Genomic DNA, 104,152 nt, shown 5'->3' on the forward strand with positions numbered 1-104,152 from the left:
AATTACAAAAATACCCTGATGCAAAAGTTGAGACTTGTGGAGCCCATGTAGTATGTGTATAACATCCAACTCCAACATATACAACCAACATGGTAATAAAAAAAAAAAAAAAAACCCTTAGGTCATCAAACTTAAATTGTTATATTTTAAATGGTGTAGATTGTTTTCCCCAGATTGGAATATAGGTTGGTGAAGGTACTATTGGATAAAATGTTGAGGAATTTTGCAGTAAAACATTCTTTCTTCTTTCTTCTTCGTAGTTTTTTTTTTTTTTTTTTTTTTCTAATATAGCAAAAGAAAAAGCCTTTTGGATTAAACCCATGCAATGGTTCACCATTTTAAAAGTGGTGGTGCCTCATCCTTCTATTAGAAATTGTAAGACACAACGGATGATAGAAGAAAACGATAATAAAACAATCAGATCTATCGGGTTGAAGGCTCGACTTGAATAATCAATTTCTCAAGACAAATTTGCTGCCCTTTTTCTGGAAGTTCCAACAAGTGCAAACGAAAGAAATTCGCAAATTATCTTTAGGATACAATGAACTCTCAATTCGATTTTCAATACGAAAATTTGCACATTTAAGTGTTGAATAGATCTCTAATTTTGATATGCCTTAAGACGTTCAAAAAAAAAAAATCAACAAGAGATTAGATTGAGAGTAATTGCACAGAAGATGATATAATCTTAAGGATAACAGTATCTTTTTCTAGATTATAATGTTTATGATTTATATCAATTGAAAGGTTATGGATTTCTTCCTAAAGATGTGCTAAAGCGCCTCTTCAAAAAATTCATGCACATTCACAGCAAATAATTGTCTTCCATGAAAGGACATAACTCTTTGTCCCATGGCAGTTATTTTTGTACCCATTCAGACAGAAGCAGTTATCCAACATGAAAAACTGTATCCACATAAGCAACACATGGCATAAGTGTCACTTGTATAATCATGTCACAATTACTCCCAATCAACAAAAAAATTGTAATAAAATATCAGGGTACTATGGCCCAAAAAGTTTGAACCGTGTGCCAAAAAAGACTAAGGCTCTTTTAGCTCCTTACGATGATGCGCACGTGCGAAGTGCACCTAAGCAGCCCTACAGCCCACGTCACGCTCGTGCATGCAATCCTCGAAGAGATTTGAACCCTGGTTGCATAAGCAAAAATCTGTTCTCTTACCGACTAACTATACATACTATTTATGAAAAGTTTAAATAATTAATATATTTATTTACTTTCTAAAAATAACTTTTATTTTTATTTTAAAAAACACAACACCTTCTCACGCATGGCACCCCACATGCAAGGTTATCCATAACTTTTAAATTGTTGACTATATATACTGGTGAAGAGTCACTATCATTTTTAAAATTCACGTTATTTATTGGGGTATTAATGAGTTAGGGCCCACCATGATGGTTGTTGGACATCCACCCCATCAATCAGATGCACCCTTATATGGTGGGCCATGGGTCTAAAAATCAGGCTAATCCATGAATTAGGTAGGCTACACCACAGACAACAGTTAAGATTAGATGTCCGCCCATTGAAACCTTTTAAGATGTGGTTTAGACATCTGGTTTATCCTTTGTGTGTGTCTATAACGTCCTGGATTTTCACTGTTTTAGATTTCCAAAAATCTTTGATTTTTTTTTTTGTAATTAACTTATAATATCACTTATTGACCATTAACACTCAATGTTAGTTTATACACGGGTGGTACCAGTAAAGAACCGCACGAGTCCGATTAATCAACCGTAGGAAGCCAACAAATCCCCCCAATCACTTGAATATCGGGTTTAGCCCCATGATTTACTAATATAGGACCCAAATCTAATCAACTCATCGCTAACTAATCAAGACAATCATAACAAAATTAAAGATCTAACCGAAGCTAAGTCGGATAAGGCCCAGATCTTAACTAATAGACCAAATCAACCCCGTTACTCATTCAGCCTAAAACTGACGGTTTAGAGTAATCATGACTAAATCTCCACTTTCACTGCTATAAATAGGTCACTCTATGGACATAGTTAATCTAAACCCTAATGATTGCCCACGAGAAATCTCAATACCTAATTCATTCTAGAAATGCCCCGATTTTTCGAACGGGCTCTAGACCGCTCGTTGGTGGGCCACTAGTTCTAAAACTATAGAATAATGTCCATCTTACTGGGCTCAACGTCCATCGAGGGAGTTGGACCTGGATACTATCTAGAACCGCTCAACTTGAGCCAAACGACGAGTGCATGAGAAGTGCAAATACCTTAAAGGAAGAAGTTGAAACTTAAGTAAATTGGGTCGTCCAATCTTATACAAAGTTGAGGATTTCGGACCGTTGGTTTACGACCAAACTTCATACATGGAGTAAAGATATTTTCCTACTCATATCCGTATAGTCGCGCCCCCGATCGACCATCGATGACCGTTGAATAGACTTCTGATTATATCTATCAATCGGCGCATCCAAATGGCGGGCCGGTCATATCCATATGTATATCATCGTTAAGGCTAACTATCCTATGGTGTATATCAATATGTACGCCCCATAGTGGGCCCTAGAGGTTAGAAAGACCATCCCATAAGGCTAGTATAGTAAAAACCTAGCCCTTGGGGCCATGTACACCAAATCTGGCACTATATAAGGGTTTCATTTGGGCACCCCTCTCCCCATATGAATTTATCCTAGAAGAAAGAAATGGAGAAAGGGAGAAGAGAAAGAGGAGAAAGAGAGAGAGAGCTTGAAAGCATGAGGGTTTGTGCACCTTCACCCTCTCATCTCCTCTATAGCAACATTGTCTTCATTGGTATCGATTCGACGATGATTGAAGGTAAGTATTGAGTTATATTTGTAGGTTTAGGTCTTGTGTTTAATTCCTTTCAATTCTTACAAGCTTATATGCTTATTTAGCTATTTCAACGATGATTTCCTAACACTCTAACCCTACAGGCGCCGTGAAACGAGTGGTTCTCACAAGGTGCAGACTATTATCCATAGGTGACAAATTACCAATTCTAAGTTGAACTTAATGATTTTGGATGCTAGATTAGTATGCATGTATAGTTTTTATGAGATTCTATCTGGGAACCTGTTTGATGTGTATGCCTAACATGCATGCAAAGATAAATTGATGTTTGATTAATCTGAAATGGTGTTTAGGCCTGAGAATTTTGTTGCATGTTCACCATTACCTTTGATTTTCAGCATGATTTTCTATACTTTTGTATGTCTGCATTTCCTGCAATGCGAATGACATATGAAATTTTTGTCTCTTAGAAAAAAATCTAATTCCATGTACATGCGTGTCTAATTTTTGCTGCTAGGTGTAGTTTGCATTCATTTTGATATTCTGAAAATTATGTCTTGCCTGCTTGTGTGTTATATTTTATGAATATTTGATGAGAAATCATGACTATCTTAATATGTTAAGAATTGAAGCCCTTTTATCTGAGTTGGTCAAGAATAATAAATTATGAGGACAGCCCCGTCGGTTGAGCCGTCCTGAGACTATACTGACCAATCTGGACGAACTCGTATGTATGACAGTAATGGGACTACATGGGTTGCTTTCACCCGATGTCGTGCGATACATGCTCGCCTAAGTTTGGGTAGTGGGGTCCACCAACTGACCAACCGTGTTTGTTAACCATGTTTGCTTACGCCTGTTTAAAACCTGGAACACCCCTTGCCCACTGACGCCCACTGACAACAGTTAGAAATTGATCCACAGTCTCGTGAGTCGAGCATGGTGGAATGGGACACTATATCTGAGTTGTCGGCCTATATTGGGGTGACGAACTTCCCCGTAGTAACGGCAAACGATCCCGTGTCCTAACACTCCCCCCGTACTTGCAATTGGGGGTGGGAACTCCGATAGGATCAAGGATTGCGGGGTCTTCTCCTCACACGTTGAGGGGTCTTGGCCTCGCAAATGGATGAAGGCATTGATATCGTCAGGGTGTACCAGTTTCTCCAACCTAACGGATGAACAGAATTAACTAAATACTCGAGTAACATTATTCATGCATCGCATTAGTTAGGATTTGGCGACTCGGCAGTTGAGGTCGCAATGAGAGTGTGTTGGTCATGTGCAACCGTGAGACAAAGTCGCTCGAGGGAGTATTGTAGGTGAGGTCATGCATCATACCATAATTCAAGCATACGCATTTAACAAGATTAGTTAGAGATGTGTGAATTTATGTTTTTCATTAAATTCATTATGGAATTGTTATTTGATGTAACTTATGGCTAATGGCACCCACTGAGTTAGCTACTCACTCTCACTCTAGGACGGTGTTTTAAAATACCAACCAAATCATTTACTAGATGCAGGTGAGGCGAAGCTCGACGAGCCAAGCGAGGTGAGCATGGATAAGGAAGAGGAGCTTTCCTACTTCCAGCTTATGGGTGGACCGTATACTGTGCGGGTTGTTTATGGGTTGTTGAGTAGAGATCTAGTGCACCATTTCTTTTGGGTATTTCTTATATAAATTTTATCGGGTGACGCCTTATACGACCTGTTTGATATTCCTATAGACTTGTATTTCTTAGTCGCATTTATTTCAATAGATTAGTTATGGTTGTGGTTTATGTTCCAACCGATTTCTTTATTGCTCATTTAAACTGATTTATGTACAAATCACCATAATTAGGATATAAGCGACACCCGAAAATTTGGAGGCCGAGTTCTTACACGACCCCTGAAAACCTGGGGTATTACAGTGTCCCACTTGGATGAGGTGTCACACCAAATTTCAAGCCATTTTAAAAAGCTCAGATGAGCTCTACCAGGTGCTTTTAAATGTTTTAGGCATAGTTTCTTCCGATATGACTAATTTTTTAGACATGCCATAACCTAGAGGGGATCCATTAATGTGACACACATCATGGTGGTGCCTTCTTCTTTTTTTTTTCCTTTTCTCCGATGGAATTAAATGTACTCTTCATAACCAACAATCATATCCTCTAATACATAATTATAATTAATTAAAATAAGATGAACTTAGTTTTAGGTGCATGTCAAATAAGCTCTAATTTATCATTTGAATCATCAATCTGATTTCTACTTAAAATTTGTTTTTAGATAATCTCTTCTTTGAAAAAATTCGGTTCCAACGCTATCCATCCTTGCCCGTCACTCCCTGATTTCTATTAAAGGAAGAGTTTCAAGCACCGATCCACACCATCCATTATGTGGGTCCCAACTTTGATTGACCATACTTCTTAAAACTTAGATGATACTAATCCCATGGTACAGTTGCATGTGTGTTGCAAGCGCTATATTCCCTGCAAACCAGGTTTTGATTAGACATGCTTACAAGGTACCCTTGTGGTCCACCTAACTACCATACTAGTCTGATTTTGGGGCCATGGAACATATATAGTGGGTGCCTATTTGCAATGTGGCTCACTCTGTGTTCAGATATAATCTTGATGGTGGATTTAGATTGATCAATCAGAGCCGTCCATATGTGGGTTGGGTGTGTACAAGGTATCAATCGATCAAAACCATCCATTTATTCACTGGTGGAATGAAAATTATGCCATCTCACTCAGGTGGGCCACAAGCATAAGAAATAAAGTAAAATTGAAAATACTGCAGTCAGGCTTGGGCCTGCTGAACTAGGCCTATAACGAACTGAGGCCTTAGGCCATATAGGTTGGACTGAGCCGGCCCTATCCAGGCCCAATCCATGCCTGTCCGATTGCCACCCCATTGAGGGGTCACTGGCAGATGCGGTTTGGCTAGTGATGCTGCCGGTGGCCAGGTGGCTACTGGTTGGTGCTCTGTGGGCCCCACCATGATGTATGTTTTATCCGTATGGTCCACCCATTTTTTTGCAAATCATTTTAGGGCTTGATCTGAAAAATGAGTCGGATTTAAATCTCAGGTAGACCACACCACATGAAAACAAGAGTGATTGCATGTCCACTATTAAAAACCTCCTAAGGCCTACTGTAATTTTTATTTGACATTCAACTTATTGATTGAGTCATACAGGCCTAGATAAAGGGAAAAATTAAATATCAGCTTGATCCAAAACTTTTGTGACCCTTAAGAAGTTTGTAATGGTGAGTGTGCGTTCAATCAACATTATTTTCCGTAAAAACGAAGAAGGCCGAGGATGGCCTACGGTGCGAGGCTACTTGAGATTTAGGTCTACTTCATTTTTGGGCTCGCATTATAAATTGGTCTGAAAGGATGGATGAATGACATGAATGAAACACATATATCATGGTGGGGGCCATAAAGTGTGGACCAATAGCCAAACCACATCCCATTGAGGCTGCTTGTAATCCGAGAAATTTGTGAAGATTTTGTTATTTTTTAGGTGCTTGATAGCTAGGAATTAGAGGGATTTGGATTTAACCGAAAACAATTCCTCAAAAACGACCCGTTTTGAACTCCTACCTCAAAGCTTTAATTTCAAATCCACCCGATTGATATATACAAAATACATTCCATTATATGAGAGTTTAAACCCGTGCCGACCACCATTCACGGATTACTCACGCAGAACTTGGAATGGTCATCTCCAATCCCTGGAGCGGTCCACAGGGATTTTCACTCGTGATGATGACACCAGCATAAGAATTTATTGTATCACGACCGCCTGAAACCGTCGACTTATTCAAACAAAACATGAAAACATTTGGAACTTGTAAATTCCAAAATTTACCAATATAACATGAAACACACAGGTCTTAAAAGACTTCCTACTTACTGAAAACTCCGAGGATGACGATGATGAGACAGATTAAAAGATCAAGCCCCACATCCCATCATGTAAATGTTGTGGACCACAAGATTCAAAGATCAAATCCATGGAAAAGAAATCTAATCTTATATGGAACATTGCATTAGTAAACAAAAGATCTAATTCAGAGACAATCAATCAAATTTGAAATCAAATGCTGATGATGGGCAATTAAGACCTCAGTAGCAATCTAATCACAACCAGACATTAGATTAGGTTTAGATTGTCGGTTCGAACATTGGGTCTAGATTAGATATGGAAAAAGGCCCGACAACACGGCAAGTTGGTTGAAAAGTCCCAGCACAGCCGAGAATAGGTCGAGACAGGAAGGCTCATTACAACTACATGTATGGCTAGAAAGACTCAGCACATGAAGGATAGGTCTGATTAGAAAGGCTTGATACAAGAAAGAACAGGTCCGGCTAGAAGCGCCTAATTAGACAAGGACAAAACAAACATCCAATGCCAAACAAGGATGATTTGATTGATTAGGCCCGCAGTGCATCTTGCCGATAATGGTAGTGATCATCCACAGTGCTATATATGATGATAAGAACGAATTCAATGGGGTTGTAGATGAGAGCTAGATTTGGACAATCTTTAGATTGGAAAAAAAAAATTTACATGAGATAAATAATATCAAATCAAGTACAATATACATAAAACAATCTGGCTCTTTAATACCCGCTAAGTAGTATATGTGAAATGTACTACGTCCATCAGGTGATAACGCTTATATGTATAAAGTATTGTACTATAAAAAAATTTCACATAGACCAAACTAATGGAAACAATGTAAAATTATAGCTAAAATCTCTAGGGGTTGTTTGTCATGATGGATTTGGGGGGGATTTGAGTGGGTTTCAAATCTTTAGTATATTTGGCACCATAAAGTAATTGGGGTTTCAAATCCACTCAAAGATGGGTTTGAAATCCAAGGTGAAAGGTTGGATTACATCTAAAATGAGTTGAATGTGTAACACCTGTGTCATTAGACTATTAATTTATTGGGCACGTGGCCCATTGATGATATCCCAAAATAATTAGATTAGCAATTGCATTACTATAATTACTTTAATACGATGATCTGCGTTGTCCAAACATTGTCCATGTAAATCAATGGTTAAAAATCATTGGTTAGTCATTCGAATATGATCTTGTGCTTGTGGCCCATCTGAGACTTGGAATTTTATCATTTTCGGGCTAAGTATATATTTCAACGGGCTTATTATAACCACTGTGTCAAATATTACATACGTACATTAATTAGAAATATTAAAGTTGATTTAGTAATTAAATTTGAACCCTTATAAATATATTATGCATAACTACTTTTGAGCAATAGAGAAAAAAGACGTTCATCACCGTTGAAAATAAATTATAAACCACAGAAAAGAAGACCCTTCATTCTTGAAAACACAACCCTTTGGTATGATCGGATGATGGGATTGGAATCTAAGAAAAATGAGTCCCCGTGCTTGAATGACATTTTCTTGTATCATTTCCCCAATAATAGGCAAGGCCCACCATGATAATGACCTGGCCCGAAAATCTAGGCTAACCCATATGCCTTTGGGCTGGACCTGGACATGCGTTCGTCTGGCCCGATCGATTTGCCACGACCATACTCATAAGTCGGGTTGCGATTAGATTCTGGTGGGTCTAAACATAACCCTGGTCTAAGTTGTAATTGGCGTGAGTTAAGGAGTCTGTGCCTGAGACCAGGGATTAGATGTGGGTCTGATACCTTATTGGGCTGTACTTGGGCTTCGATACACCTAGAGGCCCAATAGTCTGAGTATTTTTTCGGGTGGGTTTGCTGGGAGTGGATTAGGTGTTACCCTTACCGTGTGGGGCCCACCTTGATGAATATTTTGTATATCCATGCCGTACATCCATTTTTTCAGCTTATTTTAGGAGGTTGTCCCAACACTTAAGTAGATACAACTCTTCTGTGGACCACACCACTGGAAAGAGTGGTAAATGACCATTAAAAAAAGTGTAGGCCATAAAAGTATTGGATCAAGGTGATCTTTGTTTTTTCCCTTTATCCAGGTCTTTTTGACCTTATAAACAGGTTGGATGATAAATAAACATTACGGATATGCTTACGATGGGCTGGGGAAGTTTTTAATGGTTGGCATTCAATCACTACTGTTTCCTGTGGTGTGATCCACTTGGGACTTGTATGTGCTTAATTTTTGCAATCGTACCTCAAAATGGGCTGGAAAAACAGATGGACGGTGTGGATGTTCAAGACATCATCAAGGGGGTGCCACAGTAAGGGTAACACCTAATCCACTCCCGGCTTTGCTGTACCCCGAACTTAGTTCATGCTTTATAGGCTATATTGGGCCTAGGCATGTACCTTCGCTCATTGATTTCACATAAACATCTTAAATTCAAGTCATGGTGGTTATGTTGTAACTAAGGTTTGGTCCAAAAATCATTTTGGGGTATTATCATGGTTACCACTAAAATTTAATCCTAGTTCATATTAAATGTATATGCTTTTGGTCATTTAAACCCTAAGGGCCCATTTGGCCGGGTGGATTGGAAGGGATTGAATGGTACTAGGGTGGATGGCATGGATTTCAAAGTAATGATGGAGTTGTCAGTGGATTGTCTTAAGATCCATGGGATTGCTATATCGAGTCTGTTTGGCACACCCGGCCAATCCTAGGATTAAACCTTCCCATCCCTTCCAATCCCTCGAATCAAACACTTCTAAGGCAAATTTGTACAGATTAGGGTGGATTGGATGGGATTTAAAGGTAATGATGGTGTTTTTAGTGGATTGTCATAAGATCCATGGGATTGCTATATCCCGGGATCAAATCACCTAGTCCATTTGGCACGCCCAGCCAATCCCGGGATTTAACTTCCAATCCCTTCCAATCCGCCCGGCCAAACAGGCCCTAATATTTAACTCCTGTTAATTTCGGTCAAACTGTCCATGTAATAGTCTATCATATTGTGCCTATTACAGCTTTGTTACGTTATTGTTGGTCTCAAGTCCAAATGAAGGAGTTTATGCAATAATCATTTATATTGAGTCGGTACGAATTTTATGCTTTTATTATTAGTCTCAAGTTCACAAGAAAGATAAATCTATATGATAAAATATTAGATTGCACATTTTATGCTCTCATTGCTATCCAAAGTTCAAATGGAGGGTTGTATCGGTTAATATATTATCGCAACTGCCTCCTCCAAATGAATAACTTCAATTTCAAAGTTTATCAAATATCTATTATAACTATCTCATCCTTATTTGCCTGTACATGTTAATATATAGTAATGAAACTTTTGAATTCATTTTACATTCTTTTCACTAGTGCTTGTATGTATCAAGTTCTTTGGAGATTTTTTTTTTCTCACTTTCAATGGTGCATCTTCCAATCCTTTGATTGTTGAGATCGCCTGTACAATGTTAAGGGAAGGCTTAGATGATGTTGATGCACCAATGACCATTTATCATAAGTTTTATATTTTGTTTTTTTAATTATCCATTTAGAGCTATACACAAGTCAAATCGAGTTAAGATTGGCATAGCTTAGCTCGGCTTGGCCAACAGCTAACTCTAGCTTGAACTCAGCTCGGCTCCCAACTGGCCTGCTCAACTCAGTTCGGTCAATAGCTCAAGCCTCAAGCCGAGTTCAGGCTTGTGTAATATTTTCTCAAACACATAAATCACACTTTCAACTTCTCACACTTGAAATACAATTTAGTAAGAGTAGTTTGCAAGTACTTCATCAAACACTCAGCGATCAACATCGAGATTAAGATATGAGAGCAATCATATAATGTAAGTTTTTGTTTTTGTGAAAATTTGTTTATTCAATCTTTCATCAAATGTCTATTTCAAGAATATTCTAATACGAGAGCAGTCCAAGAAATAATATTCCGTTAAAGCATTTCATCAAACACTCAGCCAACAATATTAATGCCAAAATGACTGAGCTATCGAGCTTATTCAATGAAAGTTGGGGTCAAGTTGAGTCAAGTCAACCTCGGTCAAGCTTGACCTTAACTTGAATTATACTTGATCTGAATTCAATTTCGAGCCAAAACGAGTTGAGCTTTTCTCAGTTTCTGAGTCAAGTGGAGCGAGCTAACTCAACTCGTGTACAAGTCTATGTCCATTACTCTTGTAAAAGAACGCTTGTGAATTTTTGTTTTTATTTTTTCATTTTTCTTTTTTCCTGCTAAGTCATCTTCAAGGTGGAGCCCACCTTGCCCTGGTCGGATTGATATACTCCTGTCAAGATGCCACGTGTATAGGGGAGCTAATGCACCCCTATCCGAACAATTTGGGACCGTCGAATTGGCGCCGAAAAAGCATCCACCAAGATTGTATAAATTGGACGACTTGAATCATTCGATTGTGTCTGTTGAATTTGGACCAGCGACCATTTTATTTAAATGTCAATTTGATCGCCTTCAATTGGACGGCTATGATGACTCAATCAATGTTTAATATTGTGATATGTTTGATCCAAACTGGCCCCATTATTCGTACAGTCCAGATTTCATCTATGCATGTTCATGGTGAATGAATTACCACCATTTTATAAAGAATGGGGAACTATCAGCATCTTGTGGACCATGATAGCGACGTGGTGCTATGGCAGAATGAGATGCGTCCATGCTTTAGCCGGATGCACTTGTGAATTTTACACGTGGCATATGTGTAGATAAAATTGAACCGTCCAAACCTTTGGGCCACTTTAGATGGATCAATTAACCAAAAGAAAAATTATTTACATTATAATCTCTTGTGTCTTATTTTTCGTGGCCTACTAAAGTTTTTTATTAAAGTGAAAATTGGGGCGATGATTTCATGAGGTGCTACTTTACATGAACCCTTCAGATTTTGGAGTCACATCATGGATAATGAGTTTTCAAAAAAGTTTGCACAGCCTAGCATTAGGATATATATATATATATACACACACACGCGCGCGCTCGCGCACACACACTGTGTGTGGGAAATGGTTATATGCAGTTGAGCTCATGGGAACTTCACATGAGGTTGAGCTGTGTGGGCCCCACCGTGATGCGTATCGAACATCAACACCGTGCATTTGATGGGTCCCCTTTAAATGATGGTATATCCTAAAAATCAACCATATAAGGAACTAAGGTGGGCCATACCATCTAAAATCATGTGAAGACATGCCTAAAACATATAAAAGCACTTTGTGAGGCCCTCCTAAAATTTGGATGCATCTTAAACTTGGTCTGACACCTCATCCACGTGGGACACTACATATAATGGATGGTTTGGATTTGTGAATCACACCTCAGTGGGTCCAACAAATGATTATGAATGTTTTAATGGGATGGTAACCCCTCTCAACTTTTGTACATGGTGTGACCCACAAAAGCCATCGATTGACTTGATTTTTAAGCCCAAGGCCCACCATGGACTGGCACATCTAATTGATGGGATTGATTTTCGACATGCATCACAGTGGGGCCCACACAGCTCAACCTCATGGGTAGTTCCCACGAGCTCCACAGAACCATTTCCTCGTGTGTGTGTGTGTGTGTGTGTGTGTGTGTGTGTGTGTGTGTGTGTGTGTGTGTGTGTGTGTGGGGACACACAGCTAGCGATTTCATAAAATTGGAGATGAGAGAATTGTACATGAGGTGTAATTTTTGAAACATCAGCCATCCATGACAGGACCCACTGGATAGACGGTCAAATTGATGCGTCCCACTTTAGAGATATGGCTCCACCGTATCTGGAACGTGAGGTTTGGGTAACAGCTGAGTGAGTGAGGCCCTGACCATGGGGCCCACCTTGATGTATGTATTGTATATCACGCAGTCGCTCTTTTTTTTTTTTTCCCAACTTTGATCGAGGCTTAGTCTCAGAAACAAAAAAATCCATATCCCAAGTGACCACACGGTACAGATGGACTACCACCATTAAAAGTTTCTTGGGGCCCACAAAAGTTTTGGATCAAGCTAATATTTGTGTTTTACATTCATCAAGGTCAGTGTGACCTTATCAATGGGTTTGATTACAAATAAACATTGGCTTTAAAAAATTTTAATGTCCACTGTTTCATTTGGTGTGGGCCACTTGAGATTTGCATCTGATTCATTTCTCGGACTATCTCCTATAATGAGTTGGAAAATTGATAAATGGTATGAATATACAACATGTTCATTAAGGTGGGCCCCACAGTCAGGGTCTCACCCACTAAGCTATTACGTGGGCCTCACCTAACCTGCTCCCATCGTATCATATCATAGAGCTAGCTCACTTTACATGGCACTCGTGTCTCATGCACATGAGTGAGATCTGAGCTGCTCCTACATAAGGCTGTACATCAAGTTGAACCGAGTCGAGCTGGCCTCAGCTCAACTCGGCTCAGCTGCTAGCTGACCCTGACTCAAACTCTGCTTGGCTCGGCTCGGCCCGGCCCTTGAGTCTTACTGGCCAGCTCATGAGCTTAGTTCAATTAGCAACTCGGCTAAGTTCAAGCTGAGCTCGAGCCGAGTTCACCTATGCAGCATTTTCACAAACACATGGATTGCACCTTCAAAATCTTATTATAAGTAAAACTGCACCAGTGGTTTTACATGTATTTTATCAAACATTTTCTAAGCGACATAAAAATCAAGGAAAAAAAATGAGTATTTGTTACATATAGATACCTTCCTTGCCACCAGCCATACTTCGTTGAGTTATTCAATCAAACACTGTTCGGCTTGATCCAAGTCGAGTTGAGTTGGGGCTAGCTCGAACTCATTTTCAAGCTCAAAAAATCAGCTCGATTCGGCTCGAACTTAGCTTCGAACCTAGTCGAATAGAGCTTTTTAGAGTCGAGCCAAGCGAGCTAACCGAGATAGCTCGGTTCACGTACACCCCTAGTCTTGCAGTTTAGATGCACAGTCTAAAAATTAGGCTGATACAATCATGAGGTGTATGACTCATGAATGCTGAGTGTGGACCACTGATAATTTTCTGGCAAAGACACTTTGGCCCACCTATAGATCATGTTATCTTTTTGGCATGATCCTAGGGCTGTCAATGAGCCAGTCTCACGCTGGCAAATGAAATTTTGGAGGGCCAGCCCCAATAGTTCAAAATCCGGGGCAGAAGCTCTTTTTTATGATCAGCTTGGTGCGTGTGCCAAAAACCACACTCGAACCCAAGTAAATGACATGGTGGGCCAACTAGGATGAATCACACGAATGGACTATGATCCAAAAATCAGCAAGACTGTAAAGTCGTAGCCATTGATTTTATTGAAGGTGAATGGCAGCTGCATGTCTTTTGTCAACCGTCCACTTGCAGGCTGCGGATGGAAATACAAGGTTTGTCCATTTGAGGAGACTTTTGGGTTGTGTAACCAAATCAAACTTGGGATCCGTCAGCTCAAGACACGGATTGCCTGCACCCACGATTAGGGTTGAAAGTTGTGCGGGTTCAACCCCACCGACTTGACATTGGGTTGGGCTTGGGCAGGATGTATTAGGCTGAAAGTTGGGGGGTTCAACCTGACCAACCTGACATTGGGTTAGGCTTGGGCAGGATGTATCGGGTTTGGTCCTAGGCTTGGCCTATACAAACACCAACCTGATAAAACTTGAGTTGGGCTCATGTTGATGTCTTGGGTTGCCGGACCCAACCTAAAACCGTCTATATATAAGTTATTTATAAATTATCATTGAGTGTGAATCGTTAATGTTAAAAGCATAAGAAATTCAAATGCTGTCGGGTTTCATTGGTCCACATGATTTCCAATTACTCAAGATAACAAGATATATCATATTTCTCTCTACCAAATAGATTGTGTGATACACGTCACAACTTTTAAAGGAGTTGTCCTATATTTTAGCTTGTTTGTTTATAAAAAAATGTTCTTTATGACAAAGAACTACATATATAATTAATAAAATCATAGGTAAAAATAAAATGTGTATTAAAATATAACAGACTAGCATAATAACGAAAATATTAGCATGTAAGTAGCTGACCAACCTAACCAAGTTTACTTGGGTTGGACTTGGGTTGAGAATTCCTAACTCGATGTTAGGTTAGATTAGGTTGGGTTAGGATTGAGGTTTAGGAATCTTGGATTGAGTTAGGATTGAGCACCGACCCGGCCCAACCCAACCCAACCCAACCCAACCCAACATTCAGCGCTACCTACGGTATATGCAAAAATTTCGTACAGCCAGAAGTTAGGTGGGGCCCACTACGATGTTCATGAAAGCCCACAAATGAAATAATCAAAAACTAAAGTGGCTCACACAACAAAAATTAGCATGAAGTGAATGCCGGCTGTTGAAACATTGGTGGGGCCACATAAATTCTGAAATAAGTTAATAGTTTGTGTTTTCAGTTTATTCCTCTAGAGATAACCAATAACCATATGAATGGTTTGGATGACACCTAATCATCCAGGACACCCGGGGAGGTTTCAAAGATAGCCTATTCGAGTTTTGAACATGCATCCTTTTGAGTGTCCTAACATGGGCAGGCAAAATGAATGGAGGAAGTGAATTTCTTGTAAACATCATTGTCGGTCCCACCTAGCTCCTAACTATGGTAAAAGCATGCGGCAGGCAACCCACATACCATAAAAGGCTTGGAATCAAAATCCATTGACCTCACCTGTACAGCTCAAAAGATCTTTTGATATCTTCTTGAGAGTGATGGATGGTATACAGGTGGTGAAAAAGAAGATTGACTTCATGAGAGTTTTCCATCATGTTGAACTCTATCAGCCCTACCGGTGATGTGTGTGAGAGACTTATAGTTAAAACATAAAGTACTTGGTAGTCCCTACCTGAGTTCTATAATGGCCTAAAATTTGTATGACTCCTCATTGGGGACACAGAATAGATGAGCTAAATGTCTAAATTATATTTGATTGAGCCTTATATACAACTGTTGATGCAAAAATCTGAATCATCCTCCACCGCGCCCTACGTGCTCGGAGTGAACCCCGGTCATGCATAACAATAAACAAAGGAGACCCCGACTCAAGTAGGAGACCCTCCGATGCCAAAGTCAGGCTACGAAAACTAAGTCTAGGGAGTGTTGAGTAGAGTGCGGGTGCAAGATGTTATGTACCTAATCTTGTAAAAATAACCTGTATTTATACTCGATGGTTGCAGTGAATGTGTCCAACAATCTCGGCACGGTCATATCCATCACGCGAGGATTACGTGGGCGCGGTAGTTAGCAGTTACCCAGAGATTGTGCGCCGGGCATAATTCCAGTCATACATTACTGAAGTTGTATATTAATGTCACTGATCAGGCTCCCATCCAACTCGACCTCTCGACTCGGATCTTGCTCGGTGACCTGAGCTGAGCCCGTGGGTAAGTGGATTGATGATACATTTAAGTAGAGAGGACTGGGTTGGACGGATTGGCTCGAACGTATTGCTACTGTTCAAAGGTCGTCCTCACAAAATTGTGAAAAGATCGGATCGGTGTTATAGTTCAACCAGAGACCTCGGGTCAGACATTTTCCTCAACTCGGACGTTACCTACCCGAGGCTTTATTCATTGATGCCGAAGTTAACCTAATGTGACTCGGTTCGGATTTACCCATAACAACAACTAAGAATATTTTATTGACCGAGCATCCACTTTTAACCGTTATTTGTAGTGTGGCCCACCTAAGTCATGGATTGGCCTAATTTTTTGAACCATGGCATACCATGAAATAGTACATCTGATTAATAGGATGGATGTTCATCATATATCACAGTAGGACCCACGGAGCTTAATCTCATGGTACTCTCTTACTCTCTCAGGTAAAAATTACATATATGTTACATAAGTAATTCAAAATATACTATCCAAATAGCTGTTACCACTTGAGATGCACCATGGAAAAAAAAAAACTCACCTATTGGATTTCTGATTCATCAGGCCACTACTCTTGAATGACATCCAACGGTCTTATTTCAAGAAGCGTCCACAGTGGTTAGAATTGTTCAACCAATCTGATTTTTAGACTGAAACTTAGAGAAAGCAGATCCACAAGTTAGCCAGTTTAATTTAAGCTAATACCTGCCATGTTACCATTCTTAAGTGCCCGCGTATCACGTATTTTAGGTAGTCAGGGTATTAAATAACTTCCCATAATTTCCATACAGTAACTCTGGAGAGAGTGGTGGATGATATGCAGGAACTTAGAAACTTCAATAGATGGGATACAATTAATTAAATTAAACCGTCCAAATCATAGATCCCAGTTTAGATGTACCATGATCCAACAAACTACACTTATTAGACGGTTAGATTTTTTAATTTTTTAAAAAAAAGATCCAATGGCTCTATTTCTACAAACAAGTGTCCCAATGGGAAGGCTTCCCCAGGTTAATCAGTTTAACTTAAATTAAATATATCGGGCATATGCAATTTCTGGGTGCCCGCGTATCAAGAGTCATGCACAACCCGAGTATCATATATCTCCTCAATCTATGCGGACTCGCGTATCTGGATGCTATGCGGACTCGCCAGTCGCCAGCCAGCTCGTCTGACGAGAGACCCACACCAACAGGCAATGTCAAAGCGTGTCCCACCCGCTGAGCTACAGTAGCCAAGGAAGCGGATAAATCGTATTAGTGTGAATGTATGTGATTTATCTGCGCTGCCCATCTGTTTTTCCAGCTCATCTTATGGTTTGATCTCAAAATCAAAGCATATCCAAAGCTTAAGTAGGACATAACATAGTGCAAATAATGATTTCCACCTTTGAAACCTTTCTAAGGCATATGGTGATGTTTATCAGTTGTCCTAAGCTGTTCTTAAGATCACATACATGGATGAAGGGAAACCACAAATATTAGCTTGATCTAAAACTTCTAAGGCTCCCAAGAAATTTTCAACATTAGAGATTCAACTGACATTGATTCTTGTGGTGTGGTTTGTTTGAACTTGAGCTTTGGATATGTTTCATTTTTAGGCTCAAGCCCTAAAATCTTCTGCTAAGATGGATGGACAGAGCAGAGAAAATACACGAAACATGTTTGGTGCCAGAGTTTACTCATAGGCAGTACACAATCCACTTCCAGAAGCAGATTGGGTGGTGAGCCAAACACCACCTTTTTATCCCTGTTGATTGGACTCTATAGCCCATTTGGATACTACCAAATAAGTAGCCTTTTTAACTTATATAAGTTAACAAGTTACTTTTCTTAGATAAATTAATTTGGCAACTAAAATAAGTATGGTTTTAAGAAAAGTTACCTATCTTTATCATTTATTATTATTATTATTATTTTTGTTTCTTAACTTTCAAAAGTTATTTATTTTTATTTTTATTTTTATTTGTGACACAACACTTACAAAATTGTTTAAGAGAATATACTCTTTGTGGCCATAAACCCTTTTAAGCTTATGAGATTGGAAAATTATCCAATTAATGTGTAGATGAACTAGTGAGCCCCACGTAATACTGCTCATATCAAGATGGCCCAACGTGATGGATTATCCACGTCAAAGATCCACCCCTAATGATGAATACGCCACATCCAGGGTGAGCCCGACATGATAGTCAACCCACACTAAAGATGGGGCCCACATGATGGGCAATTAATAATCATGTGCCGCACATGATGGATGATCTCTGTCAAAGTGGGCCCCCACATGATGGACAATCAACATCAAAGGTAGGCCCATTGATGAGTGGATCATAACCAAGGTGGGTCCTGCATGATGGATGGCCCACGTCGAAGGTGGGCCCAGCAGAAAGATGGTTCAATTATCAATCTATCCATTTTTGTAGCTTTTTCTTAGAATGAGATTAAAAAAAAGAAGAAGATGTAGATTAAAACTTAGAAACCATCCGAGGGAAATATGGGGAAATAAATTTTTATGGTTGAAACCTTTTAAGAATTCGCTTGGTGTATATATGCCATCCAAACTGTTTATTAGTTATTCCCACTTGAGTAAACTGAAAAAACAAAGAACTTAGATTGACTCTAAACTTTCTTGGCCATACAGATATTTCAATAATGGCCATTTCATCTCTATTGTTTTCTCTCGCATGGCCTCTAGAGTTTTTGATCCACCTGATTTTTAGTAGAATGCCATAAAATGAGCAATTAAAATGGATGAACAAGATGAAAATTTCAAAAACATCACCGTGGCCCCACCTAGCTTCCCAGCGGGAACTTCCAGCCAAAGGCTTTCCAGGAAATCCGCGTCCAATACCTGGGGCGGGGCTAGTCCACATGGCGAGTCTCGACTGCGCGAGTTCCCTTCGTGTGTCCAAGAAGCCAGTTTACTTTTCGAACCTGAGTAATTATATAATTAATACACACGCCCGTCTTTGTACAGTAAAATCTCGTTTCCAATTTATTACAATTGGGGTCAGTTTACGTATAATCCTGACCGTTGGATCTATGATTACCACCATGTATATGCCATCACTCAAACTCTTTCAGATCTAAAGATTTTATTTGATAAATCATACGTTGATCCTTATTTTTTTCTCTCATCGAACATTTAAATACTTTCCAAAATTTGGAAAATTATAGTAAAAATAAATACTATTAAATAATTAATTAAATTAATAAGAAATAGAAGAACGGTTTGGATGATCCACAAGTTTTCTCCACGTATAAGAAATGAGGACCGGCGCATACTGTAAAATACATGCGACGTGTACCATATGATTCCTCTTCGAACAATCCGGTCTCCCTCCTGTCCTGCCTATAAGATCTCACCCAATCGTCTTTTCCTCAATTTCCTTGTCGCCGAGAGAGATAGAGAGAGAGACAGAGCAGATGCGTTTGTCCAAACCCAAACCCTCAAAACCCTACCTCTATCTCTCTCCAAAACCCTAATTCCCATGCGCGGAACACCGTAAATCTTCGCCTGCCCGCCTGCGATCGAGAGAGGGAGAGGCAGGGCCAGAGAAGGAATGGCGGAATTAGGGCAGCGGACGGTCGAATTCCCGACGCTGGTACGTCGGGCGGCGGAGGACTCGTTCCTGTCGCTTAAGGAGCTGGTGGAGAAATCAAAGTCTCCGGAGCAATCGGACTCCGAGAAAAAGATCAGCCTCCTCAAATATATAGTCAAGACCCGGCAGCGCATGCTCCGCCTCCTCGTCCTCGCCAAATGGTGCCAGCAGGTCAGTAGATTCTCTTTCCGCGCATCCCCCATTTTCTTTTATTTCTGTTTCTCGATTTTCATATGATTTTGGGGTTTTAGGATTGTTAAATAAATGATACAATGCCAAACCTAGCTTGTCCGTGAGCAAAAATATGAGTAAGGCAGTAAGCTACTCTCTCTCTCTCTCTCTCTCTCTCTCTCTCTCTCTCTTTGGCTCATCAGCTACAGGCATTAATATATGAATTGAGGGTATTAGTTTTTTTAAATTTTTTTTAACACACCTGTGGAATGTGATGTTCACGTTTGAAGGATGCAAAGGTATTTCTTTTTTTTAACACACCTGTGGAATGTGGAATGTGATGTTCCTGGGCCGAAAAATCAGGGTGCTCTGTTCAGTTGTCCACAGCTGGTGTACAAGTGTTGCCCACCCGATGAATGGAGTGGTCTGATTCTTGGCCAGGGAATATAAGCCGCAGGGCCCACTTAAGTGAAAGGCTGAGATCTCCCACAAGCGTTCATGATGTCAAGTGTGCTAGACTACGATTATAACCATACCTCATAGACTATGTTGGGCATAGAAATGCACCCTTTGGTCATGGGTTTCACATAAACATCTTCACCGATGGGTGATTTTAGGAGGTTATTATTATTTTTTATAAGACGTTTGTGGAATGTGGTGTTTACTTTTGAGGGATGTAAAGGCTGCTTGTGGGAGTTTGGAATCGAAATCTAATCCTGGGCACGTGCTACCACAGCATGCATGTGCAAGATCTCAGTTGTTTGTTTTAGGACAATCAAATGTGTACATTCCTGGCAAGGTGTGCTATAACGATATTGGCGGTCGTAATGGTCCCCACGGATACCTTTATGCCTCTGTAACCTTTTTTTTTTTTTTTCGTCAAAAAATTCCAGACAAATATGGGAAAAATCTCAAATATTTAGTGGAATATATATATATATATATATATATATATATATATATATATATATATATATATATATATATATCGGTTTTAACCATGCGTATGTTGGCATAATGGTCCACTCTTTGGTGAAAATGCTGTCTCGGCTTGTCTAATGATTTTATGAAGTTGACAGCCTTGGATTAACTGCAAAACTCCTATATTTAATTTTCTAGATATCTAATATTAATGATAAATAGATGAGTATAATGACTAATAAATATCTCATGTTTGGGTATTACCTCATGTACATCAGCTAAATTGGCCTGACCAATAAAATTTCAAAATTTCGTCCTACCCTGTCATCATAAAAAGAAAAAAGAAAAAAAGAAATAGTATTATTTGATCAACCCCCCTGTTTGTGTTTGATTGTACTTTCCTTGATGGTTGGTTAGAGGAGTTATCTTAAGCACAAGTTCAGCGGTGTGTGTTTGGTGAGTGGTGTACTGTGGGTGAAGAAGAATTGTGTGTAGAAAAGCACTTGAGGAATAGGGATTCTAAGTAAAAACTCACTATCAATCAATGACCACTAGAATGAAAATCTTGTTGCCTATGGTTGGTTGTCCTCCATGTCCTTGTCATCATCTGACTATGGCTGTGACACACTTTGTGTATACCTATAATAGCCATAATTGGAGGGAAAGACCATACCAACGATATTCGAAGATGACCGATCATGATCCTCACTAGGCAATTGCCGTGTTGACCTCATCCCTAAGTAAGAATACCAACCAGTGCCATATTCATAGCCACTAGGCCTACTAACGCAGGACACCCCTAATTATGATGCATGCTCATGGACACAATTAAACAGCGGAAATAAAAGGAATAAATGATCTAAAATTCTAACAGTAATCATCATAACTAAGAAAATCATAAAGGAAACATGCAATGGAGCGGGCCATCACCACAACCATGGATTATGGAATTCAATTACTACTTGGGTTGGATCCGGCGAGGGATGAGACCTCCCGATCTTGCATGGTCACACCCAATCGATCAACGAAGATCACTAGTCCGAAGAACTAAGAAGTTTCTCGGATTAGGGATTTGAGAATTTGGGGGTTTAGGGTTTAGATCGGTTTTTAAGATTTTGATCGAAGAAGGATTAGCCAAAACTGGAAAATAGAAGGAAGAAAATTATTACCTTGAAGAAGTTGGAGGGGCACAAGAAGAAATTAGGAGAAGAAGATCAAGGAAAGAGAAGAAGCACCATTAGAGAGAAGAGAGGAAGGAGGCAACTAAGGTTTGCTTTTCATTAATCAATAGTTAAAATTCGAGTTTAGGGCTTTAGCCCACTTAAATAAGCAAATAAAGACATAAAATTACTAAAATACCCCTAGGATAAGCAAATAAAGACATAAAATTACTAAAAGACTCCTAACTAAGTTAAAAACGCGCAAATAACATAAGTACGGGAAAGTTTGGGCGCTCAGTCTTCTTTCTCCAATCTTCCTTCACATGTGTCTTCCCTGAGCGGGGTCTTTTATATGTCCAATCACATGTGAAAGGTCTTCAGCTCCTCAATAGTCGCCTATCCACAAGGACGACACTTGTGGTTGGCGCTTTCTTCGTTGGTACACCTTGAATGTGCTTGTGTCCGCATCACCTACCATAGTCGTACCATATTGCCCCGACTACCCCTGGTGTTACTGCTTGTACTCATTTTGTTGATAGTGAGATTGCGACGATGAGTTATCAGATTTGGACTTGATTATATGTATCCATATGGAACATTTCAACTAGGGCTAGTCAAAAATAAAAATGGCTCAATAGGTTCTCCCTATCCTGTCCATGGTTATATCCATATCCATATCTATATCGTCTGTAAGTTGTATGATGTCCTCGTCCTCGTAGTGCTCCATCCTCTCCTGTGCCACAGTGCCAACCTCCCCATGATGCTCCATCCTAGTTGTTCTATCGTGACTCTCTACGCTCATAGGTTTGGCCTCATCTACCTCGTTGATCCTTATCGGTATCGTGATCTATAGCCGGATGTACCCCCGCATGTTGAGCAACACCAGAAGCAGGTACATCATTATCATCATTGCCATGATCATTCATGTCGGTCTCGCTGCTATTGCTTTTACCCTTTTGCTAGGTAGCCTGGGTTAAATCTACCCTCCTTGAATTTAGGACAACTGCCCGACTCTCTTGCTGCCCTGCGTGTAACACCAAATTGTACATTTCGACTTCCTTCACTATCCTCTTCTACCTATTTCTCCCTTTGTTCCAACTAAGGTAGAAGTGGATCATTCTCGTTAGAAATGTTGTCCAAGCTTGTTGGACATAAGTTGCATATACTGACCAGATTCGACACACCTTGCATTCAGTAGTTGTAGCTTCATGTTGTAGTACATGTAAATGACTCAATCCAATGTCCTGGCCTGTTAATTTCTACCTATTGGTCGAGTGGATGAGTGCCAAACAATTCCATTTCCTTTTGCAACTAGAGGACAAAATTGTCTGGCTCAAAGCTTTAATCGCAATTGTCTGGCTCAAAGCTTTAATCGCAATTGTCTGAGAGCCTTTTCACTTTCTCCAAAATGCATCCACTAATCAGCTGTACAGAATAAAAAAACATATCAATAAGACCACTAATAAGAAATTTATATGATAATAGGAATAACTAATAACTAATCAGACGCGAGTTTCTTATTCAGAGTTGTCTTAGAGATTGCTCTGTGCAAGCACATCTGTGAAACTGCCCTAGCGAAGTACATGTACTTACAATTGTGGACAATACGAAATATGTCAAAACATTTAGTGTGTTAAGAACCAAAATAACAAAATTAAAGACTAGTAATTTAAGAGTTATACTCCCTTCATTGCCCCTTCATTATTTATATTTTTGGTCCCGAGACATAGCTATTCGAGATAATACCCAATCCTGATTACGGATCGACAAACTAAAGTTTTACTACTTCTCCATTGTTCCAATTAAATCCATTAGAAAAATGAGAAATCAAGAAAAGAAAAATTAAGTGGACCTGAGTCATTGAATCATGACTATACCAGACAAATGAAGTAGCATATCTATATCTTGGATTTAGATAGTATCCAACATTACAATAATAGAAGTAAGGATTTTAATATTCACATTATAAAAATAATTGACTAATAACTAAAAACAACAAGTTCATAATAACAAAGAGTTTATCTGCTACATAGATAACGGTGAAGCTGTTTTGTCTAGTGCTTGTCGTTCATTTTTCTGGTGATCTATGGAATATTTATAATCACGATGAATCGCTAGCTTCGCTTTATCAAAGGCATCGTAGATATATCCCGCAGTAGGTATCTCGTCGGATTCTATAAAACATAATACTCTCATTAGGGATTCCATTACCTTGAGAATGTTTGCGACATTCTTCCAAGTTCCAATACGTGTTGCCCCTACTGATTGCCACAACCTTAATCAGTATTCTTGATGTCTTTTGCCTATGTTTTGTGTTCAACCATTTTCGAGAAACAAACATCTCGCTCAATGCTACTGGGTGCTAGTACAGACTCTTAGGGGGCAATAAAGTTTGTCAATTTAGTTGCCGCACACCTATGTAGCACTCTTCCGTTCGTGAACTTCTCATTAGTAATTGGTCATGGTTATAGATGAATTTGCCTTGTCTTCCTCTTTGAACTAATTTTGCGACTCTTCTTCTTTTCAATACCTTGATTTCTATGAGAACAATGTAATGTGCAACAGATGGTGACTAGAATAAATCTTATCTCTTCGTTATCAACATACTTCTCGCAGACTTGTATGTCGCTTTGTTGTCAATCACAATCAGCATCACAATCTCCTCTCCAATATCTTCTACCATCTTATCTATCGGGGCGGAAATATACTAAGCAATTTTTGTTGCTTCCAGTGTATCGATTGATTTATGGAACACCATTCCCAAGTGGCAGTATACTATGAAATTGATCATGCTATGTTTGATTGGGCCAATCCAATCATCGCACATAATAGTGCATCCTTTGGTCTACCATATATGGGTCTAAAGGTGGCCACATATGCTTTCACATCTTGATACTTTTGTCAATTTTCCTCTAATTTCTTTAGTTGTGGGTGCCTTCATTCCAGGGTGTCCCAAATCGGTTACAAAATGGCTGTAACGGTTGTTACATAATGGTAACGGTCATAACTGTTACGTGTTATAGGGACAGGGTCGAATCGGCTGTTACAGGAAAAACAGGCCGTAATGACCGTTACAAAAAAAGCAGGCCGTAACGGTCTTGTAACACTTTTTTTTTCTTTTTCTTAGAGGCCGTTAGGACCCGTATCGTAATGGCAACGGTGGTGGCCGTTACGGCCACTGTTATTGTTATGGGACACCTTGCTTCATTCCTCGCCTGCCTCTACTGCTGCGTTGGTAATTGGCGTGTGGCATAGAAATATATAAATAGAATTATTATACAAATAAAAATTATCAAGATGAAGTAATAAAGCAACAATTTATGCACTTGTTTATTCATGTTCACTATTCATCAGAAGTTAAAAAAAAATAGAAAATAAAATATGGTTAGCAGTACTAGGCTAAGGCATGGTTTTGTACGTGCAATCATCTTGCATTTTTTCGAGTCATCCACATTAAATATTTGGCACAAAAAATACATTCTTTGGGTTTTTTGTACTTCATTGTCACTCTTCACTTGAAAATCATCGATAATTAAAAATTGAAAAAAATATAAAATGTGATTAATCTAAGTAATCTAGGGCGTGGTTTTGTATATGCATTCGTTCTACATATGATGTAACCATCAATACTAAATATTAGACAAAAAATGGGGGTTTTTTTTTTCTTGGAGGAATGATGACAAAGTCTAATGAAGAGAATTTAGCTTTTCTCCCTTTGTTTGGGTCACGATAGTAGCTTCCAGAATTTCGCTCAATGTCTAGGTATAGTCACTATTCATCTGAAAATCATCAAGAATAAAAAATTTAAAAAATAAAGTGATTAATATCACTAATCTGAGAGATGATTTTGTACATGTAATCATCCTATGTTTGTTGGAATCATCCCCATTAAATACTAGACACAAAAAATACATTTTTTCCAGTTTTTTTCCTAATTGACACTATTCACCCAAAAAACATTTGAAATGAAAATAAAATAACATGTGGTTAAAGTTACTAATCTAAGACATGGTTTTGCACATAGAATCATCTTTCATCTGTTGGAATCATCTACATTAAAATATTACTCTTTTCTTCTTTTTTTTTGGTTTTCTTTTCCCCCCCTTATAGTCATTATTATCCAAATCTTGTGAGATTTTTTTTTTTTTTTTAATATAAAATGTGGTTAACATTACTAATATAAGGCATGGTTTTGTACATGTAGTCATCTTACTTCTGTTGGAATAACCACTCAAATATATAATAAAAAAAGGTTGCTTTTTGCCATTTTTATATAAAGAACAACAGCATTATACGTAAAATTAGAAAATTAGAAAAATACTAAATCGACTAGGAATGTAGCAAGATGTGGTCGATTTGGTGTTGTAATCTTTAAATAAACTATTTCCAATGAGATTTGGTTTTTTTTTTTTTAAAGAACATTTACCTTTATTTTTAGAAATATCCCAAAATGGCACATGAAGCTTTGATTTGTCTAAATTGCTTTAATCAAGAGTTTTAGTCTGTAAAGAGTGTACAGGCTAGGTTAGAAATGGCTTAGGGTCACATTAACTAATGTGAGAAATGAAGAGTTTTGCGAAAAAAAGTGGAAAAAAGGGCATTATGGGAACAATTGTTACAACCCATAATGGCCATTTCAGCACCATCTTTCTCGAGGGTCACCATTTCGACCTGGAATCGTGTAATAGATGGTGCCGGTACCATTATGTAATGATTGTAAGGGTTATTACGTAATGGTTTCGGCACACCTTGGTTACTGGGCCTAAAACTCAGTCTACTTTGCTCAATGGTCCACATCAGCGTGTAAGTGTTGCCCATTTGATAAGTGGAGCTATTTCTTATTTGATTCTTAGGCTGGGGAACAGTCCCACACGGAGGGGATGTGATGCGAGTTATGTGACTGTTACAGAGGGGATGTGATATGACTGTTATGGGGGTAACGGTTGTTACACCCTAGAACGCCCATTACCCCCCTTGTAATGACCATTTCTGTACTATTTTTTAGAGGGTCACCATTTCAACCTCGAATCACATAACGGGTGGTGCCAGTACCATTATGTGCCTTTTGGGCTATTATGTAATGTTTTCTTGTTAGACCATGTCCAAAATCTCAATTTCTGTTAAATTCTGATGGCAAGGGGGAGACTAAACCATGGCATTGCTGCAAAACGAATAACAATCATTTACCATAATATCTTTATCCAAGGCGATACTAGCGAGACCTGGAAAGGAACGCATGAGGGTTTGGTCCCCACACCACACATCAGACAGAAATGGATCCAATTCCTGTCTCCCAATGAAAAGGAGATACCAATGTTCAACTTAAGCCACTGCCTTCCCAATAATCGACACTAGATACAAGGATGAGTGCTTCACTCTCCTACCATTCAAGCAGACCCCATATTTACTCACCACGAGTTCCCTCCTTGGTTCCGACTTCCGAGCCTCCACAACCATTTTTCGATAAGAGCCAGATTGGTAGACTCTAATTTTTTGATGCCCTCTCTACCTTCCACCATCGGCTTGCAAACCTTGTTCGTAAGAAGATGAAACTTATTTTTATCCTCTAATCCTTGCCAAACAAAGTCCCGCCTCAAATTTTCCAAGCTATGAATTGCTTTAGGACATCTGAAAAGAGACGTGAAATAAACCGACATATTTGAAAAAATAGCCTTAATAAGGGTTAATATAGCTCCCGATGATAGATACTGTCTCTTCTAGCTTAACAACTTTCTTTCAATCCACTCGATCACCTTGCCCCACAAGTGATTGGCTGGCTTCCCAATACCCAAAGGCAAACTGAGATAAGAGGAAGGGAAATACCTAGTTTTATAGCCAAAGATCTCAGCCAACTTGGAAAGCTCCTCCTCATCTATTTGAATACCAATCATTTAGCTTTTAGCGATGTTGATGCTAAGGCCCGAAGTTGCTTCAAAACACATTATAACTTTCCGGAGATTGTCAACTAATTCTACATGTGCCTCGTAGAACAGAATAATGTTGTTCGCATATTGGAGATGACTTATCTGAGCTCTCCCAACTGTCATCTCAAAGCCTTTAATTATACCGACCTCCTCCCCTATGTGAAGCAATCTACTTAAAGCCTCCCTAACAACAATGAAGAGGTATGGCGATAGCGGGTTGCCTTGATGAATGCCTCTAAAAGCTTTGAAATACTCAAAAGGAGATCCATTAATAAGGATGGAGAAAGTAGGAGATTGCACGCACGGTTTCCTTCAGTGATGCAGGACATGAAATTAAATATGACATGCAAGATTTCAAGTTTTAGATCATACCAATTTTAAACAATCACAAAATTCCACGTCCTGCATACGATCAAACATTGAATTAAGGGGAATCTATGGGGGTCCAAGCCTTCACAAGTTTAGGGCTGGTTCAAGTAAAATTATAAACCAAACAGTGCCCAAAGGAGTGTAAAATTCATCCACTCTTGCAAAGGATTGTTCCCCAATTCAAGAGATTCACCATGTTTCAATTAGGGGAAAATCTAGGGTTTGCAAAAGTTGGAAATACTTGGAATTTGGGACTATTTAGGGTTAGGGTTGGGGATTTAAGGCGAGAGAGGAGAGAAATAGAAGAGAGAAGGAACCTGAGATGATCCACGCGTGTGGACAACAACCCAGCCCAGGTGCACGTGCGCGAATCCCTGTCCACACGTGTGTGGGGCCCACGGAACCGGAAAAGGCTACCTAGGGTGGCATCGGCCAGGGGTGGCCCACTCACGCACCAAATCTCGTGTCGATCTGCTACCCGGTTTGTGCGTGGTGCTCCGCCGAAGTTTCAGCCCCTCTAGTGGGCCAGAATCTGAAAATCTGTTGTGGAGGAGAACCTGGGTACAAAAAGGGTGAATCTGAAGATGGGAGGGCTGTAGAAGATGATGGATGTGGCATGTAGGGGTGAAGATGATTTGAGATGGTTGTGGCTTCGCACCATAGTAGTTAGCCCTTTGAGGAAGGGAGGGTTTCACACCTAATTAGATTCTTCAACTCAGAGAGATAGAGAAGGAAAAAATGCAGACTTTTATTCATAAAAGTTCAATGAAAATACCTACATGGGGTTGCCTATTTACAAGAAAACCCTAAACCCCAAAAGCCGCACCATGTGCGCACACTGATACTTAGAGATGAAGTAACAAAAATAACAACTAATCTACGCAATCAAAACCGTTCATGATGTTTCTGATAATGATAATAACCAAAACCCAAAATCCTAGATCATATAGGGTAGTGGGCCACAATCATGAGATCCAATGGTGGAATCCACATGATGATTGGGCCCACTCCAATGCTCCATAGCACAACCCCCTAACTAAGAGGTCCTCCATAGATGTCGTCAATAGTAGGGCCTTCCTCCTCCTTGAGTACGTGCATAGGGTGGGGGCATGCGCGTGCGCATGATGTCCCCATCATCCAGCCTCTCCATTTTTTACCGTATCCTGTCTTACCCATGGTGTGCCGTAAAGGCTGTTACGGGGCCGTAAAGGCCGTTACGTAAAGGTAACGGTGACAATCGTTACACGTTACGGGGCCGTAACGGCCGTAACAGCCGTTATGGAAAAAAATGACCCATAATTGCTATTAACAGTACATTACATCCCCTATAAAGGCCATAATAGCCTCGCAATGGTCTATTACAGGACATACGTTTTTCATACTTTTTAATCAACATTATGGCGCACATATAGGTTTTTTGGTGGTTTTTTCAATAAATAGAAAAAATAAAAAAGAGAGATGGTAACAGCCGTTACGGGGCCGTAACAGCCGTTATCCCCCGTATCATAAAGGTAACGATGGTGGCTGTTACGACCACCGTTACCGTTATGGAACACCTTGGTCTTACCAAGCATGTAATCAAGAAAGTCGTAGTCTACATGATCATAAGCTTTTTCAACATCCAACTTTTAGACAACCCCATTTGTCTTGGCTCTATGCCTCAAATTGATACATTCATGGGCTATGAGAGCGGTATTCAAAATCTACCCACCTACTACGAAAGCTCCTTGGTTTTCAGAGATAATCGAGCCCAATAAGTTCCGAAATCGAAGAGCTAGCACTTTGGCTAGGATTTTATAAGGACTACCAATAAGACTTATAGGCCGAAAGTCGTTAATGGACTTTGCTCCATGAACCAAGGTATCCCGTATCGGTATCGGTTGGCGTAACGGTGTCCTCCAAAACCGATACGGATACGGGGGCGTAACGGTGATACGGGGGCGTAACGGCCCGTAACGGCGCAAAATTTTTTTTTTGCCAAAAAAATATGAAAAAATATGGATTAAATCCAGAATATTCTAAGCATTCCAAATATGCATTCATTTATAAATTGGAACATGTTTATGGTGGTGTAACGGTCCACTCTTTGGTGAGAAGTTGTATCGGACTGTCTGATGAATTTATAAACCAGATAACCTGAATTTGATCATATATTTAATTTTCTAACTATCTACTATCAATGATAGATATATTAGAATGAATGTAAAATGAAAATATCTTACATCAGGTGTTTGCAATTATTTTTGAGGAATTTCTCGAACATACCTGTGGTCCTGTGCAGTGTGGTGCACCATGCACGTGACTGTGATAGTGTAATTCCTGTCTATGACCTGTCATCCTCAAGTCAAGAATATTAAAAAAAATAATTAGTAGTGTCTGATATACTCCCCTGCAACTTGATTAAGGATTACTTGATTGGTTGTCAGGGGAGCTATTTTAAATACAAGTTCGGCAGTGTCAAGTGTGTGCATGGCTTCTTGCAATAATACTGTTGTGAGCTGTCTGCTGCAACAAATACTTACCTTAACACAAATATATACTCACAAGTCACAATCACAAGTCACCACCAAAATGAAAATCTGCTTTTTTGTGGTTGCTCGACCTCCACATCATCGTCATCGTCACCATCAGGCTGAGGCTGTCCGATAGGTGTAGGTGCTACATATCCATAATATCCAGTGCCAGAAGGAAATACTAGATCAACGAAACTAGAGGATGACTGATCCTGACTAGGCAACGACTCTGACCCGGAATAAGGATATCCACCAGTGCCCGTCGAATAGCCATACTGGTGCCCATACTCAGGCTGTTGAGAATCTTGAGATTGAGAGTGCGTCTGTTGTGATGAGTAACTTGGATTTGGACCTGGATATCTATAATCATATGTATATTGATCAGGAGGGCTACTCCAACATGAATGTGATGGAACAGGCTCAGTATAACCATCATAATTCAATTCACCATAAGAATATCCATCATAATAACCAAGACCATGAGCCTGCTGATGTTCCGAACCTCTCGGACCCGGTGCACCACTAGATGTACCCACCTCCTGCTGGCTGTATCGTGACTCGGTACACTCATAAGTCCGACCTCGTGTACCACCTCGTCGCTGTTCATCGACATCGTGATCTGTAGACGGCTGTATAGGGCACTGAGCAACACCAGAAGTGCCAGCACCAGGGGCAGGGGGGTCATCGTCTTCATCCGACACGGTCACGCTACCACTGCTCGTACTCTTTTGTTGATCTTGAGCCGTATCTGTACGTGGCATAAACGCTGCCCCTCTTACTGGGTCTAACATATCTGCACGACTCTCTTGTTGCGCTCTGCGTATTTCTGGGTCATCAATTTCCAATTCTTCACTATCCTCTTCAATTTGTTTTTCCCTTGTTTCCAACCAAGGTAGAAGTGGGTCATCCTCATCATAAATATTATCCAAGTTTATTGGACAGTAGTCTCTGGCAACGACAGCTGTAATGCTCCTATGATGTCGTCGCATTCTTAGTTTTATATTGTAGTGCATGAAGACAAGTCTATCTAATGTTCTAGTCTGCAATCTATTCCTATTCTTTGAATGAATGAGCGCAAAACAACTCCAATTCCTTTCGCAGCTAGAGGAAGATGTTATCTGGCTCAAAACTTTTACTGCAATTTTTTGGAGAGCCTTCGTACTCTCTCCGAAATTAATCCACCATTCGGCCGGTTGCAATCTAGATACTGCATGCTGTGCAAGAGCATCTTCAAAGCTACCAAGGCGATTTCCAAATGTATCTAATTCATTTAATGCCTTTATTTGCAGATCTAAGTCAGGCTCTAATCTCTTTATCACATTTTTTAGCCCGACACGAACTTCATCATCCGCAACAAATGATTGGGCATATCTATACCTAGGATTTAGGTAGTAACCTGCTGCATGAAGATCGTGATGGAGTTGGTTTGTCCATCTCTTGTCGATCATCTTCCAATAAGTCTGCCAACTTCTACAATCACGTTGAATTGCAAGCTTTACCTTATCCATGGCATCATATATGAAGCCCATGGTAGGTGCTTCATCGGATTCAACAAGACGGAGTACCCTCATTAGTGGCTCCATCACCTTTAGGATCGCCTTGACCTTCTTCCAATATTTGTTGTCCCGTATGGTGTTCACAACTTCGACCGGTATTCCTGATGTCTTCTTCCCATGTTTTGTGTTGAGCCATTCTCGAGAAGCGAACATCTCACTCAACTCTTCTCTATGCTGGAATAAACTCTCTAATGCTATAAAGTTTGTTGCGAATCTAGTCGCCGCAGGCCTCAACAACTCTCGTCCTTTCGTAAACTTTCTCATTATTGCAACTACTTGATTATGGTTGTAAATAAACGTCGTCACTTCCCTTGCCCTTTCGACCATTTCCTTAACATTCTTCTTCTTCCCAATATCTTCCAATATAAGATTAATACAATGGGCAGCACATGGTGACCAAAAAAGATGTTTTCTCTTATCCATCAACATATGTCCTGCAAGCTTATATGTTGCTTCATTATCTGTCACAATCTGCACTATATTCTCCTCTCCAATCTCGTTCACAACTTTATCCATTAGTCCATTAATATAAGCAGAATTTTTTGTTGCCTCTGAAGCATCAATTGACTTGTAGTATATAGTTCCTAAGTGGCAGTATACCATGAAGTTGATCATGCTGCGTCTGGTTGGGCCAGTCCAACCATCACACATGATTGTGCATCCTCTGGCTTGCCATACAGGTTTAAAGGTAGCCACGTATGCTTTCACATCCGCATACTCTGCATCTGTCCATTTCCCCCTAATCTCCTTAGCCGTGGGAGCTTTTATTCCTTCACCTGCTTCTGCTGCTGCATCAATTACCACTTGCCAATATGGAGAATTGGCTGCGTTAGGAGGTATGTTGGCATGTATAAATAACTTTGCTGCTGCTCTACCTAATTTCTCAACGGAAGTTCTACTCCACATTTGTTTTATCTTCTTTTGTTTAGTTGATTCTTTCCTAAATAGGATTGGATCAATAGAGGGTCTCCTAGGCTCATTTACTTCTTCATCCAAACGTATAGGGGCATCATGTGAAGATGTCTATTGTCGGCTCCCAAACATACGTCGTAACCCACCAAACCTACCCCCCCCACTCCCACCCCCACCCCCACTTGCAGAAGCAGTTGCACTTCCAGTTGCACTCCCACTCCCACTCCCCCCCCTGTATCACGCACTGACCCATGCGTGCCAAACATGCGGCGACGTTCTTCCTCTTCACGAGTTAGACGCAAGCTCTCTCTCCTAGCTATAGTAAGTTCTCGATCTGAATCTTCATCAGAATCAATAATATCTTCATCACGAATGCCCATATATTCAGGACCAAACACTTCCTGTCGAGCTGCATCCAAAATATCATCTTTCTTCTTTTGTACAGCAGCACGTTTACCCTTCGACTCATCCAGACTAGCTTGCATTAAAAGCATTATCTCTTTCGGTACTCTACTACATGGTGCAACTTGACCCTTTCGATGTGTCAAATGTTGTTTGAGACGGGTAATTTCACCAGTCACTAGTCTATCACAATACTTGCACTTCATTTGGTGCCTAGTACCACCAACCCTCTCACAATGTTGCCATCCAATATCATCACTTACTTGTTGTTGGCCAGATCCAGACATTTCTTTAGGCTTAGGTAGACACTAGATAATTAGATTTGAGTATGAGTGTATGACCTATGTTAATAAAGATGATTTTATATTCTAATTAAACCCTAAGAAGCTCCAAGGCAAAACCTGTCCAATATAAGCAAATAAAAACATAAAGTCACTAATTCGAAAATAGAAAAAAATTATAAAATGACACCCCAAATCTGTAAAATACACATTAACATGTTCTACTATGATTAACATATCACATGGCATGATTAAAACAGTAAAACAATCATTAAAAAATTATTTTTTAAATTTAAAAAAGAAGGGCCATAATTAATGCGTAAATAGAAAAAAATATTAAAAAATTATAAAATGGCACCCCAAATCTGTAAAATGCACATTAACATATTCTACTATGACTAACACATCATATGGCATGATTAAAACAGTAATACAACCATTAAAAATTGATTTTTCGAATTTTTAAAAAAAGGGGCAAAATTCATGCGTAAATAGAAAAAAATATTTAAAAAATATAAAATGGCACCCCAAATCTGTAAAATGCACATTAACATGTTCTACTATGATTAACACATCATATGGAGTGATTAAAACAGCAAAACAATCATTAAAAATTGATATTTCGAATTTTAAAAAAAAGGGGCAAAATTCATGCGTAAATAGAAAAAATTATTAAAAAAATATAAAATGGGACCCCAAATCTGTAAAATGCACATTAACATGTTCTACTATGATTAACACATCATATGGAGTGATTAAAACAGCAAAACAATCATTAAAAATTGATTTTTTGAATTTTAAAAAAAAGGGGCAAAATTCATGCGTAAATAGAAAAAAATATTTAAAAAATATAAAATGGGTCCCCAAATCTGTAAAAGGCACATTAACATGTTCTACTATGATTAACACATCATATGGAGTGATTAAAACAGCAAAACAATCATTAAAAATTGATTTTTTGAATTTTAAAAAAAGGGGCAAAATTCATGCGTAAATAGAAAAAAATATTAAATGGCACCCCAAATCTGTAAAATGGATATTAACATGTTCTACTATGATTAACACATCATATGAGATAATTAAAACAGCAAAACATATTAAAAAAAGTATAAATACCTATTTTTGACAAATTTATGAAAAATGGCCCACCAAGCTTTGATTCAACAAAATCCGCCAATATAATGTGTTTTTTCCTCAAATATCCAGCCAAGGTTGGTCGAAATTAGCATAGAAGGAGTGAGAAGGAGTTTGGAAGCAAGAAGTTTCGAAAAAACATCAAAAACGGACCTTAAAATGCAAAAAAAATTGGCCGTTTTTCGACCGTTATGGCGCTGACCGTTACGGGTGATCGTTACGCCCGTATCGGCCGTTACGCCCGTATCGGGCCCGTATCGGCCGATATGGGTACAAAAATTGGTATCGGCTGATACGGCCCCGAATCGGGTAACGGTGCGTACCGTTACCGTTACGTATCGGCCGATACGTAACCGATTTGGCATTCCTTGCCATGAACCTTGGGAATGAGGACAATGAAGGTTGCTCCTAGCTTGTTGGAGAGGCGACCTCTTTCAGAGAACTCCTTAACAAAATCCATTACATCTTTCTTGACTACCTTCCACTAGAATTTGAAGAACATAGGAAACCCGTCCAGGCTTGGGGCCTCGTCCCCCCACATTGTATTGAGAGCTGCCTTAACTCGTCTTCCAAAATAGGAGATTCGAGAAAGCTCGCCGCCTCGGGAGCCAATTGAAGTACGTCGAGGTAATCCAATCGAGGCTGCTCCCAATCTTCATAAGCAAGGAGTTGCTTATAGTCTATAGAAGGAAATGATTGCATTGCATATCAGGCCTTTCTCCGAAGAGGATGTTCCATATATTACAAGGGTGGTTATCCCTCTAGACATGCACCAATATGTCGCTTGTGTGTGATATCCAAACCGTTCATTAGGTGCCTTGCCACGTGAGTCTACCTTAACACACAAATCAGGGCCAACTTTTGGGCTACAAAAGTGGGGGAAATGTGACCTATAGACCGACTTTCCTACCTCAACTGACACCCTCTCTTGCGCCAATCGAGCAAATGAGTTGGAATGGTTTTTTGTTGTCATCCAAACGGGCCCCAAGACTACACCTTTCCTTTTACTAACAGAATTGTCTGAAATGTATCCTTTTTCCTTTTATTATGATAGAAGCTTTCAAATGATGTTCGATGTGCTTGATATAGCCCCTCCATGTCCTTCAACTGACGTATGTAGTACTAGCAGTCGCGTCGTCAATTTCTCTCGTTGTAGGACATTTTGGTCTCCAATGGCTTATTTGCCTTGTTTCAAACCATCATGGTCCTTCTCTTTACTTAGAGAATCCGCCTTCTCAGATGTCTGCTCCTCCTCCTTTGTCCTCAGTTTGCGCCTGGTTTGATCATGGCCTTCTCGCTCTATTCCAAGAACACCCGGACCTAGAGGTCCTTGAGGTGGAACCCCTTCAGACCAGAGTGGGGGTAATTTCGACCCCAGCGGATGGTGCTTCTCATCAGATCATTAACCCAAAAAGTGTAGAGCTGATAGAAAAGATTCGTAACAAGAAATGGATCAAAGATGCAATGGGTCATGTGGGCAGAGCCCTCGGGCTCTCCTTCGGAGATTGCCCGGAGGATTTCATAGCTCTTTTCCAATGCGTTGAGGCCAGTGGAAGACCCCTTCCAGAGCATAAATCGCCCAGAGGTCGCAAACCATCCCCCCACAACAATAGGAAAGTGCAAAGCAGTCGCAGCAACATGGAATTGAAAAGTCTATCAACAGGGCAGAGATATCCTGACACTCCTTCGAAAAGAATCTCTACCCAAGGTGCCTGGGGAAGTATAGTTTCTAAATGAAGCTGATATCTTGGAATGTGAGGGGAGTAGGGTCCAAACAGAAAAGATGCATTATCAAGGACACCTGCGACGGATATAAACTAGACATCATTTTATTCCAGGAAACTAAGAGCTTAAAGTTCGATGACAGATTGATGGGAACTCTCTGGAGGGCCGCTGATGCGAAATGGGTGGCAAAGGATTCCATAGGTAGCGCAGGAGGTATCCTTTTGGCTTGGAAATCGTCCATTTGGCAAGCTGTAAGTAGCTGGATCGGCAATTTCTCGGTATCGGTAATTCTTCAACACTTAAAACTCTAGTTTTATTTGCCTTTTCTTTTCTGTTTATGGGCCGTGTCAGGATGGGGACAGAAATCTCTTCTGGGAAGAACTCTCTCTTTCCAGGCAGAAATTTTCAGGACCTTGTTGCATAGTTGGAGACTTCAATGTTGTCAGAAACATTCAAGAAAAATCGCACGGCAGATTCACCCCCTCAGCGATGAAGTGTTTCTCTGCTTGGATCGAAAAAGAGGAGTTAGTTGATTTACCGCTGCTAGGGGCTAGGTTTACTTGGTCAAACGGGAGAGAATCTACTACGATGTGCAGGCCGGATAGATTTCTTTTCTCAGCTGAGTGGCTAGATCATTTTCCTCTTTCTTCTCAATCAGTTCTTCCCAGGACCACGTCCGATCACTCTCCTATTTCCCTTGATGTGGAAGAGCAGAACTGGGGGGCCTAAGCCATTCCGTTTTGATATTTCGTGGCTCAAGATTTCGGGTTTCTCTAAAAAGGTTGCCGATTGATGGGTAGGATTCAAGGTAGAAGGTTTTGTTGATTTCAGGTTTTCCAACAAGCTAAAGATGTTGAAGCAACAGCTAATAGACTGGCATCGGAGCGAATTCCAAAACAAGGAGCAAGATTCAGATAAGCTAATAGTTGATTTGTCAGCCTTAGATGCGCAGGCTGAAGCTGATTATTTCACTTCGGATGCTTAGGCTAGAAGAGTCCAGCTGATTCAAGCAATTGCAGATAGAGCCATTCAAAAAGAAATTTCCTGGAAATAAAAGGCTCGCCTCAAATGGCTGAAGGAAGGGGATAGGAATACGCTTTTTTTCCATATGATGGCAAACTGGCATGCGACAAACAATAGGATTACTAGTATTTTGGTGGATGGGGTTCGGAAAGAGGATAAAAACGAAATTACTGAGGAGTTGATTTCTTATTTTAGGTCTCTTCTCAACGAAGAAGAATGGTGCAGGCCGAAGCTCGACGGGATTCAATTTAATTCTTTTATAGACGAGGAAGTTATTTCGTTGGAAGCCCCCTTTTCTGAAGAGGAGATTAAACAAACTATAGATTCTCTTGGGGCTGATAAGGCCCCCGGTCCGGACGGATTCCCAATCTCTTTCTTTTCTCATTTTTGGGAGGTGATCAAAGGAAACGTCATAGAATTCTTCAAGGGGTTTCATAGAAGGAGCAGAATCTCCAAAAGCATAGGTGCGACCTTTATAGCTTTGATTCCTAAGCTGTCGGGTGCCGCATCTCCTAAAGACTTCAGACCAATAAGTTTATTGGGGGGTCCCTATAAGATTCTGGCAAAGGTTCTGGCTAAGGTAATTGGTAATCTCATTTCCGAAAATCAGAGCGCATTCATAGCAGGTAGGCAGATTGTAGATGTAGCTCTCAGTGCAAACGAAATCTTGGATGCAAGCGTCAGGTCGGGTCTGAAGCACATAGTCTGTAAGCTGGATATTGAAAAAGCCTACGATCATGTAGACTAGAATTTCTTACAAGATATGTTGAAAAGAATGGGGTTCGGAGAAAAATGGAGAGCTTGGATGAGAGAATGCACTGCTTTAGCCCATTTCTCTATCTTGTTAAACGGTTCTCCTAAAGGTTTTTTTTTTTTTTTTTTTAAAGTAATAGAGGTCTAAGGCAGGGAGATCCTCTTTCCCCTTTCTTACTTCTAATAGTAGGGGAGGCGCTGTCTAGAATGCTCTTAAAAGGGCAATCGGGGGGTTTTTTAGGAGGGATCGAAATCCAAGGTGTGCCAAACCCCATCACTCATATTCAATATGCGGACGACTCCCTCATTTTTTCGGAAGCTACGACTGACAAGGTGGCTAATCTCAGTACTACCATCTGTTGCTTCCAAGCGATTTTTGGTTTGAAGGTGAATATGAAAAAATCCAAAAATTTTGGGATCAATATGGAAAGAGCTGAGGTTAAAGGCTTTGCCCATTCCCTTGGCTGCTCTGTATATTCGCTGCCGTTCTTGTTTGTGAGTTTGCCGTTATGTGTCGGAAAACCTCCTATTTCCTCTTGGGACAAAGTCATATGCAGAATTTAGTCTTATCTGTTGAGATGGAAGAGTCGTTATCTGTCTTTAGGTGGTCGCCTCACTTTAATCAAAGCAGCTCTCTCAAATTTGCCGATTTATTTTATGTCTCTCTTGAAGTGTTCGATCTCGGTAAGGAAGGTTATCGACAAAGCGAGGCGGGATTTCCTTTGGCAAGGAAAGGAAGCAGGTAAGAAATTCCATCTTCTAAACTAGTCATAGGTCTGTCTCAATCTGTCAGACGAAGGAGCGGGGGTTAAAGACCTTAAAGTCATGAATAAAGCTCTACTCGGGAAGTGGTTTTGGAGGCTTGGGACAGAGGAAGATAGACTTTGGTGCTCAATCATCAAGGGTAAATATGGTTCATCTCCCGGCGGCTGGTGGGCTGAAGAGTTACCGTCCTACAAAGTTACCCATATTTGGCAAGATATCATGAAAATGAAAAAGGATGTTCTCCCTAACATTGGTTTCGTGCTCGGTAATGGTGAAAAAATCCGTTTCTGGGATGACATCTGGATAGGAGATCAGACGCTTAAACAAAAATTCCCCACCTCCTATCTCATTGCCAAGTCCAAAAAATCCTTTGTTGCTGACCACGTCTCTATATCTGGGGGAAAAATCGTTTGGAACGTCACTTGTAAAAGAAGTCTTCAAGATTGGGAAGTTCGGGATTTCACAGATCTCTTGGAATGTCTCTACTCTTCAGCGCCCTCTCTCTTGTCCAAAGATGAAATCTTCTGGAAACCGGACAAATCTTCCCTCTTTTCAGTTCGGTCCTTATACAATTAGCTGTGCTCTCAGGATCCCGACCCAAAGGATAATTGTTCTTTTCTCTGGAAATATAGTGCTCCCCCGAAAATTCTGGCGTTTGGTTGGTTGACAAGGAAAAAGAAAATCCTCACTGTGGACAATCTGAGGAAGAAGGGGATGGTTCTTCCCAATGTTTGCCTTTGCTGTATGAGATTGGAAGAATCAGTTAACCATCTGTTAATTCACTGCCACTTTGTTCAATCCATTTGGGCTGATATTATGAACTGTTTCAGTTTGTTCTGGTGCTTTTCGGGAGATGCGAGTCAATTGCTTCTAGCGTGGCATGGGGTGTAGCTTGGAAAGGCAAAGACAATAATATGGAGAACAACCATTCTTGCTGTTTGGTGGTCGGTTTGGGGCGAAAGAAATAGCAGTTGTTTAAGAAATCTTTCCAATTCGGCAGGGATTGTGGCCTTGAAAGCTAAGCGGCTCATCATTGAATGGGTTTCAAATGTCAAGGATCTTTTTGGCCCTGATTTTTTCTTCTTAGGAGTAATTGCGGTCTGCTTTCTCAGCAGCCTTTTTCTGTTTTTTTTTTTTGCCTTCCTTTTTTATGAAATATGATCATCTTTCAAAAAAAAAAAAAAAACCCATCATGGTCGTAGTTTTCTTGCACAAATAATAGCTATCATCATCACAATCCTTGTTCTGGTTGTTTAGAGTCAACTTTGCAAATCTTGTTTCTCAAATCATTCTTATTTCAGGCCTAGTCCTTGGTAAGTGTGAACCATTCTTTACACCCTTGCTCACCACCTTGATCCAAGTCCTTTTAGGTTCTCTTGTCCTTTTTCATGGCCTTCAGCCCTAAGCATCAGCCCTCTCCTTAAGGAGGCCGTCTCTAATCTTTGTTGCACCTGAAAAAGCCATCTCAATTTGCTCTCCACCATCTTATCTTTTTTTGGGACTACGAGGCTTCTTTTGGTGATCTCATTCTTAGTTCTATCCTTCCTAATCTTCTCACGCATTCATCTAAACATCGTCATCCATGCAACATTCAATCTTTGCTCATTGTTGCATTCTGAATGCCCAATGCTTTTCCCCCCGACAGCATTTTGATTTAATAGTTGTCTTGTAAAAATTTCCTAGAAAGTTTCATAGGATGTGGCTATCACTTTCTACTCTAGGGGAATATCTTCACTTGATCCACCAACTGTAGTTCTGTTGGAAACATCCTCATTGATATTTGCATTGTTCTCAGTTTTAGTGCCCAAGGTAACAAAACAAACTAGTTTCTGAAGGATCTGTTGACCATTGATTTTAACTAGAGCTGGGCATCGGTCCTGGTCGGACCGGATCAGGCTTAATCCGAACAGATTCGAAATCACAGAAGCTTAATCAGAACTCGATTCGACCCGGGATCGAGTCCAGGTCGCCTAACTCGGACAGATCCGATATGTGGCTAACCTGACCCGAACCTAGTCTGACTCGGTCACCCTGCCCGAGTCGGATCGGGTTGGGTAAGATTCGAATCGTTGGAATTTAATCCAACTATTTCATGTGGTGTGGTCCACTTCAGCCTTTAATATACCACACTTTTGTGCTCAACGTCTAAAATGATATGTCAATATTGATGAACGACTTAGATAAAACATATACATCAAGGTGGGCCCCACATGTATCTGAAAGAACATATATGCAATTACACTGGAGGTGTTATATTGTTGACGTGCACTGCACGAAAGTGCAGTGCCGTCTTTTCAGTTTTCACGCAAGGGAGGGAGCCAGGGACTCTCTTGTTTTGATGTTAGCAAGTTCTAGGGGTGTGATCATGGGATATGTGTTATATCCAAACCGTCCATCCATTTGGTGACCTCGTCTTAAGGCTTGAGACGAAAAATAAGACAGATCTAACTATCATGTGGACCACACGAATGGTTTAATAGTGAAAATCATTCTACGCTGCTATTTATGGTGTGGTCCAAATAATCTTTGGATATTATTCATTTTTTGAATAATGCTCTTTAACGATCTCTAAACATATATGAACGGCGTAGTTATAATAAATTCATCACTGTGGGGTCATATAACTTTGATCTCCTTTGAACCGTTCGTACAACTCGGAGCTCGAGGAGCGCCCAGCGCTCGAGGAGGCCAGACGCCAGGCTGGAGACGGACTGACTACTCCCCTTGCCACCGGATGTCGGTGCTCCGTGGGCCCCACCATGATGTATGTGTTTCATCCATGCCCTCCATCTATTTTTATAGATAATTTTAAGTTATTAGAAAAAAAAAATGAGGTATATTGAAATCTCAAGTGGACCACATTATAGAAAACAGTGTTGAATGCATTTTGACCATTAAAAATGTTTTGTTGACCATAAAAGTTTTCGATCAAGCTGATATTTATTTTTTCCCTTCATTTGGGTCCTTATGACCTGATGAACATATTTTATCCAATTCATTTATTTTATCCACACTGTCTATCTATTTTTAGGAAAGTTAGGGTAAAATATAAAAAAAAATATTTTATACTACCGCCCCTCTATCGGTCCGGGTCTGTTCGGTGCCGTTTGGGTCCCTTCGGTTCGGGTATCCGGGTCGGGTTGGTCTGGACAGAGGTCTATCCGGACCCTACCCGAAAAAAATCGGATCTGGAAATCACAACCCGATCAGGCCCGATCTTGGCCGTCGGTTCTGTTCGGAACGGGGCGGATCAGGTCGGATCCGCCGGATCGGGTCACAAATGCACACCTCTAATTTTAATTGAAGTCACCTCTATTAATATCCCTACTAAAGCTGCAATCCAAATACTCCATTTTGGTTCTGGTAGTTTTAAAGTTTCTAAACTTTAGAGCCATCCTGAAATCTCCAATTTATCATGTGCCCCTCTCTAGTTTCATGGACCAGCACTCTCATCCACAGACAACATTACCCCAGGAACCTCATCCTCAATTGCCAATTCACTGAAATGGTAAGTTGCCATTCCCCAAAGGTGACTCACTAATGCACTTTATCTGTTTGGTGATGGGCGGGCATTTTATCATCATAAGTTTGTACTGTATCAATTTACATCGTGTAATTCCTGTTGTAGCATATAGTTGGATTGTTTAGATCTGGCTCTGCTTTATTTAATTTCAAAATATTAAATGCCGTGTCCAGCAAGCTTCATTGAAGCTATGCCTATAACTAGGGGTGCACACGGTTTGGTTCCGGTTTCGAAACTGGAATCGAATAGTTAAGGAGATAGATGAATTGGTCACTGCCAGCTGTTGATATGGACCATTCATGTGAAGGGGCCACAATTGTTCTCATCCCTTTTGAAACCAGATCCGAACTGTGTGCACCCCTACCTATAACTAACATGTAAAATGAGAATTCAATTTGGAACTCATGTAGGCCTATGTGATTGCTTTGGCGAGTTCTTCATTGAATCAGCTGAATCAAATGTGTTTCTCATTGACTCTGTCGACTTAGTTAAGAACAAAACTGAGTCGGTTACTGTGTCCCAATTTGAGTTGGCAAGCTTTGAAGCTTTGGGTTTTACAGTATATCTAAACTTGACAATGCTGCTTGATCTCTACAACACTTGAGCTACATTAAGTTTCACTCTAGGTTCCTATTTTCTCATAACAATCCTGGGAGCCATTGTAAGTGGGAAGTTAGGTGCGCTCTCTCTCTCCCTCTCTCTTCTTGTTAAGTTCCTGCTAATAACTGTTGTGGCTTGATTTTTGCAGGTTCCATTGGTTCAGTACTGTCAGCAACTTGCAGCTACCCTTTCAAGCCATGATACATGTTTCACCCAAGCTGCTGATTCTATGTTCTTCATGCATGAGGGACTGCAGCAAGCTCGTGCTCCAATTTATGATGTTCCATCTGCTATTGAAGTTCTCCTCACGGGAAATTATCAGCGTTTACCAAAATGCATAGAAGATATGGGAATTCAGAGTGCACTTACTGAGGCTGAGCAAGGACCAGCTTTAAAGAAGTTGGATACACTTCTAAGAGCTAAACTGCTGGAAGTTTCACTCCCTAAAGAAATTTCAGAAGTCACAGTATCTGACGGTACTGCACTTCTTCGAGTCGATGGGGAATTTAAGGTTCTTCTAACCTTGGGTTACAGGGGACATTTATCTATGTGGAGGATATTACATTTGGAGTTGCTTGTGGGTGAGAAAAGTGGTCTTGTGAAGCTTGAAGAAATGCGAAGACATGTCCTTGGAGATGATCTGGAGCGCAGAATGGCTGCATCAGAGAACCCGTTTTTTATTTTGTATTCAATTCTCCATGAGCTCTGTGTTGCCCTCATCATGGACACTGTTATAAGGCAAGTTCAAGTGCTGCGCCAAGGCAGATGGAAGGATGTGATTCGTTTTGAGCTTATAACTGATGGCAGTATGGGCCAAGCAGGGAATCCTGGTTCTATGCAGTTGGGTCAAGATGTGGACTCCGATTCAGCTGGTCCAAAAACTCCTGGATTGAAGATTATGTACTGGTTAGATATTGACAAAAATGCTGGAGGTTCTGATTTAGGTTCACCCCCGTTTATCAAAATTGAGCCTGGACAAGATCTCCGAATAAAATGCCTCCATGATTCATTTGTCATAGACCCGCTAACTGGCAATGAGGCTGAATTTTCACTAAATCAAAGTTGCATTGATGTTGAGAAATTGCTCCTAAGGGCTATTGCATGCAATAAACACACTCATCTTCTTGAAATCCATAAGGAGCTGTTAAAAAATAGTCAAATCTGTCAGGCTGCAGGTGATGTTGTTCTTAAGTGCCATGGAGATGAACTTGATGCGGACTTTAAAAAGGTTGGTTGCAGGATAAATTGCTCTCAACTCAAGTTCTAAATTTACCCCTGTTTTTTAATGTTACCAACTTACCATTTTATTGCTTAGTTGTTTTTAAATGATAATTTACTTGTTAATCTGTGCTGAAAGGTGCAGCATGCTCGACTTTTTTTACCAAACATCTGGGTAATTTTAGCCTTCACAGAACTTTTTTCTTTTTGATGGATTTAGCTTTCACTTTCAATATTCCTATTAGACACTGGTCACATTGCACATTATGATTGTTAACCATTTATATTTGTTCAATATCTTGCTGATTCAGAAGCATGTCTCTGTAGAAAATCTTTAGGAGTAGATCTTACAGTTTAATTCATAAGCTTTATAGACTCGATGCATACATCATATCGTTGATAGAACTTGGAGATGAAGTAAAATCACAACAAATCTTTTTTTTTTTTTTCCGAGATGATAACTAGAATGCATTAATCTAAAGAGGGGAATGGAATCCCCCCGAGCAAAGGAAATGGTGTGGAGCCTCCTTGGCTAAATTGGGCAGAGAAGAGACATTGACCCCAGTAGGCTGCTGGGTGAATGAAATATTTAGCCCAAAATCCACGGTCTTGATGTCCTTAAAAGTAGCCGAAAGGAAAAGAGAGGAACAGGTCTCCTACATAGCCCAATGCATAAGTCAGCATTCGAACATTCAATCTTGATTGTAGCAAGCTGAAAATGATTGTGAATCAAATGATCTATGATGTGACACCTGATTATGATGTCTGCAATTCTATGAAGGATACTGCTCGCTGCCTCTTAAGGAAGTAATGAACGTAACCAGAGGATAAGATGACACTCCTACTTCGGATCATGAGAAACTTTGTTTGTTCTACGAGTCTGGCCTCCTTTTGTGGGGTTATTTGATGCGGTCTTTAATGGACAGTCCTCTACGGGCTATGGGCAAGGAGGTCTTTGGACCACAGTCCTCTATAAAACCCAAAAAGGTCTTTGGGCTAATTCAACGATGAACTGGCTCTCTTAGTCAGTTTAAAAACTTGTGGTTTTCTGAACTTGGCATCTGTTACCTTTGGGGATTGCATTCTTCTAGAATCTAATAGGACCATGGGTACACTGCAGGATGCCCATTGAAATGGTTTCATGCAGTCTTTGTTTATTTCAAATGTGGATTGAAGTACTGGTTTCAGAGTGTGACTTCGTCTGACTTGGTCCAGTTTCCCCTCATATCAGTGTGGTGACTTGTATTGTTTCAAACTGGAACCAATACGAGTCAGACGCTGCCCAGTTATATCAGGCGATATTGAAAACGATAATTTCAAGAAATGTATGTGTTTTAATGAGATTTCATATCCTGTGAATTGTTCAACTTTAGAACATTAGCAACGGTTTGGATGTAGATTCTAATTGCTACCCCTTGTAAATCATTCGTAGTGCTAGATTGTGAAAACAGTTTTTGAGCGCATAATATTGAGACTAGTTTGTGAATAACTAGTGAAACCTTTTCTCTCTTTCTTTTTTCTGTTCTCCATGATTCTGCTAATGTGTACCCAGTGTTTGAGTTATCGGCGAGAAATCGATATCGCCGATATTATCGGTGTCGCTAGACCTGCGATACCGAAACCCCCAGTATTTCGTTTCTCTTCTGGATGTCGCCGATATTTTTTATATTATCGGCGAGATTTTTGAATCACTGGCCAAATCAGTCAACTACCCTGTTGATTTCGATAAATAGGCAAAACAAATGCGGTGTTTTCGGCGACATTAGGTGATGACCCTCTTACCATTCCAAAAATTCGGAAAAAATATAGGAAAAAAAAGAAGAAGAAGCTCTCTTAACTTTTTACTCAAGATCTACCTCAAGGAGTGGCCTTAGGCTGGATTTGGTTGGCCAATCGCGATCAATAGCGCTGGATCTTTCACAAGTAAGAAAAACCTAAAACCCCTTTTTTTCCTTCTAATAGAATTGCTTTGAAAGGAAACTAGATTTCCACCTAGGCTTATGAGGATTTGATTTGGGATTTGAAAAAAATATGAATTTGGGGAGAGATTTTTGGGAGTTTTAATGGAAAAAGCATCGAAATCGCCATTGCCATTTGCGGGTTTACCAAAAAAGAGGACTCTTTTCTTGAACTCTCTCGACCTCTCCCATCACTTAAGAGAGTTGATTTGGCGCGACTCGAGTTGCAGTGAAATGGTGTGATCCTTGCGGTAAGGCCTAATTTGATGCATGTATTGCATATCCATTCCGTCCATACATTTTTCCAGATCATTCTATTGCATGAGGAAAAAATTGAATTGGATCAAAATCTCAGGTAGACCATACTCTAAGGGCCTGTTTGATTTGCCAAATTTAGTGTAAATGCCCCGTAAATAGCCAATTATTACAATTTCACTTGTTTGAAATTACGATGGTATTCTTGCTTCGAAAAATGGTACAAAATGACTGACATAAATTTGTGGGCCCCATCATCATGTATACGACATATCCGCGTCGTCTATCCATTTCACCAAAACATTTTGACACATGAGCCGAAGAATGAGGCAAATCTAACATTCAAGTGGCCCACACCAAAGTAAACAGTGGGCCCAAGAAGTTTTTAATAGTGAGTGTTCGAATCCATTTTTATTATGGTGTGGTCCACTTGAATTTTGAATCTACCTCATTTTTTGGCTCATGCCCTAAATTCATTAGGCATGATGAATGAACGGTGTGGATAATCTACATACATCATGGTGGGTCCCACATATATTTGGCAGCATCCTTGGTCTTAGCGTCAGAAAAAGTAAGAGTTAAATCAACCATAGGGAACAGTGCGGTAATTACACAGGGAAATAATTATTGCCCATTTCCCATGCATTTACCTTTACTCTAAGAAATCAAACATGCCCGAAGAAAGAGTGCTACTTGAACCTCTACCATTAAAAACTTCCTAAAGGTCCACCATAATGTTTCTTTAATGTTTATTTGTCATCCAACCTCTTTATAAGGTCATATAAACGTGGATGAAAGTAAAATAATAAATATCAGGTTGATCCAAAACTTTTGTGACCCATTAGAAAGTTTTAATGGGCAATAACCATTGTTTCCTACGGCATGGCCCACTTGAGATTTAAATCTGATTTATTTTGGTATCATGCCCTAAAATGATTTTTAAAAACGTATGGATGGTGTGGATATACAATAAATACACCAAGGTGGGCCCCACCATAAGTGTCGCACCGTCTTAGGTCAAGCCAAGCGGCACCTAATCCTCTTACCTTTAAAAGTGAACGAATGATGGGCGGGTCTGCAGGGCCCACCTCGATGTATGTATTGCATATCCACATCGTCCATCTTCTTTTACAGCTTATGTTAGCGCGTGGTCCAGAAAATGAAATTGATACAAGTTTCAAGTGGATCATGCCACAAGAAACAGTGGTCATTGATCTCCTACCATTAAAAACTTCCTAGGGTTCACTATAATGTTTATTGACCATCCAACCTATTGATAAGTTCATATAGACTTGGATGGAAAAAAAAAAAACAAATTTCAGCTTGATTCATAATGTTTGTGGCACACAATTTTTATTGGTCAATAACCACTATTTTGTGTTGAGTGGTACACCGTCTACCTAAAATTTTTATCTACTTTATTTTTATGACAATCCTTAAAATCATGTGGCAAAACAGATGGACGACATGGATATACCATGCATACATCGATGTGGGCCCTACTATTGGGGTTCCACTCACATGGTTGGTTCTCTATCACAGCTGGGCGTGGACTTGGTAGTATCCCTGCCAGGACCTAGCTAGAGACATATTGTCCTGTCAGGGGCACTGTGCGGCCCACCGTGATGATGTGTTTCATCCGCACCGTCCATCCATTCTTTTTAGTTGACGAGCCCACAAATGAGGCAGATCAAATCCTCTAGTGGACTACACCACAAGAAACAGTAGGGATTGAATGCCTACTGCTGAAAACCTCTTGGGGGCCACAAAAGTTATGGATCAATATGATATTTATGTTTTCCCTCCATACAGATTTATGTGACCCTATGAACATGTTGGATGATAAATAAACATCACAGCGGGCCCTAGGAAGGTTCCATACAGATCTATGTGACCCTATGAACATGTTGGATGATATTTATGTTTCCCCATTAAATGAAAACTTATTATGTAATGCAGTCTTTTTTGTAGTTTTTTATTCCTAAATATACAAATATATGTATTTAGGCATGTCCTGAAGTTTCACTGAGAAATTCCACTGTTTTCCCCATGTTTCTTCCATTTTCCCCAATTTTCCGGTTATCAGCGATATTATCGATGATAATGATATTATATCTTTATATCTGGCCAGCGAAACTTGTAGCGATACTGACAACTCGAACACCGTGTGTACCAACTTCTATTTGGAGGAGGAAACATTTTCCTATAAATGTGTTAAGTTATTTGGTTGCAGTATGCTTCTTTCCAGTTGGCTTGATTTGAGTCTAACTGGGGAACCATTTCATTAATGAATCCTACTGATTGAAATATGTTAAGTTATTGAAACACATATTTTGAATACCTTCTAATATATTTATTTATTTTTTGGTTCTGGCTGCAGAAGGATAATAAGTCCTGTGCTGAGGAATATGGAATTGATGAAGTATTACTTGTGCGAGCCTATGGCTCATTATATATTACCCTCGGAATAAATATCAGGTCTGTTTGCACACCAAATAAAAGCAGCTGGCTTTGCCTTTTCCTGCTGCTGTTCTGTGCTTGTTTCTCTCTCTCTCTCTCTCTCTCTCTCACACACACACACACACACACACACATGCAGTTTGTTTCTAATTTACATTTTATTGAAAGTCTACACTTGCTACACTATCTTTCATCTAATGTCTTATGTCTGTATATTGTATATGATTGCGAATCTCACAGCTATGGTAACCATAAACGAGTGAAGTCTAGACTGTAGATTCTGATTGCTTGTCTGATATCTCGTAATCTATGATGATCATGTATTTCCCTTGGAATAAATATATCAGATTTGTCTGTCTCCTAATAAGAGCAACTAGATTTGTCCTTTCCTGCTCTGCTCTATGCTTTTTTTTTTTTCCTGATAATTTCTTTTTTCTTCAAATTCTATTGAAAGTTACTCTGGTTATCATTTCATATCTAGTTAAGCCACAAATGATTGTGGAAGGCTAACCTATTGCTAATCATTCTCTCTCGTAAGTTATAATTTTTGTTCATTTTGATCAGTATTCCACACATTTTAATTAATAATTGAGGTAACTATGTCTAGTGTATGTAACTATAAACTGATCTATGTGTTATGGACCAATGGTGCTTGCATATTGATTTTTTATGGTTTCCATGTTTGACTCTCAACATCCATGTTGAGAATAAAAAACGGATGACATTCACTGAATGAAGATGAGTTCACCTCTAGAATTTACCGAGTGCCTGTTTGGATTTGTCGAAAAAAAGAAAAGAAAAGCAGGAGGAAACAATGATTTTTTGGAAACAACATTTTTAGAAAATTAGGGGAAAAGAAATGGTGTTTAAAAAAAAAAAAGTTTTACGGGAAAAGATACCGGCTTTTCTACCTCGCAAGCTCCCTCTTGAATCTTTCCACCACCTTATCTGGTGGTTGTATCACGCTCATTAAAGCGGCCTTATTAAACCGTCCTCTCTATTTCATGTCACCCTTCAAAGATGGCGGCTTTTGGTTGGTTGGTAGGAAGGAAGAAAGTTCTAACCATTGACAACCTTTGGAAAAGATTTATGGTGATTTCAAATATTTGCACTTTGTGATAGTGGACCTTTTATTGCATCCCCTTTTTGGGGATCGATTTGTGTGGATATGTTGGGCCGCTTTCATATGATGTGTTTAGTGAATCGGTGGATCATGGCCTAGGGATATAGAAGATAGCGCTGTGGAGAATGGCTTTGCTTGCAATCTAATGGGTTGTTTGGGAAGAAAGAAACGATATGTCATATGTGTTTAAAAAATGCAAGGAAGTTGGTGGAAGGCACCTCGCAAAGGGCTAGGTTGCTAAGTTATAGATTGGGCTTCTTGTTAAAGGGATGTAATCTGGATTTTCTTTGTGAGTTGGGTCGCCTTCTCGGCGCCCCTTTCTTATTGTAGCTTCTGTTTTCTTTTTGTTTCTTAATAACAGTTTCGCCATCTTTCCAAAAAAAGAAAAAAAAAATACACGTGTAATCCAAAAGCGCTTGATGATCCTTCCCAATGTCTGCCTTCTATTCATGAGTGACGAGGAGTCGGTGGACCATTTATTTCTCCATTGCTCATTTTCCAGAATAGTGTGGTCTGGCATCTTTCATGTTTCATGTGGATCTTGGGTGATGCCACATTCGATCAATGTCCTTTTTAGGGCGTGGCATGTTGATGGAGGTGGTTGTCTTGATCGGTCCAGATGGAGATCAGCTTTGTTTGCCTTTCTATTGGTTGTGTGGTTTGAGAGAAATAGCCGTTGTTTACATAATCAGAGGGTCTCGGCTGGGGGTGTGCTTAGTATGGTTTTGATGTATGTAGAGGATCGGGCTGCCTAGTGTTGGTTCCTGGGGCTTTGTTGGGGTTTGGGGGTGTTTTTGGGTTTTCTTCTTCTTTTTTTTTTTTTTTTGGTTCTGGTTTGTTGTTTTGTTTTCCTTGTTGTCTCTTTTGTTTTTGGGCCTCTGGCCCTAATGAAGTGCTGCATCTTTCACCCAAAAGAAGAAGAAGAAGAAGAAGTGGAACCCTAGTATATTGGTCCATCTTGTTTCATGGTCAATCTTACATGTGCCTCTTGGCCTGCATAGCCTTTTTACATTGGTCAACATGTACAAATGTGGCCCATCATTCAGTGATTATCATTATCTAGTCACTCTCAGAATATCTCCTCATTCAAGCAACAATAATTGTTGTAATAGATGGATTTTTCCCCTTTGAAAGTCAACTGCTGGCTACTTGTTTTTAGACTGTTTGCTAGCCAATTGGAGGTTTGGATTGGATTAATTTGGGGCATGATTGATCCACAATGGAACCTCTTATATGAACCATCAAGCCTAGTGAAAGCTGTTCTAGTGATGCAAGTGGACACACGTAAAGGTAAGCATGTTATAACATATTGTTAAAGAGGCCTAACCAGGCAACAACTCCAAATTCATTATTACATTGAGTTAGAATTCATCACAGTAGGATTTCATTTTTGACAAGTGGGGCCCATATTCACTAATCAAGGGAGATGGTTTGCTAGGCCCCATCATAGATGTACTATGTCCAAGGAAATCTCATGTGTAGGACAAGCATAATCTCTCATTTGTGGGTTATAAGAAGCGTGAAAAGAGAAATAAAGGAATGGTATACATTCACTGGCGCAAAAGGCCAAATATTGGCAGGTAGAATAATGTGATCTGAGATCATTGTGGCATGGTCCATCTATGACATCCAACAGATGGAAGGTTTGGATACTATACAAGTGCTTCATGTTAGGATATGCTCAAACATGTGCATGTGCAAGAATCCATATGCTTGTACAACTAGCAAACCCATTGACAGGGAAACACCCATATTTGCACATTTTCTATTATTTTCCTGCGTTTGGGAAACTCCTTTTCTTATGTTAGAGCAAGGAAATGAAAGAGGTTAATTTCCAAGAAATTTGATAAAAGTGGAAATAGCATTGCCAGAAAATTGATTTTTGAAAAAAAAATGAAATGGGATTTCATGGAAATATCGTTTCTCTACTTTCCGTTTCAGCGATCCCAAACAGGCCCTGAAGGAATAGGCAATTTTTGGTGCAAGGACTACAATTAGTTTATTAGTTTGAGGAAGATGATTGTTTTTCAGTTAAATCCTAGAAAGAGCCTTCCCAAACTTTGCGTGGCCCTAGTGTGGCCCATTGCCACCCCAATTTGGCTACTGCACTTTTATGGGAGGAAATCTGGTAACATGGAAAAGTAAGTAACAAATTGGTTGTTCGATCATTTGCTAAAATCAAAAGATTCAAAACAGAGCAATGGCAAATACTTGTGAGTTTATATGGTTGAAATCTCTTCTCTAACAGATGGTTTTGATGTTAACACTCCGATTTCTCTCCATTGTTTCAATCAACCTGCCAGTCAATGTTGCCAATAATCCTGCGTTTCATGAAAGAACTAAGCACATCGAAGTGGATTGTCACTTTCTTCTTGAGTAAGTAATAAAGAAATCGATTAGCATGCCATTCATTCACTCTGACAGTCAATTGGCTGACATCTTTACAAAGGCTACCATCTGTCATTGAATTTGAAGATCTTAGGCAAGCTAGGCATGTGTGATATCTGTGCTCCAGTTTTAGGCGGAGTCTTGAAAGTGGTGTATGTAATGTGGTACTGCTACAGAGCACCATACCGTTACATCCTCTAATACCTTCTACTCCTGTATATCCTATTCTTTCTTCTCATCTCTGTCTTCTTATCTTTGGAAATATACAAGGATTGTAAGGTTTTGAGGGAGACGGTTTAAGCTTTCTTCCTATTTCCATCCAGTTGCTTCTCTTTCTCCTTCTCAGTATTATCACTTTTCATTTGGCACATCCTTCTTGATGGTGTTTTTCTTGCTTGTATGTTTTTTGTTTGGTTCTAATAAAGTTCTGGTAAAGAGGTTGTATGCATGTATTTGGGGCCCCTGGGGGGAGCCTGTCCTTTTACTCTGCAGTATTTTTTTGTTCCATTGGCTCTTCAATACTGACAACTAGGGCAGTTCTGATATAAATGCGACTCAGTAGTAGTGCTTCATTAGTGTTATGTGTTATGGCTTGTTGCTTGTGATGTAAGGCTTATGAGGTCTGAGTCTTCAGTCTTATGAGCTGTTAGTTTGTCTTCTTTACTGAACTTGTATTACCAGTATTCTACCTTTGCCTTATTCTCTTTCCTGAAGTGGTACCACCATTAATCTGACCATGATGCCTTATTGTCTTTGTAATATCTTATTTCAAAACTGTCGCTTCATGTTATATTGTGTTTTACTTCAATTTGTGCACTTTTTGAGCTTCTGCCCTCGCCATGCTAATTATGTCATAAAACATTCGAGGCCTCGAGGTCTTTTTTAGGAGGGTAATCTGCTCGCTAACTCAGCGGGTTGATTTTCCTTTTTGTAATCAGTTTCTCTTATCAATATAGAATTGTCACTTTTCAAAAAAAAAAAAAAAAAAACATTCGAGGCCTTGAGGGTGGTGAAGCCATGACAGAGATTGGACCTCTAGAGATTGGAAGAGTTCAATCATCATCATCATCATCATTTAAGCCTTATCCCTATTACTTGGGGTCAGCTACATGAAACCTGTTCCACCATTCCACTTTATCAAGTGCCATTCCCTCCCTTAGACCATAGATGGTCACTGAAAGAATGAAATGGTGGATGAGGGATCTTTTCTTTTGTTGTTCAATTAACACTGTATCAGGGATTCCTGCGCAGAGTGGATTTCCTATTAGTGAGATTCTGTCAAGTGGTGTGTGTTTTCATTCCAAAGATCGAGCTCCTAGCGGTTCTAGTGGATTTGCTTTTACGAGGATTTGGTATGAGGACACAACCCAAAAGCTATTGATTTACTAATTGGAAGGTGGACAGTGGCAGGTGTTTATTTATGTACTTCTCAAAGTTTAGCAGCAATCATCGTCATCTAAGCCCTATACCAACTAAGTGGGGTTGGCTACACGAATCCTGTTATGCCATTCCACTCTCAAGATTCATGGACCACATCCTTAGTTAAACCACAACTCGGCAAATCTTTTCTTACTACCTCCACACACATCCCTTTGGCCCTTCCCCTTATAGAGCCTTCATCACTGCTTCTAACTGGTGCACAGGTGCAGTCCTTGGTACCTGTTGCACATGGCCAAGCCATCTAAGTCTACTTTCCCTCTTCTTATTACTTACAGTCACTATTCCTAAGTTTTAGCAGCAATAATAGATAAGAAGAGAATAATGGGAGATAAATATGTGGAGTCACACCACTCGAACCTAAGAAAATGAACTCCCAATGGGTTCCTGGAAGCATCTCAAATCAAGGTCATGTTTCCAATCACAAGAAACATGGGGAAAAATAAAAAATAAAATCAGTTTTCAATTGAATAATCCATAGCATGATCCCTAGGGTTCCATACACATGGCTCCATGAAGCCTTTCATTACCTTCCTGCGAGTGTTGAAAGAAGCAACTGAAAACCCATTGGCCTGACAATTAACCTTCCTATTTTGTCTCAAACCTGCAATAAAATAGGGAATAAAAGAAGGAAACTAAAATATGAGTCATACAAACTATCGGGCCTTGTATGCACAACTGCTTTGGATTGTATGTGCTGTCTGGTTTCTGTAAGAGCCACCAATCTCGATACAGTTCATAAATAAAGCCTTTTATGGACACCTGCATGGACATGTGGGCCCTGCAGTCCTATAAGGTCAGCCGATTCGATTTGTTGGTTCCAAACTGCCAGCAGTGTGGTACACTAGTGTACCCGGACTGATGATCCAATGGTCCTGCATCGCTCATTTTTCCTAATCATTCCTCTTTGTTGATCTGTGTCGAGGTTTCCTTGCCGTGAACACTTGTTCGATATTAAGGAATAAGCTGATATGGATGAGTTGATAATGGATCCGGACTATTTTAGAGGGAGGAGAGGGAGGAAAGGGTGAGAGTGAGGAGACTGGAGGATTTGATGTCTGGATATTAAGGTGGTATGTGGGGAAAGGGTTAAGGGGAAGTGTGGAAGAAGATGAGAGGGAAGGATAAGGGGGAGTGGACTTTTGTCTGATGCAACTATGAATGGTGGATTTAGAATTTTCAAAATGGATAGGGAAGTTGGGGAAACATTGAAACTGGATGTGGGGATCATATTCTTACTTCACCTGGTTTTGAACGATTGCAGACTATAGGTCTGTAAAGCAGCATGTGAAGAGGGTGGGGCCTGCAGTTCAGAGTAAATTTTAACTGAAATTCTGTGCTCCTATCAAATTTATTGCTATTGTCAATTTCCTTGTTGTCTCTTTGTATGCAATATACATATATATGTAGATGTATATATGGTGTTCTATCATTTTAAAGTGCCTATAATTGGTCAATGTATTCCTTATAGCTGTTTAAGGAATGATTCCCCCCCCCGAAATTTGATGTTTAACTAATTTGCATTATTTATGATCTCTCTAAATTGAATATTTGATGTGGCTTAAGTAAATTGCATGTTCTCTTTCATTTTCTGCTATTGGGAAGTGGATGAGTGATTGTTCTCAAAATAGATGGTTTAACTAAGCCGTATGGTTTCTCGTCTCTCAGAAACTTATATTTGACATGTATATCACATGTTTTACAGTACTTCCTTGCCAGGATTTGATGACTCGTTGTCATTGTTTCTTTGCATGTTAATTTATTATCTTTAACTGCAGGAGTGGGCGTTTCCTTCTTCAGTCTTCTAGAAATATCCTTGCTTCGTCTGCACTGTTAGACTGTGAAGAAGCCTTAAACCAGGGAAGCATGAATGCAGCTGATGTGTTTATAAGCTTGAGAAGCAAAAGTATTTTGCACTTATTTGCATCAATTGGCAGGTTTTTAGGCCTCAAGGTAAACCCATTTTGCGCAACTAGTGCAATTATCTTCCACTGGTTAAGGACTAACATGACTATTGCACCTGATTGGACCTTTTTGAAAATTTCTTTTGTAGCTCCATTACCTTTTGGAAATGGGGAATTATATGATTTCAACCAGGCAATGTGTAAAATCCTTGAGTCCTTTGTTTGGGCAAAGTGACACATGGTTTGTAAAAACAGCTCGTGTGCAGGGTATTTTGGAGATCTTTTTGAGATTTAGAATGTTTGCAGAAGTTAGTTTCCTGTATTCATAGTAATCTATATGATAAGCTTTTCGTGGATTTACTATGTCATAGGGAGTCTAAATTTAGTAACGTCTAGACTTGAATATTTTGTATATGCCTCCATAGAGACCTCCAAGGCCATGTATATATAGAGTTGAAGAATAATGAGATTGGAAATAAAAAATCGAGTTTCATGAGATATTATTCTCTTGCAGAGGGACAACGGGACAGGTGTCCCGTATCCGTTACGATATGACCGTATCGGCTAATATGTATTGATAACGACATTAGCCGTTACACGATGCCGTTACCGATACGGGGCCGTCACGGGGCACCCCCCGATTCTGTAGCCGTAACGGCCGTTTCTGCCCCATAACGGTCAGGGCTTAACGGTAAAAAAACGGCCTTTTTTTTTTTTGTTTTTTAAGGTCTGTTTTTTCACTTTTTTTAAAAAAAAAAACTTCTTTCTTTCAAACTTTTCTTAAATCATTCTATTGCTATTTTCGACCACTCTTAGTTTGATATTACAGATAAAAACAACTTATATTAAGGATTTTCTTGATTCGAAGCTCCGTGGGCCATTTTTCAGAAAATTTTCAAAAATAGGTATTTATATTTTTTATTTAGTGTTTTGTTGTTTGAATAGTAGAATATGATGTGTTAATCATAATAGAAGATATTAATGTCCATTTTACAGATTGTTGTTGTCATTTTTATTTTTTTTTAATTTTTGCCCCCCCCCCCCCCTTTTCCCTTTTTTAATTCGAAAAATCATTTTTTATTGAATGTTTTGCTATTTTAATGGTAGAATATGATGTGTTAATCATAGTAGAACATGTTAATGTCCATTTTACAGATTGTTGTTGTAATTTTATATTTTTTTATAATTTTTTTCTATTTACGCATTATTTTCGGCCTTTTTTTTTAATTTTAAAAATTCAAATATATTACACATGTAAGTTATTTTCATATTACATTCATTTTAATATATCTATCATTGATAGTATATAGTTAGAAAATTAAATATATGAGTTTTGCAGTCAAATCCAGGTTGTTTGGTTCAGAAATTCATTAGACAATCCGATACAACTTCTCACCAAAGAGTGGACCGTTACACCACCATAAACATGTTCCAATTTATAAATGAATGCATATTTGAAATGCTTAGAATATTCTAGATTTAATCCATATTTTTTTGGTAAAAAAAAATTGCACCGTTACGGGCCGTTACACCCCCATATCCGTATCGGTATCGGAGGGCACCATTATATCAACCGATACCGATACGGGATACCTTTCACAACACCCTAAAAAAACCAACCATATGTGCACGGAAATCTGTTCTTCCCCTCTTCTTTTCTTTCTCATCCATCCTTCGTCAAATTGGTATTAGTGCAGGTTCATCTGTTGGCTTGTATGGGAACAGTGGCAAGCATCTAGAAGAATATCATGCGAGGAAATAGTAAGAAGATGTGATGGTATGGATGGGAGGATGGAATTCCACATTAGAGCTTAGGTCGATCGGAGAATTTTGAAAACATTGACACAACATTAAGGAGTGCCTCATGTGTGAGAAATTGACAACATCTTGGAATCGGACATTAGTGGTTCCGATAGTGCTTTGTTCAATCATTGGTAGAAGAGAAGACCTATTGGAGGATCATGACCGAGGTATCTCGTATCGGTATCGGTTGGCATAACGGTGCCCTCCGATACCGATACGGATATGGAGGTGTAATGGTGATACGGGGGCGTAACGGCCCGTAACGGTACGATTTTTATTTATTTTTTTGCCAAAAAAATATGGATTAAATCCGGAATATTTTAAGCATTCCAAATATGCATTCATTTATAAATTGGAACATATTTATGGTGGTGTAATGGTCCACTCTTTGGTGAGTAGTTGTATCGAGTTGTCTGATGAATTTATGAACCAGACAACCTAGATTTGATTGCAAAACTCATATATTTAATTTTCTAACTATCTACTATCAATGATTAGAATGAATGTAATATGAAAATATCTTACATGTGTAATATATTCGAATTCTTTTTTAAAAAAGCCGAAAATAGTGCGTAAATAGAAAAAAATTATAAAAAAATATAAAAGGACAACAAGAATCTGTAAAATGGACATTAACATGTTCTAGTATGATTAATACATCATATTCTACCATTAAAACAACAAAACATTCAATAAAAAATGATTTTTCGAATTTTTTTAAAAAAGGCCGAAAATAGTGTGTACATAGAAAAAATTATAAAAAAAATATAAAATGACAACAACAATCTGTAAAATGGACATTAATATCTTCTACTATGATTAACACATCATATTCTACCATTCAAAAAGCAAAACATTGAATAAAAAATATAAATATCTATTTTTGAAGAATTTCTAGAAAATGGCCTGCGGAGCTTCGAATCAAGAAAATCTTTAATGTAAGTTGTTTTTATCTGTGATATCAAGCCAAGAGTGGTCGAAAATAGTAATAGAATGATTTAAGAAGAGTTTGGAAGAAACAAGTTTTAAAAAAAGGTGAAAAAACAGACCTTAAAAAGCAAAAAAAAGAAAAGAAAAAGGACATTTTTTTACCGTTATGCCCTGACTGTTACGGGGCCGTTACGGCTACAGAATCGGGGGGTGCCCCGTTACGGCCCCGTATCACGTAACGGTCACTGCCGTTACCGATACGTATCGGCCAATACGGCCGTATCGTAACGGATACAGGACACCCTGATCATGACTAATGATGTAAAACTTGAGATGCTCTAGTTTTACAAAGAATATGAGATTTTAAATGAATAAGATTCATTATCAGTGTTTGAAGATTTGACGAATGATGTGCTTAGTGAAAGCACAACAATCCAGGAAGATACACATGACATGAAAGTCTCTAGGTGGTTTTCCATTTTAATGAATGGATTAATGAAACAAACAATGGATCGACAGTTGGATTGGTGGAGGAGGAGATGAGCAGCTCAACTGTCGACTCGTGCATTCTACGGTGCATGTCAAAGCTGAGATGGACACATCCCATTCCAACTATAACTGGGGTGCATAAATCAGAGGCCGATAGTGATAAGGCAACACTGTGTCAACAAGGAGCTGATGGACTCACAACTCCATTACTACAAAAGTGGGAGGTGGGGCCTAGAATGTGGGGAGCAGGAAAACAGGAGTACGTGTGATCTACAACACCATCCAATGCAAGCAGGGTCAATCCGTTGAGTGGGCCTACATTATCAGCTCCCAACAAGCAGAAAGTGAAGCATTGCAAATGGCAATGGATGTGTGTAGGGATCCAAACTTGAGTATGGGCTCTTCCCAACTGAGAGCAATTGATTCAGCCCAATTGGGCCATGATCTGATCAGATGGTTCACCCATCCAATAAGCCCACGTGTGTTAGTGATGCATGTAGACCCAGATCGGATGTGTCTTCTGAATGTCACCCACTTTGATCACACATGATTGGTAACTGTTGATAGAGGACCTGGGGATTATTAATAGTTCACTTTCTATGGTCTGGTTGTTAAAAAACAGCCCATGTCTAGGGAATTTTTGAGAACTTTCATGAGATTTAAAATCTTTCAAGGAGTTGCTAGTTTTAATAGAAGTTCTTGTGTGATATTTTCAAGTGGATTTACCATGTCATAGCGAGTCTTGAAATGGTGAAGTCTAGATTTGAAAGGTCTCATTAGATATTTATCTTTTGTATTTAGGCCTATATAAAGATTGCTAAGGCCTTATGTATATAGAGTTGATGAATGATTAAATTGGACAAAAAAAGGGTATTGTAGGGGAAAAAACCCTAAAAGATTCAACTGGTGTTTGTGCAAAAAATCTGTTCTTTCCTTGATATTTTCTTTCTCATCCACCCTACATCACAGAGCCAATCCCAATCATCATGTGGATCACATGCTAAAAAACAATGGACAACCACCTAGAAACCTTGAAATTCATGTGGTGGCCCACTTGAGGGTTGGATTTGCTTGGTTTTTAGCGCATCCTTTTTCATTATGGGGAAATTGTGCTAGATTGTTGGATGCCACACATACAACTAGCAGGTGATAGACCTTCATGTGCATGCTTGTGTGCATGTGTGCCTTTTGACACTTAAGTTATGGCAGCATTGAGAAAAATGTGGCCTGCCATAGTGTGTCTATATGCCATCCAATCCACTCATCAAATGCATCTCGTCATGATGAAGGGACAATGCACACGTGAGGCCATTCCAAAACTTAGGTGGGCCTAGTGTTCGAAGTATCGGTATCTCTACAAAATTCACTGGCTGGCAGTGTTGTGTCAAAATCCTAAGATTTACTATTTGAGTTGAATCTTAAGCAAAATGATTTGCACCCCACCTTTGAATCCCTTTTTATATGAATCCTACATTTTATGATTTGAATCCTATGATCTATGATTCAAATTATACTTGTTCTCTTTTATTTTAAGCTTTGCTTGGCTTTCATCGTATGTTTTTAAATTTGTTGGGGCCTTTTCATTTAGAAAAAATCTTAAAAAAAGAAAAAAAAAGTCACTTAGAATGATTTTACAGAGTTCCTTATGGTGTGGGCGCCTGATTTTTAGTCTCGACTGTGAATCGAGGGGGCTAATTTGAGATCATGGTGGGCCCCAAAGAACTCAACATTATCGTAACTTTGGGATCAAACCCATATTTACATGCATACATTCATGTATGTATCAATGTATGTATTATGTACATACATGTGCATATGCATACAGATTGGTAGTTGGGGTTGATGTTTTGTTTAGATCAGCAGTTTTGTTTTAGGATTTTATAAATCACTACTAATTTATAAAGAAAAAAAAAAAAAAAACCCTTTTCTTTTTTCTTTTCAACATTGTTAGGTTAGGTAGTAGGTTGGTTTTATAGTCGTAAATAGTTTGAGGAACCTAGAAATTCTTAATTAGATTAGGATTTGGTTTGGAAGGCTTCATGATACTTTTACATAAAATGGAGTTCAGTTGAGTATTTCGATGTTTTCCTGTCTTTGCATTACTTGCATATGCAAATGGTTTACGTTGTTAAAGTATTTTCCCATGCATTCATTTGTAGAATAATAGTTTTTACCCAATAAATGTTCTAATATGTTTGCCATATTAGCATATTTTCTTATGGAAGTCATTTTCCTATGTTTCTTTACGCCACAAAATGCAAGCTTCAAAATTTATTTCAATGTATTTTTGATCCACTAGCATTGTTAGTTAGTACACATTGTGGACATAGGGATTCACTATATGCATTGCATCACATGGAATGGCCCAATGGCACATATCAATAGGCGTGGAACCCACTCACCATATGGGTATGGAAAATGGACATAAAATGTCTGATCAACGGCTATGAAAATGGATAATCCATGTGCTTGTACTAGAAAAGGTCTGGTCATTAATATGCATTGTCCATTGTGTGTGCAACACTCGTGATGGCCCATCACCCCAAATCACTTGGATTGGATGATCCTAAGCATCTGATCTATGGCTAATGGAAATGAATGATTCATATTGGTAAAAGTTCTGATCAGATTATATGGACTATCCATTGTTTGGGCCCACCCTTGGTGTCCCATCCCTTTCAAATCACTTTGATTGGATGATCCTAAGCATTATGATCAATGACTTTGGAAATGGATGATCCATATTGATAATACTAGAAAAGATCTGATTGTTGATATGGACCATCCATCTTGTGGAGCCGACACTTGATGGTCAATCAGTTTTGGATCAATTTGATTGGATGATCTAACCATCCAATCGATGGCTATGGAAATAGATGATCCATATTGATTATAATAGAAAAGGTCAAATCATTGATATAGACCATCCATCATGTGGGGCCCACCCATCGTGCTTCCCCCAAACCACTTTGGTCAAATGCTCCTAATCATACAATCAGCGGATACGAGAATGGAAGAACCATATTGATTACACTCCGAAAGCTCTAATCATTGAGACGTAGATCGTACATCATGTGTGGTCCACACTTGGTTGCTAGTTGTTTCAACTCACTTTGATAATATGATCCTAAGTTCCTAACCATCCAATTATTGGTTGGGAAAATGGACAGTTCATATTAAATATAATGGAAAACCATTGATTTGGACCGTTTATCACTTATGCGCACCTTTGATTGCATATCTCTCTCCTATCATTTTGATTAGATGATCGTAACCATCCAATTAGTGGTTTGGAAATGGACTGTCCATATTGAGTAACTAGAGAGGTCTACGCATTGATGTGGACCATCCGTCATTTGGGCCTACCTTTGATTGCTCATCCTTCTCATATCACTTCAGTTGGATGATTCTACCCATTTGATTAGTGGTGTGGGAAGTGGATGGTTTGTATTGAGTACGCTGATTGCCATCCCTCTCAAATAACTTTGTTTGGATGTTCCTGACCATCCAATTAGTGGTCTGGGAAATGGTTTAAAAGTGGAATTCAATCATTGGTTTGGGAAATGGACAGTCCATATCGAGTATACTATAGAGGTCTAAAGCATTGACATGGACCGTCCATCATATATTCACCTTTGATTGCCAACCCTCTTAAATCACTTTGATTGGATGATCCTAACCGTTTGATTGGTGATTTTGGAAATGAACAGTTCATGTTGAGTGTAGTAGAGAGTTAGTAACAGTGTAACACTAAAGGTGGCAATGTTGCAATTTACAAAGGAAAGTGTTTCGTTATAGGGGGAGGGTGAAATTTTTTTTATTTTTATTTTTTTTGTTTAGGCTATTCATATAGAAAATGGTAAGTTTGAAAATGTTTACATAGCAAGTCGGTGCAAACACGCATGTGCAAATTAGGTTTACATTTGTAAATTGGAATTTACATGTGCAAGTTTGTTGCTTGCACCCATTTCCATGTGTAAATTTCTATTTGCAGATGTAAAAGAGATTCTCCCATGTGCCTTCGTCAATTTTCTAATGAAAATGTTTTCACATAGGCCAATTTTCCTCTTCAAATGCCTTTTTTATTTTCACATCTCCCACCATAAGGAAACATTTTCCTATGCAAAGCGAACCCCTCTATTTTACCATCTCATATATGCCTCTTGCTTACGACATAACTTTAGTACCTGTAAGTTCTTGTAACTAATCCAATCAAAGTGATTTTAGTGGGATGGACAATCGAAGGTGGGCCCCACATGATGGTCAATCCTCATCACTGCTTACACCTTTCTTGTTTATTCAATGGGCACCATCCTGATGGTTAGGATCATCCAATCAAAGTGATGAGAGGGATGAGCAATAATAGGTGGAATACACGTGATAGACGGTCCATATCAATGCATACACCTCTCTAGTATACTCTATATGGAGTGTCCATTTTTCCAACCTTTGATCTGATGGTCCAATCAAAGTGGTTTGAGCATGGTGCACCCCACACGATGTATGGTCCACATCAATTGACCTCGCTAATATAGTCAATATGGACCGACCATTTTCAACCACCAATTGGGTGGAGATCGTCCAAAGTGATTTGAGAGGGAGGAGCCATCAAAGTTGGCCCCCCTTATGGTGGATGATTCATATCAATGTTTACAACTCTTCTTGTATACTCAATATGAACCATCCATTTTCCCAACTGCTAATCAAATGGTTAGGATCATTCAATTAAAGTGATTTGAGAGGGCTTGGCAATTGAGGGTGCTTCCCAATGGATCATATCAATGTATCATTGATCAAACCTTTTCTAGTATAATCGATATGGGTCATCATTTTTGTATCCATTGATCGGATGGCTGGGAGCATTTGATCAAAGTATATATTCAATTTGGATAATTCATTGTCATAGTCATCGATTGGATGGTTAGGATCATTTGAGCAAAGTGATTTGATAGGGATGGGCCATCAAGAGTGGGCCTCACACAATGGATGGGCCATATCTATGATAAGACCTTGTTGAGTATAATCAATATGGAACATCCATTTCCATAGCCATTAGTCGGATAGTTTGGGTCATTTGATTAAAGTAATTTAAGAGGGACGGGCCATCAAGGGCGGGTCCCAAATGATGGATGGTCAATAATTGGACCCTTCTAGTATTATCTATATGGATAATCTATTTCCATACCTGTTGGTCGGATGGTTAGGATCATCCGAACAAGGTGATTTAAGACTGATAGGCCATTAATGTGGGTCCTATACAATGTATGATCCATATCAATGGTTGGACTTTTTTTTAGTATAATCAATATGGATCTTCCATTTTCTTTGTTATCGGACCTTCAGTTCATTTTCTAGTTCCATATAGTGGGTTCCACACTTCTCGACGTGTACTTGTGGGGCCCATTAAGTGTGGTGGGATACATTGTGAAACCAATATGTCCACGTTGTGTGCTAACGATGTCGTCAGGTCAACAATTAGGTTGACATAGATTTTTACACTTATGTACCGCTGCGTATTCTAGGACTTCCATTGCTAAAAATAAACCAAAATGTAAACATGCATCACTTACACAAGAAAAACTTTTAGTATACAAGTGGATGCATATGAAAATGCTCATGGTGCAAAGCATTTACGTACGCAAATGCTGTGAAGACAAACATATCCTTAAGATCAAAATTTGCTTACCAAAGGTTTGGTGCCCTTAACACACAAGGCAATGTGCGGCCAAAACTTTGGATCAACATTATAATGACTTGTATCTTAATTCCTTCTGGTCTTTTAGCCCAAGCAAAACACCATTGTTCCAATGTGATCATGGCTTGAATACCCTTCTTTTGCGTGTAAATACTTCCGAGGGTAAGGTATGTGTTGCAAAGTGTTTCACTGCTGGCCGTAGAAGTTTGTTATTATTCCCGAAGCTTCTCATCATGCTTAGTACAATTCCATGCCCATAAATAGGCTTTGTCACTGGTTTTGCTGTTTTAAGTGTTTCAAAATACGTTTTCATTTTTCCAGTATCCTCCAACATTAGATATGCGGTGTGCAGCACATGGGAGTCTAATATATCTTTTCTCTTATCCATCAGCTTCATCCCAACACTCACATAGCTTGAATGATTATTCATGAAAACCTGAGTCACATTTTCTTCCTCAGTCTCTTTAGTCTCATCAAGATATTTAAATAGAAAACTTCTATCTTTTATTGAATTGGAAGCATCAATAGACTTGTAAAACATTGTTCGGCCAGAGTATTTATCAAAAGTTGATTATGCTTCTATTATTCCATTTGTCCAACCAATAGGCATAATTGAACACCCATGAGTTTTCCAAGAATCCTTGTATCCTTTCATTACATTATCAACATTGCCAATCTCCTCCTTTAGTATCCATGTTCTCATCTCATGCATGGATGGTGGCTTAATCCCTGCCTAACCTTTCAAATAGCCTCACACCATGTTGAAAAGTATGGGCTATTACACAGATTCAATGACAAAGCATTCTAAAAAAAAAATAATAATAATAATAATTTGTCAATCACACCACACTTCTTTTCTCTCTTCCTTCATCTGCATTGAATTCAATGTAGTTGGTTGTTGCTCACTACTAACAAACTGGTCCATAAGACCCATTGCTCTTGTTGCCAATTGGTTACCAGAAGATCCACTGCCAACAAACAAATCATTACCTACACTAATGTTATCACTACTAGAACCAGAATAATATGTCGATCCCTCCCTCTCGATTTCTCGAAATACCTCATTTCTTTTATCTTTCATATCAGAGTAGTCTCCCAAACTCTTTCTATGCTGCTCCTTGACTTCTTCTATCACTTTTGGCACGACTTTATCCCATTGAGGGTTCCGGCCAAGTGATGCTTTAGGTGAGTCGTGCCTCCCATACACCTTTGACCACAAAATTTACAGAACACATAATTTCTATGACCTTTCCCTACTGGATTATTGGCAACATATTTCTAGGCAAAATCTCTCTTTTCCTTTAGACATCTTTCTCTTTTTAGTTCACTAAAAAAATAAAAAAGTTCATGAGTCACGAACTCACGAATCAGTAAATCATAATAGATGACAAACACCCACCATAGTAGGCCATCTAAAAAAACTGAATAAAAAAGAAGAAAAGGAAAAGGAGAAAAATTGCATGGCAATCCTTATCCTTCAACATGCATAGTAACGTGCCATGCACAGACCAAGGAGAACAACACCCCCCCCCCCCCCCCACAAAAAAAAAAAAAAGAAAAAGAATGATAAGAACCTTATCCTACAACATTGCGTAGTAACCAACATCCTAAAACGAATATTAAAAAAAATAAAAATAAAAAAATAAAAACCTGAAAAAATTCCATGGAATAAACAATAAATCATCCTCTGAAATGAAAAACAACTCATTTAACAAATATTAAGGGGTTGGAACTTACCTTTATCAATCTTGAAAAGAGATTCAATCAACAATAAAACTGGATTTTGAGCTTTGTGGGTGCACAGAAGAAAAAAAAGAAGAAGAAGAAGAATGATAACAACCTTATCCTACAACATTGCGTAGTAACCAACATCCTAAAATGGAAAAAATAAAAAAAAAAACCTGAAAAAATTCCATGGAAGAAACAATAAATCATCCTCTGAAATGAAAAATAACTCATTTAACAAATATTAAGGGGTGGGAACTTACCTTTATCAATCTTGAAAAGAGATTCAATCAACAATAAAACTGGATTTTTGAGCTTTGTGGCTGCACAGATGTGCAAAGGGGAAAAATGATTTTCTCATTCGTTTGAGCTCCAATGATCTTGAAAATACAACAAATGGACCTTTTTTTTAGGGTTGATCAATCGGCCAAAATCTCCCCTTCAATTGCTTTTTGGATCGAAGAGAAGGATTTGGAGTGGTGGGGTGCTTGCATCAACTTAGGGTTTTGAAAGAGGGGTTTTCAAAAACCTCTTTCGAAAGGCCCTTCTTTTCTTCTTCTTCTTCTTCTTTTTTCAGAGTTAACTTTTGAGTTACTGTAAAGTGTGTGGTTTACACCATTTACGATATTGCAAAAGTCGAAAGGGTGAAATTTTATTTTCTCCTTCATTCGAGCTGTGATCTTGAAAATACAACAAATGGATCTTTTTTTGGGGTCGATTGATTGGCCAAAATCTCCCTTTCACAAAGGCTTTGTGGATCAAATAGAAGGATTTGGGGTGTAGGGAACTTAGGGTTTTGAAAGAGGGGTTTTCGAAAACCCTCTTTTGAAAGCATCTTGTTTTCAGAGTTAAATTTGAAGTTACTGTAAAGTGTGAGTTGTACACCATTTATGATATGGCACAAGTCCACATCCATACACATGGAGGCCCATTATTAGATGGTTAAGATTGTCTGATATGGTTAGAAGTAGAAATATTCTCCATCTACAATGGGGCACGATTTTGATGGTCTGGATAACTCAATGTCGTTGCCGCATGTTAGAAGAATGGGTCACCACCATTTTCAATAAAAAATTGAAACTGACAGTTTAACAAAGCCTTTTAAAAAAAGAAAGAAAGAAAAGATTAGAGTACACTATATATGCTACACACTATGTAGCTGTGTCACATCAGGGGATTTATGCTATTTTTGTATGCTACTGGGGATTTACGTTATTTGTGTACGCGACGTTGTGTACGCTTCATATCTTGAGTCCTTAAAAGACAAACCTGGCAGCTTGTCAATCCTCGATATGTAGAGGATAATTGCAGTCCAGTGGCTGATCATACTAGTTCTCCTGTACCAAATGCCTGTTATGCGCCATGAAATTTTCTTTTCTTAAATGTATGATGATGATGATAATGAAATGTATGACATAATTTATCTCTACAGGAGGTCCTTCCATGCATCCTTGTCATTTTGTCATTGCACCTGTATCTCTTTTACCAATTCTGGTTGCAATTTCTCCCTACTAACATATATTTTGGTCATCTTGTGCAGTTATTTGACTAAACACTTCCATTAAATAAGATTCTGGCTATTACCTTGGCAAAAATGCTTGATATGTGTTTACCTACACATTTGATGTTCCTGTGATTTTAAATACCAAATATGTCACATGGCACCTTTGTCCGTGTGGTATATAACATTCATGCTTTTGACTGTCCAGGTTTATGAAGAGGGATTGGCTGCAGTGAAGATGCCCAAGACAATCTTGAATGGATCGGATTCGTTGCTTATGGGGTTTCCACAGTGTGGGAGCTCTTATTATTTGCTAATGCAACTTGATAAAGATTTTAAGCCGCTCTTTAAACTGCTGGAGACCCAGCCAGATCCATGTGGACGATCCCCTTCAGTTGGTGACTCCAATCACATAATACGTTTCAATAAAATCGATGTTGGTCAGATGCAAATGGTTGAGGATGAATTGAATTTGAGCCTTCTCGACTGGGAAAAACTAGTTTCTTCTTTACCAAGTGTTGGGGGTCCTAATCAGACTCCAGAACATGGTCTTCTTTCTGAGATTGGTCAGGAAGCTTCTCTGCAGATGGCTGGATTTCCACAGTCAATTTTCTCATCTGTGGTTGATAAAGTTTTTGAGCTTGAGAAAGGAGCGTCAGCTCCTCCCTTTCCCATGCAAAACCACCTCTCCTCATCCTTTAACACATCTTCTCTTTCTCACTTTGGTTCTGTTCCAAACAATCTTCAAGGGATAAAAAGTGGACTGACCTCTCTTAAGTGGGAGGGGGGTTCGCAACTTTCTCAGGTTAATAATATTACAAAAATTTCTTCTGGTGGCCCCCCTTTAAATAGCTCTCCATATCCATCAAACAATATAAAGGCATTGCTTCAATCTGGCCCTGTCAATTCTTTCTCTCCTAGTCCAGTACGGAGCCCATCTCTTCAGAGAGTCAGATCTTCAAAATCCGATCAGGAGTTATCTTCTCATAAGTCTCCTCCTCATTCGTTTGAGGTTGGTCCTCGTTCTGGTATGGATGAAGATCAGGTAAGATTGCTTAAGGAAACTTCAAAAGAGTTGGCTGCTAAAGTTTCTGCGGGTAGGCCAACTCGAGTGTCATCTCCACTCCGAGCTGGCCCTAGGGTCGTTGGACCAAGCATGAAAGCAAATGTGCTTCGAAACATTCCTACAGGGAATATGGTTGGACCTCTCAAAACTTCTGGATCTAGCCCGTGGACTACTTCCCCCGTATGTAAGACCCATGCTCAAAATAGTAAATTGGTTTAACTGGGTTCATGTATTGAATTTTTGGGAATATATTGCAATTTACTTAGTATTTTTGACGGGTACTATCATCTTTTTCAGGCCCTGCACCAGAATCATGGATTTCTAATAGCCCAAGTTGTGATGTTGTTCCTAAACATGACAAAGATCCGCGGAAGCGTTCTCTTTCAGATGTACTAAAGCTGATCCCATCGCTTCAAGGGGTAGAAGCCAGTACAGAGTCTCGAAAGAGAAGGAAAATCTCAGAATCAGCCAACTGCTACCCTGCTGCTTCAGAGTCACTCTGTTCATCAGTAGTGACATCTAAGACCGAAGGATATACCTATGGAAGTATTTTGGCTGAAGCAAACCATGGGCGTGCTCCTTCCAGTATATATGTCGCTGCTTTTCTTCATGTAGTCAGGCACTGTTCTCTCTGTATTAAACATGCTCGGCTAACCAGCCAAATGGATGCTCTTGATATTCCCTATGTTGAAGAAGTTGGTTTGCGAACCCCGTCCTCAAACTTGTGGTTCCGATTGCCATTTGCCAGAGACGATTCATGGCAACATATCTGCTTGAGGCTTGGTAAACCTGGAAGCATGTACTGGGATGTCAAAGTAAATGATCAACACTTTAGGGACCTGTGGGACCTTCAGAAAGATAGTTCCAGTACACCATGGGGTTATGGTGTCCGTATTGCCAACACATCTGATGTGGATTCTCATATCCGTTATGATTCAGAAGGTGTTGTTCTGAGTTATAAGACTGTTGAGGATGATAGTATACAAAAGCTAGTGGCAGATTTAAGGAGGCTTTCTAATGCACGCTTATTTGCTCTTGGAATGAGGAAGTTACTTGGTGTAAGAGCTGAAGATAAACTAGAAGATGGTGGAGTAAACTCAGAAAATAAGGTGCAGTCTGGAATAAAAGGTGCGACTGAGGTTGCGGATAAGACATCTGAACAGATGAGGAGAGCATTCAGGATTGAAGCAGTTGGTCTCATGAGTTTGTGGTTTAGTTTTGGCTCAATGCCTGCAATAATGGCACGTTTTGTTGTTGAGTGGGAAGCAGGTAAAGATGGTTGCACAATGCATGTTTCTCCCGATCAACTCTGGCCTCACACCAAGGTTTGTGTCTGCTTTAAATAAATAAAAATTCTAATGTCAGACATTCTGGGATATTAACCTTTAACTTAGTATGATATTTCCTTTTTGGGATGTGGATGGTCTCATTATTACCAGTAAGTGCTTTGTATGGTCATTCAATCACCATAACAAACAAAATCATCCCTAGTATCTAATGGCGTACGTGTTAATTTTTCTATTTAAAGATCTGATGCGGCTAACTCTTTTTTTTTTCTTTATGAGAAAATTGAAAAAAAAAAACCTTAGAACTAAAAAAGGGGAAGAGAATTCCCAATACAAAGAGAAGAACTGGAAACCCCTGCCTTAGCCAACTTATATGAGAGAGAGACTTGGCCCCTCAACCAATATGGGAAAACGAAATATTTTGCCCAATTGGAGGGGCAGCTATCCATGCTGACTCTTATGTATTTGTTATTCATGTTTATGCATTTTTATACCTTGCAAGTAGTTGCATGAAGATTGACATGAATAACAGCATCTTGACACCATCAGTTTTCTTATGTAATTTTTTAAATTTCATTTTTATTTTTTTCCTTTTTACTCGAAATCTTCAGTAATCTGGCAGATGGAGAAAGTTCAAGAAAATTATACCTACCCATGAAATGATTTACTGGAGTTACAGTGACACACAAACAGAGCCAGCTGCACATGCACAATTGTTGCCAGTGTTCAATTGATAGTGCCTGTGAAAACGTGGGTGATTTGCAAGGCATAAAACATAACAAGAACCTTGAAATGTGGCACGTGCTATACACACGAAGTTGTATTCATATTATTCCCAGTAACATCTCTCTCCATCCCTGTTCTGATTTTTTTTTTTAAAAAGTGTTGGATTGATCTCAGTCCCAACAGCATCTCTCACTATCATGAAGTTGCATTTTAAAACAACAACAAAAAAAAAAAAAAAAAAACTTGTCAATTGTTTATTGTTTGATCCGTCCATCATCATGCATAACATTATCTGTTTGCTGCAGTTTTTAGAAGATTTCATTAATGGAGCTGAGGTGGCATCGCTTTTGGATTGCATTCGCCTGACTGCAGGACCTTTGATAGCTCTTGCTGGTGCAATACGCCCTGCACGGATGACGGGTCCTGCTTCTCCTGGCATCCATGGTGTAACAGCAGGTCTCAACCCTGCCCCCAAGCAAAATGGTTTTGTACCGCCATCTCAGGGACTGTTGCCAAGCAGTTCAACCTCAAACACTAATCAGTCAACCACGGCTGCCCCTGTTGGGAATCCTGTTGCAGGTGCTGTTATGGGTCCTCTTGGGAATCACAGTCTTCAAAGTGTTGCCATGTTATCTGTTGCTGGAAGAGGTGGGCCGGGAATTGTTCCTAGCTCACTGTTGCCTATTGATGTTTCGGTTGTTCTACGTGGTCCCTATTGGATACGCATCATCTATCGGAAAAACTTTGCTGTTGATATGCGCTGCTTTGCTGGAGATCAGGTTTGGTTACAGCCAGCAACACCAGCCAAGAAGGAACCTGAAGGTGGGGGTTCATTGCCATGCCCGCAATTTCGCCCTTTCATTATGGAGCATGTTGCCCAAGGATTGAATGCTCTGGAAACTAATTTTACTGTTGGTGCCCCAACTGTTGGGCCTGTGAATTCAAGCATTCCAAACCCAAGTTCAGGTTCACAACCTCCTGTGCCCAATGGGAATCGGCTAAACCTTACGGGTACTGCTGGAATATCTCGACCTACATCAATGGGCGGCAACCAGGGAGGTAATTTGAGCCGAGTGAGCAATGCTATGTTGGCATCTTCAAGTTTAACTGCTGTGGGTTCTGGACTACCTATACGCGCACCACAAGGTGCAGGTGTCCCTGTACATGTTAGAGGAGACTTGAATACAGCCTTCATTGGGCTTGGGGATGATGGAGGCTATGGTGGCGGATGGGTTCCCCTTGCTGCTCTTAAGAAGGTATTGCGAGGTATACTCAAGTACCTTGGTGTACTATGGCTATTTGCACAGTTACCCGGTCTTCTGAAGGAGATACTAGGATCGATTCTAAAGGAAAACGAAGGGGCGCTCTTAAATTTGGACAATGAACAGCCAGCATTGCGGTTCTTTGTAGGGTAAGACTTAGATCCTCCAATTTTATCATTAGAGATGATTCAGCACACTCACACTGCGCTTGTTGAGTTTTTGGGATGTTTGAGTACTTTAATTTTATTTATGCTATATGCAATTCATGATAAGAAAGAAAAATAATGGCCAGAGAGAATAAACAAAGATAAATTGATCAAAAGAACGAAAATCCAGTTACATGCTAGGGAAAATACGAAAATAAATCAACAAAACGGAAAATGGGATCATGTGTTCAGCCCGTCGATGTCAACCCCTTGTGTCATACTGTGAAAATACTACTAAAACTTGTCTACCTTGACCACTTCCGCTCAATCTTTGACTTGAAGTGCTGATTAAACATGACTTACAACCTAAGGACTTGCCAATTCTTAGCTGCCACAGAAATCTTCTCAAAAATTCTTCCGAGTTAAAGTTGGATCCCATAACAAATTATTACCAATTATCTACCAATTCCTGCTTAAATAACTGATCCAAACCCAAGTCCTAATCAATGTTTCAAAACTCTGTCTAAATGACAAATCATTACCAAATCCATCCAAATCTTACCTTCATAACCAAATCCCAAACTTGGCTGTGTTTTTGAAGCCTTTTTGACAAGGGAAAATGAATATTCTGGGATGACGAAATTAACTTTAGCCCACAAGATAAGATGGATCTAGACCCACTTTATCCAGTAATAGTTTCTTGTGGTTTCAGTTTGGAATGCATAATTTATTTATTGGTTTGAGTCCAAGTCTATGGATACCAGAACCACAGTTTAGGTGAATGTCTCGGCTCATGACATGTCCTATTCTCTCTTTTCTCTTTTATCATTATGCTTGTGCATTCTATCAAACTGGTTAGCTGAGACGTCTATTTGTATCCCATATTTTATGATATGTTGCTGTTTTTATTTATTTATAAACTACAACTTATTCTCTTCTTAAGAGGTAGAAATCAAGAGGTAGAAATCCTTCTGTCTTTTTTTGCTTTCTTCTTGTTTTTTGTTTCTGGTTCTGCCCTTACAAATGGGATTTTTGTAATTATTTTTTAACATCCTTTTTCTTAGGCATGGTATTGTTGTTCAATGTAACATGTTTTGCATTTTTGTATAGTTGTCATTTTTAGTAGGATAGTTTTTCGTGTGAGCAAGGCATTGGTAGCTGGCAATCAATCCACCTTGGAATTGTATGTATATACAGTGTTCGAAATATTGGTATCGCGTTACGTATCACATCCTTGGGTTACAGATATGTATCGGTTATCACACGGGATATATCACAGATACGTATCGGTTATCACACGGGATATATCGTTTGTATCGGGTAATTTATCACACTTTTTGGGAAACATGGGAAAACATTGGGAAAATGGTTGAATTTTTCAATGAAAATTCGGGGATTGTTAGAAAAGACCTTAATACACACTTTTAAATCATAACATCTCAAAGAAAAGTGCACATAATAGGTTTCCTTTGTATAGGGTCCTAAGTTATGTGTTGTCTGATTGAACTAATATTGAATGCATAATATTTAGAGTGTTTGTGATGATCATTTCATCAAACACTAATAAATACTTCAAAATTAGTCTCAATTGGCAGCTGGTTGAAGGGAATTTTTTTTAATTAATAATTTTATTTAAAAAATGATTTTTACTTTTCGAAAATTGACTAGGACTTAACAAATCAGTAGATCAACCCTCATACATGCTTGATTTCATGTTTGGAGTGCAACATTGCAAATAATTTTGGAGAAATTGGGGAAATTTCAAATTTTCCCCAGACAAGACCATCTACACTTAAATTTCAAAATTAGAGTGTATGTGATGATTATTTCATCAAATACTCCTAAATACTTCTAAGTTAGTCTCAATTGAGTCATTGACAGCTGGTTGAAGGAAAATTTTGAGGAAAAAAAAAACATGGAGAACATGAAGAACCAATGGATATCGAAATCAAAGCTCCAACACCATGATTTTTTATGCAAAACATGGAAGAACCAACAAATTTTTAACCATTTGATACTGATTTAACATAATTTCAACAAAAAAAAAGGGATCGGAAATTGAAAATGCTCGCTATATCGTACATGTGGGATACAAGATATATCGTGGGATATATTGGCCGATATTGTCGATATTTAAAACATTGTGTATATATGATGGCTGCTCTAGTCACCTGTGATTGTTACGAAGTACTATGTTGCTCAAATCCAGAGTTAGGGCTATCAGTGGGCCAGGCTGGCCCACATCTGGTCGGGCTTGGGCTGGAGCAAGCTTTGCCTTGGGCCGGGCTCAGGCTTAAAACCTGAGCTTGTTTCTCAAGTGGACCAGGCTTGGACTTGTCCAAATGCCTGTCAGTCCGGCCTGGTAGTTTTCCAAGAATGTCCCTCTTCTCCTTACCAAATTCAACTCTCTCTCTCTCTCTCTCTCTCCACACAGCATACAAAAAACAATGGCTGCAAGAGATGAAAGGAGAGATATAGGAGAAAGCATTTTTGTGGAGTATCTTCATCGTACCTAATGCTCACGTAGACAAAAGGGCCCTCTGGAATTGGATCTTTGTAGTTCCTATAAGCGATCTCATCTCTCTCTCCCTCTCTCCAACATCTACATTAAAGTGTTAGGGCAGTGTTCATGCAATTTCGTCATGGTGGCATAGCACCGGGCTGAGGCTGGACTATTTTGGCCCGTCACAGGCCAAGGCTAGGTATAAGCTTAGGTTGAATGATGCAGTCCGGGCTTGGACAGAGCTTGGTCTGGCCCTAACCCTGTCCGTTGACAGTCCTATCCAAAATACAGATGAGCTACATGAACACTACTCCAGGCCGTCAAATTAATGTCCTTATCAGGGTGGACCTCCTGAAATTGATAATAATCTTTAACCATCTGATTTCAAACAAATTTGCACTGCCGGCCATTTTCTTTTTAACCATCCATTTGATGTTCACTAGGTTTGGATCATCCAATCAGGCATCAACAATGTGGCTGACATTTTTTTGCCTTGAGATGGGTGCATGCATGCCACATGTACTGTGGATGAGTTGCCACAATAGTAATTTGTCGCAAATGCAAAGTGGATTTCAGATTATGATAATTACATGTCCAGTTGTGGACTGTTTGTTGACGTCTCCTAACCTTCCGTGGCAGTCACACATTTGGGCTTACCCCCTGATAGTTAAGTTTCCAGTGTATAACAAGAAATATATGTAATGGTGGTTTCGTCTTGCATGCCCACCACATGGGTCAAAGGTTCGAGCATTCATATGGTATCTTCTCCTCTATGGGAACAAGAAATATATTTATGCCCTGGTTGTTCATTCTTCCTTGGGCAGGCCATCAGTGAGTGATAGAAAACAGGGAAAGTAGTATAAGCACGAGGCTGACTCTGCCATCTGTTTCTGTCTGCTTCAAGAGGTGCTTAAATGTTCATTATCCAGATGAAGGGATGGACTGGGGTAGGTAGGGATTGAAGTCGCTTTCATAGCAATTGCTTCTATGTATAGTGCTCCCCATATCTGATTAATTAGGCATCTCCTGACGTCCCCATTTATTCTGTTTTGTTCCTCTCAGGAAGTTCTTACATGTTATGCATCACTCTCGCACAATACTTGTGTATGATCTTATACAACGGGTGCCCCTCCACTGCTTGTATAGTTTTACTCGAATGACTGTATTCTATCTGCTTTTACAATGCTTGTATGATTTTGTGATGGAAAACCTTGGCCAATGTTTAGTAATAGATTTAAGAATTCATTATATAATCACTCTCCTCACAAAGATCTTAATTTCTTTGGATCTAACCATAAACCTTGCTGCAGGGGCTATGTTTTTGCTGTAAGTGTTCACAGAGTGCAACTTCTCCTGCAAGTCCTGAGTGTGAAGCGATTCCATCAGCAGCAGCAGCAGCAGCAGCAGCAAAACCAAGCTAATGCTCAGGATGAACTGGCCCCCACCGAAATATCCGAGATATGCGACTACTTCAGCCGTCGTGTTGCATCAGAACCTTATGACGCCTCTCGCGTGGCATCCTTCATCACCCTTCTCACCCTACCCATTTCAGTCCTCCGAGAATTCCTGAGGCTGATAGCTTGGAAGAAAGGATTGTCACAGCCACAAGGTGCCGACATGGCCCCTGCCCAGAGGCCACGCATTGAGCTTTGCCTAGAGAATCATGCTGGGTATAATACAGACGAGAATTCTGATAACCCCTGCACATCGAAAAGCAACATCCACTATGATCGTCCGCGCAATGCAGTTGATTTTGGCCTCACTTTTGTTCTTGATCCTGCTCACATACCCCATATAAATGCAGCTGGAGGTGCCGCATGGTTGCCTTACTGTGTGTCTGTCAGATTGAGATACTCTTTTGGTGAAAGTACTCATATATCTCTTGTTGGGATGGAGGGTAGCCATGGAGGCAGAGCTTGCTGGTCACGGGTGGAAGATTGGGAGAAGTGCAAACAGAGGGTGGCTAGAGCAGTTGAGTATGGTTCTGGGAGTTCTGTAGGGGATGGTAGCCAGGGGAGGTTGAAAATCGTTGCTGAAACTCTGCAAAGAGCACTGCAGATATCATTGCAGCAGCTGAGGGATGGTTCTGTTGCTGCAGGTTCAGCTGCAACCTGAACACTCACTGCTTTGGAATCTTGAATCATCTGGTGAACAATTACAAACTAATGGTCTGAAATTGGTGGCAAGAGAATGAATTGGATTGTGCTCATTTATCAAAGCGATTCAAATGATTGGGCTGCTCAATTGTCAGTAAGAGAGTTCCTGAAGAGGGCAGGCAGGTGTGTTGTTCACCAGTGCCTGTTATCAAATTTTATGTTTTTTTTTCTGCTGCAGGATTTTGGTCTGACATAAGGGAGGGGGGAGCTACGAATTGGATACTTGGGAGGGCGATAAAACCGTGAGAGTGGACTGTGTTTTCAAGGGATGGTAAAGGAGATGGCTGGAGAGGTGTATTTGTAGAGATTGGGAGGGAGGAAGCTCTTTCTTCCCTTTTCTTTTCTTTCCTTGTTTTTTCTTCTTTCTTCTTTTTTTTCCCCTCTTAATTTTTCCTTTTTGACTACTGTAAAATAAGTTGGTAGGGTTTTTTACTTTTGTACAGTTGATTTTGACGAATCTCTGTAAAAGGAAAAGGAAAAAAAAAAGGGAGGGGTGGATGCTGGAGGATGGTTGTACACAGCTCTATGGAAAATGGCCTTTGATGCTCCCCACTGCTTGAAAATGTTGTTTCTGTGTCCCCAGGAACAAGACGGAAAGGAAAAAAAACAAAAACAAAAACAAAAAAAACCCCACCCCCACTCTGACCCAATGTAAGAATTAGCATTTTTTCCGGGGGCAGTTCTTTTTCTTTTTCTTTTCTTTTTTTTTCTTTATTTAAAATTAAAAAAAAAAAAAAGAAGCTTCTCAATGCTTCTGCAAAACGGACGGTTGTGATCATCGGGTTGATGTGATTCCCACTTAATTACCATGGGCACAGGTCTGATATTCCGAAGAGTATAAATCATGACGCTTAAATGAAATGCATGCAGTTGAGCCCGAGAGAGGCAGGAAGAAAAATCAGGCGAATCAAAAGCAGGGCCAGTGATAGCCATGTACGGTACCGTTATAGAACATGGTATGTCTATCGAGACTATAGCTGATGGATCTGTGGGTCATTTCCGTAAACATCCGAGAGAATTTTTTTTTTTTTTTAAAAAAAGAAATAAAGAAAAAAAGAAAAAGAAAAAAGGAAACCCAGCTGGAATATTGAACCCTTTGATCGTTTAACATATTTTTCCTTTCAATATGGATCATTTCCTTAATTTCTATTGGTGAGATATTTACCGAGTCTAGAAATCTTCCTCAATAACCATCAACTATGAAAGCCGCAAATCAATGGTTTGGATAATTGAATGTGGCCTGGGATCCAAAAACTGTAATCCCAACTTTGGTCTTTGCTCACACATACACACGCACACAAATATATATGTCGATCAAAGGTGGGCCAATCGATGGACATCAGAGGTAGGCCCCACATGATGAACGACCCACTTCAAAGGTGGATCCCACGGTTGGTTGCCCATTCCTCCATAATTTTAGTCATCCAATAAATAGCCATTGATTGTAGAGTATTTGCAATTTTTTATTTTTTATTTTTTAAATGATAGCAACTACTTTAAGAAAAGCTTTTATTTGAATCCTTTACTAAAATTACCAAGCCCTTTCCTCGATAATTTTAGTCATCCAATAAATAGCCATTGATTGTAGAGTAGTTGCAAATTTTTTTTTTTGAAAATGATAACAACTACCTTAAGAAAAGCTTTTATTTGAATGCTAGAAGCTTTTAATGATCGATTGCCACCGTTTCCTCTACCATGGTCCATCTGAGACTTGGATCTGCTTCATTATTTTGGAACATGCCCTAAATTGAGCTATCAATACAGATGGACGGCATGGATGCAGTCGCATACATAACGGTGGTCCCCACAGTCAGGGGTCCCACCCACCTCGGTGGATCCTCCGAAACCACGCCCCTTCTAGTGTGAGTTTAAGACAGATTTAATGTAGTTGCCTAAATGGCCTTCCAATTGCTTAAAAACCCTTCTCATCTCCATTTATATAGTATGATTGAGTCGTTTCCAACCACCGACTGATTCATGCATTTTTCTAGCCCCCTGAATTCTGTTGCTGGTTATATACTTGGCTGAGGCAAAGGATCAATGGAGATTGGAGAAATTCGAATTATTAAAAAAAAAAAAACAAGGGAATCCAACATCAGTGATGAGGCACCATCTCTTTCACTGCCAGCTTTTTCCCGCATCTTCATCACCACGGCCTTCAGTTGCAACACAGACTTCCATGTCTGGTCCACGGCCCTATCCCTCTTCCTTTTCCTAGTTTACTGCATAGTGTGCTTTTGTCCATCCAATCTCCACCAACAAATATATAGATCCATCTACCTCAAAGTCAAAAGTTGCATAGGATTGACTATCCTTCATGGCACGTGTCAAATTGGAAGCATTCATCATCAGGTATGTCCCACCGGAACACCCTGGCCCAAAAATAAGGTAGGCCCCACTTATGATTTTCTCAGGATCATAGCGTCCTACAATAATCACCAATGATTATTATACCCACAAAGACCATCCCATGAGCCTTCAAATCTCAAGTGCAGGGTTGCCTTCGTAGCAATGCGATTATTACCCATCTCTTTTAAGTTACTTCAAAGCCAACCACTAGGTTCGACAGATAACTCTTCTGTAGATGCATCCTGCTCCAGTTTCAGACTAAAACCAGTACAGAGCCTTTCCCACAAAGATGCTACTTTCACCAACTATGCCTGCAAAAAACAACCACAACTAGCAAATATATCTTCTTCGACCTATCCCATGCTACCAGAGCAGCTCCACAGCCTCCTTGCAACATGAGCCAATGATGCTGTTCAATCTGACAAACCTCTGTTACAGTATGTTCAAAGTTCAAACCCATCCATCGCCACTTCCATCTTCTCTATATGGCAAACCTAGAGAGACCATCTTCTCTCGTAAGTTGGTAAACGCTATGAGCACTTCCTGATCAAATACAAGTTTTGAAAACCTGACTCACATCTGGCCCCATTTACCTGCCCATAAAAATTCCCAGCATGCCATAGGCAGCCATCATCTGTAACACGGCGCATCTGCCGATGCAAAGAGATACTTCTATATAATCCCCTTAATTTGTACAGCCACCTATAACTGTATTCCAGCAAATAAAGATCTCTCCATGCTCGTCCCGGACTGTAACAGGCAGCTTCCATGACTCCCAAATTGAGTCCATCTCCGTGTAGACCCATCTTTATTCCAGCAAATAAAGCTCTGTCACAGCTTAGCATGAGCTTTGAATGGGAAAGAGAAATTTTCGCAATCAAATTCCAAGGTCACACCATGGAGAGTTCAGTTCGAGTATACGACTCTATGATATTCATTTTGACAAATGCATTGGGACAGGATCCAGTACTGCTTCCCAAAGCCAGAGATGGAGAGAATGGAGCTGATCAGTAGCAAGGCTTTCCTTGACCAATTGACGGTGTAAATCTTACGAACATTCCAGTGGTTATGTATGTTGGAACAGAAACTTCATTATAATGCCCATGTAATGGAAATACGAGAGATGCTCAAACAACTACTTGTATATCCATCTAGTTGGTGTGTGTGGCCCACAATGGTGTTTGTATGGCATCTGGCCTGTTCAGCAAGGTTGTCCCACCATGAAAATACAATGACCCAAAAATCAGGTCAATCCAACAGTGAAAATGGGATGCCTCACATGAATGTGGAGTTTTTTGGGTGGTGGTTCATGGTTTTCCATGGTGTGCCCTACCTGAGAGTTGAATCTACCTTATCTTTGGGGCATCCCATTTTCATGATGGCACAACCTTGCTGGATGGGCGAGATGCCACACAAAGACCATGGTGGGCCCCACACGCCAACTAGTTGATGTACAACTAGTGTGTGATCATGTCCGTGGAAATAAATCGATGCAGATTGTATAAATAAAAGCTGGATTCTTTTAAATGAAGGCTTGGAGCAATCTGGAGTAAGAACTGCTGCAAACTTGTTCCTTGCAGATTGCATGTTTTCATTATGCTTTTGTGTCTTTTAATTCTTAAGAAGAGGAAGATATCCTTGACACTAGATTTTTGTTTTTTAACTGATTTGATGGAAAGCCATGTGGAATGAGAAAATGTCAACATTTTCAATTTCACAACAAAACCATGATATGCTTTGGGATAAGAACAACCAAAAGATCCCAGTTACTTCAGCATTTCTGGAGAAGAATCCATTTATCATATGCCAAGACTTGCAGTACTTTCCTAATAAAAGCAAAGAAGCTTGACATATTAAATTAAAATAAACATGACATTGTTCAAGAAAGGCAAAGTATTTCCGAGTAAAATGTAGCATATTGTAAAATGTAGCATATTGTGGGCCCACCAATACATGTATAGCAACACAAAATTAACTTAGTGGATCACGGAGTGTACCCATTTTTCTAATCGATTGGACAGGAAGCCATTTGGAACAAGAAAATGTCTAGATTTTCAACTTCGTAATAAAAACATGATATGCTCTGAGAGAAGAAAAAACGACAAGATGCTATTATTTGTTGTATATCTCCAGAGAAAGGATCCCATTTATCACATGCCAAGATTTACAGTAGTTTCTTAAGGGAAAGCGAAGCAGCTTGGCATTCTCAATTAAAATATGTATGACATCGTTCAGGAAAGGCAAATCACCTGAGTACTGTTCTTGGAAGCACAGAAAATTTTATCACAGTTTTGAGCAGTATATTGCAGGCCCACCAATACATGGATAGCAACACAGTAACCTAGTGTTATATCTATCTGTATTTATTTTAACCTATGAAGCTACGAAACTACCACGCTAGAAAATCTACCCTACCTCTGCAATTCTATGTGCTAGCAACATTCACAGTAATCAGAAAGGAAGTTTCAAACCTCAGCCCAGATATGGATCTAGCAACTGTTGCTGGAACTTTAAAGAAATATCAGCACCTGACCTCATCTCTCTGTTTAAACTTTTCAATATGCAGTAGATCTCTACCCATCTTGAGTGGCGCTTGTCTGCTGCCACAAACTCATGATCAACTCCATCAACAACCACACTACTGCAACCAGCCCTCTTCTTCACTCCCCTGCTTTCCATGATTCCTCTGATATTGTCAGAAGAGCTCCACTTCCCACAGGCAGCATATACATTAGACAACAGAACATAACCGCCCTCTTTCTCAGGCTCCAATTTCAGCAACTCCCTTAAAGCAATCTCTGCGAGCCCGACATTTCCATGAGCTTTACAAGCACTCAACATTGCCCCCCAGATTGTCCTACTTGGTTTCATAGGCATCTTCTCGATCACATCTCTTGCCTCGGCTAGCCTCCCTGCTCGCCCTAGAAGATCGACCAAACACCCATAGTGCTCAATTCCTGGTTCGACACCAGAAATTTGCTTCATACTGTAAAAGATTGCATGCCCCTGATCCACCATCCCACTGTGATTACAAGCAGTAAGAATAGCAAGAAGCGTCACTGCATTTGGTGTCGAAACTTCCTGCATCTCCCTGAACAATTCCAAAGCTTTGTTTCCATAACCATGGAATGCAAGTCCAGCAATCATGGCTGTCCACACCATAACATCTCTTTCAGAAATTCTCTCAAAAACCATGAATGCTCTTTCGATACTCCCACACTTGCTGTACATATCTATCAGCGCAGACCCCAAAAAGGCATCCAATTTCATCTGGTTTTTAACCAGCCAGCCATGGACCCATCTGCCTTGATGAAGAGCTCCCATCTCTGCAGCAGTGGAAACCAAGCCAACAATTGTCACCTTATCAGGTCTAATATTCTCAACAAGCATGTCCCTGAATAATTTCATCACAGCTCTACAATCGCCCTTCTGGGCATATCCAGCAATCAGAGAATTCCAAGAAACCAGATCCCTGCTAGGCATTTCATTAAAAAGCTTGCAGGCAAATTCCAATTCTCCGACTTTGGCATATCCTGCAATCATAGTATTCCATGAAATGCAATCCCTCACTTCAGCTCTGTCAAAAACCCTCCGAGCTAGCTCTAACTCCTCAAGTTTCACATACATATCCAAAAGAGCATTGCCCACAATCAAATTCAAAGCAATGCATTTCCTCCTTTCAATCCATGCATGAACTGACTTTCCTTGGCGTGCATCTCCCAGCTGTCCACAAGCTGTGAAAAGACTCACTGCGGTAAACTCATCTGGTTTGAGTCCTGAAACTCCCATCTTGCGGAAAAATTCTAGTGCTTGCAAGCTGCCCCCATTCTTGATGTGACCAGAAATCATGATATTCCACGAGACAGCATCTTGTTCAATCATCTGTTGAAACACCTGATGAGCAAGATCCATCCGCCCATTTTCTGCATACATCTTGATGAGGGAATTCTGCAGATAGACATGTGATGAGAAGCCTGTAATTATGGCATGGGCATGAATCTGCAGCCCCACTGATAAGCATTTGGCGGCCTTGAGGAGATACAGGAGGGTCTGTTTATCTGGATAGATGCACGACTGGAGCATGGATTTGAAGAGAGCAATAGAGTCAATAGGTGAGAATGACAACGCACAGATCATGATATTGTAAATGTAGAGATTGGGTTGAGGAGTATAGTGATTGAAGAGTAGGATGGCCATGTCTAAACTTTCAAGGTGTGAAGTAGAAGAGAAGAGGAGCCTACTCATGGGAAATGTTTCAGTGACAAGATGAATCCTCATCATTTGAGCCAAAATCTGCTTGAAGTGTGCCCTACTTCTGTACTTCTCAAGCAGAACAAGAGTTGGGTGTTTGAGGATGAGTGAAACGGTTGGGTCCCAGCTGCTCCTGCTGCTGCATAAAGCAGCAGGAATGAAAGAACAGCCACGATGACTACAACGGATCATAGAAAGAACCCCAGAAGATACTCAAACAGACCAGATATTTAAAACAAACCCAGGAATGATGCAAAATCAGCTTTTAAAATTCTGAAAACATTGGTAGCTTTGAAACTTCTGAAAAGTGCATTGAATATGGGTGGGATGACCAAATTACTCTTTATCAAACCAAAGTCCAGAGACTGACCTACCCATGAAGAAAGAAAAATCACAGACTGACATTTGTTAACACTCAAAAGGGGAAAACTAAATGTACTAGTATCAAGCAAATTGCAAAAAAAAACATGGTGTTTTGGGTTCCAAGAACATGTAAAATTGTCTCATGAAAGATCAGAACAGCCATCTCATTAATTCAGTTCATCTTACTTTCTTGGAAAAATAAAAAGAAATACCCAAGATTTTTCAATGCAAAACTTTTCAATAGATTTAAGAAAACTCGCAACTTTCCAGTGATGACCCAAGTATCTTATCGCTCGTTAAAATGAAAAGGGAAAGAAAAGAAAAGAAAACCAGTGCTTCTTTTCGCTTCCATCATTTTAAGTACATATAAGGCATTCTATAATTTATCATCCAAAAGATAACCTATGGATTATAACACCTGCATAACTTGTTCAAAACATTAAATTTTCTAGAACAAAAAAGAAAAAGGAAAAAAAAGGATCAGCAACTTTAGGCTCTTGGACCAATGCAAATTTAGAATCCAGACTGTACAAACAACACCACCCATAAGGCTCTGACAACAAAAACCAGAGCCATGACCTCTCAAAAAGAACCTGGTCGACCAGGAAAGATATCGTATGACATGAACATTTAGCACGTTACACGGCAGAGGCAACAATTAGAAAGGCGCAAAATCATCACTAGACATGAAAGCCACAGACTTGCTTGCTTCATTAGCATGGAGAGATTCCATCCTTGAGTCCAGTATTGCCAGTTGAGACTTCACCCAATGTGGATTGTATTTTCCTTCAATCCATAAAGCCTCCCCAGTATGCTTGTGCTTGAAATCTGGATACTTCGGGTTCCGCTGCAAATTTCAGAGCAACCTTGAACATCAAACAAGAAAACATATCTACCTTTTCATAAATAAATAAGAACATGCATCACTTCTTCTAATACCAAGTGAAAAATCAGCAATGGATAGACAAATAAGAACCAAAGGGGCACTCTAGTTAGCTGTCATCTATGTAAAAGATGCCCCATTAAAACTGCAATACATGAGACGCATGTCAGACATGCCAACATGGCCATTGAGGACTCAATTTATCCTTTACTGTATCATTTCAGCATTATTTATGCACTAATGTTATACTTCATCAAATGCATTTCTAGTTATGTAGATACAATTTTTACGCAGCTTGTGTCTATAATTTTATAACGATATACTTTTCCATACATGTGCAAAAATGTGTCAGCTTGTTGGGTTTTCCGAGATCCACGTCTAACACTGGTGTCCACAACAATAGCAATATGTGTCCACATCTAGCTTACATATGCTGTAATTGCACTGATTACAGGGAAATCACTGAGGTAATTTTCTTCAGCTGTTGAAATAGTGAGAGAGCAAATCCAAATGGTACATTATATCACTGCAAGGGCATGGCATAAATCACAGGTGTTTTTTTTTGCCTTGCAGGGGCACAGAAAATCATCATCATCATCTAAACATTATGCCAACTAATTGGAGTCGGCTACATGAAACCTTATTCTGCCATTCCACTCTATCAAGGGCTAATGGGCCAACACTTAGACCAAAGATCATTAAATCTTTTCTTACTACCTCCAACCACGTCCTTTTGGGCCTTCCCCTGGCACTTTTAGAGCCTTCAACTTGTACAACTCATGCCCAACTGGCACGGTTTTTGGTCTCCATTGCACATGACCAAACCAACTTTGTCTACTTTTCCTCATTGTGGTACAGATTTACCTCAAATGCACACATCGCCTAATTCTGTCCTTGTCTTACCACTCATCCATCTCAACATGCAGGGACACAGAAAATAGGATATCATGAGGCCAGATCAGTCCAGATAATGTGAGCAGTACACCCAAAAGGGATTGTGTGTGTAGAGTGCTGTTGATGGGCAACAAAAATCTATTACAAAAGAAGGGAAGAAACAACATCCATCAAGCTGATGGATAAAAAGACCCACATACAGGGCTAGCGGGAGAGACTGCTTTGTGAGAAACATCTTCCATCTCTCTTCTGATTTGAGGGGAGGTCTTTGGCCAGTTGGGGCAATAGCAAGTTTTCATTGCGAAGGACAATCACCATCAGGAGCAAAAGATTTGCATTTGTAAGATTCTGGTACCTGGATGAAGCTTGCGAGGCAATACAAGTGATGAATGGGAGATTATGGGAGTTATTAATGTGACTATGTGAGTGAGTTGAGAGATGAACCCCGGAGTAAACAATATTCAGATTAACTCACATACTGTGATTTCTGGGAATGGTAAGGGAATAAGGCTATAGAGTAACAGATCGTTCAATGATATCATAAGCACCTCCAGTAATTCAGGGCAGTCAAACTCTAGGCTGCTATGGGTGAAGGTTCATAACTCCATAGCGGAGAGGTGGACCAAGGAATTTCAATACAGTATGGTCACGATGGCAAGACATAGTGATTTATCAGCTCAATGACACACTAAGGACATCTTCCTTTGGTAAGGAGAAGGTTTCAATTGCTTGCATAACTCCTGATCGCTTTTCACTACAGGCAAAAGGCTTTTCTCAAAGATGCTATCACGCTTCAAGCTTTATCGATATCCAAAGTTGATATTTGGTGCCCTTTGGATGTGCTCGCCAACAGTGGTCTATGGATTCGCCAGATTCTGATTCATGCATGGATAGATTCAGTGATTATTGTGACTGCCTCCTGTTATGGTGAAGTACTAGAAATCGACAAGGCAGTATCAGAGATGATATCTGGTTTTTGCGAGTTCGAAGATTTTCTTGAATGTGGATGCCATGATCGGTCAGGCAATAGAACTGGATGTGGGGGTTTGTCATTTCCCATGTTTGTTTATATTAAACCCCTTAGTGGGATTGAAGTGGTGGATTCACTTCATCATTTCTTGAATAGGGGATCTCAAGGAGGTAGATGACGGTCTCAAGGTAATCAACATTGGTCTTTGTGCAAGACAGAACCAAGACGGTGCAAGCTTCGTATCACCAACAGAAACCACAGTACTGAAGGATTTACACGTGGCAAAGATAACAGGAGTTTGAGGTTATTCTATTGCCATGTTGAAGTTGAGGTGGATGCAAGCAAGGGGCTGGGTAACATAGGAGAAGGAGAAATGAAGCAGACAGATTTCACTTGTTTCCAAATCCGCTACTTTTTTGCGGGACTGCTGTCTCCACCTCAGGCGGTCTTCTTCAAGGATGTCCACCATGATAAGACGAAATATGGGACCTGGGGCTGGGATAGTTGCAAAGGTGTCTGCTACTTTGCATATGGTTAGTTCATGTCACCCATTTTTTGATGAAATATATTCGTTGCAGATTGTTATAGCTTTCAGGGTGAGCAAGCTGTGGTCTCCACCGTGTAGAAAGAATTTACAAGAGGATGAGATTGAGAAGCTGGCTTCTCTATTGGAATTGCTATCCAAGGTGCATCCTGTGGTATCAGAAAGGGATTCAATGCTGTGGTTATCTAACAATGCCGGCCTATTTTCAGTTAAAGACTTTCCATAACATGATTTGTGGCAGCAATAGTAATGATGGGGGCACTCAGACATCTTTTATATGTAGGTATGGTGCTCCTCCAAAGGTGATTGCCTTCACATGGTTAGTGGGAAGGAACAAGGTGCTCGCGGTTAATAATCTTCATAAGAGAAAGATGATTCCCCCAAATATTTGTTTATTGTGCTATCAAGATGAGGAATCGGTGAACCATTTTTTCATTCATTGTCCTCTTGCTTGAAGGGTTTGGAATGGCTTTTTCAACTTGTTCAGTATAGCATGGGTTTTACCAAGGTCTATTGATCAATTCTTCTTCGCATAGCATCATGACAGCATCGGAAAAATTGGAAAGAAAGTTAGGAGCCTTTGTTTAATAGCCAGATTATGGTTTTTATGGTTAGGGAGGAATAATAGATGTTTTAGAAATTAGCAGGGGAAAGATTCAGAGGTCTTTTCTAGGGCAAAATTTCATGTAATGGAATGGGTGATTGATAGTTTTCCTGATAGTTGGATGAATCTGTAATTTGGCTTCTCTGTGGACTCCTTACATTCTTTTGTAATTCTTTAAGGCTTGGCTTTCTCTCTAATAAAATTACTACTGTTCAAATGTTTTTAACTCAAATGGGCAAGGATCCTAATACCCCTGAAATTGGTATGGTATTCCTACAGGTCGTTTTGCATCTCTGCCTCTATCTACTTTTCCGGTTTCGAGGAATTAACAGGTACGGCTGGTCTGCATCAACTATTGCCAGATTCTTTGTCCACTCTGTGGAAATGAGTGAGCTCTTCAAGGTAAATTCCATCTCCAATGTCAAGGGGACTGATCTAAGCATGATTCTAGAGATGAGCTCATTAATTGCCAAGATTGCTCCAGATTCAGAATGCTACAAGAGCAAACGTCACCGGATGCTGCAACCAGTGAATCATCTCAACGGAAGATGGTCTGGAGAAGAGTCTAGATAGAAAGAGCAAGGAGATGCGACTGTTGATCCTATGATAGAGGAATTCCTCTCAGGTGAAGCATTAAAAGAAACAAGCGTTTGTGGTGATGTCTGTTCTGAAACAGGATTGTTGAAGGCATCTTGTCCCAAGGACTGAGAGCAGGCAGGAGGTGTGCCCTACGTGGGTTTATGATGTAAAAGTTGAATCAGTGTTGGTTTCAGTTGTTGAGGTAGTCTCTGATTTTGTGGGAAGTTGGTAATCCTTGAGGATTCACCACGGTTGACGAAAAACCTGGACAATGTGGCCAACATGATAGGAGTGGGGACTAAAGGAGAAGAAGACAGTTACAAAATCCTTAGATGCTGTTATTTGTCCTTATCTTGAGCATGTGTGGACCACATGTGGGATCCACATGTGCCACATGTGATGAGTGGTCCCCTTTGGGAGGTCTACTTCTTATGCTTGGGTTCCATATGTTTTGGATCAAGTTTTAGGCCCATGGACCTTAGTTTTATAAGGGATTAAGAGGGGCAATTTTGTAAGTTAACATTATTATTGTTAGCCCTAATATAAAAAAAAGAACGGGTCTAGGAGCATGTTGGGTGTGGAGATGTGGCTCTTCAGGAGGCTTTCCTAGATTGGCTCTTCTTGCCTCGGACTGGCATATCTCAGTGGCCAGCTGTTACTCGATTGTGGGTAACATGATTGTGTGGAGCCCCCTTTGTCAAAGGAACATGAATGATGCTGAGACATCTGATTTTATCACTCTTTTGGAATTGCTGAAGCTCTTGGTCCCGTCATCGGAAGCTGATAGCTAGACTTGGAGAGCCCCATACCTCTGGGAGATTCTCAGTCCACTGAGATAAGCTCCACAAATCCCTCCAGAGGGCTGCATCATCCCATTCACCACTGGTTTTATGGGGCCCCTCCTAGAATGGCGGTTTTTGTTTGGCTAGTGGGGAGAAGAAGAATCTTGATGATTGATAATTTGCAGCATAGATCCCTAATTCTGCCCAACATATGTTTGATGTGCATGAAGGACGCAGAGTCTATTTGTCATTTGTTTATTCATTGTCCCATTGCTCGGACAATTTGGGAGTTCTTCTCTATTATGCACTTGGCAATGGTGATGCTGGAGTCGGTGGATGCTCTCCTATGGGCTTGCATGGTGGTGATGGGTCAAAAGGTGGGAAAATAACCTAGTGGTTGCTCATTATGGTAGTTTTTTGGATCATCTGGAAAGAAAGGAATGACTGATGCTTAAGGGATAGATGCTCTTCCGTGAACGCCCTGATATGGAAGATCACTGATTTATTGTTGGGTTGGGTTCCTCATGAGGAAGCGACTAACGTTGCAATTAATCTGTCCTTTTCCTTTCCTTAGCTTCGTGTTCTTTTCTGCTTTGCAGTTCTCTTGAATAAATTGTTGTTTCCTCTTCTTCTTCTTTTTTCTTTTTTTTTTTTATATAATTTTTTTTTTTTTAAAAAAAAAAACAAGGGGTGGGGGCATGAGAGCTCTTTAGTTGCTCTCTCCATCTCCGTTCCTTTTCTCCCATCTCTCTTCTTCTCTTCTCCAAATTTCTCCCTACAATTCTACATGGTACGGGAGCATCGAGCATCGTTGATCCGATACTTTTCTCTCTTGATTCCTCTCTCCTTTTCACAAATAGAAAAGCTAAAGACACAACAACCTGACCTCAAGTCAGGGATCCCATTCCCTCAATAGAGAAAACACGTTATTTACAATATAAACCGAGGAATGGCTATTATCCCTAAAGCACCTTTCATTCCTTTCCCATGATATACAAAAAACAACCAGCAAACCAATTCACCACTTCCATTTGTCTGCAGGAGAAGGGCTGCCCCCATGTCAAGAAAGAAAGAGATCCCATATAGAGGACGGCATGGCCCAACTAACTTTAAAAGCCGAGAGGATGTTATCCCACACCCCCGACACAAACAAACAGTGGATAAAAAGGTGATCCATTGATTCTTTGCTCTTCTTGCATAGAATACAGACATTAGGCAAGATCATCCACACTTGAGGTGGTTATCCATGGTAAGAATTTTGTTTCTGCCAGCTAAGCATGCAAAGGCCGTCACTTTTGGTCGAGCCTGATATAACCATATTGGGCCTGTAAAGGAGCAGTGCACTTCAAATTTGGACCCATGAATGACCTTGAGGAAAGATTTAACCATGAAGATACCTGATTTGTCTTTAATCCGGAATGAGGTGTCCGACAAATTTGGAGCTAGTTGAACTCCATCCAAGAGAGCTAGCAACCTGGCCAACTCATCAATTTCAAGATCCAGTAAGTTCCCACTACAAGGGAAAGCCCATGAACCACCATTTCCAAGGGAGGAATAGCATTCTACAACCAATAAAGCTTGGTTCGAGCAAAGACCAGCACTAATGGGAAACCAAGATCTAAGGGTGGAACCCCCCAGCCAGGCATCATCCCAAAACTTCACTTTGTCTCCACAACCTACTGAAAAGCCAATCTCAGGAAGGACCTTGAGAGCCATACTGGAGATAGACTGCTACCCAAACGAAGCCCTATACAATGATGATTCCTTGGTCCATCTACTCAACCTAGAGATACCATATTTCTCCACAATAACCTTTCTCAAAAGGTTGTCCTCCACCACGAACTGCCAAGCCCATTTGCCCAAAAGCACTGAGTAAACATCCTCCAAATTATTTATACCAGCACCCCTCACCTCGTCCCACCTAAGAAGGTGGAAATTGTTTTGCTGATTTTCCCCTTGCCAAAGAAAATTGCAATGCAGCTTATCAATCCTTTGAAGAACGAACTTATGGCACCAAAAGATAGACATAAAATAGACGGGTAGGTTAGAAAGGGCAGACTTAATCAAGGTAATTCTGCCCCCAAAGAAAGTAGTTCCCCCTTCCAAGGAGCCAGCTTACGCTGCATCCTCTCGATGGATGACTATGTCCCAAAGGTAGGCAGTTGGTTTACCAAGATAGAGAGGGAGACCAACGTAAGTTGTAGGAAACAAACCAGCCTTACAACCCATCAACCTTGTGAGACAAGCAACTTCCCTACCCTCCAAATTGACCCGCAAAAGCTCAATTTTGGCCAGATTAACTTTCAACCCAAAAACTAATTCAAAGCATTGGAAAATCTTACAAAGGTTAACAATCATGTCTTCCTCTGCTTCGCAAAAGACCAAAGTGTCATCTACAAATTGAAGATGAGAAATTCGAGAAGCACCATTAGAGACTTGGAAGCCCTAAATAAACCCACAGATTGCCCCCTAATGAACGGCTAAGAGCCTCAGAAACAATAATGATTAGGAACGCGGAGAGGGAGTCCCCTTGATGGAGACCCTGGACACTTGGAAATAACCAAAAGGGGACCCATTTAAAAGGATAGACAGATGGACAAAAGACACACAAGCACATATCCATCCACGCCACCTAACCCCAAAACCTAACTCTCATTTTATTTTTTTTTGAACAATGATGATATATATTATAAAAAGGCCAAAGCCAAAGCATGCAAATATACAAATATACAAAAAACCCCCGTCATACCAAGCAATGAGAAATTCCTCAATCGTCTTCAGGAACACCCATAGAACCCAAAAAAAATAAAAATGGAGAAGAAGACCCTACACCTCCCTAGCAAATACACAATGAATGATAAGTGATCTGCAGATTCCGCATCTTTGAAGCACATCAAGCAAACATTTGGGAGATACATGTTCCCTTACAAAGATTGTCTATCATTAGCACTTTGTTCCTTCCTACTAGCCAACCAAAGCCACCACCTTCAAAGGAGTATCGTAATGCCAGAGGAAAGCCATTGTCGCCATCTCAGAATTTTCATCTGACACTCAAAAACCGACAGAATGATCTAATTGAGAAAGATCATGTTTTGGACTTGAACCATCTCAAGAAATCCACTTCTGATATAAGTGGAGAAAACTTTGATAACATCTCAAGCAATAGAACCAACTCTTCAAGTTCCTCATCCAAAAGATACCTTCTAAAAATACACATCCATGTGACCTCCTCCTCTCTTATTGAATAACAATTACTCACCACCTCCCCCTCTTACCTAGCTAGCCTTGCTAAAGATGGAAACCTCTCACCCAACCTCACATCTCCCACCCACCAATCATCCCAAAATCTAATCCTCTTACCATCCCCTAAATGAAAGCCTATTCCCAAAACCTAACCTGGCCAACATTTAGTCTAAAAAATCCCAGTAGACATGGTTGTAGGCTTTTTTAAGGTCAAGCTTACAAATTATGCCTCTCAAACCAGCCCTTCAGAAAGAGTTAATACATTCTTGGGCCAAAAGAGAGCAATAAATATTTTGCCTATTGGCAACAAAAGCCATTTGCTAAAGGGGAAATCACCTTGGAGAGGACCAACCTAAAACTTTGGTTTAGCAACAATTTTGTATGGCTCATTAATAAGGTTGATTAGATGAAAGTCTTCGAGTGAAGAAGGCCCCTCAATTTAGGGATAAGGATAATAAAAAAGCTGCCCATTTCGTTCGGTAATTCACCTAACTCAAGAAATTCATACATGAAAGCCATCACATCCCCCCTTGACTGTCTCCTAAAATACTTGAAAAAATGCAATTGGGAATCCATCGGGACTTGGGGCTTTATCGTAACCCAAGTAAAAAAATGTCTTTAACCTCCTTTTCCGACACCAATTGCTCGATATTGCTAACTTCTTCTAGCTCAATCTAAGAAAATTCTAAATCGTCCAGGGTGGATTGAATCTCATCATCCTTAGAAGCTCGAGAAGAACTTAATTGTTGCTGCAAAAATCTAATCCTTTTTCTCTACCCACTTGCCATCAACCCAAAGAGACGAGATTCTATTGCACCTAGCCCGAGCATTGGCAATGCTATGAAAAGACTTTGTGCTTCAATCCCCTTCTTTTAACTAGAGGGATCTCAACCTCTGCCTCCACCTAGTCTCTTCCTCATGCAGTCTTTTACTGTAATATGAACAAAGATTTTTCCTCTTTGTTGCCTCAACATTAGTCAAGTGGCCTTTTTCCTCTTTAGCATCTAAGAGTTGAATAGTCGAGAGCAAACTATCCGTGTCTAGTGCTCTCGAATCATAGACTCGTTTTCTCCATATCTTCAGTTGGTTCTTCATACCTGTTGAGTTTGTGACAAAGTCTAAATGTTGTTGAGCCCCGGGCAGTCATAGAGTTCCACCACTCCAAGCTCAATTCCGACGAACCCATCCACTTGCAACCAGGCCAATTCGAACCAAAAAGGCTTTGGCCCCCAGGAGTCCTCAATCACTTCCAACATAATGAGGAAATGGCTAGACGTGGATTTTGGAAAACCTTGTTACCAAATGGAGGGGAACGAAGATATCCACAATTGTGACACAAGGAACCAATCAAGCTTAGACATGGCCAGGTTGGATTGACCATTAGACCAAGTATACCTGACTACCCCACCCAAAGGCAGATCAACCAACTCCTAACGTTGAACCTAGGTGGAAAAACCCCTCATATTACTAGAGATTTGCCCCTTTGTATTTCTCGTGCACAAACTTGACTAGGTCGAAATCTCACCAATAAACTAGGGTAGCTGCCAAATAGACCCAACTTTAGATAGTTCATCCCAAAAGGCCAGCCTCAAGGAGAGTTTATTAGGCTCGTAGATGTTCCAGTGTGATATGGGTGATGTCGGGCTCGATTGAGGGGTTATTCCGTTCGTGGCATGCTAAAGGTAGCAATAGGTTGGGAAAATCTAGATGGAATGCATCACTACTATCTGTCCTTTGGTCTCTTTGGAATGAGAGAAATAGTCGTTGATTCTAGAGTGTTAGGGGCTCTGCCAATGGGGTCCTTAGTCGGGTCCACTTGATCTCATAGAGTAGGTTCCCTAGTTGTGGGTGTGGGTTTGTTGCCAGTTGTGTGGATCTTTTTGTTTTGTTTTTCCCATCTTTTAAGTTTTCTAGGTCTTTGGACTAGTTTTTGCTTTCTTTTTCTTTCCTTTTTGTGTATTTTTTTGTTTTTTTTCCGCTTCTAGCCTTAATAAAGTTTATCATCCTTTAAAAAATAAAATAAAATCCTGAAGCTTATTAGATGCCACCATAGTTCTGAATATTGGTGTCGTATCAGCTGATACGGCCATAGTGTATCTGTATCGACATGAGAAGATACGTGATATGAGGCCATATCGGCTCGATGCGAAAAAATTGACTCGTATTAGCCTGTATCGGCACCGATACGGTCAATAAGCCCATTAAAGCCCATATTTGAAAAAAAATATATATATATCAAAATTCCACTCATATCTCGCCTTTTTCTTCTTCTTTTTTCTTCTTCTTCTTTCATTTGAACCATGGAGTAAGCTTAAAAACCGATTTTAGGCAAGACCTAGACTTACTTTGGGATCAAAACAAATGATTTGAATGACATTTGACAAATCTATGTGAAGTGGACCATTATCGAAAATGTTGGAAAGAAGGGTAAACTTGCGCTTTTTTTCTTTTTTTTTTGGAAGATTAAATGCATCTTAATTTATTGAAGGCTGGCGGAAAACAATCTAAACCTGCAAAAAAATAAAGCCTTAGACAGCGGCCCTCTATATATGAATACCGACCCTTTACAATCCAAACAAACCTATCACTTCTTCGACATTTACATGTTGAAACCCATACACCCATTCTAAAATCTCCCTTTTGGAATTCCATACAACATGATCCCATGATTTTTTCTGGTTGAGAAAACAATGACGATTACGTTCCTGTCAAGCATTCCAGAAAATTGTTGGCAATATAAGCCTCTACACTGGCAACAATTTCTTAGGAAGGGGGCCATCATGCCATGCCCGAAACATGTCCTCCACCGAGTGAGGCATCACCCAAGCCACTTCGAAGGAAGCTAGGAAGGAGGACTAGATGTGACGCACAAATGGGCAATGGAGAAAGAGATGATCAACTAACTCCCCATTCTCCATACATAAGAGGCAGATGTTTGGAAGAATCATGGCTCGTTTTTATAGATTATTTATGGTTAATACCCGATTTCATCCCACTAACCAAAGAAAAGAATCAACTTTGGGAGGCACTCCGTATAACCAGAAAGCATGAAAAAACTCTTGCCCCCTTGGGGTCTCACTAGTAGTAATCATCTTGTGAAAAGATTTGACCGAGAAAATGCCAGAAGGGGCCCCCTTCCACCTTTTATCTTCCTTTTTTGTATTTCAATGTAATAGGCCTACTTCTCAAAAAAAAAAAAAAAAGAAAAGAAGTAATAAGCCCTAATTCACCAAATCATTCTGGATTTGTGTTCAATTAGGGTCCATTTAGTTGACTTTCAACAAATCAAATTGACAAACAACGCTCTTATCAAAGAATGGTCCGATACACCATCACTGCATGTGCAAAATACAATATATATATATATATATATATATATATAGAGAGAGAGAGAGAGAGAGAGAGTCTCGAATATTTTATTATTCTCTTTTTATCTTGATATTTTCCGTAATTCTTTGGCTTAAAATTTTATTTTGACCGACATAGGCCGGTATGAACCGATACAGACTGATATTGATACGCGATGCCCATATCATATTGTTTTTTGGCTGGGCCGATGCGCTTCCCGATATCAATATTCAGAACCATGGATGCAACAGGTGGGGCAGCTGAGGACTCTCTCCTTATCATTGATAAGAGATAAATATTTGTATGATCCTTGTAGATAGAGTGGATGTTCTATTGGTGATGTTTTCTAGTTTCTAAGTGAGAAAATTCTGTTTTAATGTTCTTTTCTGTCCCGAAAAACAATTCGGAGTGTTATTTGTACAAAAAAAAAAAAAAAAACACTAGTTAATTTTACAAGGAGAATAAACTACCTTGTTCTTTCTATTATCCCACCAGTCAACTGGATTAGCAAAGAAGGCTTGCCACAGTTCTTCCGTTGAACCTACGTGATTTCGAGAAAAATTTCCAGCCTTCACACCTGCAATGCCACAACAGAAGAACTAACTACCATGAACAAAATGTGGGAAATTATATCCCCGTTCAAATCATACTAAGTTCACAATAAAAAACAAGAGTTGCCTGATGTCACAGAATTTGTCTCTGGCTCATATAAGGACACTGGTGAGTAAGTCCTTTCCACAAAATTCAGTTGCTGAACAACTACCTGAAATGAATGTTAAGATATTCAGAATCCCTTTGAGATGAAATGAATAGGGATGATTGACAAGCAGCACAATATCAACCAACGACTAAAACATCGATAATAACTGTAATGACCCCAAAGTATTAAATTATGTAGCACAAGAATGGGCTGACACTTTTTTCCTTTAAAAAATACATCTTTTTGAAAGATAAAAAAGGTTATAACAAAGAACAAGTTACAATTATCTTATCCTTCAAAAAAGTTATAACCAAAAAAAAAAAAAAAAAAAGAAAAAAAAAGAAGAAGAAGAAGAAGAAGAAGAAGAAAAGAAAGAAAGAAAGAAAGAAAGAAAGAGAGAAAACAATATCAACTAATAAAATGTTAAAACAATCAAAATAATGGACATTTCAGACATTGAATCTTTTTTCTTTTCAAACACCTGCCAACCCCTTGCCCATTTTCAAAACATGATATTCACACAATACAGACTTTGAAGTCTTGGCAACAACGGAACCTTGTAGTAGGTCTGGCGCTTCTCATCATCCCCTTCAATAGTGTCTGACACAAGTCTGCCAGAGACATATATTTGCTGACCCTTCTCCACATGCTGAAAAGCAACATGTGCCAATTCATCCCAAAATGTTAAATTGATCCTGCAGAGCATCCCCACGTCTTGTTTTAGTATGGCAATCAAATGAAATAACAGCAATTCTTGAACTTATTTTTGTATGGTAACTGATAGTTTTGCTAATCAGGATGGAACAACCAATAAAAAGGGGTTATTTGGTGCATTCATGGACAATATACTGTGATATAAAACCATGCTGATGTAGAATTGGTTACAGCCACATCAGAATTTTATCTGACTTTTTTGTGATAACATGAAGGTGAAAGGGAGAAATACTTAGCTCGGAGCTAGATTTTCCTCCCCCCCCCCCCCCCCCCCCCCCCCCCAGTTATACCGCGTGCTATCTTGCATAATGACAATTACAATGGCTGATATGGCGATAATGCTGGCCATTGTCAGTGGTTCTTTTGTACCAGAATATACTTCACATTCAAGGGCCAAAAAGTCCCAAAACTTTTCAACTTAATAGAGTTCAAATAGATAGGGCCTTGAGACCTAGCAGAAGTAGAGTTTTCTGAGCAGGATCTATACATGTTGGGCCCATGGTTTGATGATACAGACAATTGATCTTATTAGCCCCATCGTGGATGAGGAAGGATGGGGAATGCGCCAAAAATCTCCCAGACCAGAAGCAGCTAGCCATTGATCAGTGGACTCTATTCTCCATGTAATGTAGCACAATGTTGTGTTGTGCGTGTGTTCCTTATCCATCTCTTGAAGGCCACTAAACAAAGATTAGGATTCACAATCAGGGAGACTTTGAGGTATCCCCCATTTATAGTGGGGTCCATCTAATCAACTACTTGGATTGCAGAACCAAGGGACAAAGTTATGGGATCATGAGCCTTAGGATCTATAATTACTCACTATATGATTCCTGGTTGAATTCCCAGTTTTCTTCATTTGGGCCACCAAGGAGCTAGTGGATCCAAACTTTCGGTGATCCAGACCATTCATCTGGTAGGCCCCAGCTTGGATAGTCCTTGGGCCAAAATCTCCTCCAACAAGCAATACCAGCAGTCAAGTGGCTCACTATTCTTTTGTTGTGTACGGACAGTTGGCTACATTTATCTCTAACTAACCAATTTGCAGGCCATCAATAGGTAGTATCTTTTTCAGCACTGTGAATCCACAACAAGATCCACCAGCCATTTTTGGGCCCTCCACTGGATGCGGCAGACATCAATTTTTTATTTTTTATTTCTTAAATATGGAGAGATTCATTTCTGAAGCTAACGAGGAATGCAAGGGGTCATTTGGATGCCTGCAACTTACATTAGTTGTAAGTGACTTCCCTGTAACTCACATGTCGTGTTTGCATGTGAATTACACCTGTGAGTTACAACCTGTAAATCACAGCTGAAAATTACATTTGAAAACACAGGGAGGAGCTGTGTTTTCACTAACAAGTAACTGACTTACCTGCCAATGGTCGGACTTTTTGAATTTGCAAAGGTGACCAAAGAGGTGTGGGGGCCCACGATAATGTGTCAGACATCCACTCTATCTATCGGTCCTGCAAGATCATTTAGGATGTTAACCCAACAAATGAGGTTGATCCAAGACTCAAGTGGGTCACACCAAAAGAAACAGTGGAGATTGAATGCCCACCATCAAAACCCTATTGGGGCCCACAAAAGTTTTTAGTGGGGCTGATATTTGTGTTTTCCATTCATCCTGGTGAGAATCACCTTACAGACGGTTTTGATTAGAAATAAAATGGCTGTGGGCTACAGGAAGGTTTCAATGGTCGGCGTTTACTCCCCACTGTTTAGAATGGTAAGGCCCACTCGGGTCTTGGATCTGCCTCATTTTTGGTGTCTCCTCCTAACATGAGCTGGCGAAACTGATGGATGGAATGACTTTCAAGCAAACATCACGGTGGACCCCATGGAGCCTTGGATCTTACGGTCTCACGCATATGGTGCGTATAACCCTTTATAGGGTATATGATACTCAGGCTGCAGATGACAATTGATATGCAAGCACTCAGAAATTGCATGTGATGTTTATTAAGACAAGTAAAACCAACAAGATTGTGCAGCCCATTGTCGCCAAATCACAGGGCCAAGATTAAACAATCCTAGCCCTTTGTTTCAAGGACCCTTGTTTGTAGAAATAAGAACGTTGGATTTCTTCACTTTTAACTGTCCAATAAATGTCCATGAATCCGACAGTGAGATAATCAAATAAGATTCATTTTCATTTCATGATATCTACATCAGTTACCATAATTAGGACGGTTTAATCTGGCTGCATGTATGCCACGTGTGCAATATCTAAGTAATTAATACGCGCCTGCATATCATCATCACACTCTGCCGGTGTATCAAAGTTTCAACTCTTTTGGATACTCAGGTAATGTGCAATGGTTGATACACACACACACCAAGATTTGGGGCCCATGATGACGTGCATGGGATGAGAGATCTAATTGGTCAAATGATGCCCTCTTAGGGTCCTAAACAAATCTATGGATTGATTAATCAAGTTGCACATGTTTTTTAAATAGGACTATTGGATATTATTAATGTCTCACCCATGGGCCTAATTGATTAAGTGTACATTCCAGTGGGAGGCTGCATTTAGTGGCAGTGTTTCTTAAAGTTGACCCTAGCCTAAAGATACATGGATGGAGAAGATGATTCCCCAATAACTACTTTTATGGATGTATTTATGGCTTGTTTTGGACCATTGTTATTAAAGTTTATGTTTGGACTGATTGTTATTATTATTAGTTTGCTTGTTGCTTATAGTAAGTACCTGCTCCACATTACAGGTATTTTGAATCTGTAGGCCCACTTTTGTGAAGCAATTCCTAACTCCAGGCTCTGTTTGGTGTGAATACACACGTTCTTAACTGTAACCACTTCACAGGTTACCCAGACACATCCAAACAGGATACATGTAAACGACTTACACCTGAAAGTCACAACTTAAAAAGCCACAGGCATCCGAAGGAGGGTTGGCGGTGGGCCCCACTCACCAGACAGTGTCGGTGGCGGATTTCTTCACGGCAAGGCGGGACCAGGCAAGGACCTTTCCGCTGCTGAGGTGTTTGATCTGGATGGGGGTGCCGACAATCCCGATGAGCTGCACCGAGTTGCAGAGCTCCTTACTCCATGGGATCTCCGAAGGCCTAGGGTACACCACCCTCTCGTGCTCGTAATCGAAAGGCGACGCTGACGACGACAGTGAAGCTCCGCTGTAGGAGCATTGGAGCGGAAACCCTAGGAATAACTTCTTGGGGAGAGGCAAGGAAGATGAAGATAGAGATTGGAGAGAGTGAAGAGGCTTCGAAGAGAAGAAGCCATGGGGTTTTGCATTCGCATGAGAATAAGGGTCTGGGGCGTGGCAGAGAGTAGTTAGGGTTTTTGTTGCTGCTGTGAGGGATAGGGGCTGTGCCATGTTATCCTGTCTCCCCCTACAAAACCCGCGCCAAGGATATGAGAAATGGAGTTTGTTTTGCCTCCGTCGCGACTTACAGGAACCAGCGTGTGCTACCGCCGCTAGGGCCCCACATTAAGAGATTGTCTGATATTCGAACCGTCTCTAATCCCATAAAATCACGATTCCCCAGTGATCCCAATCTTTTAATTTTAGTTGTATGCAGGCCATTATTATTATTATTATTATTATTTTATTTTAGTTCTAAATAAATACCGTTAAAAATCATGCATTGGGATAAGTTTTGTTAACACCTGTCTTAGTGGTCCACGTAGAAAAACTAAGATGCTGCCGCTCAACAACATACAAAGGACAGAGAAAATCCTACTTGTACTCAGGGATATCTTTCATTTTGGTAGCACATCACCTAAGGCAAAAGGATTGAGAGTTGTATATGTCTTTAGTGTCTTGACGAAGGTAATGTGTCCCCCGCATAAGCAATAAATGTGGTCAATTAGTGTGCCCAACATGATTATTCTACAACATGGATATACTCTACCTGCCAAGATAGAAAATTCATTGTAGCATGAATATACTCAGGAAGACCGTCTCATATAAAAGTACATGAATGAAAAACTTCAATAAGATTATTGGTGCTTTCACAAAGATTATGAAGGTTCAAGAAGTTAATTTTTCCCAAAATAGAAGAAATTAGAGGATATAAGAAGGAATTCGAGTCTAATTGTGATACAATCTAATCTTGTAATCTTCGAGAATCATACGCTATTAATGAAACCTGCTTCCCAATCTATATAGGGAGGATATGATAAAAACCCCAAGTTACCGAGTCATCATACAACCTCTTATAGCGTAACATTGTCTTATCCTAGTTTTAGCATTGGTTCTTTCACTTATGTCCAACCCCCATTGTAGAAACTTCAGAGTTCAGCATAGTATAAATCATTGGTATTTAGCGTTGTTACTGTAGCATGCATATGAGTAATGTAAATATTCATGACCGATTGTTGTTAGATCCTAATTAACTGAGTCCTTACTTAAAAGACCGCTTTAGTCATATTCTCTAACCACCTATCTTGATTGTTTTGTCCATGCAGAGGATCGTGAGTATTTATCTTTTATTTATTATATGCATGTTCTATGTTCACACTAATTGTATTGGTTTTTATTATAAATCAATAAAAATTGGTGATTTAACATTTTTTTTTTATTATTTACATCCATTAGTATATTATTGACAAAACCTAAGGCATACAATCATCGTGGAAAGAAAAGTCCTTAACTAAAGTAAAAAATAAATAAATAAAAATCCATTCAAAATGACTAACTCTCCATTTCTAAATTACCCAATCGTTACAACATTGGTTGTTGGAATAATCAGGTCAACCTTCATATGTCTAGGTTGATTTGGTACCCAGGGCTTGCAAGTGTTCAATTAAACCCAAGTCAAGTATGACTTTAATACCGCTCAATACTATCCTAATTACACACGTCTTACTATATACGAGGCATTCGTTAACACGTATAGCCTTATGTTTGATTGAACTACAACCAGTTTCATATCATAATTTCAATGCATTGGCCAACATAGCATGAAGTCCACAAAATTGACGATTCATATCACTGGATCATCTAATCTTGTGGGCCTCACTAATAGCCACACCCGTTGGTTCCTTTAGTAGCCCCAAAGGGAAGCAATTGCATCATGACCCTTGTTGACTTTGTGGGGCGCACCATAATGTATGTGTTTCATCCATGCTGTCCATCAATTTTACAGTCTGATTTTAGGGCATGAGCTAAAAAATGAAGCAGACCCAAAGCTAAAGTGCACTACAGGAAACAGTGGGGATTGAACTTTCCATTGAAAACTCTTGGTGGGTGCAAAAGTTTTGGATCCAACTGATATGTGTTTTCCTTTCTTCAAGGTATGTATGACCTTTTTTTTTCTTTTTTTTTTATTTCCATTACCTTGTTAGTACACCCTACTGTTAATACACACGCCTCTGTTAGCCACCCCCACCAGGGATTCGATGCCAAGACCTGAGTGTTGAAACGAGGTATCTTCACTCAGTCTACCACTTGAGCCATGGATCAGGGTGTAGGTATGTATGAGCTTATGAACAGGTTGAAATAGACATCATGGTTAGCTTAGGAGGTTTCAACGGCTGTTTCCTACCCAATCTCCTTTTTGAGAGCCGATTTGGTCAGGCTAATGAAAACATAATCAAACTAACAGCCTTTTGAAAGTTAGCCATCCCTCTAACAAGTGTCCAGAGTGGCCAGGCTAATGAAATGACACCATGTCACAGCCTAATAAAACTTTATGTTACTTCCCTCATTGTTGGGCTCATCCCTAAAATTAGCTAGCAAAATGGATGGACAGTGTGGACAAAACACATACATCACGGTGGGCCCCACAGATTCAAGTCACCAGGCGAACAGATAAAGAGTACGGCTCTCCATATGCATGCTGAGAACCTCTGTACGTGTGGCCCGCTTCTTGATCAATCCATCCAAATAGGCATCAAGGAGATGATACTGAGAGCCTAATTGGTGGCCTTAAATCGATATTTCAACATTCGAGTGTCTGTTGGTGGGAGTTTTGGCATTGATACCCAAAATACGCTCCCATCTGCAGTGGGGTCGAGTGGTATTGCGTTTAACATACCCTGAATGCAACCGATCAAAAGATGGACCCCACCCATGATCATCAAAGGAATACAATTCTCATGCAGGGCCCACCTCTTCCTAATTGACTATCCATATAAAGTGGAGATTTGGTGGATCAAGAATCCAGGCAGTATTCTTGGTCCATCAACACCTCCTACAGCTGCAAATCCCCTTCTTCTGATAGAAATGTTCACATCGACAATCTCATCCACAGAAAAGGTGGGCCACACCATAAGGATCACCCGGTTAAAAATGGGGCCACCTTTTGCAGTACTTCAACGTTGTACCAAGGGAGCCACCGCAGGAAGGATAGATTTTGTGAAAATTCATAGACAACATTGAAGTGAGCATTTCTCTGATCCGGTACTCTTTACAGCACTGCGCATTTCTTGTTTATCATAGTTGCATTTCCATACACATGT

At 39.8% G+C, this 104,152-nt stretch overlaps 2 protein-coding genes across 5 annotated transcripts; one reads left to right on the plus strand and one right to left on the minus strand.

The window, feature by feature from the left end:
* The first annotated feature begins 19,493 nt into the window (after positions 1-19,493).
* LOC131234004 (mediator of RNA polymerase II transcription subunit 14) lies at positions 19,494-77,995 on the plus strand. 2 transcript variants are annotated; one of them, XM_058230948.1, is made up of 8 exons: positions 19,494-19,883; positions 43,593-44,672; positions 49,256-49,353; positions 56,062-56,236; positions 68,539-69,580; positions 69,694-70,721; positions 71,714-72,819; positions 76,630-77,995. In XM_058230948.1, the coding sequence occupies exons 1-8, from the start codon at positions 19,674-19,676 to the stop codon at positions 77,432-77,434; spliced, it is 5,544 nt and encodes a 1,847-aa protein (XP_058086931.1). In that variant the 5' UTR covers positions 19,494-19,673; the 3' UTR covers positions 77,435-77,995. The 2 variants fall into 2 exon arrangements, with proteins under 2 accessions (XP_058086931.1, XP_058086933.1); XM_058230950.1 differs by having other exon boundaries at positions 68,551-69,580.
* A 3,936-nt stretch (positions 77,996-81,931) lies between these two features.
* LOC131234014 (pentatricopeptide repeat-containing protein At3g04750, mitochondrial) lies at positions 81,932-101,245 on the minus strand. Of its 3 annotated transcripts, none has more exons than XM_058230966.1 (4): positions 100,642-101,243; positions 97,542-97,680; positions 96,756-97,048; positions 81,932-85,304 (listed from the first exon to the last, which is right to left on the minus strand). In XM_058230966.1, exon 4 carries the CDS (start codon positions 84,265-84,267, stop codon positions 82,297-82,299), a length of 1,971 nt encoding a protein of 656 aa, XP_058086949.1. In that variant the 5' UTR covers positions 84,268-85,304; positions 96,756-97,048; positions 97,542-97,680; positions 100,642-101,243; the 3' UTR covers positions 81,932-82,296. The 3 variants fall into 3 exon arrangements, with proteins under 3 accessions (XP_058086949.1, XP_058086948.1, XP_058086950.1); XM_058230965.1 differs by having other exon boundaries at positions 81,932-85,285; positions 100,642-101,239; XM_058230967.1 differs by lacking the exon at positions 97,542-97,680 and having other exon boundaries at positions 81,932-85,285; positions 100,642-101,245.
* Between the last annotated feature and the right edge of the window lie 2,907 nt (positions 101,246-104,152).

Source organism: Magnolia sinica, chromosome 18 (genome assembly GCF_029962835.1).
Source record: "Magnolia sinica isolate HGM2019 chromosome 18, MsV1, whole genome shotgun sequence".
NCBI lineage: Eukaryota > Viridiplantae > Streptophyta > Magnoliopsida > Magnoliales > Magnoliaceae > Magnolia > Magnolia sinica.

Bases quoted from the DNA above. Each gene is read 5' to 3' on its own strand.
- LOC131234004 (XM_058230948.1), top strand. From the start codon at position 19,674: ATGGCGGAATTAGGGCAGCGGACGGTCGAATTCCCGACGCTGGTACGT. The intron at 19,884-43,592 runs GTCAGTAGATTC...TGATTTTTGCAG, and splicing joins TCGCCAAATGGTGCCAGCAG to GTTCCATTGGTTCAGTACTG. The intron at 72,820-76,629 runs GTAAGACTTAGA...ACCTTGCTGCAG, and splicing joins GCATTGCGGTTCTTTGTAGG to GGGCTATGTTTTTGCTGTAA.
- LOC131234014 (XM_058230967.1), bottom strand. From the start codon at position 84,267: ATGATCCGTTGTAGTCATCGTGGCTGTTCTTTCATTCCTGCTGCTTTA.